Genomic DNA, 141438 nt, shown 5'->3' with positions numbered 1-141438 from the left:
AAACTCTGATTTAGTGGATTCCTGGAGATTTGGGGGTTATGCCTCTTGATGGCAGAGTCTGGGAAGGGGAGGGAGCAGAGTAGGGACATGATACCATAGAGTCTGTCCTCCATTCGCAGAGTTTTCATGCTCGCTAGACTTAACATTCTTCCTTCAGCTATTCTACAAGGAAGATACAAAGGAATTTCTTTTATTGATAGGTATTGTCCATTTAAGACTGAGGATCCTGAACACTTTAACCAAGTGCTGTTGTACTGCCAGCTTTACATGAGGCCAAGGAATACCTATATTAAACCCCTACTGCCCAGTGATCAGAGTCTCTCAGATCAGCAGTTGGTGATGTACCTTTTATCTGATAGAAACCCCTCTGTCACCCAACAAGTAGCTAGTTTTCTCCTTTCTGCACAAAGAATTCACGAGCAGTTTCTCATACTTCTAAGTAATGTCATTTTAATGTAACCTGTTTTAACCGTTTTCACAACTCTGTTTATTGTATGCTGATGCAAATGCCTAATAAAGGTAATGATGATGAGTCTGTCCTCCAATGCTGTTGTTTCCTCCAGGGGAAGTAATCTCTGTATTTGAGAGATCAGTTGTAATTTCAGGAGAACTCCAGGCCCCACTTTGATGTTGGTAACCCTACACACAAGGATAAAGGAAGCATTACCCTTTATGACTTCTCATGATGGATCAGCATAAGGGGATTGGTGAGGAGGTCTACATTGGGACCTGGTTATATCATGGAACCTTAATGTCCACAGTTCATGCATAGAACCATCCTTACAAGCCCTTCTCTCCGTGCCTTCTCTGCAGTTTCAGAGATGAAGCAGATACTGACCAGAGACAGGGATTTTTCAGTGGTAGCACCTGATCTTTGGAATGTCCTCCACCTTAAGGCTCACCTGACACCAACGTTACTATATATTAGGTGCCAGACCAACAAATTTCTTTTCATCAAGGCTTTTAATCAAAGGGTTGATCTTTTAAACTTATTTTTACAGTTGGCTTCTAGCCTGACAGCTGTTTTAGGATACTTGTTTTAGGATGCTATGAAGGTTTTATGCTGTTGCTGAGATTTTTTGGCTGACCTTTTAATATTTCATTCCTTGTTACAACTTTTATGGTGCACAACTTTTATGGTCTTACATTTTACATTGTAAACTGCCTCAAACTGGCTCTATGGGGAAGCAGCATAACCTATATGTAGGGTTGCCAGCTCAGGGTTGGGAAATACCTGGAGATTTGAGGGTGGAGTCTTCAGAGAGTAGGGTTTGGGGAGGGGAGGGGCACTTGGGGAGGGAGAGCCAGTGTGGTGTAGTGGTCAAGAGCGGTGGACTCTGATATGGAGAACTGGGCTTGATTCCCCTCTCCTCCATATGAGCAGTGAACGCCAATCTGGTTAACTGGATTTCTTTCTCCACACCTACATATGAAGCCAGCTGGGTGACCTTGGGCTAGTCACAGCTCTCTCAGCCCCACCTACCTCACCGGGGAGGGAAAGGGAAGGTGATTGTAAGCTGGTTTGATTCTTCCTTAAGTGGTAGAGAAAGTTGGCATAAAAACCAACTCTTAAGCAATGGCATATAAAAACCAACTCTTCTTTTTCTTCAATGGGTATAATGCCATAGAGTTCACCTTCCAAAGCAGCCATTTTCTCCAGGTGAACTAATCTCTGTTGCCTGGAGATCAGATGTAATAGCTGGAGATCTCCAGCTACCACCTGGAAGTTTAGTTAACACTGAATAATTGCTACATATGCTGATAAACGTGTAGTTAAGGGAACAAACAGCACCACAGCTCAATTCATAAGAAGCTATTATGTAATAATCATAACATGGGAAAAAAACTCAAAGCATACACGCAGGTATGAAGACAGTCCGGAACCCCAAATATAATAGAACAGGGGTGTGTCCACAGGTAAGTTCCGTTTAGAAACACAGTAGGTGAGAAGACCAGCTGTCTCACTGTCGGGTATCCTCCCGAAACTCCAAAGTAAATAAACACAGGTTACTTCACCGTATTCCAAATGACGAAAAATTATGGATGATGTTTCCAAGATAATTCAAAATAAATGTTCAAATTGAAATGAAACAATCTTTCCGGATAATGGAATCGTTTCGCAGTCAGTCGCTTCTTCAGTCAAAGTCTTTGTATTTTTTTGGGTACAGCGTCCTCTGCAATGAATAATACAACCCCACAATAATCTCTAATAATACAAAAAATTCAAAAAATATTCAAATATCTACAAATATGTGTATATATCTTACCCAGAGGTGACCAGCGACCCATAGGGCTTCTTATTATCTCTGATGGCTGGTACCAAGTCACGCCTGAATCCTCATTATAACCAAAATAGTCTACCTGCACAGCTGAAACGGATTGAAGCCTTAAAGGAAGCTTGTCAAGTCGAACTCACTATTAAGTCCTAAAGGTGCTAAAGATTTAAATAAGTGGATGTATCCCATCTCCTGTTGGTGTAAAATCTTCATAACGTCTTGATGTTGATATGGGCGAGGTCTATACTGCCAAAGGGCAAAAAACAGGATATCATTTTCAGAGTGGCCCTGTTGGATGTAGTGCTCAGTGAGCGGAGCCTCCAGAGTTTTTGAACGGATCCTTGTTCTATGCTCGCTAATGCGTATTTTTAATTGGCGAGAGGTGGATCCTATGTAAATTTTTAAACAGGGACATAGGACCGCGTATATAACATTTTTAGAAAGACAATTAGTAAATTGCTGTAAGGAATATTTAAAATTGAAACTGGAGGAACTGACCTCCTTAATGGGCAGACTATACGGGCACATTGCACACGTGCCGCATTTGTGATGTCCCCGGATATTAACCCTAGGAAGGCTCCTGACTCTGTCGGTTTGAACCAAAAAATTACGTATAGACTTGGTCTTCCTCAGACCAAAAATAGGAGGTTTAGAACAGCCTGGAATGTTAAACAAGACGTGCCAGTGGCGTCTGATGATGCGTTGGAGTTCATTTGTAAGATGATTAAATTGTAAGGAGGCAAATACCCCCTTAGATTGCTCATCTGAATGAGAGGAAGATTCCAGGAGCCCCTTTCTGTCCCTGTCTATCACTCTGTCAAGTGCTGAAGCCAGAACAGAGTCTTCATAACCCCTACGCTTTAGCACACCACAAAGCTCCCGTGCTGCCGGGTGAAAGTCCAAAGGGAACGTAGAGTCCTGTTTGAGCCTTAGAAGTTTGCTGAATGGTAGATTGCGGCACAGGTGTAGAGGATGATTCGAGGTGAAATGCAAACCTGCGCCCACATCAGTGGGTTTACGATAGGGCTTTACAGCAATGGTATCCTCCAGGGTCCTAAAGACCCACAGATCTAAGAATGCAACGGCTTGTTTATCACATGAACCAGTGAACTTAAGACTGGAATTCAACGAATTGAGAGTCCTGGACACAATGTCAAAAGAGTCAGCAGAGTCTAATATACAAAATAAATCATCAATATAACGAAAATAGTGAAGAATGTGCCTAGAATAAACCGGATGCTTAGTCCAAATTTCCTCAAACGAAATCATGTAAATATTGGCCACTGACGGGGCGCATGCTGCACCCATCACCACTCCTTGTGTTTGCAAAAAGAAAGATTCATGATACCTGAAAAAATTATTTTCAAAAATAATGTCAACTAAACTGAGTAGAAAATGAGTAGGAATATTAGGATCCGTCCTAGTACTAAGCAATTTTCAATCTTATTAATGAAATCTCTAGAATCTTTGATATAGGAGACGGTAAGCTTACTAAAAGGTTGTAGAAAAAAATCAATAAACCTAGACAAAGGTTCAAGTAAACTTCCTATGGCAGAGATGGTGGGTCAACTAAAGATTTATGAATTTTAGGAAGAGAATAAAAAATAGGAACACGAGGATATTTAACCAAAAGAAAATCTGCTATGGCCTTGTCTATATAATTAAGGGATAAACCCTCATAAATGACAGTCTTAATGATGTTCATAACCCTCTTAGTAGGATCAGCAGACAATGGCTTGTAAAAATTCCTATCATTTAGTTGTCTTAAGTTTTCCCGATTATACGATTCGGTGTCCAAGATAACCAAAGCCCCTCCCTTATCAGCAGGTCTACAGATAATATTTGGATCAGATGAGATGTTCTCCAAAATGTGAAACTGCTCCCTAGTGAGGTTGGTCTTATCACTCTGCCATCTTCTTCTCTTTTCTAGCTTGTCCACATCTCTTAATACTAAAGTTTGGAATGTATTCACCTGAAATCCAGGATTTTTGGGGACAAAGGAAGATTTAACCCGAAATTGACTATACTCATTTGCAGTCCTGTCCTGTCATTTAAAAAATTCTTTCAGCTTAATATTACGAAAGAGCTTATAAAGATCTACCCGGGTCTGAAAACCCGAGTATTTCGGTGTAGGAACAAAGCCCAGTCCTAAATTCAAAACGGTAAGTTCTTCTTGTGTGAATGTCCATGAGGACAAATTTACTACTAAGTCTGTTTTTGTTGTAGCTGTTGCTTCCTCCGGGGTCCTCTTTGAGGTCCCGGTGCATAAGAAAAATCCCGACGGTTAGATCGGAGGTAATATGAAGAGCCGTAAGAACCATTGCTGGATATGCTAGATCCGCCCATCTCTCCGGAGGAGCCCTCAGAGTCAGAATAGTTTCTGGCCCCTCTGCTCTTAAAGGGGCGCGGTTTGTCCTTACTGTTCCAAAAGTAAACCCTATCTTTACTGAAATCCTCCTGGTCTCTAATAAACTTGCGTTTTTTATAGGCGTAAATATCAGATCCATATTTATTCAAATCCTTCTCCAATTGTTCTAATTGTGTCGCAATTTCGGGTTAAATCTTCCTTTGTCCCCAAAAATCCTGGATTTCAGGTGAATACATTCCAAACTTTAGTATTAAGAGATGTGGACAAGCTAGAAAAGAGAAGAAGATGGCAGAGTGATAAGACCAACCTCACTAGGGAGCAGTTTCACATTTTGGAGAACATCTCATCTGATCCAAATATTATCTGTAGACCTGCTGATAAGGGAGGGGCTTTGGTTATCTTGGACACCCAATCGTATAATCGGGAAAACTTAAGACAACTAAATGATAGGAATTTTTACAAGCCATTGTCTGCTGATCCTACTAAGAGGGTTATGAACATCATTAAGACTGTCATTTATGACAATTATATAGACAAGGCCATAGCAGATTTTCTTTTGGTTAAATATCCTCGTGTTCCTATTTTTTATTCTCTTCCTAAAATTCATAAATCTTTAGTTGACCCACCTGGCCGTCCTATCATCTCTGCCATAGGAAGTTTACTTGAACCTTTGTCTAGGTTTATTGATTTTTTTCCCCCAACCTTTTAGTAAGCTTACCGTCTCCTATATCAAAGATTCTAGAGATTTCATTAATAAGATTGAAAACCTACCTCTGCCTTCAGGAGCGGTGTTAGCCACGTTTGATGTTTCATCTCTCTATACAAATATTCCCTTGGAAGAGGCAAGAAATATTATTGATAGATTGCTTAGTACTAGGACGGATCCTAATATTCCTACTCATTTTCTACTCAGTTTAGTTGACATTATTTTTGAAAATAATTTTTTCAGGTATCATGAATCTTTCTTTTTGCAAACACAAGGAGTGGCGATGGGTGCAGCATGCGCCCCGTCAGTGGCCAATATTTACATGATTTCGTTTGAGGAAATTTGGACTAAGCATCCGGTTTATTCTAGGCACATTCTTCACTATTTTCGTTATATTGATGATTTATTTTGTATATTAGACTCTGCTGACTCTTTTGACATTGTGTCCAGGACTCTCAATTCGTTGAATTCCAGTCTTAAGTTCACTGGTTCATGTGATAAACAAGCCGTTGCATTCTTAGATCTGTGGGTCTTTAGGACCCTGGAGGATACCATTGCTGTAAAGCCCTATCGTAAACCCACTGATGTGGGCGCAGGTTTGCATTTCACCTCGAATCATCCTCTACACCTGCGCCGCAATCTACCATTCAGCAAACTTCTAAGGCTCAAACGGAACTCTACGTTCCCTTTGGACTTTCACCCGGCAGCACGGGAGCTTTGTGGTGTGCTAAAGCGTAGGGGTTATGAAGACTCTGTTCTGGCTTCAGCACTTGACAGAGTGATAGACAGGGACAGAAAGGGGCTCCTGGAATCTTCCTCTCATTCAGATGAGCAATCTAAGGGGGTATTTGCCTCCTTACAATTTAATCATCTTACAAATGAACTCCAACGCATCATCAGACGCCACTGGCACGTCTTGTTTAACATTCCAGGCTGTTCTAAACCTCCTATTTTTGGTCTGAGGAAGACCAAGTCTATACGTAATTTTTTGGTTCAAACCGACAGAGTCAGGAGCCTTCCTAGGGTTAATATCCGGGGACATCACAAATGCGGCACGTGTGCAATGTGCCCGTATAGTCTGCCCATTAAGGAGGTCAGTTCCTCCAGTTTCAATTTTAAATATTCCTTACAGCAATTTACTAATTGTCTTTCTAAAAATGTTATATACGCGGTCCTATGTCCCTGTTTAAAAATTTACATAGGATCCACCTCTCGCCAATTAAAAATACGCATTAGCAAGCATAGAACAAGGATCCGTTCAAAAACTCTGGAGGCTCCGCTCACTGAGCACTACATCCAACAGGGCCACTCTGAAAATGATATCCTGTTTTTTGCCCTTTGGCAGTATAGACCTCGCCCATATCAACATCAAGACGTTATGAAGATTTTACACCAACAGGAGATGAGATACATCCACTTATTTAAATCTTTAGCACCTTTAGGACTTAATAGTGAGTTCGACTTGACAAGCTTCCTTTAAGGCTTCAATCCGTTTCAGCTGTGCAGGTAGACTATTTTGGTTATAATGAGGATTCAGGTGTGACTTGGTACCAGCCATCAGAGATAATAAGAAGCCCTATGGGTCGCTGGTCACCTCTGGGTAAGATATATACGCATATTTGTAGATATTTGAATATTTTTTGAATTTTTTGCATTATTAGAGATTATTTTGGGGTTGTATTATTCATTGCAGAGGACGCTGTACCCGAAAAAATACAAAGACTTTGACTGAAGAAGCGACTGACTGCGAAACGATTCCATTATCCGGAAAGATTGTTTCATTTCAATTTGAACATTTATTTTGAATTATCTTGGAAACATCATCCATAATTTTTCGTCATTTGGAATACAGTGAAGTAACCTTTGTTTATTTACTTTGGAGTTTCGGGAGGATACCCGACAGTGAGACAGCTGGTCTTCTCACCTACTGTGTTTCTAAACGGAACTTACCTGTGGACACACCCCTGTTCTATTATATTTGGGGTTCCGGACTGTCTTCATACCTGCGTGTATGCTTTGAGTTTTTTTCCCATGTTATGATTATTACATAATAGCTTCTTATGAATTGAGCTGTGGTGCTGTTTGTTCCCTTAACCACCTGGAAGTTGGCAACCCTACCTATATGCCTACCTATTAGTTAGAGTACCACACACTAAAGAGGCTGTGAAGTGACAATTGTATTGCTATGGCTGGTCAGTCATTAATAAAGAGCTAATTTAATCAATTATTTGAGCCTTGTCTTTTCATTCTGAAATGCAGAGATAATAAATACAATGCAAAACCAATGTAAAATACATTGCAAGAAGAATCAGTAAGAAAATCTGGTTAATACAGATGATGAAAGAACCATCTTCATATTAATAATGTGTGCCATTGAAATGTGTCACTGGTAACCATTTAGCAACAATTAGCTTGTTAATCATAATTTTCCTCTGCATCATTTTTTTATGGAAACAGTTTTCCATGCCTTCAGGATTCTCCATTTCACAGAGTAGAGTTGAACTTCAATATTTTGCTAACTTGATCAGCAATGAGACACCAGACAATGCATACGAGGGCATGTTGCAACACCTGTAGCATGTTTACAAATGTATGGCATGACACTGATTACTTGTACGCTCAATAATCCTACACTTGTTGACTAGCAACTGAATGAATAAACTCCACTAAAAAGAATTCACAGATTGCATCACTGCAGATTACTGCTCTCTGGGGTGCAATTCCCTGATTCATCTCCCTGAAGAAAACAGAGATGATTCTCTCTGTTCTTCACAACACAACCATCTTCCAATAAAGACCAAAGGCAAGACACAAAGACCCACTCAATTTCTGATAGAAGCTATGGAAGAGGTGAGTTTTATCCTATATTTCATTACCCAATCCATATGGTGGTCTCTTCAGATGAAAGGAGTATATCAGATAAAGGAGCTTAATGCTTGAGGAAATTTCAAAACTAAGACAATATCAGCCATCACATTTTGCACCTTGAAAGAACAGTTTAAATGTGGGTTTATAAAAATGGGGGTTTATAAAAATATTAAAAAAGCAACTATTTGTTTCATCCATATGTGTTTTTGAAGGCATGGTTTTTGCTAACAAATATTTTTGGGTCACTCTGAGGGTTTCATTGTTGCACAGAAAATTGTAGATGACCCATACAGGGGTTGCCATAAGTCAACCGTGACTTGACGACACTTTATACACACACTCTTGACTTGAATGTATAAGGAGCAAGCTTGGAAGATTGTAAAACTTGAAGGTTTACAGGTATATTACAAAATAAATAGATTAGATAGATAGAACTATATTTTTCTAAAATGAATGATATAGATGCAATAATTGTTCTCTAAAACTGGATATTCTTCATTAATAGCTTCCTTTCTCTCCACAGAATGGCTCAAAGCAATCAAATAGACAACCAATCTATGGTGGACGAGTTTCTTCTGATGACGTTTTCTGACGATCGAGACATGCAAATTTTGCATTTTGTGATTTTTCTCTCCACCTATTTCTTAGCTGTAATAGGGAATAGTCTCATTGTCATAGCCGTGGCCCTGAACCATCACCTCCACACCCCCATGTACTTTTTCTTGGTGAATTTATCGTTGATAGATACCTGTATCATCTCCACCACTGTCCCCAAATCCATGGCCATTTCCTTGACAAACAACAAACGTATTTCTTTCTCTGGATGCGTCACACAGATCTTCTTCGTGGTCACATGTGTTACCGCTGAGCTTGCCATCCTCACTGTCATGGCTTACGACCGCTACGTAGCCATCTGCCATCCTCTGCAGTACAGATTAATCATGAGTTGGGATGCCTGTGCTCAGATGGCAGCTGCCACTTGGATAAGCAGTGTGATGCATGCAGTGTTAGAAACTGGCGTCACATTCAGGTTATGCTTCTGTGGGTCCAACCTGATAGAGCAGTTTTTCTGTGATATCCCTCAGCTACAAAAGATTTCTTGCACCAATACAAAAGTTAATGAGCAATTGATTCTCATTCTTGGGCTGATTGTGGACTCCTTCATGTTTATATTCATCTTTGTTTCCTATGGCTACATCTTCTCCACAGTCCTGAAGATTCCATCTGTTCAAGGCAGGCACAAAGCCTTCTCCACCTGCACTCCTCACTTGGCCGTCTTTTCTTTATTCATCATCACCGCTGTCTTTTCCTACATGAGGCCCAAAGCCCTTTCCTCTCCAGCTCTGGACTTGATCTCTGCTGTTGTGTATACTGTTTTACCACCAGTCCTTAATCCAATCATTTATAGTCTCAGGAACAAGGATATTCAAGAGGGTATGTGTAAAATACCCCAAAAAATTAAGAATCTCATTGCATGATGTCAGAAGAAGGATGGGGAATGCTGAAAAGCAGGCAAGCAAAATTTCCCCTTCCCTAGTTTGACAGGTCCTAAGTAGATATTAGTTAGCAGGAGCAGTGTGGGTTTGGGAGGGAAAATATCAAGAAAGTTGCTCACTGTGTGGTATTCAAGGAGAAAGGAAGCCCCACTGAATTCAGTGGATGACTAGCTTGAGGGAAAGAGTGAGGAGACTATACTCAGGCTGGGCATGGGGTCATTTACCTCCAGATGGAGGCTGGAGATCTCCTGGGATTACAACTCATCTCCAGGCAACAGAGGACAGTACACCCAAAGAAAATGGCTGCTTTGGAAGGTGGACTGTATGGCATGATACCCCACTGAAGTCCTTCCCCTCCGCAACCCAGAGCTGGCAACCCTAGCTGGGCAGCATTACTGAATGCCAGTGTTAACCACCAAAGGGGGATGGTAATAAGGCAAAACTTTTCTTTAGAAATAGGAGTGCTGGCAATGAAAAATGAGCTACAGCAGGCCTGTAGTGCTGGGGTTTAAGCTTGGGTGGGCTGTCTGAATGCTAATATCATACATGACTACACATTAGGTACCATAATGTACACTGATAGGGGAGAGAAGCCTTAAATGCATTGCTATGGCAGATCTTCAATTAATAGAGGTCTAGTTTAGCCCATTGTTCGATTCTTGTCTCTTCTTTCTGGGATGTGGAGACAATAATGTTGTACATATCCTCTATTGTCTGTATCATACTGTGTTTTTTACATGTTGTTGTTCTCTAATTCTTTTGGTGGCTTGTATTATACTGCTCTTACCTGTTGGAATCTGTCTCATCTGGGAAGGTGCACTATATGTGATGTAAAGAAAGTAGTTAAAGAAATAAAGATATGAAATCCATCGTAAGAAAACCCAGTCTGAAAATCATCTTCATGGAGATTATAAAGGAACTGAATGCCAATTATTAAACAGCATATTATGAATGCCTATTATTAAACAAATCAAGTGTGTTGATATTAACAAATTTAGTATAATGATAGTTTTGCCAGCTATTTGTGATGTAGCACAATGGGATGCCAGTCAGGCATCCTACTTCTTAATAACCTCTTCATGAAAGTAAAACAATACTTGAACAGATGCTAAAATCAGTATTGAAGATTCTTCCTCTGCTCAGGAGCTGCATTCAGTAACTGAGGCCATTTCCAAACAGGTTACTGTTTCAGGTTTAATGTGTTTGGGAAGCAGTTCCCCCCTCTGCTTTCCTACAGTAATGTGGCACATTAATGAACCCCCTGCAGTCTCCCCAGCTCTTCTCCAATCTTTCTCAAACCAGTTTTGCTGTGTAGTAAAGCCTGTGAGTGGGAAAATTCAGATTTCCTTTTTCACATGGCAGCATTTTTCCCTAACCTTGTCCCCAGAGCAGTCATTTCCTCCCCCTGCCATTTGGGAGGCTTGGGTGTTATTGTTTTTAAAATCAGCACTAAAATATTGTTACGTGGATATAATGTTATGCCAATATGTGGGCCAAGCTCTCTGAATTCCCAATTTTTTTTTTAAGTAAGTATCTGAGTGGGTTGCCAGGTCTCTCTTTGCCACTGGTGGGACGTTTTGGGGGCGGAGCCTGAGGAGGGCAGGGTTTGGGTAGGGGAGAGACTTCAATGCCATCGTTTTCAGTTTCTCTTTCTCTCTCTCTCCAGTCTGTCAGTTACTGATTCCAAAACAGCCCATTCATGTTTAAACTTGAGATGTGGTAGGCTTTTGTATATACAATTCCACTAGGACAAGGTGGTCTCTTGAGTGGGCACCCCATCTTCAAGCACATACAGAAATATCTGTCTATCAATATGGACATTTCTTAAGGTCCAAAAGAGCTTGGAAAGAATGGCTGCCACACTATAAGCTACTTTCCCCAGAGGGCAGGGAAATCAACAACAACAACTGGCCTTCATGTATTTCTGAAGTCGGGTAAAGCTAAGGGATTTTTGTGATATTACAAGTAGCCTGTGGGGAAATGGTTAACCCCCACTGCTGCTGTTCATGAATTTATAACATACAGGGGGGGGGAATAGAAGACTCCACATGCATTTCCCATGACCCTGATATATGTATTTCTCTTGGGACTCTGATACAAGCATATGTAGCATTGCTGAGATTACCTTCTTCAAACACCAGGAGCAGTACAAGCAAATGCATCTCCACAATATAGCCCTATCCTGCCATAACAGACCACCTGAAAGGAAGGCAAGAGATGAGTGATCTCAGAATACTGCTTTCAGATGTTTTGCCAGGTCAGTGGAGTTTGGTATTTTCAACAGTACAACAAAGCTTTAATGAACGATAAAAAGGGGCAAAAGGCAGATGGAACTAGATGGTGATGAACACAGAACTACAACTGAATCTGGGGGGGGGTGGCTGTGAATCAGCTAATAGGGGGCAAAAAGCTCATGCTAGAAAGAAAAAAAACTTGTTAGCCTTTACGATAACACTGTTCTGCCAAATAGTTCTTTCTTTAGGATTCAGAGGCAAAGCACACCAGTGAGTTTCAAGCAAGCTGAGGTTTATTTTAACAGGCTGATTTAATCATAAACATAAAGTATAGCCCCAACTGTTAGGAAACACAAGTTGCTTAACAGGCAATCCCCCCCTGCTATTAGGGCTCTGGTCAAATGGTGAGGGGGAATGCCAGAGCCCTTCTTCCCCCTGCTATCACCTCTTTTCCTGGCTTTTTAACTCTAATTCATTACCCCTGTTCCAGATCTGTTTACCAAGCACAGATTGGCCACAACTGGGTTGTTTCCAGCATTCACAGGGAGCCTGCACCCTTGGGCTTAAAGGCATATCAACCCAACCTGACTTTGTCATGTGAGGAGGAGTGAGACATACTGCTATCTCCTCAAGATAACAATGTTCTTCCGCAATGCCGGTACAGACACAAGATTCCTGTTTATTTTATCAGATATCCATAATACTAATGCCCAACTAGTAGTTGGCCCTGCAGATTTCCCCCCAAGAATATATAACTGTACGATGTGAGTTGAAATGAATGCTCCATGAGACCTCTATGTTGGAGGCAGTTCTTCTGAATGCCAGTTGCTGATGTGTAGCAGCAAAACGGGTAGGCTTTGTACCCCTGTTGCGGGCACTCTGGACCATTTGGTTCACCACTGTGAGAAACAAGATGCTGGATGAGACAGACCTTTCGTCTGTTCCAGCAGGGCTCTTCTTATGTTCATCCAGGAAAATGACAGGAAAGGATGCATATATATCTGTAAATGCTAGAGTATGAGGACAGATTCACACAGCCCTGGATTAATGGTATGCAATAGTGAGAGAGTCATTGAAATAGTGCATCACCGAGTAAAAAAACTGTGATTTCACTTACAAATGGAAGGGATCGTCAGGTATTGGTAACTTACTGAAATCAATGCTCCGCCAAGGGCATATCACAGGAAATCTTCATTGTGCAAATTATCTGCAAATTATCATTGTTGCTAAAACATACAGACAGTTATGCCTGCTCAAATTCATGTGAATTTGTCCCGAGTGGTACATAATATATCTGGAAATCCTATGTATATTTACTGAGAATAAACCCCTTTGGACTCAGTGGGAATCACAAAATAATTTCCCTTGGATCAGTTTGTTAAGAGTATAATTTTATTGGAATTATGATTCTTCAGTGTTCAAAGTACTAATCTATTCCTGTCATTATCTAACATGTTTTATCTTCTTTTGTGAAAGAGAATTGTGCATATATATTTTTAATAGGATGTGAAAATAAAAAAAAAAAATTACAGTGCAATCCTAAACAGAGGTACACCCTTCTATATCCATCCAAGACAGTGGATTTAAAAGGGTGTAACTCTGTTTAGGACTGTACTGTTAACATTTTAAGAAATAAATAAATAAACAGCAATACAAGAAAGTCTTGGGAGAAAAGCAGATAAATCAAAACATCACTTTTTTAAAAAAAATCATTACTGACACAGAAGATAAATTATTTTTCTTTGTCAATTTCTGGGGGGAAAAAGGCTTAGATACACACCAGCAAATGCTATCTTTATTGAAAAGGGTCCAGTAGCACCTTAAAGACTAACAAAAATATTTTCTGGTAGGGTATGAGCTTTCGTGAGCCACAGCTCACTTCTTCAGATACAGCTAGAATGTGAATCCCTTGGTCTTTAAGTAGAGGAACAGTATGTAAATGTGAATAGCAGGCTTGATTGGATTAGGTGTGATATGCAAAAGAGTCTGTGATGTCCAGGGGAGAGATGGGTGTGGAGAAATCAGCATTGGTAATGGGCCATGAATGCAAGGTCTTTATTCAGCCCAGGTAAATGCATTGACTTTAGTTTGAATATCAACTGTAATTCAGCAGTTTCTCTTTCCAATCTCCCTTTAAAATTCCTTTGTAAGAGAACTGCTACTCTTAAATCTGTAACAGAATGTCCTGGAAGGTTGAAATGTTCACCCACTGTTTTTTGAATATTGTGGTTTCTGATGTCAGACTTATGTCCATTTAATCTTTGTCTAAGAGACTGACCTGTTTGTCCAATGTAGATTGTGGAAGGGCATTGCTGGCATGTGATGGCATAAATCACATTAGAAGATGAGCAGGAATATGAACCTGACATAGTATGGCTGACATTGGTGGGTCCAGAGATGGTGTTCCTAGAATCTATATGAGGGCAAAGTTGGCACCTCGGTTTGTTGCAGGCCTTGGTGCCAGAGTCCATGTTCTTGTTAAGTAGTTTATCATCATGGGTGAGAAGTTGTTTTAGGTTAGCCGGCTGTCTGTAAGCAAGAAAGGGACATCCCCCCAGTGCTTCAGCGAGGGAAGTGTCACAATCCAGCATTGGTTGTAGGTCCTTAATAATACGTTGGACTGGTTTTAGTTGGGAGCTATAAGTGACAACCAGAGGTGTTCTGTTGTCGTTCTCTCTGGGCTTATCTTGTAGTAAGTTGTGCCTGGGTATCATTCTGGCCTTCTCAATCATCTTTCGCACCATATCTGCAGGATATTGTAGTTGCAAAAATGTTTGCTGTAGGTCTCTCAAGTGTGTATCTCTGTCTGAAGGATTGGAGCAGATGCGACTATAGCGTAGTGCTTGGCTAAAGACAATGGATTGTCTGATATGGTTGGGGTGGTGGCTGGACGCATGTAGATACGTTTGCCGATCTGTCGGTTTCCGGTACAATGTGGTGCTTGTGTGTCCCCCATGGATCCGTACTGTGGTGTCTAGGAAGTTGATTTCTTGTTCGGAATAATTCATAGTTAGATTGATGGTGGGGTGGAAGTCGTTGAAAGCCTGGTGAAATCTTTCAAGGGCTTCTTTGCCATGAGTCCAGACAAAGAAAATGTCATCAATGAACCTCAGGTAAAGGAGAGGTGCCAGTGGGTATGAGTTCAGAAAACGTTGTTCTAGATCTGCCATGAAAATGTTGGCATATTGTGGAGCCATGCGAGTGCCCATGGCAGTGCCATTGATTTGAAGGTATAAGTCCTTACCAAACCGGAAGTAGTTGTGAGTGAGAACAAATCTGCAGAGTTGTGTAGCCAGATCAAACTAAAGTCAATGCATTTACCTGGGCTGAATAAAGACCTTGCATTCATGGCCCATTACCAATGCTGATTTCTCCACACCCATCTCTCCCCTGGACATCACAGACTCTTTTGCATATCACACCTAATCCAATCAAGCCTGCTATTCACATTTACATACTGTTCCTCTACTTAAAGACCAAGGGATTCACATTCTAGCTGTATCTGAAGAAGTGAGCTGTGGCTCACGAAAGCTCATACCCTACCAGAAAATATTTTTGTTAGTCTTTAAGGTGCTACTGGACTCTTGCCCTTTTTGACTACTACAAACAGACTAACACGGCTACCCACTGTGAATTATCTTTATTGAGATCATCATTTTCACAGTATTTTTTTTTCTTTCCCAGATGGTACTAGATGAAGTGGTTATAAAACTGGGTTAGTATAGTTGAAAGTGGAGAAAATAATTAAAGCAAAGTTAAGTTAGGGAAGATCAGTATAGTTAAGTAAAGATGCAATATTTATTGTTTATAATTGTTCAATTTAGAAATAAGATTAATTATAAGTTTGGAATTGATAAATAGTTAGATTAATACACAAAGTATTTACAGTCTAAATGGAAGTATCTGCTTCGGTTCTAGAAGAGTGTATTGATAAGATAGATTTGTTGTAAGGCTTAGAAAGTGTGCATTTGTAAAGGCAATTACTTAACAAAATCCCCAGAAGTGTGAATATACTGTATGTGTATGTAATTGTTATGATCTTTATGTGAAATGTTTAATAAAATATTTTAAAAAGAAAAAAAAAGAAAAAATATTTTTTTTCTTTCCCCTTCACAGAGCTTTTCCACGTAATCAAATGGTTAACCAAACAACTGTTACAGAATTTGTCCTTCTGGGATTTGCCAATCTTCGAGAATTACAGATTCTACACTTTGCGGTCTTTCTCTCCATTTATTTAGTGGCTTTGGTGGGAAACGTTCTCCTAGTTACAGCTGTAGTCCAGAATCACCATCTTCACAGCCCCATGTATTTCTTCCTGGTCAACCTGTCCATTGTCGATGCCTGCTACATTTCGACGACGGTACCCAAATCCATGGCCAATTCTTTGATGGGCAGCAAGCATATTTCAGTCCCTGGATGTGTCACTCAGGTTTTCTTGGTGATTATGTTTGCAAGCGCTGAACTGTTCCTTCTCACCGCCATGGCTTATGACCGCTATGCAGCCATCTGTCATCCTCTGCGCTACCAGCTGATCATGAACTGGACTCTCTGCTTCCAAATGGCAGCTGTTTGTTGGGTCACCGCTGTCATCATTGCAGCGGTAGCTACAGGGAACACATTTGCATTACGTTTCTGCCAGTCCAATCTTATTGAACAATATTTCTGTGATGTCCCTCAGTTATTAAAGATCTCTTGCACTGATACATCGACCGCTCAAAGCTTTGTTTTTGCCAGTACTCTTAGCTTAGGCTCATTTTGCTTTACATTCATATTTGTTTCCTATGGTTACATCTTCAGTGCTGTTTTCAAGATTCAGTCGGGGCATGGCAGGCAGAAAGTCTTATCTACCTGCACTCCCCACTTGACAGTCTTTTGTTTGTTTTTCTTCACTGCTTCATTTTCGTACGTGAGGCCCAAAGCTTTGTCCTCTCCGACTGTGGATTTGTTGGCTGCTGTCCTGTATACTGTTTTGCCTCCAATCATGAATCCCATCATCTACAGCATGAGAAACAAAGACATCCAGTTGGCTCTGGGTAGAGCCATGACTCATCTTCCTTGCATTTCCTGGGTGGGCTTTGGAGAAATGAATGGGAAATATTGACTGCTTTCTATCCAAACAGAACCACCTAGAATCCTACCTCCAATTCTAGCTGTCTTTGTGTATTTTAGTGTCTGTGTAGAGGGATCCAAGTATACTGTGAGATGTATTGTTGGTAAGTTCAGAATTTTTCACTTATAATTAACACTTAAAAAAATAAATTAACAAGTGGGAAAATTTCTACAAACGATTTTGGTTGGCTGCTTGAAAATGTAGGAGGTCTACATTGGGACCTGGTTATATCATGGAACCTTAATGTCCACAGTTCATGCATAGAACCATCCTTACAAGCCCTTCTCTCCATGCCTTCTCTGTAGCTTTCAGAGTTGAAGCAGATAGTGACCAGAGACAGGGGTTTTTCAGTGGTGGCACCTTTGGAATGTCCTCCACCATAAGGCTCACCTGGCACCTACTTTACTATATGTTAGGTGCCAGACCAAAATATTGCTTTTTATCAAGGCTTTTAATCAAAAGGTTGATCTTTTAAACTCATTTTTACAGTTTTCTTCTGCCTGACAGCTGTTTTAGGATACTTGTTTTAAGATGCTATGAAGGTTTTATGCTGTTCTTGAGATTTTTGTGCTGACCTTTTAATATTTCATTCCTTGTTACAATTTTTATGGTGTTTACGTTCATCTTACACTTTACTTTGTAAGCTGCCTCAAACCGGCTTTGTGGAAAAGCAGCATAGAAATAATCAAAATAAATAAAAAGAGGCAAAGCATCAATTCAGTGCTGAGCTTTGCATCTGGTGAACTAGTCTGAATGCTGCTAGCCTATATGTCGGGTTGCCAGCTCGGGGCTGGGAAACACCTGGAGATTTGAGGGTGGAGCCTTCAGAGAGTGGGGTTTGGAGAGGGGAGCGGGGGGGTGTTTGGGGAGGGAGAGCCAGCATGGTATAGTGGTTAAGAGCAGTGGTTTGGAGCAGAGGATCTGATCTAGAGTACTGGGTTTGATTCCCCACTCCTCCACATGAGCGGCAGACGTTAATCTGGTGAAATGGATTTGTTTCCTCATTCCTACAGATGAAGCCAGCTGGGTGACCTTGGGCTAGTCACAGCTCTCTCAGCCCTACCTACCTCACAGGGTGTCTGTTGTGGGGCAGGGAAGGGAAAGTGATTGTAAGCCAGTTTGATTCTTCCTTAAGTTGTAGAGAAAGTTGTCATAAAAACCAGCTCTTAAGCAATAGGTATAATGCCATAGAGTCCACCTTCCAAAGCAGCCATTTTCTCCAAGTGAACATATCTCTGTCACCTGGAGATCAGATGTAATAGCTGGAGATCTCCAGCTACCACCTGGAGGTTGGCAACCCTACCTATATGCCTACACATTAGTTAGACTACCTCACACTAAAGAGGCTGTGAAGTGACAATTGCATTGCTATGGCTGGTCAGTCTTTAATAAAGTGGTAATTTAATCCATTATTCGAGCCTTGTCTTTTTATTCTGGAATGCAAGGATAATAAGTACAATGCAAAACCAATGTAAAATACATTCCAAGAAGAATCAGTCTGAAAATCTGGTTAACACAGCTGATGAAAGAACCATCTTTATATCAGTAATGTATGACATGGAACTCACTTTAGCTAGGTGTTCAGCCCTACCCTCTGCGGCTTTACAAGGGAGGTATAACAAGATTTCAAGATCAGAGAGATTTTGTCCATGCAATTCTGGGGAAATAGAAACAATGGAACACATGGTGTTCAGATGCTCGTTCTATAAGGATGCCCGCTCTAAGCTGTCCCGGTCCATGCTTGAGAAAATCTCAGGTTATTCTGAAAAACTTCAGGTTAGGAAGCTCCTCTCAGATGAAATTTCCTCACAAATTAGAGAGGTCGCCAAATTCTGCGCAGCAATATACAAACTTCATCAAAGCTTAGTAAAATAAAAGTCAAAGAAATAACAAAGTTAATTTTTTTTTTAATTTGTGTCAAAATGTTTATTTTTTATCCAAATCGTGAAACATTTTAATTTATATATATTCTTTAAAATTAACATGACACAACTTTTAAACAATATCAATGTATCCGCTGTAATATTGCTGTTATGTTCTTAATTTTTATTGGCGCAATGCCGCAATAAATGTTTCTGATTCTGTATGACATGGAAATGTGCTGCTGGTAACCATTTAGCAACAATTAGCTTGTTAATCATAATTTTCCTCTGCATCGTTTTTTTATGGAAACAGTTTTCCATGCCTTCAGGATTCTCTATTTCACAGAGTAGAGTTGAACTTCAATATTTTGCTAACTTGATCAGCAATGAGACACTAGACAATGCATATGAGGGCATGTTGCAACACCTGTAGCATGTTTACAAATGTATGGCATGACACTGATTACATGTACGCTCAATAATCCTACACTTGTTGACTGGCAGCTGAATGAATAGGCTCCACTAAAAAGCATTCATAGATTGCATCATTGAAGATTATTTTTCTCTGGGGTGCAATTCCCTGATCCACCTCCCTGAAGAAAACAGTGGTGACTCGCTTTGTTCTTCACAACACAGGCATCATCCAATAATCAAAATTGCCTACTGTCACAGTCTTCCCTTTTGGGGGAGACATGGCAGTTCAGGAGCCAGGGTTTCCAACTAATGGCGGTTACCAAATTACCTTAAACAAGCCAGTCTGTTTCTACTTGAAAAGGGGGAGAATTCGAATGCAGCCCAGGAGTGGTGCGGGCAAAAGTTGTTTGGAGGCACGTAAGCACCCGCGCCAGAGAACCAGCACTGTGATTTGGGTAAATTGGCAGAAGCACATTAGTGCTGGTTCTCTGCATAATGTTGATTCACACGTCCTTGTTTGTTGCTGTCTGAAATGTATTGATTCATGTCCAAATGTTCATCACAAGATTAATAAAACTTGTTGCATTGTCATTCAAATACTTCTTTTTCCTATATTTAATAGCCACTGGCCATCCATCAACCAATGCACACTTTAAAATGGGGGAAATGAAATTTAATTTTTTCTTGACACTGTAAAGAGAAAAGTTGCCACCTCTCTCACGCAATTGACTGATCTATTTGACAGCAGATAATGCAGTATCCGCTTCTCAGAAAGTGTCTTTAGCTGTTTTATCCAGGGAGTGATATATTTATTTTGTGCATGTTTTATTATCAGAGTTCTAACATTTATAGATATAACTATATTCAACAGTACGTTTGTTAGAGCTCGTAGGGTATGCTCGTCTTCCTTTTTGGGTATTGCCATTCCAATGCAACTGCCAAAGTATTTCTATTGCCTGATAATACCAAAACTCAGAAGCGCTTTTATTTTGGCAAGAATGAATGTCTTTCCTTCGGTGGCTTTGGAGAGCAGATATAATAAAGTGCCACACTCAAATAAAACATGTAGATGCTCACATAATAAAGTTGAAACTATTGAACATATTATCATGGAGTGTCCTGTATTTAATGAGCTGAGGGCCAGTTTAATTAATCCTTTATTTAAAAATATGGAAAGGTCCAATGAGGTATCTGGCAGTACAAGGGGAAAGTGACGCGGCTACTATCAGACACAAATGATTCTGTTACTCTGTCTGAAGCAAAATTTATAGGGGCAATAATTAAATACCAAAAGAATAACACTAAGTAAGGCATTTTATTCCTTTATTTTCTGCTCAAGGCTATTATATGAGCACAGACAGACAGACAGACAGACAGACAGACAGACAGACAGACAGCTAGATAGATAGATAGATAGATAGATAGATAGATAGATAGATAGATAGATAGATAGATAGATAGATAGATAGATAGATAGACGGACAGACAGATAGACGGACAGACAGACAGACAGACAGACAGACAGACAGACAGACAGACAGACAGTCTGTCTTCTTCAGGTACAATAGTTTTCACCAGACAACTCTGATCTCTTTCTTTCTCATCCTGTAAAACATTGGATTCAGAGGGAGAGGGCAAACAACAGAATATGTCATTATAAATACCAAATCCAGATACAATAAGTTTGCCCAGCGTGTTGGCCCTGCTTTAAAACAGGATGCTGGGCAACACGGACAACTGGTCAAATCCACCAGGACTCTACTTATGTTTGTATTGACCTCACTAAAAGCATACTAATAATATTTTTACAGGATAAACCCAGAAAAAAATACATTCTTTTAAAACAACTTCAAGTTTAAAAGTTTACACATGGCAAGCTTTATCTCCTTGTTTCTCATGCTGTAAATCACAGGATTCATCATGGGTGGGATTACAGAATATATGACAGCAAACGCCATGTTGGTATGTGGAGAAGGGTGGGGTATAGGTCTCAGGTAGACAAGCATTCCACCAAGTACGAACATGGAGAAAACAATGAGATGGGGAATACAAGTGGAAAAGGCCTTTTGCCTTCCCTGTGAGGAGGGGATTCTGAGCACTGTAGTGAAGATCTGCACGTATGTTATGACTACAAATATAAAGCAGCCCAATGCTGCTGCAACACTGAATATCAGGAGTATGCTTTCGACGAGATATAAGTCAGAGCAAGAGATCTTTAGTAGCTGTGGGATCTCACAGAAAAACTGTTCAACAATATCGGAACAGAATGTCATGGAGAAGGTGGTACTGGTGTGCAACAAAGCATAGAGAAGGCTGCTAAGCCATGTACTGGCTGCCATTTGAATGCATGCTCCTTTGTTCATAATTGTTTCATAGCGTAGTGGGTTGCAGATAGCCACATACCGGTCATGGGCCATCACTGTGAGAAGGGTAAGGTCTGATGCCAGAAAGACCAGAAAGAAATAAACTTGAGTGACACACCCAAGATAGGAAATTGACCTGGTATTCATGAGGGAATTGACCATGGATTTGGGGATGGTAACAGAAACGGAGCCAAGGTCTGTCATAGCTAGGTTCATCAAAAAGAAGTACATGGGGGTGTGAAGATGCTGATCAAGAACAACCACGGAGATGATGAGAAGATTTCCTGCAACTGTAGTCAAGTACAAAGCCAGGAATACAATGAAGTGAACAATCTGTAATTCTCGTTCATCTGAGAACTCCAAGAGCAAAAAATCTGTTGTGGAAGTTTGGTTAGACATCTTCCCCCTCAGTCTGAGATTGCGGAATGATCTACAGGAGGAAAAAGAAATAAATATTAAACTATTTCAAAGATGCTGTTGTGTTAGTCTGGAGCACTACAGCTATAAATGCATTTGTTTATTTACAGTATGTCTATGCCATATGAGAGTCACCAAGGAAGTTAACATTTAAAATAAAACATTATGAAAGCATATAGTTAAAACAATTAATAAGGAACAGAAGGTAAGCTAAATATTATTAATATCACAAAAACAGTAATTAAAACATAGGGCAGCTAGGAGGGATTGTTGTAGGCACGCCAGAAAAAAATCACCTGCTACTAGAAGACAGTGACAGATGTGGACAGATAATTATCACTGGGTAGTTTTAGTGCCATGGTCAAGAAAGCACTCCCTCTGGTTCCCTCCCACCTAATCTCAGAATGTGGGGGCACCTAAAGTAGGACTTCAGCAGATGATGTTAACATTGAAGTAGGTTCTTAAGGGAGAAGATGGTCCTTCAGTCATGTTGGTTCTGAGCCTTATCATGCTTTAAAGGCCAACACCAGCAATTTGGATTGCCCCTGGAAACAAATTGAAAGCCAGTGTAGACGGGACAAGACTGGAATGATATAGTCCCTGCTACTCAATCTAATCAACATCCTGGCTGCGACATTCTTTTAGCAACTGAGGTTTTTGAATGCTTCTCAAGGGCAGCCCCACGTAGAGTCCATTGCGGTAAGCTAATCTAGATGTTACCCAGGCCAGATGTAACCACACTGGCCAGATCTTTTCAGTCTAGGAAAAGTTGCAGCAGGCGAACCAGTCGAAGCTGGTAAAAGGCACTCTTGACCACAGCTGTACCTGCTTATCCAGCAGTTGGCCTGGGTCGAGGAACACCCCCAAGCTACAGACCTGTTTCTTCAAGCAGAGTTCAACCCCATCTAGAACAGGGGACACCTTAAATCCAGGGTCAAGCCTTCAGCTCACCAATAGCATTTCCTTCTTGTCAAGACTAAGCTTTATTTTATTAGCCCACATTTAATACTGTGATGTAAATGAAGGTAGAGAAAATTCAGTGAGTGACCTTGGACTAGTTACAGTTCTCTCCGAACTCCCTCAGCCTTACCTACCTCACAAGCTGTCTGTTGTGGGGAGGGGAAGGGAAGGCAATTGTAAGCCAGTTTGAGTCTCCTTAAAGGGAGAGAGAATCAGGATATAAAAACCAACTCTTCTTTCTTTTCTATTCCCAAGCACAGGAATTAACCTCTTTCTGTACAGCCATCATATTTGCTCTCTAAAATTTATTTGTTCCCTGACCTAAATGGTCCAGGCTAGCCCGATGTCAGATCTTGGAAGCTCAGCAGGGTCATTCCTGGTTAATACTTGACTGGGAGACCAATGAGGAAATCCAGGATTGCAAAGCAGAGGCAGGCAATTGCAAGCCACCTAGGAGTGCAGACCTTGAAAAGCCTTTTGTACCTTCAGAAGTAGCACCGAAAGGGGGAAGAATGGAGGGGCAGGAAGGAAGGGTCTGCAACATTCCAAAATTTCACTCTCTAGATGCTCCACAGCAGGCAATGTTAGGCAATGCATGACAATGTGGGTGTTTGTACTGATATAAACACAAGAGAGATGCAATACAACAATACAATACAAATACCTTTAAGGGCATAATACAGTTTTAAAATACAATTTTGAAATACAAGGAGTGAAATCGGGTTAAAAATTGGGAAGTAGTTCATTGGGAAGTAGATGGATTGACTCAATAAAGGAAGCCACAGCCTTTAATTTGCGAGATCTGAGCAAGGCTGTCAAAGATAGGACATTTTGGAGGACTTTCGTTAATAGGTCGCCATGAGTCGGAAGCGACTTGACGGCACTTAACACATACAGTTCATTCCTTGGCGTTATAGTCTGTCTTCTGACTGAGTCCCCATTGAGTAGCAGCTATCAGCAGGAATCTAGCCACGTTTCCTGTGATCGCAGGATCCCAATCTGCTAGTAGATTCTGAAGCATTTTCTTTTTGATTGGGGAAAAGTTTAGGGCAAAGTTCGAGACTGAGGGTTTTATGAGTTTTTCTCTTGCGGTGTCATAGAGGTGACAGTCCAGGAGAATGTGGGACAAGGAGTCAGGGTATCCTACACAACATCTGCCGACCCTTTCAGTGTGAGGTATTTTCAGGAATCTGCCACGTAGGGTAGCCAAGGGTAGTGTGTTAGTCCTGGCTTCCATAAAAGCTTTCCTGAGCTTGGGATTGTCAAGATGTTCCAAATAATTTAGGGTGAAGTTTGGTGGAATTCCAAAATGTTGGGGATATAAACATAAAAGACCCAACCCTCTTTAAACAGCAGTGTTTTGTGCCAAAGGCTTTAACAAAGCAGGTTTAATTCAGTATACAATCTACCATCAGTATATCATCTACCATTAGTATACCATGCTTGGTTCCCATGACCATTCTGAAATGACCCTGTATCAGAGTGTGGCTCAGCTGTTGGCAAAAAGGAACTGAGATTCAAAACAATCTACATTATAGTTGCTACTACGATTTACACAGTTTGTGAAAAGTAAGTTTTAAAAGTATCGAGTACCTCCCCCCCCCCTAAAAAAAAACATACTTAAGACTTTTGGAGGTATGCATGTCTGAATGTTTCTCCACAAATCAAATTATTTGCACATAGGTCAGACTCATGTTCAGTCTAGTCATCTATCTCACATGCTAGTTTTTAGGTCAGGGAGGGGGGTTCTTTTTATGATCATCAAAACGTCTGTTGTCTGACGTGAGACAAGCCTCAAAACCCTTAAACCTTTGATTCTGCTGTTTGTATCAACTGTGAAGAATGTGAATGGGAAATAAGTAATCATATAAAATTGCCTTACAACATTATAAATAGGAATCTAGCGGAATCTAGTGACTTCAGCCATAAGCTTTATTAGACTAGAGCCCACTGAAGAAGGGGGTTCTAGTCGACAAAAGTCTATGCTGGAATAAAATATAGTTTTTAAACTGTCATTAGACTCCTTTATGTTTTCGCTGCAACAAACTAACATGGTTATCCCTCTTGAATCAAAAATTATAACTCTCAGACAATTCAAATAAACCCTGTTCTTGGTTCAGTTCAATTGGAGATGACTTACACACACATCTAACTGCCCAAATAAGAGGCCTATTGGCAAAAACTGCCATGAGGTCTCATTTTCTGTTTTCAGGTGCAAAGAACTGTCCTTATAAGTGATCTTCTACAATAAATAATTGAGATGAATATTACAACACTGGCAAAATAGGGGGAAATCATAAATCCTGTTCGGTGATTAGGGGTAGTAATTGCAGTCTCATCTCGTCTTCATGCAGGTAGCTTTCTCTTGTCTGAACATTTATTGCCACAGGGAAACCAGGTAAGAAATATCTGCACAGATCTCTCAACTAGAGGAAGAAAAGGAAGCAATGAAAGGGAAAGAGGAAAATAGAGAACTTACTAATTTTCTTCACAGATATCTTCTGATCCAGATGCAGTTCCCCCTCCCATCACACCACTGTATTATATTTAGGTTAGGTACTTCATAAAGAAATGTCATGCCTTATTCTTGAAACTTTGAGCAGTATATGCAACATATAAAACAATAATACACAGCATGGCACTGCAGATTTCTGTGCCATCTCTTCAGCCCCTTCATAAAATATAAAATTATATATATGAGTATTTCCATCTATTTCTTTTGAGCCAGCCTGTTCACACTAGCACTTAGAGATTGCATTCTGAGAGGAGATATTTTGGTACCTATATTGTGATCTGGAGACTTGTTCCCAGGAGCCCAGTGTGGCTAAGGACAACAGGGTTTTGGAGAAGCTTTTTATTTTTTATTTTTAAAGGGGCCCCATGGCGCAGAGGGGTAAGCTGCAGTACTGCAGTCCAACCTCTGCTCACGACCTGAGTTCAATCCCAACAGAAGTCAGTTTCAGGAAGCTGGCTCAAGGTTGACTCAGCCTTCCATCCTTCCAAGATTGGTAAAATGAGTACCCAGCTTGCTGGCGGTAAAGGGAAGTTTACTAGGGAAGGCACTGGCAAACCATAAACAAAGTCTGCCTAGTAAACGTCGGGATGTGGCGTCACGCCATGGGTCAGGAATGACCTGGTGCTTGCACAGGGGACCTTTACCTTTTTTTTATTTTTATTTTTTGTAGCTATGCTTCAAGCTCTTTAAAGGACTGATGTGGGTAAATTGGCAGAAGCACATCAACAAGTGGTTCACTGCATTAGAATAAATGCATGACGTTGATTCACACACCCTTGTCTGTTGCTGTCTGACATATATTGATTCATTGTCAAATGTTGATTAGAAGATTAATGAAACTTGCTGCACAGTCACACAAATACTTAAGATTAGGAATGAACCACTGATGTTGTTTGAAATTCAGGACACCACCTAAGAAACTCCAACTCCTCTCTGAAAGAGAGGTCTACCATGGTGATGAAAACCCAGAAATCCAGCACTCAAATACTGGTTTGCTTTGGTATATGCTGGTTTCCTTGTATTTGCTCTGGAGTGGACATCAAAGTTAAGATATAGGAGTCAGGCCATTGGCCTATCAAGACCACCATTGCCTACTGACTAGCAGCAGCTCTCTGGGATCTCTGGCTGAGGTCTTTCATATCACCTATCATTTGATCCTTCCATTTGGTGAGGCCAAGAATCATTTTGTGGCTCTGGTAGCCACTTTTAAAATTCTTGAATTGTCATTTACACTTTCTTGACTATCTCAATGAGCCATATGAATAAAAAGCCTTACCTGGATAGCCCCAGGCTAGCCTGATCTCATCAGATCTCAGAAGCCAAGCAGGATTGGCCCTGCTTAGAATTTGAGTGGGAGACCTCGAAGGACTGCAAGAGTCGTGACATGGAGGCAGGCAATGGCAAACCACCTCTGAATGTCTCTTGCCTTGTAAACCCTATAGGTTTGCCATAAGTCAGCTGTCCATCACCATCTCGTATTGCAAGGGATTGCAAATGGCCACGTACCGATTGTATGCCATGACTATGAGCAGGAAGAGATCAGATGGTAAAAAGAAGGAGGTTTTGAATCACACATAATGCATAAGAAATGTGTCTTGCATTTAAGAGGGAATAGACCATGGAGTTTGGGAGAATTATTGAAATTTGGTCAAAGTCCTGCATGACCAAGTTCCTCAGAAAAAAAGTAGAGGGTGTGTGTAAGCGGTGATCAAAAGGTCCCAAAGAGATGCTGAGAAGGTTTCCTGATGCAATTGCCAATCAGAACACCAAGAACACAATGAAGTGTAGAATGGACAGTTTGTGAAGCCCTGAGAATTCCAGAAGCAGAAATTCAGACACAGTGGATTGATTAGTCATGGGTTATCCCCTTTTACAATGCACACTGTGTGAAGAAGGAAGCAGAAAGGCACCTGCTAAAACAAAAGCCATGTATTGCAAAGTTAAGCTCTAACATCTGGATTTTAAACTGTTATTATTTTTCCACCATTAACCCTGTGGTTCAGTTCAGACCTAACATGAAATCATAGTCTATAACTGTGTTTCGTCTGTTTAAACCAGATTTCAGTTCACAGACAAGCACTCAATTTAGGGCTGCCAACCTCCAGGTGATGGCTGGAGATCTCCCATTATTACATCTGATCTCCAGGCAACAGAGAACATTCCATCTGAGAAAATGGCCTCATTGGACAGTGAACACTAGGGCATTGAAGTCCCTCCCCCTCCCAAACCCTCCTCTCCTCAGGTTCCACCTCCAAAATCTCCATTTCTCAGGCCAGAGCTGGCAACCCTAACTCAAATACTGGTTTGCCTTGGTAAATGCTGGTTTCCTTATCTTTGCTCTGGCTACACATCTCTGTAGCCGGGGAGTTGTGAAGGTGGCATCAGAAGACATAGAATAGAATCATAGAATCATAGAGTTGGAAGGGACCACCAGGGCCATCAAGTCCAACCCATGCACAATGCAGGAAATTCACAACTACCTCCCCCCTCCACACCCCTAGTGACCAGAAGATGGCCAAGATGCCCTCCCTCTCATCATCTGCTTAAGGTCACAGAATCAGCATTGCTGACAGATGGCCATCTAACCTCTTCTTAAAAACCTCCACGGAAGGAGAGCTTACCACCTCCTGAGGAAGCCTGTTCCACTGAGAAACCGCTCTAACTGTTAGAAAATTCTTCCTGATGTCTAGACGGAAACTCTTTTGATTTAATTTCAACCAGTTGGTTCTGGTCCGACGTTCTTGAGCAACAGAAAACAACTTGGCACCCTCCTCTATATGACAGCCCTTCAAGTACTTGAACATGGTTATCATATCCCCTCTCAGTCTTCTCCTCTTCAGGCTAAACATACCCAGCTCCTTCAACCTTTCCTCATAGGACTTGGTCTCCAGACCCCTCACCATCTTTGTTGCCCTTCTCTGGACATGTTCCAGCTTGTCTACATCTTTCTTAAATTGTGGTGCACAAAACTGAACACAGTACTCTAGTTGAGGTCTAACCAGAGCAGAGTAAAGCGATACCATCACTTTGCGTGATCTGGACACTATACTTCTGTTGATGCAGCCCAAGACTGCATTTGCCTTTTTAGTTACAGCATCACACTGCTGACTCATGTTCAGTGTTTGGTCTACTAAGACCCCAAGATCCTTTTCACACACACTACTGCTCAAACAAGTCTCCCCCATCCTATAATTATGCACTTGATTTTTCCTACCTAAATGCAGAACTTTACATTTGTCTGTGTTGAAGTGCATTTTATTAGTTCTAGCCCATTTCTCCAGCCTGTCAAGATCATCCTGCATTTTGGCTCTGTCTTCTACCATATTTGCTACCCCTCCCAATTTAGTATCATCTGCAAATTTAATAAGCATCCCCTCTATTCCTTCATCCAGATCATTTATAAAGACGTTGAACAACACAGGGCCCAGCATAGATCCCTGAGGAACTCCACTAGTCACTTCTCTCCAAGTGGACGAGGAACCATTAACTAGCACTCTTTGGGTACAATCGGTCAACCAGTTGCAGATCCATCTAACAATAATAGGGTCTAACCCAAATTTTCCCAATTTGTCAACTAGAATACTATGTGGAATCAAAAGCCTTACAGAAATCTAGATAAACTATGTCTACATGACAGGATATCTACACTCATATTTTACCTGAAACCAGTTAACACTAATTGCAATTAGTAACCTAACTTAAAATTATGGGTTTGGATCCAGTGCTAATTTTGCTTTACAAAAGGGACTTTCATCAGTGAAACAGGACTTTCTCAGCTCTCCTCCCCTGCTGCCACCTGAAATGTTCCTTAAATGTTGGGTAGTGGGTAGGGGATCCTAAGGAATAGCATGTGGGTGAATTCGGGGGGGGGGTGAAAGGAGAAAATTGAAGGGAATTGCTTCTTTCTGTTAGTGTAAATCTACTGCTGTATTCAGTCATGGATTCAGATTCTGATCTGATGTACCCCAACAAACTATCATTAGTCAGGGACCAGAGATTAGACAGTCACAATTGGTATGTATGGATCCCAGTGTTTTGTGAAAGAAACAGGCCTATCTTGGGTCCCTTTCATACAGGTTCTTTAACCTGCTTTGACTTCCCAGTACATACATGTGACAGCGAACTGGGTCAGTCTTTGTGTCCTGACATGTGTCACACATAACGCCTTGTTTGGCTCTTAAATCCAAGGTTTCTTTCCCTAACCATGATTCTTTCAGAAATGAAAAGGCTGAGGCTCCCTGGCAGCCTGAGGGAAGTGTGCAGACGCACAGGAAACAGGAAAACACTGACAGCTGAGAGGAACCAGGTCACAACTTTATTGAAGGAACACAGCATAACATTTGGCACTTAAAACTAGTATATAAAAATTGTTATCACCCACCTGATTACCATTTCCAGGAAGATATGGAATTCAGCTTGGTACTAAACATATCTGTCAGAAATGACACTGAAGAATTATGCAACAGAGACAGTGCTGGCTAATTTGAGTTGAAGGAGGTTTAATCAAGGGTGTATGTAAGAGGCAGAGCTGTGTGGATTAATTGGTTTGCATGTAATTTTAGGAAGAGCCAACTGCATGGAGATGTCAGATCCAGGATGATAAATTGACATATTTAGACCTGAAGAAATGTTCTCCAGTTCAGAGTACATGAGGTCTGGGAAACTGAGGAAATTTGATTATGAAGTGCAGCATGCAGAAGATACTGACCCATCGACTTCAAAAACCAAAAGCCAGGCTCTATAGTGTGAGAGTTCCCAACCGACCTGTGCAAACTCCATAAAATCACTTGCTCAGACGTTGATGCAGAAACAAGGAGTTTATTGAAGGCTTCAGACAGTATAGGTCAAACACGAGTAAAAGTTGCAAGTGAGCAAGACTCCAAAGCTACAGAATTATATCCCCTACAGGGTACCAAAGTTCACACCTATGTTATGGGAAGCTACAAGATAGATGGGTACAATACAGACATCAATCGACCCCAGAGGGCTTGTTAGGGCTATCTGGTCTCCAAGGCCGAATCTGGCATGAGGGAGTGAATCAAAGCACAGCAGGGGAGGCATCTGTTAGAGGGGAGGCATTCCAGCCAGGGCCTGACAGATATGGCGCCTGAACCCAGGAAATGCCAAACGGTGTGAACTGCTTTTACGAGTTCAGAGGGTGGGGGGAAACTGGAACAGCAGACAGAGACATACAGACCCTCACATTCTGCCCCCCTTAAGGCCTCCTCCCCCGAGTTCGGGCGGGCGAGGCTTATCTGGGTAGGCAGAGTGGAATTCTTGAACCAGGCGGGGAGCGGCCATGTGGGGAGCTGCCACCCATTCATCATGAGCGGGGCCCAGATGTTTCCAGCGAACCAAATAGAACACTTTACCCTTCTTTATCTTAGAGTCCAATACCTTGGAAACTTCCAAATGCATCTCTCCCCCCACGACTGTAGGAACCTCGGACTTAGGGGGAGGATGGAATTGAGGGGCAGCTACATATGGTTTGAGCAAACTGATATGAAACACCGGACGTACACCCCGAAGGGATTTGGGGAGTTCCAATTCCACCGTGACATCGTTGATCACTCGGGATATGGGGAAAGGACCCACGTATCGGTCACTCAGCTTTTTACAAGGTCGAAGTGAACGTAGATTCTTTGTGGAAAGGTAAACTTGCCCCCCCCACCTTGAGTTCCCATCCCGGGGACCGATGCCGCTTGGTCCTTGTATTTACGCTTGGCCCTCTCTAGGTTTTTCTGCAACCAGGGCCAAGTGGACCGCACCACTTGCACCCAATCCTGGACCTCCTGAACCCCCTCGAGTTCAGGTGTGATTGTGGCTGAGCCAAAGGGTCCAAAGTCCTTCCCATACACCACATGAAAAGGACTGAAACCTGTGGAGGAATGGGGAGCATTATTATAGGCATATTCAGCAAAAGGTAATAGGTCCACCCAGTAGTCCTGGTGGTAATTAACATCTGAGATAGCATTCGACCATGGCATTGACGCGCTCTGTTTGACCATCGGTCTGGGGGTGGTAGGCTGAAGAAAGCCCTTGCTCTTCCACCCCCATGACTTTCAAGAAGGCTCTCCAGAATTTGGCAATGAACTGGGCCCCTCTGTCGGAGAGGACCTTCCTAGGGATCGGATGATGTTTCATCACGTGATTAATAAACAATTTAGCCAACTTTTGGGCTGATGGCAGCCCAGCACAAGGGACGAAGTGAACCTGTTTGGAAAATAGGTCAGTGATTACCCATAGTACAGTTTTTCCCCGACTGGACGGTAAGTCAGTGATAAAATCCATAGCGATCACTTCCCAGGGCATGGTTGGCGTTTCCAGAGGCTTCAAAAGTCCAGGGGGCTTTCCCATCCGTTTTTTGGCCGTGGCGCAGACAGGGCAGCTGCGGACGTACAGTTCCACATCGGCTCTCATGCTAGGCCACCAAAATTGCCGTCTTACCAAATGCAAAGTCTTAACAAACCCAAAATGACCCGCAAGTTTGGCCCCGTGAACCATTCCCAACACCTCTTTGCGAAGAATTTCAGGAACATAGAGTTTACCCCCCTGCACCCACCAAGATTCTCGTTGTTCAATGCCCGCGGGAAGGGTCTGCTGCTCTGCTTCCCTCAGAGCAGCGTCCCGAAGCCGTTGTTGAAAAGCCTCCGGGACACCTCTGAGGGGGGGGCTTCTTGACGGTGGGATTGGGACCGGGTGGTTACTGCGAGTCCCGAAACGTCTCCTCTCTGCTCGGGGGTGAACAGGGAGTCCACTGGCCGGTCAAAATCATTGCGGTACTGTGGGAGCTGGGAGAGAGCATCCGCTAGAGCATTATCCTTCCCGGGCACATGTTTCAGGACAAAACGGAACTTAACAAAGAATTGAGCCCAACGAATTTGCTTTGCATTGAGCTTTCTAGCTCCTTTTAAAGCCTCGAAATTCTTGTGATCGGTGCACATCTCAAAAGGAATCTCTGCCCCTTCCAGAAAGTGCCTCCAAATAGTGAGGGCATGTTTAACGGCAGCCGCCTCCTTCTCCCAAATGGCCCAGTTAATCTCGGACTGGGAAAACTTTCTAGAAAAATAGGCGCACGGTTTTAAGCGACCGTTCTCGTCCCGTTGCAAGAGGGCCCCCCCCATGGCAACATCTGAGGCATCGACCTGAACCACGAAAGGTTTATTACAGTCCGGGTGAGCAAGCACGGGTTCGGACGAGAAAAGCAGCTTAAGCGTATCGAAGGCTTGCTGGCAGCCCGGAGACCATTGCAACCTGGCACAGGGCAGAGCAGCGTTTGCCCCCTTCCCCTTGGTGCGCAGAAGCGAGGTGAGGGGAAGCGCCACTTGCGCAAAGTTGGGGATGAAGTTTTGGTAAAAGTTGGCAAAGCCCAAAAACTGTTGCAACTGTCTACGCGTAGCGGGAGGCTCCCAGTCCATAACTGCCCGAACCTTCTCGGGGTCCATTTCTAAGCCTTGATGGGAAATCACATAGCCCAGGAAGGTGATGGAGGGTTGATGGAAATCAGATTTGGAAACCTTAGCAAACAATTTATGCTCACGCAGCCGCTGGAGGACTTCGCGCACCAGCCGCACATGCTCTTCCATGGTTTCCGAATAAATGAGGATATCGTCCAAGAAAACCACCACCCCACGAAACAATAAGTCATGTAAAACTTCATTGATTAATTGCATAAAGACACTCGGAGCCCCCGAAAGCCCGAACGGCATCACTAAATATTCAAACATTCCAAAACAACTAGAGAAGGCAGTCTTAGGTTCGTCCCCTTCTTTTATGCGGACGCGGTGATAGGCCTCCACCAAATCCAAATGGTGAAGATCCGGCCCTCCTTCAATTGCGCGAGAAGGTCTGGAATGAGAGGGAGGGGGTAAGCATTAGACTGAGTGACTTCATTCAGTCTACGAAAATCAATACACAGTCTTAAATCTCCCGTCTTTTTCTTGACAAAGAAGGCGGGGGCCGAGTAAGGAGCCTTGGACGGGCGGATAAAACCCTGTGCTAGGTTGGTGTCCAAATACTCCCGCAGTACCGCCTTTTCGTATGGACTCATGGGGTAGACCTTCCCTTTGGATAATTTACCATCCCCCACAATTTCAATAGCGCAGTCAGTTTCTCGGTGGGGGGGGTAGTTTGTCGCATTCCCGCACGTCAAACACATCGGCGAATTGGGAGTACTCGCTGGGCAGCTGGGGCAAGGGAGTCTCAAGCACTGGGGCCCCACCAAAGCGGCTGCCGGAGTGCAAAGCACACGGTCTTTATCGTGCAATTCGCAAGGGTTGCTAGGGAAGGTGAGCGTCCACTTCACCCAGTCTATGGAGGGGTTGTGACCCTGCAACCAGTTCATCCCCAACACTACTGGTGCGACTATGGGGGCAATAGTAAAGTAAAGCCGTTCCCAATGTTCCCCCACGGCCATGACCACCGCGGCGGTGCGGTGAGTTACGGGTCCCTTCTTAAAGTCGCTGCCATCCATCTGAGAGAAGCGGAGGGGGTCTGGGAGACGCTTACGTTTAACTCGCAATTGTTTGGCAGCTTCTTCGCTTAGCAGGGTGCGAGCGCAGCCCGAGTCAACTAGGGCTGGGAATTCTAACACAGGACCCCCTTTGGGTAGTGAAAGGTGGACCCTAATGTATACATTGTCCTCTTGAGCGCTTACCATCAATGGAGCTCCTTGCACAACTTTCGGAGCGGTCTGCTGAGGAGCCCCCTTTACAGCAGACCGGCGGCGTTTTTTGCCGGCAACTCCCAATCCTCCTCTTCGCTGGAGGAAGTAGATGTGGTATTTGTAATCCGTGACTCTGACGAGTCAAAGGTTTCATTTGTAATCCGTGGTCCCGATGGACCAGTCGAGGCCGAGGTTTCGGCTTGGGCGCGTGCGTGTAGGGCGGGAGGTGCGCTACGGCGGCTGGTTGCGCCGCTACGGCGGCGAGGTTGCCCCTCGGCCGGGGTCTTTTCCGTTTCGGCCGTAGTCGGGCGAGACGGTCCCGGGCGTCCGGAACGGGAAGGACATTGAGAGGCAAAGTGTCCTTTCCCCCCGCAAACGAGGCAGACCCCGCTCTCAAAGCGTTTGCGGCGTTCGGCCATGGAGGCCCCCCCCGAGGGGGCGAGAGTCCTTCGGGCCACCGGGTCTGTCTCCACGGGGTTTAGCTTCTCGCCCGGTGCGTTGTCTGGATAGGGTCAACAGCTGTTTTTGGTTCTCGATGTCGGCGGCATGACGAACCCATCCTTCGACATCGGGAGGGTTACCTTGCATGAAAGCCCAGTGTTGCAACTCCGGGTTCAGCCCCTCCCGGAAGCACTGTACTCGGGTAGCTTCACTCCAGTCCAAAATCCTACTTGAAGGCGACTGAAATTCGCTCGCATACTGCGCAACCGATTTATTCCCTTGGCGCAGTTGCAACAAGGTGGCTTTTGCCCGCTCCCCCAAATTCGGGTCCTCGAAGCGGTTTCTGAGGGCGACCATGAAGTCATCGAGGCTTCGTAAGACTGGGGAGCGGAGCTCATACTGCAGTACCATCCAGGCGGCCGCTTCACCCTGGAGAAGAGACGCCACATACTGAACTTGGGACTCTTCTGAGGTAAAGGTTCGGGCCTGCTCGCGCATAAAAATGTCCACTTGCACCATGAAAAACGTCAGTTGGTCCCCCGACCCGTCATACGTGATTTTCAGATCCCGGCGGGCTGGTGGAGCGGGGCGGATGGGCGGCGCGGCTGGTGCTCCATCCGGCGGATCCCCGGCGGGGGTTTGTACCTTCAGTTCGTCCATGGCGTGGGCCATCTCAAGCATCACAGCTTGCATAGTGTCCATCCAATCGAGCAACCCCTGGCGCTCCTCCTGCCAGCGTTGCCGTTCCTCACCCATCTGGTGAAGTAGTAGGGCCTCCTTCCGAGCGGGATCCTCCTCGAACCCCGCACCGGGAACCGCTGTCCGTCGTGCCCGCACATCGCTTCGGGAGAGCGACCACCCTCGGGGGGGATCCAGCCAGGAATTAAAGGTGGTAGTTTTGGGTCTCGTACCCAACCCCGACCCCGAGTCGGGTCCGCTAGGCACCTTCCCATCCGGCTTCCCATCCGAGGGGGTAGGGTCGGGCCGTTTAGGTGCCACGTTGTCCTGTGGTTCTTCCTTCGGGTCATTGTTATCCCCTCCGTCTTGCATAGCTGTCCAGAAACGGTACAGGAGCAGTACGAAGAGGCAAAGACTTGCAACTTAATGTGAGAGTTCCCAACCGACCTGTGCAAACTCCATAAAATGACTTGCTCAGACGTTGATGCAGAAACAAGGAGTTTATTGAAGGCTTCAGACAGTATAGGTCAAACACGAGTAAAAGTTGCAAGTGAGCAAGACTCCAAAGCTACAGAATTATATCCCCTACAGGGTACCAAAGTTCACACCTATGTTATGGGAAGCTACAAGATAGATGGGTACAATACAGACATCAATCGACCCCAGAGGGCTTGTTAGGGCTATCTGGTCTCCAAGGCCGAATCTGGCATGAGGGAGTGAATCAAAGCACAGCAGGGGAGGCATCTGTTAGAGGGGAGGCATTCCAGCCAGGGCCTGACAGATATGGCGCCTGAACCCAGGAAATGCCAAACGGTGTGAACTGCTTTTACGAGTTCAGAGGGTGGGGGGAAACCGGAACAGCAGACAGAGACATAAAGACCCTCACATTTAGAACCTTCTTCTTGTAGGGAACAACACTGTCTCTCCTTTTCCCATCTGCATCTAAAGTTCCCTGCTTCCATTTATTTAGATGTGGAATACCTGACTCCATAATACAATATTCATACACCAGAAGTCAATTTGTGGAATTCATTGCCAGTGACCTAGTGATGGCCATGAGCATAAACAGCTTCAAAATGGAGGTTAGATCTGACAGTGGCCACCAGCCAAAGTGACTAAAGGGAATCTCAGTATTCAGTATGTAAACCTATAAAAGCCAGTGCTCAGGAGGCACCATCAGGGGAAGGCCTTGGCTTCTATGCCTTGTCTTTTGGCCCTCCAGGGCCACCTGTTGGCCCTTCTATAAAACAGGATGCTGGGCAACACGGACAACTGGTCAAATCCACCAGGACTCTACTTATGTTTTCATAGTTATTAACCTCACTAAAAGCATACTGATTATATTTTTACAGGATAAACCCAGGAAAAATGTATTCTTTCACAACCACCTCAAGTGTAAAAGTTTACACATAGCAAGTTTTATCTCCTTGTTTCTCATGCTGTAGATCACAGGATTCATCATCGGTGGGATTACAGAATATATGACGGCAAACGCCATGTTGGTATGTGATGAAGGGTGGGGTATAGGTCTCAAGTAGACAAGCATTCCTCCAAAAAGGAACATGGAGAAAACAATGAGATGGGGAATACAAGTGGAAAAGGCCTTTTGCCTTCCCTGTGAGGAGGGGATTCTGAGCACCGTAGTGAAGATCTGCACGTATGTTACGACTATAAATATAAAGCAGCCCAGTGCTACTGTAACACTTAATATCAGGAGTATGCTTTCAACGAGATATAAATCAGAGCAGGAGATCTTTACTAGCTGTGGGACCTCACAGAAAAACTGATCAACAATATTAGAACAGAATGTCATGGCGAAGGTGGTACCAGTGTGCAACACAGCATAGAGAAAGCTGCTAAGCCATGCACTGGTTGCCATTTGAATGCATGCTCCTTTATTCATAATAGTTTCATAGCGTAATGGGTTGCAGATAGCCACATACCGGTCATGGGCCATCACTGTGAGAAGGGTGTAGTCTGATGCTGCAAAGAGCAGAAAGAAATAAACTTGAGTGATACACCCGGGATAGGAAATCGACCTGGTGTTCATGAGGGAATTGACCATGGATTTGGGGATGGTGACAGAAACGGTGCCAAGGTCTGTCATGGCTAAGTTCATCAAAAAGAAATACATGGGGGTGTGAAGGTGCTGATCAAAAACAACCACAGAGATGATCAGAAGATTTCCTGCAACTGTAGTTGAGTACAAAGCCAGGAAGACAATGAAGTGAACAATCTGCAATTCTCGCACATCCGAGAATTCCAGGAGCAAAAATTCTGTTGCTGAAGTTTGGTTAGACATTTTACCTCTCCGTTTGAAATTGCAGAATGCTCTACAAGACAAAAAAGAAATGTTAAACTAATTCAAAGATGTTATTGTGTTACACTGGAGCACTACATCTATAAATGCATTTATATATTTAACAATATATGTAAGCCACATATTATTTTAGGGAAGATTAAATACAGAGGAATAATTTGTTCATAGAATAGTTGATTTTACCATCATTCATGTCTAGACAAATATTGTTAGGTCACATTTTTTTTCTTTTCTATTCCCAAGCAAAGGTATTACCCATTACTGTTTCCATCTCTACCACATACATGGATTTCTTCCATTACCTCTTTTTGCACTGCTATCATATTTGCTCTCTAACATGTATTTGTGCCCTGACCTGAATCGGCCAGGCTAGCCCGATGTCAGATCTTGGAAGTTAAGTGCTGTCTGTCAGCAATGCTGATTCTATGACCTTAGGCAGTTCATGAGTGGGAGGGCATCTTGGCCATCTTCTGGGCATGGAGTAGGGGGTCACTGGGGGTGTGGGGGGAGGTAGTTGTGAATTTCCTGCATTGTGCAGGGGGTTGGACTAGATGACCCTGGTGGTCCCTTCCAACTCTATGATTTTATGATCCCTGGTTAGCAGTTCGTTGGGAGACCATCAAGGAAGTCCAGGGTTGCTAAGCAGAGGCAGGCAATGGCAAACCACCCCTGAATGTCTCTTTCCTTGAAAGCCCTTTGGAGTTGCCATAAGTTGGTTGTGGCTTGATGGCACTTTCAACCACCACCAAAATATATTTGCAGCCATGGCAGCTTTCTATGGGTACAAACAGTAGTTCCAAATGCCACTAATAGCTGGTGCTACATAAGCATAACCAAAAGGCACATCCATACAATAGGGGTGCAGACCCTGAAAAGCATTTGTACCTTCTCAGAGAGCAGCAAAAGGGATCTCATCTGTGCCGATTTTCCGATCACAGCACTACCTTGTTGGATAAAGGTTTCCTATAATCCCCTTTTACTTTCTGCGTATCTCTTATTCAAACAGTGTGGAATCCAACCAGAGTTACTTATGGTGCAAGATAGGAATGGGTACTTTTTGATCCCTCAAACTTTTTGTTGGGCATCATGGGGTCTGCATGGACAAGCCATGCAGGATGGAGCTTTAGGAAGGAGGAGAACTGGGTGAAATTAAGGGGGAAAGTCAAAAAAGTCAAAAGAGGAAGACCCAAGAAGAGATGGATTGACTCTATGAAGGAATCATCGGACCTCAGTTTGCAAGACCTGAGCAAGGTTGTTAAAGATAGGATGTTTTGGAGGACATTGATTCATAGGGTCGCCATGAGTCAGAAGTGACTTGATGGCACTTAACACACACACACAAACACATGTGTGTGTGTGTGTGGGGGGGGGTCAGCAGGATCCTACTCACAGCTTCCTTACCAGATTCTGTATATCACAATCTTAAATTTAATAAATGACCTGTGTCTTCCAGTTATATCCTGGGCTGAGAATCAGAATCAAACCAAGTAGTGCAGATTAACTTACATCATACAGGATATATAGCTTTGTCTTATTTATTTTTCCCCACAGCTTATTACTTTTTTCCCCACAGATACGTTATTATTTAGAAATTAAAAAAATAAGTAAAAAGATACATATTACTGAAGTAAAGAGAAAAAAATACTGAACATGTAGCATATTCAATGCTATAACCCCCCTCCCAATACACAATGATATCTATACAATACCAACACAAGCTAATCTATGTATAATTGTTGCGGAGGATCTCGTCAGTTCTACTTTATTATTCTGCATTTCCTTTACGTTCTTCACAGGTTTGAATCAAGAAAGAAAGGACATTTTTGGAACATGAATTATACACAAGAAACAAGTGTAACCCTTTGAGCTTTATGAATACACTTAAAAATGAAACAACTGCCTTCCATGAAAGAAAAATATATATATAATTTTCATTGCCTTTCCACAGCAATACAACAGCACAGTGGTACAACATAATAATTTTTAAAAATCAAATGGTCCTTCGAAGAGAGCCCCACGTGTTCCCCTCTAAAAATCATTGCTATTGATACTCTTGTAAACCTCTAAAAATAATTTCCTCAGCAAGATTTTTTTAAAAAAAGTTTATTGCATGCATTCTCTAAAAACATCACTAGAAGAACTTGGATTATGATATTACGAGTCATAAGAACATAAGAAAAGCCATGCTGGATCAAAGCAAGGTCCATCAAGTCCAGCATGGCTTTTCTTATGTTCTTATGACTCGTAATATCACACAGTGGCCAACCAGGTGGCTCTAGGAAGCTCACCAGCAAGACGACTGCAGCAGCATTATCCTGCCTGTGCTCCACAGCACCCAATATATTAGGCACGCTCCTCTGATCGTAGAGAGAATAGGCGTGCATCATGACTAGTATCCATTTTGACTAGTAGCCATGGATAGCCCTCTCCTTCATGAACATGTCTACTCCTCTATTGAAGCCTACTCCCGTAAGTATTTCTTGTAATACAAAATTGAAAATCTGAGGAGAAAGTCAGCAGTGGTAAATTTCATAGGCATTCCTAACAGCACTATTTAAAGTCATTAAACAATTCATTCAATCCATTTTATAGCTCCTGAGAAATGCTGCTAGTTCTTTAAAAGCCCATCTTGTTTTCTCTGATGTTTCCCTCAACCACTTTTGTGTCTCCAGATTTGCCCCCCCCCACCAAAGTTCATTTTAAATGAACTCAGAGGTGCTGCTAGTGACACAGAAACAGTGAATGGGATAGATCCAACCTCCTTTTCTACTAGTGAAAAAAGCCACAGGTTCTGTTTGGGGTTTATTGGACCTTCATGTATACAAGCCAATTATCACAGGGGCTATAGTAAAGAAGGGATTTGGCCAAGTGCGAAAAAGGTGGCTGGAACCAAGTCATAGCATGCTATAGAAAGGACATAAAGATTGGCAAATGCACATGAAAGGGTCTTGCTTGAAGTGTGACTAGTGCTAGTCAGCTTCTAACAAAAATAATTGTGTACTGTCAAGTCGCGATGGACTCATGGCAACCCCAGGACCATGGGGTTTTCAAGGCAATAGATGAGCAGAGGTGGTTTGCCATTGCCTTTCGTCTTCATAGCAACTCCAGTCTTCCTTGGTGGTCTCCTATCCAAACTACTAACTGTGACAGACCCAGTTTAACTTATGAGTTCTGAAAAGATCAGGTTAGTTTACTTTCTAGGCTATTTTAATTAAGATTATTGTAGTCATTTTGGCTGGTTAAGAGGGGATGAAAAGACTGGATTTACAGCTAACTGGTGGAGATCTAAAACGTGACCTAGGGGGAAAAAACAGCCGGTCTTCCTTAATACATATTTAAAAAAAATATTTATCTTAACATGGGTCACACAGAAACCTGGTATGAAATCAACACGAAGGAAGTAAATCCCCATGTGTTTCATTATAATTTTACTGGATGGGTTTGACTCAGTGAGGATCAGACAATGAAGAGAGATTTGAATGGGAACAGGTACTTTTGCTGGTGTCTTAAAATCACTATTACTTCCATCTGTATCTAGTTTCTCAATCCACCTGGAAAAAAATACTCACAACCTGATCCTCAACCCTGAAAAGCTGAAGCACTCAGATTTATACAGCTGAGGCCCTTTTGATCTTACTGACTGAGAGAATAAATGGTGAACAAAAATAAAAACTGGAAAAGAAGTGAAAAATAGGGAAGAATAGTAATTAGGTTTTTTAAAGCACTTTTGAATTTTCAGAGTGTTTAACATACGTACTTTAGTTATCCTTACAGCAAGCTGGTAAATGTCAGTTTAGCCATCACCCTGCAGCAGAAAGGAAGCAGGTTTGGGAATGTGCTACAGGCAGCAAATTTACCTAAGCTCCTTTTGTACCCTTCTGTATTATGTATTTATGCCAATAAAGGAATGATGGTGATGATGACCTAAGCTCTTTCCTACAGTTTGAGGCTAACACTTAGATCCAGAAACGTCTGGAGTCACAGCCCAATCATAAGCAGGTCTACTCAAAAGTAAGTTCCATTTAATTCAGCCTTTCTTATACCCAGGAAATGTTTCTTTTAGGATTGTGGCCTTCGCTCCTGTTTACTTAGAGCCCAATTAATTTGTCAGAATAAGTTTTAAGTAAGTATGATTAGTAATCATGATTAGTACACTTGGCCATTAGGCTATGCATTACACCATTACATTGTACAATGGGGGGGGGCAGGAAGAGCGAAAACAAAGGAATGAGTGAGGGAACCTTGAAAGAACCTTCTTATGGATAAATTAATAACTTACTTTTTTTTTCCTTCCAGAGCTTTCATTCAGATTGGGATGAAATTTTGCATCCACTTGTGATGATCATAATGGCAAAAACTATAAAATATCACTTTTTTTAATCAACTCAGAATGTAGGGAGCTAATCTCTGTCTATGGAGGCAGTAAGAGTTTTATTAATGCCTCTGTGGAGCTTGGGGAGTTTTTATTCTCAAGAGTTCTGCATAACTAAGTTCTTTGGAGTTCTGAACTTTTATTTCAAGTTTATTAATGAGCCTGAACTGATCATCGTTACCAATGAGTGATTGTTGGCACAGGGGAAAGCATGACTGTGCATGTAAGTGGTTGCAGTGGTCAAAGTGTCAGAAGAGACCCGAGATTTGAGCCATGAAGGTCACTGGATGATGTTGGGCATTGACTCTCTCCCAGAATGGCTTACTTCAAAAAACTGTTGTGAGGATAAAATGGAGGGCAGAACCAGGAAGGTCACCCTGACCCTGCAAGCACACGCTGGGGAGGCAAAATGGCCCAGGGAAAAGTCAATGTCCTCTCACCTGCCATTCCTTCGATGGAAGGAAAATTGGCTGGTGGCAGCAGTTGCAGACAAATGCCCAAGGCTGCCATGCACAGCACTACACTGGCCTCACCTCCTGAGGAGCTTCCACAGGTGATGTGAGGAGAATGTCACCTTGCAAGGAGATGCCCACCAGAACTTTTCCCCATGGTCTTAATGTTCAGTCTGCCCCGCCTCCTTGGAAAAAAAGCAGGAAGAGCAGTTTTTTAAAAAAAAATTACAACGCAGGCTCTGTTATTATTTCAGACATTATCTTAGACTTCTTTACTCAACAAGTAATGCAAGGAATTCAGTGCCACATAGTGATGGTCATGAGTATAGGAAGTTAGACAGATTCAAGGAAGTTAGAAGGAAGTTAGACAGATTCATGGAGGAGAAGTCCATCTACTAGCCACTGCCAGTGCTAGTTTATGGAAGCCAGTGCTAGATTATGGAAGCCTGCATAAACAAAGGCAGCAAACCTCTGAATACTATGGCTAGGAGGCAGCATCTGGTGAAGGTATTGGACTCTATGCTGTTTGTTTGGCTCTCCAGGGCAACTGATTTACCATTGAATGAAACAGTATGTTGAACTAGATGGACCATTGGGTAATCAAGCAAACACTACTTATATTTTTATTGGATGACTGAATTACATTTGCTGTGATGGAAATGAACACAAATATTGTTGACCTTTCCTTTCCTTTATTTCTGTTCTTTATGCTCATGGACTAACAGGTCATGAGCAAAACAAATTCATAAAATTCAATAATACGGAAATAACCAAACATACAGAAATATAAAATCTGAGGAATACAGTTAAAAGGAAGTATCATTAAAAAAACATAAACTAGTTTACATGCAGTGGGATATTCCATTTGCTTTAAAACGTCAAGGGCCAAATCCAGTCTCTGAAATCTATCCTCAACGAATTTTTGCCATGAACTCTGAAAGCCATCTTAAGCCAGTAAATGCAAATTGCACCCCTCTGAAGAATAAATATTTTTTAATGTGGTGGGCTTTTGTGACCTAAGTTGCATAATTAGTGAGTGGGACCCATCCAGCTTTTCTACCGGCCACCCAATCATTCAAGAAGAAGAAGAAGAGTTGGTTTTTATATGCAGGCTTTCTCTACCACTTAAGGAAGAATCAAACTGGCTTACAATCACCTCCCCCTCCCCACAACAGACACTCTGTGAGGTAGGTGGGGCTGAGAGACCTCTAAGAGAACTGTGACTAGCCCAAGGTCACCGAGCAGGCTTTATGTGTAGAAGCGAGGAAACCAAACCGGTTCACCAGATTACAATCCACCACCCATGTGGATGAGTGGGGAATCAAACCCGGTTCTCCAGAGTCCAGTGCTCCAAAACACTGCTTTTAACCACTACACCACGCTGGCTCCCACCTGCAGGAAAGTATACAAATCCATTCTCATACAACAATTCTGCAGGAGATGCTTTTGGAAAAGTGTACCACGGTGAACAGCTTCCATAAGGCAGTCTTGATCTCTTTGTTTCTCATGGTATAGATAAATGGATTGAGGAATGGAGGGAGTATAGCATAAAAAACTGCAAAAACTATATCTAGATGTGATGAACTATCAGCTATAGACCTTCCATATGCAAATATTCCACTGAATACCAGCAGAAAAACCACAGTGAGGTGAGGAATGCAAGTGGAGAGGGCTTTTTTCTGACCCTGCACAGATGGGATTCTGAGCACTGTTGCAAAAATCTTTGTGTAAGTTAGAATGATGAAGATAAAGCATCCCAGCACTAAGCCACAGGTAAGCACCATAACCCCAATTTGCACTAAATACAGGTCAGAGCAGGAGAGTTTTAGTAATTGTGGGATTTCGCAAAAGAACTGATTGACCACATTGGAGCAGAAAGTGATTGCAAAAGTGCTTCCAGTGTTTAATGATGCATGAAAGACACCGCTGATCCATGCACTGGCTGCCAACTGAATGCATGCTCCTCTGTGCATAATTGTCTGGTAATGTAATGGATTGCAGATAGAGACATACCGATCGTGTGCCATCACTGTTAGGAGGGCAAAATCAGACTCTAAAAAGAACACCAGAAGGAAAACTTGAGTTATGCATCCAGAATAAGAAATTGTCCTGCTACCCATGAGGGAATTGGCCATAGCTTTGGGTACCAAGATGGAAATTGAGCCGATGTCCAGAACAGCCAAGTTCATTAAGAAAAAGTACATGGGGGTGTGCAGGTGATAATCAAGTGTTACTGCCACAATGATGAGAAGATTGGCCATCACTGCTACCAAGTACAATGCAAGGAACCCAAAGAAATGCAAGATCTGCAATTCTCGAATATCTGAGAACTGCAGAAGCAGAAATTCAGTTGGGGAGGTCAGGTTGGATTTCCCCCCCTCTGGGTCCATCTTCATTCTACCTGTGGAACAAATACAGTTCATATGTAAATGAAATCAATCAATCATGACAACAATCAAATAGGTTTACACTTGGTCCTCGAATCTTCATAGCGGCTAAAAGAAACTTTGCTACCTCCTCTGTAATACAGGGGCGCTGATCAGCCAGGAGGAAAGCAGAGATCAGTCCCTCAGGGTTTGAAGCTCCAGGTTGGGAAATTCCTGGATATTTGGGGGTGGAGCTTTGGAAGGGTGAGGTTTGGGGAGAGAAGCAACCCCCACAGAGTATAATGCCATAGACTCCACCCACCAAAGCAGCCATTTTCTCCAGGGGAACTGATCTCTGTCATCTGGACATCTGTTGTTATTCCAGGTGATCTCCAGCCCTCACCTTGTGGTGGCAATGCTAGTTCTCCTGGAGGAAATGGCTACTTTGGAGGGTGGAGGACATGGTATTATACTTTTCTTAGGTCCTTCCCTTCCTCAAACTTCACCCTGCTCTTGCTCAACCCTTCACATCTCCAGGAATTTCCCAACTTTGAGTTGGCAACTCTATCTCCTTCCCACCCAACAGCCAACCTACCTTTATCTGCTCCTCTGCCTTAAACGTTCTGTCTCCTCCCTCCCCCCTGGTGCTTCTACCTTGGAAAACTAGTCTTTCTCCTCAATGGGGACCAAAGCAGCTTATGTAGTCTCCTCTCCTTTTTAGCCACACAACACCCATGTGAGGTAGGTTAGGCTGAATGTATGTGACTTGACAAAATCACCCACTGAGCTACCACAGCAAGATGAGGATTTGAATCTGGGTCTCTCAGACCCTGGTTTGAAGCTCTAACTGTTATGCCACACTGGCTTTCATAGGGTGGCTGCTGTTGAACAGCAGAAAGCAGCTAGGCCTAGTTGATTCAAGCAAGTCAAGTGGTATCAAATCACCTAAAGGTTACCAGATCTGTCTTGCCCATTCATAGCTCCAAAGGTTTGGCCTTCATTGCTTTTAGAATATATACTATATTTATATATAAATTGATGGTGGTGGTTTTAAAGTGTTCAGAAGTACCTTTGAATTTCATGGGGGTTCCTTCTTGCTTACTTGTACAAATAGAATCCCACCTCTTCCCTGACTTCCTTTATTTGACATTTTTGCAGAAAATCTTATCTCTTTGTCTTTCTGTCTGTTTAACTTCTTGTTCACACAGTCAAGCCTGTACATGCATTTCCTTTCTGTTTCAAACATGCAGTTCCTGCACTACCACCCTTCTCCCCTCCATTCTCTCTTACACATTCTCTCTCACAAACATTTGTCTGGACCCTCTTACCTTCCTCTTATACTGTAATACCTGATGTTGCAAGTCAAGACAACTCCCTCTGTCACTCTGCACAGGTTGGCTTAGGGGGCTTCTACTGGGCCATCTCCAACACAAAACCTTTCATCAGCCAAGTAGCTGAAACAAGAAAAGCATTTGGCAGGTGAGGAAGAGGTACCTTGCTGTCCTGTGCCCTGTTTCTGTAATTCTGATTCCTAGTTTCTTTACTCTTAAATTTTACTGAAGAACCTTCTGCTCCATCTGTCTGGCAAAAATGTGAAGATGGTTTCAAAGAAGAAGCTGTCAGCTGCGCTATAGATAGTGGTGTGCTTGCTGAAGTCTAGAAAACTGAAACAGTTTGCTCAGAGGCAGAGAGATGGAGCTTGCGGACCTGAGTCTCCAGACATGACCCCCAAACAAGGAAACCCTAACTGTATCCCTTCAGAGTGTACGTGGGCATCTCATGATTCAGTGTCCCTCTAAGCACCTAATTCCCAGTGCTCATGAAGGTGATGCAAATGAATACATCAGGAATGTTTGTGAAGAAGATGGGTTGCTCTCAATAAGATTTGACCAGGCTTTAGTCAGGAAGGCAGAGGACAACAGTGCCAATATAAGAGTACAACCCTACTTCTAGATCATGCTGCAAATGAATACGATCTATTTTTATCTTATGTCATGTACACCTAAGTGGCAAAATATATAGTTAGATAGTTACTTGAAATAGCTCCTCTGAAAGTATAAAAGGAATTGGGTTGGATCCAGCCAGATTTTTCTGCTGGTGGCAAAGGGAGCAGGGATTCCCCTTCAGCCACCAAAAAGGTTATACTGAAGATTTTGCACCTGTGTGGACAGAAGGCATTTGGAACTGGGGTGTAATAATGACAGGAACTGGACAAGATTTAGAGAGTAAGTGGCTGGATCCAACTGATTGTCAGTTTCTACCTACTCCCTGCCTTAGAGGCTACCCTTTTGTTCCCAGAGATGGTCATGTATGAGACTGTTACCCAAAAGATTTTCATAATGGACCAGAGCATCTAATAGACATGGAATAAATTAAACTATGCTAAATGATTACATTGTTTCAGCAAGGCTTAGGTTGCTAAAAGAAGTTGTATTGTATCACTTCATAAAATAAGTGGAGATGCTGATGAATCAATTTTCCTCCATAAAAGAACAGAAGTTGGTATGATATCATGCCACTTAACCAAGTCTAAAGCCTTTCTCCAGCCTTCTGATGGTAGACAGAGTAAACCCTTTTGGGTCATGGCCTATGTCAGATTTAATTTCTCCATGAGATGCTTTAGTCCCTACCTCAGTTCATCTAAGCCATTGGATCTTCTTATGGAGCTTGGCATAATGTACGCAGCTGATTCCTCCCTACACCAGGATGAAAAAGGCTCTGAGCATGGGAAGGAGATTAATTTGAAGTCTTTTCGGTCATGGCAAGATGCTCCCAAGAGTCTGGCATCCCTAACCAGAAAAAAAAAGTCTGTGGAAATTCTTTTCCCTCTGCTGCATTTGTGTTTCTATTTATGTCACAAATTTCAACAGATAATTAGTGCATGCTGGCTGAGTTTGAATGCATGAAATACTCTGAGACTTTCAAGAGGAAAGTTTATTTCTCCCGCACTATATGGACAAGGCAATCCTTTGTGGACAAGGCAATTCAGATGTGAATTGTGCTATAGTGCAAATATAGTACAATGTCCAACACTGTGTGGACGGACCCGTTAAGACAGACTGTTTCTTCCTTTTCCATTTGGCTTTTCTAATTGTTATTACAATTTATGTAACACCGCTCACAGTATTAACACCGCTTTCCTGTGCGGAATGGCTGCGCCAGTTATAGGAGGCAGCGTGGGGCCTCCCACTGGGGCCAAAACCTCCTCGCGGCAGGAAAAAGCCATGCAATCGTATCTCACCACAATAAAAAAGGGGTGTTCTTGGCCCGAAAGGGCTTTGGAGGCCGCCTCAAGGCAGCTCCTCCCCCAGCCCGGCACCGGAACACCTCGGGAACACCCTCCCAGGGACGGAAGTGCACCATCCGGATGCCGGTGCAAAGCTGTGCTGGCATCCCTGGGCCCCGCTGCCGGAGCAGCACGGGGAGGACAGCATCCGGGGCTCCCCGCCGGCCTCCGGGCCACATTGTGTGGCGCAGCCCCTTTTTTGCCTCATGAGCTCTTTCGGAAAAAGAGCTCAGGAGTGCTCTGTAAGTGGCTTACAATTCCTATCTCTAATACAACACTGTGAAAAAGCTGAGATTAACTAACACCAAGTTTTTCCTGACCTTCAAGGCATTCATGTACCATTCATAGGTGGTTTATTCCAGCATTTTGCATTTGATTTCATTATTGCACGATGTGGCAATATGGAAGTGGGACTTTACACTTGTCAGTAATACTGTTGCCTTGTGCCCTGCTGAATTTAAAAAAAACAAAAAAAAACATGTAATGGTTACTTTATTATTGTTTATTGCAGTACTTGCTTTAGTCCCTACCTCAGTTGTGCCCTGCTGAATTTAAAACAACAACATGTAATGGTTACTTTATTATTGTTTATTGTATTGTTTATTGTATTACTGTCCAGCTGGATAGGCAGATCATTTTAACCTTTGTTTAATTTCTATAATGTGGTATATTTTATATATTCTATATTTATTTGTATTTTATATATTTTGTATATTTCTGAGCCTGACAGGGGCCCTGGCTGTTTATCTTGGGTTGGTGTGATTTGATTTTGATCGTGAGAATCTGTATGAGATGTCTTTTGAACTATGCCTATTAAAGGTTAATGAATGAATGAATGAGTATTTCACTTATATTCCATCTTGAACACATGAACACATTAAGCTGCCTTATACTGAATCAGACCCTTGGTACAACAAAGTCAGTATTGTCTACTCAGACCGGCAGTGGCTCTCCAGGCAGGGGTCTTTCACATCACCTACTTGCTTGGTCCCTTGAACTGGAGATGCCGGGGATTGAACCTTGGACCTTCTGAACCTTCCGTCTCAATGGGGACCCAAAGCAGCTTACGTTGTTCTTCTCTCCTCCATTTTATTCTTGCACCAACCTCATGAAGTAGGTTAGGTTGAGAGAGAGTGACCAGCCCAAGGCCACCTAGCAAGCTTCTGTGGCAGAGCAGGGATTCAAACCTGGATTACCCAATTCCTAGTATGACACTCAAACCACTACTTCATATATGTTGGCTGTTTGTTTGTTTTTATTAATATATCATCCATGTCATTTCTTTTGGTCTCCCTCATTTCCTTTGTTGTTTTTAATTATTCTTTTGTTTCTTTTATGGAATTTATATGATTGATATGAAATTCATATACCATTTACAGGCATACCTCATTTTATTGTGCTTTGCTTTACTGCGCATTGCAGATACTACTTTTTTGAGCAAGTCTATCAGCTCCATTTTTCCAACAGCATGTGCTCACTTCATGTCTCTGTGTCACATTTTGATAAGTCTCGCAATATTTCAAACTTTTTCTTTATTATTACAGTACATTTTTTTTAGAAACAATGCTTTAGTACGCTTAATACACTAGCTCTAGGTGGCACCTGGAGAACTCCCGCGATTACAATTGATCTCCAGATGATCAAGATCAGTTCCCCTGGAGAAAATAGGCTGATTTGGAGGACAAATTCTATGGCATTATATCCTGCACAAGTCCCTTTCACGATGGGGGAAAGGTAAAGGGCCCTTGATATCTTCTTTACCACTCAAGATTAAAAATAATGTCAAGGATAACCATGCACTTCCAGAAAAATATACAAATCTATTCTCATAGAAGAATTCTGTTGGAGATGAGTTTAGACAAAGGCCCCAAACGCAACAACTTCAGTAATGCAGCCTTGATCTCTTTGTTTCTCATGCTATAGATGACTGGATTGAGCAATGGGGAGATTATAGTATATATCACAGCACAAACTACATCTAGAAGAGAAGAAGTATTAGTGGGAGGCCTTGCATAGGCAAAGATGCCACTGAATACGAGGAGAGATACCACAGTGAGGTGGGGAAGGCAAGTGGAGAGGGCTTTCTTCTGACCTTGCACAGAAGGGATTCTGAGCACTGTAGCAAAAATATTCATATAAGTTACAATGATGAAGATAAAGCATCCTAGCACAATGCTGCAGTTAAGCACAAGAAGGCCAACTTCAACCAGGTACAAGTCCGAGCAGGCAAGCTTTAGCAGTTGTGGGACTTCACAGAAGAATTGGTTGACCACATTGGAGCAGAAGGTGACAGCAAAAGTACCCCCAGTGTGTAAAGTAGCATTAAGAATACCACTGATCCATGCGCTGGCCACCATCTGAATGCAGGCTTCTTTGTGCATAATTAACTCATATTGTAATGGATTGCAGATAGCAACGTATCGATCGTGTGCCATTATCGTGAGCAGGGCAAGGTCTGAGGTTGCAAAGGCAAAGAAAAAGAAAACCTGAGCCACACATCCAGAATAAGAGATTGACCTGCTGTTCAGGAGGGAGTTAGCCATTGCTTTGGGTACCATAACGGAAATCGAACCAATATCCAGAATACCTAAGTTCATTAAGAAAAAGTACATGGGGGTGTGTAGGCGATGATCAATAATTACTAAAATGGAGATGAGAAGATTGTTGGTCACAGCTATCAAGTACAATCCTAGGAATGCAAAGAAGTGTAAAATCTGTAGGTCACGGCGCTCTGTAAATTCCAGGAGCAGAAATATGGATGTGGTGGTAAGGTTAGGCATTTTGTCCTCAGTACCTTGATTCTTGTAACCTGTGGGACAAAGTACTACTAATTGATCAGAATTTCTTATTCCGAGAACCACACTCCACCAAGGTATTGACTTAATATATTTACTTAATATTAATATTTACTACATTGTATCTGCTTGTCCTTATCCCAGCCATCAAAGACTGATCTCCTCTAGGGTGCACAGATCCAAACACGTACCTAAACGTGTATAATTTGTGGGCATATACGTTTTATAGGCTTGATCAGGAATGATCACATATTGCTCAAGGAGAGCTGCATGCATTTAATTTGCACACATATAGAATATGTGCAGGCAAAAATGAGCAATGCATTGAATATGAAGAGCAGCACCTTAGGCACATCTTCCCATATCCATACTTCACTTACTAGAATCTGCCCTTTCCTTAACCAAAGAGTTCTAGGTGATCCTTCACCAAGATTCCATCCAGTCCAGTACCTTTCCATACAGGCTAGCCAGATACTTCTCAGAAACCCACCAATGGACTATATCTAGGGCTGTTGAATTAAAAAAAAAATTGGTATAGTTCGGATTCGGCTGAATTCAGCTTGTTTAGATTCGGGATATGCCGAAGTCCGAACTCCCCCGCTTCAGGTCCGTACAATTTGGCGGGAATTCAAAGTTCTGGAAAAAAATTTGGCCGAATAAAGCCATTAAAAACACAATCGCGCCTTTCCGTGGCTCTGGGGGGGCATTTTTGGGGGTAGACTTTCAGCGGAGCTTCAAAGGACGTTTCTTGAAAGACCCCCCAAGTTTTGTAAAGATTGGGTCAGGGGGGGGCTGTGATATGGGCCCCGAAAGGGGTCCCCCCACCCTTAATGTGCATGTCTGAGCAGAGCTTGCTGCCCACGCACAAAGCTCCCAGCCCCGACAAACAGCTGAGAAGTTTGCAAAGCATTGCAACACGGACTGCAGAGCAACACAACCTTGTAAGCAACACCTTTGCAACTGTGCAAAGCAACACCTGACACCTGGGAGTTTGCAAACCATGGAAAGAGACAGAGGCAGCTAGCTATGCATAATGAGCAGGAGGGGTAGAATTTCCCCTTTTGCATGGGATTCCAAATGCATTCTTTAAGTCACCATTTGAAAACCAGTTTTGAGCAAGCATCCAAATAGACCTAACCGCTCTTATGAATGAGGGAAAACCTGAAGACACACAACTGAAACCCCCCTCAAACCAGGGAGAGAGAGAGACTTGACGGGGAACACACCCCCAGGCAGAACCAGCAAAAGCCCCCTTTGGCTTCCCCCACCCACCCACAGAAACTGCTCCCTCCCCACACACACACAGACTCTGCTTCCCCCCTCCCCACACACACACAGGAGAAAAATTATAGATTAAAGCCCCCAAAGGGGTCTTACTGTGGCTGTCTTCTGTTTCATCAGGAGGGGCTGGGGAGGACTTGTAATCCAAGACGATTCCAATTAGGCATGGGACGTTTTGCTCTGGAGTCAGAGATGCATACAGGATCAGCTGATCCATTCATCCCAATAGGGGAAAGGGGAAAGGGGAGACCCCCTGACCCAGTGTTTACAAAACTTGGGTGGTCTCTTAAGAAGGCTTGTCTGAAGCTCCGCTCAAAGTTTAGGATCTGCACCCCAAAAAATGTGCCCCCTGCAGCCACGGAAAGAGAAAAGGGGGGAGCCGATATTTCTGCCCCCACTGAACCCATCTTTACAAAACTTGGGTGGTATCTTAAGAAGGATTGTCTGAAGCTATGCTGAAAGTTTGGGGGCTGAATCCCCAAAAAAGCACCCCCTGCAGCCACATAAATGGAAAAGGGGGGAAGGAAAAGGGGTGGAGCCCATATCTCGAGACCCCCTGACCCAATGTTTACAAAACCTGGGGGGTATCTTAAGAAGGCTCATCTGAAGCTCCACTGAAAGTTTGGGGTCTGTACCCCCAAAAATGCGCCCTCTGCAGCCATGGAAAGAAAAAAGGGGGGAGCCCATATCTCGGGATCCCCTGACCCAATGTTTACAAAACTTGGGTGGTCTCTTAAGAAGGCTTGTCTGAATCTCTGCTGAAAGTTTGGGGTCTTTACCCCCAAAAATATGCCCCCTGCAGCCACAGAAAGGAGCGAATGTGCACAAGCACCCCCCCCACACACACACAAGGATTTCCCTCTCTCTCTCTCTCTCTCTCTCTCTCTCCCCGGCCGGGCCGCACATCAGCTGATTCCTCCAGTACTCAATCCTGACTGATTGGCCAGAAGAAGACCAGCTTGGCCACCGATTGGCCGGGGAAGGAGAATGCTGCTTACTGACGGTTATGCTGCTTACTGACGCCCCGAATTGGCTGGATTTATTCGTTAACTCCCGAACTCGCTGAATTCGGCTCCCCCGGTTGCCCTCCATTTTTGAGTTCGGTTCGTCCCAAACTAAAAACCACTGAATCAGGGGAAATTCAGCTGTTTTTCAGTTTGGGCCGAACCGAATCAACAGCCCTAACTATATCTCATTGAATATAATAGGACGTACTTCTGAATGAACCTGGTGAGAATTGTTCTTCACAAACAATCAATGTATGAATCAGTTTACATGCATTTATGCTGAATATCCTTGGTCACATTGATGCCCCTTCACTAATTTTGGAAAGATACTTTTGCAAACATTTGCTCTCTGCTTGGATTTTCATCATCCTGGCTAATTTGGCACACTGTACAAACCTGTCTAACTCACATGGTCACAAATCTTCTCAAGGTGACTAACAGAAATCCCTTTAAATAAGAATTCAGTGTTAAATTGCACCTTCAATATCTTGATGGCAGGTTGGTTAAGCAGTTGGATCTTAGCCCTGATTGAGGATGATCTTCTTTTAGTTGACACTTGGTAGCTGGCTGGCCAGAGCTCCTTGCGTAGGTAAGGACTTGGGCTGACCAACTACATCTTACTCAGCAACCGTCTTCCCTTGGCTGACAGTTAGTGTCCAATCATTAAAGAACAATTTAGACAATTTCAATGCCAGTTGAGATTCTTGGAGCACCTACTGCTAAGAACCCTTCTTTGAATGAACAGTCTATCTATTTCCTACCTCTTATTCATATACTTTAACCACTTCTTAAATCAGTCTGCTTGTCCCATGATTACTAAGTTTTCTGTAGATCATTTTGATTTATCATAACTTTTTTGGGGATGTCAAATTATATAATACATACTGGATTACGTCAACACAAAATTTCAAATGTCAGAAGCACAATGCATGGGATTAGATCTAGCCAGCTTTCTCATGGAATCCCACTCAAATTGCCGAAGAAGAAGAAGAAGAGTTGGTTTTTATATGCTGACTTTCTCTACCTTTTAAGGAGAATCAAACCGATTTATAATCACCTTCCCTTCCTCTCCCCAGAACAGACACCTTGTGAGGTAGTTAAGGCTGAGAGAGTTCTGAGAGAACTGTGACTAGCCCAAGGTCACCCAGCTGGTTCATGGGTAGGAGTGGAGAAACCAACCTGGTTCACCAGATTAGAATCCACTCACTGCTCATGTGGAGGAGTGGGGAATCAACCCCATTCTCCATATTAGAGTCCACTACTCTTAACAGCTACACCCCCCTCCAATATAGCACCTGTCCATGAAGATCCCATGAAACTCAGCATTGCCTATTTTGTTGGTCAATGAAGAACTCTCCTCCCTTTTCTACCAGCAGAATAGCTGGTTTGGGACAGTCAAAGAACTTGAAGATTATAAAAGGAAAGTCTGACAACAGCAGAATTCGTGAATCCATAGCAGGGAACATAAAGCCCATGCAAAGCAGTTACCTACATGGAGTCAGCCCACTTTCTCATACTTGCGCATCCTCATGCACACACAAGAAATCCAGAACCCTCCCAATCACAAAGAGAACTTTCAAATTAATCAGTGTCTTGCCAAGCATTTGTTAACAGCATCATTGATAGTACAGTAAACCTTGTGGCATGCATCCACCATTTCAGGAAAAATGCTAAACCGAAAGGGTTGGCAAAAATCTAGACTAGCAAAAATAATAATTTAGCATGGGTTATATTCTCACCTTCCTTTGTTGAGGTTGTAAGTCAAGGAAAATCAGTCCTCCAGTCTGCACATGCAGGCAATAGGTAGCTAGGTGGCCGCTATTGGCCCATGCCTGACCCCAAATCTTAGACTCAATGCCTGTCTTGGAACAAGAAAAAGAGCTGAGAGGTGGTGTACTGCTGCCACCTCATTTTCTGAGCCTGGTAACAGATTTCTTTATATGAACATTGCATGTATGTGCCTATTCCAGAACAATGCTCCTCCTTGAATATGGCAGAGATATGAAGATGGATTCAAAGAAGAAGGCATGAAGAATCCCATACATGGTTGTGTGCTATTTGAAATCTTAAAGATTTAAACAATCTGGGAGGTAGAGCTTGTGACCCTGAGGATTCAGAAAGCCAAGAAAAGAAAAGAACTCCTTCTGAGCCCAAACAGAAAATGTCATGGTTCAAAATGAATCCAATGAACTTATTCCCTCTGCACAGGAAAGTATAAAATTCAGAAACTGTTAGAGAAGAAGAAAAGAAAAGACTGACGGATTTTTTTCTACACACACATCATATAAAAAGAAACTCACCATGACAATTCGAACATATTTAAAGTTAAGAATCTGTTGGTTTGAACATTGTCTCCAAGCCATTCCCACAAGCTTCCTCTGGAACTTGCCATAATATATGTACCAGATTCCTTTCTAAACCTGTCTTAGAAAAGCTCCACATGTGAGAAGAAGACTAATTTACTGTCTGCTTCTTCTGGTGACTTGGCAAATAACTCCCCGAAGTCCTGCCTACCACACGGGAAATCCTGGTCCCCCCCCCCCACACTACTGTAATATTTCTTATACTTCTGTAACTTTTTTGACTACATGAATCAAGAGCAAACTTGATACCAAAAAACTACTCTTCTCACTTTCTCGGTGGGTTTTTTTCAGTCTTTCCTGTTTCAAATAATGTACTGGAGTGTGAAATAAGGAGTATGAGAGAGAACATTATTAATATCGAACAAATGACATGTCATTCCCCCTCCCTCAAAAGACAGTTTTCCATACAATGACAAATGACCCTACATGAGTCTCTTTAGAAGTGCAGCACACATGATTAGTTCAATTCCAAAAAATAGTTAACTTCGGGAAACTTGAGAGTTCGTGTGGCTTGGTGGGTAGTGTTGGACTAGGTCTGGGAGACCCTTATTTGAATCCCTGTTCTGCCAGAGAAATTGGTTTGGTGACCTTGGGCCAAGTCACACATTCTCAGCATAACAGGGGTGTTGTGAGGATAAAATGGAGGTGAGGAGGAGGATGTAAGCCACTTTAGGTCCCCATTGGGTAGGAAGGCAGGGTACAGGATTTATAACTTAAATATTGAAAGGACACGTGGAATGCAGTGTAGATTTTCAGGAATATTCAGATCAAACTCTGTAATGTGAAAGTGATAAGCCTGTCTTATTGTGTTAATACCCAATAACAATAAAACCAGTAGGAGGTTGAAGATTCAAAGCAGTTTGTTTTATGGCCAATACACAAAACGCCTGGTGAAAATTGCCCAAAACGCAGGACAATTCACACCCACATCAAAAGATTGCAAGCATGAATATAGACTTCGATAATGGGTGGTTACAGAGGCATAGTACACACATAAGGACCCAAGTATTGGGACCCCCAAATTAGAATAACCTGTTACAGAATTGAAGGCGGTTACAGAGAAAGTGATGATCTCATGCTCACTAATAAGCAAGAAGACCCTTCAGTTCAGGTGCTGTTCTGTTTGATCCTAAGTTACTGCAGTTCTTCTTATCTTGGACCCTGGCAGCTGCCAAGGCTAACTAAGGGAGTTTTCCTAGCTGGCCCTTATGAGTGGAGAGCCAGCTTATGAGAGCATACTCGGGCCTTCTATGGATTCTCTAATTAGCTTCTAACTAACATATATGTGCTTGGTGTGACTTTAATCATAGATTCCAACTCTTATACACTGAGTATGGCATATTCATAAGTGCAGACTATACTTTATTGATTACAAAGAATATATTTCAAATCAAAGAATACATTTCCCATAGCATATAATGATTTCAGGCATTTCAAAAGGCTGAAATCTCCAGACGATAGAGATCGGTTCCCCTGGAGAAAATGGCCACTTCGGCCATTGGACTCTATGGCACTGAAGTCCCTCCCCTCCCCAAACCCCACCCTCCTCAGACTCCGCCCCAAAAACCTCCCGCCGGTTACAAAGAGATACCTGGCAACCATAACCACAACCCAGATGCATTACTGAGTGTGTAGCACCTGCCGTTTCCCTCCAGACACAGAGTAGGTTCTCATCTAATGGAAGGATAGCAACCAAGGACTGAGAAAGCTCTAGGTCCTGACATAACTCCCATGGTATCATTGAGTTTGAACTTGGGCTGCTTCTAAAATCACCTATTTCTTCTTTTGTGGATTAGGCCTCTCTCTGTATGTCCTGACAAGAATGCATCTCCCTTACATGGTCTGCTGGTGGTGCCCAGTCAACAGCTGGCTCTCTTGTTCTTAAATGAGGGCAAGAGGTTCTACTTGTATTTTGCTTGGTATTTTGTTTCTGACCATTCTAACTGGATCCAAACCTCCTGTTTTGTGCAAAAAGGGGTTCTTAAGTACTGATTGTCCAGGTGTGGTGTGATCCCTACTTATGTACCTAAATGCCATCAAGTCACAACCTACTTATGATGACCCCAAGCAAGGGACTTCCAAGGCAAGTGAGAGGCAGAGGTGGTTTGCCCTTCCCTTCCACTGCAGAGTCTTCCTTGGTGGTCTCCCATCCAAGTACTGCTCAGCTTCCCTGCTTAGCTTCCATGAGATTGGGCTACACCATTCTGATTTCCCTACTGCCCCTACTTGAAACTCTAAATGTGAGCCCATAATTTTACCCTGAAAAGTAGCTAGAACCTTCTGCTTTCTTCTTTTGTTCTATCTATCATCAGCTCCTTCCTTCCCTTTTGGATTGTACAACTGTGTGTGGATGTTTGGAATACATGCATCCCAATATGAGTATTTTAGTATTTGGTGCTATATCTGTGGACTTGATATCATTGTGACTGTTTGACAGTATTGTTATTCCCCTTAATACAAGTACTCTCTGTTTTCAATATATCCTGGGTCCTAGTATTCTTTCCAAACTTACTAGCCTCATTATTTTGTCAAATGAGCCAATAGTTATTTGTGTGTGTTTTATCCTGTGAAGTTGGGTATATCAGCCAACCTTCTAGTTCTTACTCCTGTTTTAATAGGAATATGATTCTTGTGATCAGGCTTCCCACACTTATTTTGGACAAGACTAGAAAGCAGGTCTCATTCATGTGGACATGTACCTTGGATAAGGGGGTTCATCCTAACTCTGTACAGTAATAAATATGAAGTCTGGAATGATATTGTCCTAGCAAATCAAATAAGATGTTTGCATATGTGAATAACCATACTTAAAAAAGCTGGCACTTATTGTTTGAGACATTTCTATCTTTTTTTCACATTAAAAGTCTTCAAAGTGAAAAATAAATATAGAAGAACCCATCGTAAACACACTCAATAAAGATAAAACAATAGAAAAATGTGAAGTGCTAAAGAAGTCCTTATCTAAATGCCCAGGAGACCAGGACTAGATTAACCAGCACCTAAAAGAAGACAAAAATTTTCTTCACATCAGATTTTCCTACCAGTCCGATCAGAGCTATCATGTTGTAGTGGATGAGAGTGGTGGACTCCAACCTGGAAAGCCGGGTTTGATTCCCCGCTCCTCCACATGAGCGGCAGACTCTAATCTGGAGAAGCAGATTTTATTTCTCTTTCCTCCACATGCAGCCTGCTGGATGACCTTGGGCTGGTCACAGTTTTCTCAGCCTCACCTACCTCACAAGGTGCCTGTTTCGGGGTGGACAGAAAGGTGATTTTAAGCCACAGTGAGATTCCTTTCTGTAGAGAAAAGTATAAAAAACAATTTTTCTTTTTTCTTCTTCTGCTTCTTCATCACTCTGTGGACACAAGACCTTTTCAATAGCAGCCCCACTGCTATAGAACCATGAGGCAGAAACCTATCCTTGGGGCATTCCATTAAGGCTGTATGGCTGAATGTTTAAAATACTTTATGGGGAGTTTGAAAGGGGCTCTGGATTGCTTGTTTTAACTATCTGTCAGGCTTCAGCAAATACACAGAGTTTCAGGCAATAGACCTTCAATCCAGGCAGAGCAGCGATTCAAAGATTTATTTCAGAAAGTCAGTGACTTCAGTAAGACACGAGCAAGGCTGGAATACATGGCTGGGAAAGTATGGATACATATATAGGGCTAATACAATAGACATGATTGGGTTACAGGAACAAAGAAACAATGTAGTCACTTCCTCCCGGTAACGACTTAAGTTAAACTGAAACAGAAACAATTAAGGGCAATCAGTGGAGGAGATGGCTGAGCTCTTGGCTTTGTGTGTGGGACCCAATATCAGATCAGAGATTTACACAGGCGGGTCCCAATACAATTGCAAATCCCTGGCCGGAGCTCGTGTGCAAAACCAAAAGGGGGGGAGTGCACGGAGAACTCCATCTAGTTTGGGGACGGGGCTGTCAGAAGCCCTATCTGACACTATCTCTTTTAATTATTTGTTTTACCAATCTGGATTAGCCCATGATTATTTTGGGGATTGCATTTGTTGTTACCCACCCTGGAGCCTGACTGTAAGAAAGGAAAAGTTATATTTGTAATCTCAACAAATAGATACAACTAAAACAATAATTAGGGGCATATGTTTGCTTAAACCTAAAGCAGCACATCTGCAACAAAGTGAGGATCATGGCTCCATTCTTGACAAACCCAAATGTCATGAAAAATAATTCACCTGTAGAAAAGTATTTAAATCCATTCTCAAAGGGCAACTCTGCAGAACATACTTTTGGGAACATGTGCCATATGGAACAGCTTGAGTATGGCAGTCTTGATCTCTTTGTTTCTCATGGGGTAGATAAATGGATTGAGCAATGGAGGGAGTATACCATAAACCACCGCAAAAACTATAGACCAGATGACATAGCAGTGGGAGGCCTTCCATAGGCAAATATTCCACTGAATACAACCAGGAAAACCACAGTGAGGTGGGGAATGCACGTGGAGAGGACTTTTTTCTGACCCTGCACAGATGGCATTCTGAGCACTGTTGCAAAAATCTTTGTGTAAATTAGAATGATGAAGATAAAGCATCCCAGCATAATCGCACAGCTAAGTATCATAACCCCAATTTCAACTAAGTATAGGTCAGAGCAGGAGAGTTTTAGTAATTGTGGGCTTTTGCAGAAGAATTGATTGACTACATTGGAGCAGAAAGTGACTGCAAAAGTGCCTCCAGTGTTCAGTGATGCATGAAGGATACCACTGATCCATGCACTGGCTGCCATCTGAATGCATGCTCCTCTGTGCATAATTGTCTGGTAGTGTAATAGATTTCAGAATGCATACTGATCATGTGCCATCACTGTTAGGAGGGCAAAATCTGATGCTACAAAGAACAACAGAAGGAAAACTTGAGCTATGCATCCAGAATAAGAAATTGTCTTGCTGCCCATGAGGGAATTTTCCATAGCTTTGGGTACCAAGATGGAAATTGAGCCGATGTCCAGAACAGCCAAGTTCATTAAGAAAAAGTACACAGGGGTGTGCAGGTGATAATCAAGTGTTACTGCCACAATGATGAGAAGATTGGCCTTCACTGCTACCATGTACAATGCAAGGAACCCAAAGAAATGCAAGATCTACAATTCTCGAATATCTGAGAACTGCAGAAGCAGAAATTCAGTTGGGGAGGTAAGGTTGGATTTCCCCCCCTCTGTGTCCATCTTCATTCTACCTGTGGAACAAATACAGTTTATATGTAAATGAAATCAATCAATCCTCCAGCTCTCTGCTCATAAAAGTAGGATACAAGCCATTCTCTCTATGTATAAAACTGAATATTAGGGGAAATTGATAAACCTACTGTAGTGAAGCAAATTAGAGGAAAAGACAAGGTTGACAATCTGTTTTAGAAATGTTGTGATCACTCATATAAAAAATCTTACTGATGCACTTTAAAAAAAGTCAGTTTCAGATTTTTGAGCATGTCAGATTTAATTTCTTTGCTAGATGCTTTAAGTCCATATATCAATTCATCTAAGCCATTGGATCTTCTTACGGAGCAGGTCATAATGTGTGCAGATAATTCCTCCTCCTAGGATGAAGAAGGTTATGAGCATGGGAAGGAGATTCATTTGAAGACGGATTGGTCTTGGCAAGGCTCTCCCAAGAGTCTGGCATCCCTAATCAGAAAAATCTGGGGAAATTCTTTCCCCCCAGCTGCATTTTTGTGTCCAGTTATGTCACAAATGTAAACAGATAATTAGTACATGCGGGCTGTGTTTGAATGCATGAAATAAGACGAGACTAAGGTTGGGCATTTCGTTATACCCGAACTGAAAATAAACCAGAAATTAGCCATTTCAGCAATATTCGGGTTTTGGTTTTACCAAACCAAATCTCCTGGTGGTCAGAGGGGACCTTTCCTTCTTTTTTCACCAACAGAAATGCTGACTAAATCCAACCCAATGGCTTTTTCTTTCAACTCAAAGGACAAACTCAGCAACTCAGCATGAATATGTTTTGGGGTTTGCAGGAAAATAGTAGGCTTTTTAATGCTGTTGGATATGTACAAAAGGGCAACACATGCTGATGTGAGCCATACATTCTCAAACGTGTTTGGGTCTAATTAAACTGGGTAAATTAGATTAAGGTAGAAGTAGGATTGCTAGTTGGGTGGTTTCAGCAGGCAATCGCCCACCCATCCACCCAGCTGCTCCGGAGCAGGGATCACACGTGTATGTGCTCCACCTCCAAAAACCTCCCACAGATGGAGAGGGTGGACCTGGCAACCTGGCTGGCCACTGTGTGAACAGACTGCTGGACTTGATGAGCCTTGGTCTGATCCAACATGGCCTTTCTTATGTTCTTGTGTTCTAACCCTAGGTAGGCAGGATTTATACTGTGCACAGTTATGGATTCACGCTTTCAAACATGATTTTATGCAGCTCTACAAGATTTGTTCAGAACCAGCCCTTGGACAAGGCCTATAGGTCCCAGTACCTGTACATCTTAGCTGCATCATTATGTTTGTGCTGGTGCATAGGCCTTAGCACATGTTGCATTCCTCCGTGCACAAAGCAAGCTCTCATTGGGTATGTGGCAAGGAATAACCAATGTTCACATAGATAGAGCAGTGACAAATTATTATATATCAACATTACTCCAATATCACTGGGATTTAAATTCTAAGAACATTTTCCTGGGAATAAAGCCAGTAATAGTAAGATTCATAGCAGATATGAATTGCACCAATCTTAACCACTCCCCCTCGCTGGCTCTCTAAGGAGTTTCTGCCAGTCTGTCAAGACAATACCAACATTGATGGAGCAATGGTCTAATTCAGTATAAGGCAGCTTTGTGTGTGACTGTTTGTGTGACTCAGATGGAACTAATGGGTTGGACCTTTGATGCAATATACCTTGCATTCAAGTTAGAAGACCTCATTGCATCATAGGCTGGGGTGGGGCAGTTTTAATGGCTTCCTCCTCCTTATTGCAGATCTCTTTCAAATGGTTTTTGTTCCATGGGGGACCCCTAGGCCCCATCATCTCTAGGCCCTATTACATTGTCAGTCCTCACAATTAGCTACAGGAAGCAGGGGAATAAAATTAAAAACCTCTACCCATCCCATCACTTTTTACTTGAGCTTTAGAGAATCCAACCAAATATTTCCTGTATGTTACATTGTGTATTTCCCAAGGTACAAAATCAATAAAGAAAATCATCTGGAGACAACCATTCCAAACCAGTTTTACTAGTATAATTTTGCTGGAGCTGGTTTTGGGAAAATACCCCAAATCAGGAGCTTTGACAATGCCGTCTTGATTTCTTTGTTCCTCATGCTGTAGATGAATGGATTCAGCAGTGGAGGCAATAGAGCATAAATCACAGCACAAATTACATTCAACTCAGAAGAAGTGTTTCCGGGAGGCTTCGCATAGGCAAAGATTCCACTGAATACAAGCAAAGACACCACAGTGAGGTGGGGAAGGCAAGTAGAGAGGGCTTTTTTCTGACCATGCACGGAAGGCATTCTCAGTACTGTTGCAAAAATTTGCAAGTAAGTTATAATAATGTAGATAAAACATCCTCCAGCTATGATACAGTGAAATATAAGAAGTCCCACTTCAACTAGATACAAGTCTGAGCAGGAATGTTTTAGTAACTGTGGAACTTCACAAAAGAATTGATTAATCATGTTGGAACAGAAGGTGATGGCAAAAGTACAACTGGTGTGTAATGTGGCATCAGCTATGCCGGTAACCCATGCACTTACAACCATCTGAATGCAGGCTCCTTTATGCATAATTGTCTCGTATTGCAATGGATTGCATATAGCGATATACCGATCATATGCCATTACTGTTAGGATAGCAAAATTTGATGTTCCAAATAAAAAATAAAAGAACACTTGAGCTACACATTCTGAATAAGAAATTGACCTGCTGTTCATGAGGGAGTTGGCCATAGCTTTGGGTACCATGACAGAAATTGAGCCAAGATCCAGAACGGCCAAATTCATTAGGAAGAAGTACATGGGGGTATGCAGATGATGGTCAAGCACTACAGCAATGATGATGAAAAGATTGCCTGTCATTGTAATCAAGTATTCTGTGAGAAACACAAAGAAGTGTAAGATCTGTAGTTCCCGAATGTCTGAAAATTCGAGGAGCAGAAATTCAGATGTGGAAGTAGAATTAGGCATTGCACTCTCAATATCCAGTTACAGGTTACCTGTAGGATTGAGCAGAGGAAAATCTTTTAGGAACAGTCATCAGCAGATCTCCTCAGAATCCCATTCTGGTCAGCTCAGTGGTACTTTCTCTCAGGGAAATGTTCTTCTGACTGCACTGTGAATCTATGAATATCAGTGAACAATCCTCAGCAGGTCTCCTCAGGATCCTACTCTGGTTTATTCAATGGTGATTTCTCTCAGGGGAATGTTCTGACTGCACTGTGAATCTACTAATATCAGTGAACAGCCCATAAGGATTCCTTTTTCAACCATCTCAGCCTAATAGATAGCCATGTGTTGAATGAGCAAAGGATGGGATCATTTGCATGTTGGTAAACTAGACAGGTGATCCACATCTCACTGGCTGTCCCAAACACCCCATATTAGTTTGCCCAGGCCTAAGCTTGTAAAACTTTAATGCACTTACACTATGGATGCTTGATCTGGAACGGTACTGAATCTCACCAAGGGACTTAATTTATCCAACTTTTATATGCACAGATTTCGCAAACTGCAGAATGGAATTGGAGGAAGGAGCAGTTAAGAGGTTCCTGATCCCTTATCCTCACATAAAGGATGTTGTTGCATAGACAACACTCCCTGCCCCACAGGAATGAGTCACTTGGGAGGCTCCCTTCTTTGCAGTCCTGCACCCCTGAAAGACTGAAAAAGGGTAGCTGCCCACTAGGATCCCTCAATTTTGGAGTACATTCTTCACCAGTAAAGAATTAAGCTTGGCCATAATGTTAACGGAAATAATACACCAACACAGCCTCAAGGAAAGCCTCAAGGGCCTGTCATGGATACCTGAAATTACTTTAACTATGCCTGGATGACATCTGTGAATGCTGCATTCCCCTATTAGAGCTTTCAACTCATCAATTGCAATCCAAATGAAAGCAGATGCCCTGAGTCACCCAGAGCAGCAGTACTTTAATCATGCCACCACCAGCCATTCTAGTCCTTTGCCCTTAAAATTTTAACTCAGTCTGGTTTCTCACACCCTAGCAGCAGTCTCAGCTCTGCTCTGCACTTCAGGGTGTTTTTTTCCTAGCCCCAAATTCCAATTCTGATGGTTCAGAGGAACAATAATATCCAAAGGGCCCTTTCATCCAGCAATTCAGATTCAGGAACCCCCAGAAACCAAGAGTGGACTCGGTCTTCCCCAAGGACCATCTTTCACCCACAATCTTCAGAGACTCTCACACCATATAACTCCCCCACTCCTTCTAATCAGAGAGGAAAACTATATTTTTATTCTCCCTTTTCTCCATTTAGACAGGAACAAGCACTTCTTTAAAGAATACGCATCTGTGGAGCTCTTAAGTTTTGAATATGTTCTCTCCACTTTTTTTGTACTTTGCCCATTTTATTCTGAATAAAAGGGTACATTTTGAATGTCCTTTGCCTCTTTCCATTTCTGGGAGACATGCTGCCAAGCTTGAACTACGAATTAATGTTCTTAATGCCCCAAATGGACACTGTTCTAGAAATGCATAAAGGAAGGATGTACCCCTGGTTACCGGCACAGTTCCTACAACATGATGCTGTCAATTTTGTTACTGTGCTGCAATCATTCTACACTCACACACTAATTTTCTAATATCAAATATTCCTAAATACCTTGGAGCCCTGTCTCTTCTCCAGCCGCTGTCATCCTAGGTTCCCTTTCTCAGTTCCTGCTTTAATCGTTTTGTTGAGTATTAGTTCTCCATTCTTGATGTGGATGTGGCTCAATGGATAAATAACGTTAGTTATGATCCGAGACACCTTACAGAAGGTCACTTTCCAATTTTCTTCAGCTATTTAAATTCATATAGGTTGGGCTATGGCATTCCTTGGAGACTGTTTTGGGGTTTGCTACAACGTACACTGCTAATTTCTGTCAAATCATCATCAAAAAAAGTTGTGCCAGTTAGACAGACCTTAATTTATGTTCTGTTCTTGGGAATTAGCTCCCAAGAGTTCACCCCACTTAACTGCTGAGGGATGCTGAAGTCTCTCCCTCCTTCTTTGTTTCTTTGTAACTCTTGACTTCACTCCTCCTGCTTGGTCCTTGATACAGCAGTGTCTATGCAGCATGATCCAGCACAGTATCTGTGTAAAACCTTATTCAGAAAACTAGCTTACAATCACCTTCCTTTCCCCTCCCCACAACAAACACCCTGTGAGGTAGGTGGGGCTGAGAGAGCTCTAAGAGAGCGGTGACTAGCCCAAGGTCACCCAGCTGGCTTCATGTGTAGGAGTGGAGAAACAAATCCAGTTTACCAGATTAGCCTCTGCCGCTCATGTGGAGGACTGGGGAATAAAAGCTGGTCTTCCAGATCAGAGCCCACCACTTCAAACCACCTCTCTTAACCACTACACTATGCTGGCTCTGGGTGTGTGTCAGTATGTGGTACACAGAATTATCAGGCTGGACCTAAGATGCAAAATGCCTTCCTCTGAAGCTAGAAGACCTCATGGCATAATAGGCCAGATGTCTGGTTTTCATATCTTTCTCCTCCTTATTACAGTTACCTGTTTCAACTGGTTTTTGTTCCATGGGGAACCCCTAAGCCCTAGCATTACATTTTCAATCTACACACCGGGGCACTGGTAAAAGGGAGAGCAAAAAAAAAAAAAAAAGTTTACCTGTCCCTCCACCTTCTGTTAATTCTTTACAGAATCCAAAGAATTATTTCCTGCATTTGTATTGTGTATACCTCAAGGTGCAAAACCAATACAGAAAACCATCTAGAGAAGATCATTCAACCAAATTTTATTAGGACTTTGCTGGAGCCATTTTTGGAAAAAATGAACAAATCAATGAGTTTTAACAATGCCGTCTTGATTTCTTTGTTCCTCATGCTATAGATGAATGGATTCAGCAGTGGAGGTAATATAGCATAAATCACTGCACAAATCACATTCAGCTCTGAAGAAGTGTTACCGGGAGGCTTCACATAGGCAAAGAGTCCACTAAAGATAAGCAGAGACACTACAGTAAGGTGGGGAAGGCAAGTAGAGAGGGCTTTTTTCTGACCATGCATGGAAGGCATTCTGAGTACTGTAGCAAAAATCTGTATGTAAGTTATAATGATGTAGATAAAACATCCTACAGCTATGAGACTGCTAAATATTATAAGTCCCACTTCAACTAGATATAAGCCTGAACAGGAGAGTTTAAGTAACTGTGGAATTTCACAGAAGAATTGATTAATCATGTTGGAACAGAAGGTGATGGCAAAAGTGCCACCAGTATGTAATGTGGCATAAACTATTCCGGTAACCCATGCGCTTACGGCCATCTGAATGCAGGCTCCTCTGTGCATAATTGTCTCATATTGCAATGGCTTGCAGATAGCAATATGCCGATCATGGGCCATTATTGTAAGGATGGCAAGATCTGCTGCTGTAAATAGAAAGAAGCAGAAAACTTGAGCAACACATCCTAAATAGGAAATGGACCTGCTCTTCAGGAAGGAATTGGCCATAGCTTTGGGTACCATGACAGAAACTGAGCCAAGATCCAGAATAGCCAAGTTCATTAGAAAGAAGTACATGGGGGTATGCAGATGATGGTCAAGGGCTACAGAAATGATGATGAGAAGGTTGCCAGTAACAGCAATCAAGTATACGGTGAGGAACACAAAGAAGTATAAGATCTGTAGTTCTTGGATGTCTGAAAATTCCAGCAGCAGAAATTTCGATGAGGAGGTAAAGTTGGGCATTTTGCTCTCAGTGTCCAGATGCAGGTTACCTGTAGTTGAGTAAAGGAAATATCTTAAAGAACAATTCTCAGCCAGTCTAATCAATGGGGCTCTCTGTCACAAAATTGCACTATGAATCTACTAATATCAGAGAATAGTTAATCAGGATTCCTTGTTTGACCTCCTCAGACTGATAGATAGCCCTGTGCTGAATAAACAAAGAATGGACAGTTTTCACGTGGGCAAATAGAAGAAGAAGAAGAAGAAGAAGAAGAAGAAGAAGAAGAAGAAGAAGAAGAAGAAGAAGAAGAAGAAGAAGAAGAAGAGTTGGTTTTCATATGCCGACTTCCTCTGCCACTTAAGGGATAATTAAACCGGCTTACAATCACCTTCCCTTCCCCTCCCCACAGCAGACACCCTGTGAGGTAGGTGAGGCTGAGAGAGAATGACTTTCCCAAGGTCACCCAGCTGGCTGTGTATAGGAGCAGGGAAACAAATCCAGTTCACCAGATTAGCCTTTGCTGCTCATGTGGAGGAGTGGGGAATCAAACCTGGTTCTCCAGATCAGACTCCACCGCTTGGGAGTCTGGATGGGTGATGACATCAACCTCTCACTGGTTGTCCCCATTTTCCACATATTAATTTACCCAGACCTAACATTGTTCCATGCACATAGATTCTGGCTGCTTGATCTGCTAGTATACTGAATCTCACAGAGGGACATTCAATTTATCCAATGTGTGCATGCATAGACATCGTAGCTTACAGAATGAAAATTGAGGAAAGGTCAGTGGAGAGTTTCCTGAGGTCTTATCCACACTCAAAGGATGTCATTGCACAGAAAACATTCCTTCCATGGGGATGAGTCCCTTGGGAGGTCCCCTCCCTTGGAGACTTATACAAGGCTTAGACTGACTGGACAAAAGCAACTGGCCACTAGGGTCTCCCAAGTTTGGAGGACATTCTCTCTCAGCAAAAAAAGTTAAAGATAGTCATATTGTACATGGAAATAATACATCAAGAACCCTGATAAGTCATGGGGCACCATTGTCAAGGACCTGTCTTGGATACCCGGGAATTACTTTAACTCTTGCCGGAAAGAAGAAGAAGAGTTGGTTTTTATATGCCGATTTTCTCTCCCTTTTAAGGAGAATCAAACCGGCTTACAATCTCCTTCCCTTCCTCTCCCCACAACAGACACCTTGTGAAGTCGGTGAGGCTGAGAGAGCTCTGAGAGAACTGTGACTAGGCCAGGGTCACCCAGCAGGCTGCATGTGGAGGAGTGGGGAATCAAACTTGGTTCTCCAGATTAGAGTCCACCGCTCCTAACCACTACACCGTGCTGGCTCTGGATGAATGCTGCATCCCCTCTTACTGCTTTCAACTGATGAATTTCACCCCAAATGAAAGCAGGTACCCTGAGTCGCTCAGAGAAGCAGCCCTTTAATCATGTCACCGCTGGCCACCCTTGTCCTTTGTCTTTTTAATTTTAAATTTGTCTGGTTTTTCACATCCAACAAGACTCTCCGGAGCCCTCTTGCTAGCTCTAACTCAAACTGAGTTCTTTTTCCAGCCTAAAATTCTGATTCTAATGCAGCCATGAAGGAGCTAGAAAAGATTTTGAAGTGTAAGGATGTGTCACTGGCCACCAAGACTAGATTAATTCATGCCATCGTATTCCCTATTACTATGTATGGGTGTGAAAGTTGGACAGTGAAGAAAGCTGATAGGAAGAAAATAGATTCCTTTGAAATGTGGCGTTGGAGGAGAGTGTTACGGATTCCGTGGACTGCCCAAAAAACAAATCAGTGGGTTATAGATCAAATCAAGCCTGAACTGACCCGAGAAGCTAAAATGACTAAACGGAGGCTATCGTATTTTGGTCACGTCATGAGACGACAAGAGTCACTGGAAAAGACAGTCATGCTAGGAAAAGTGGAGGGCAGCAGGAAAAGAGGAAGACCCAACAAGAGATGGATTCGGAGATTCCTCTGTGAATTGGCCAATATGCAGTGCCTGAATCTAGCATATCTCCCTATCCACTGATGCATCAGGAAGGGGTCATATGTCAACAAGTGTCATATTTCAGGACTCCATGAGAGCCCTCTGGCCTTTCTCATTTATAGGAAAATACTATAATTCAGTATGGAAACGTTGGAAAGGGTTTCACACTGGGACCCAATTTATGGTGGTCAGATTTGTTATTAATCTGTGAAAACAACACTAATTACCTAGATTTGAGCTACACTTTCAGAATCAAATACAGATCCTCCAGATCAGACCCAGAGAGTTGGAAGCAGTAGACAATTGTGACCTTGAGAGACTAGTGGTGTGACTGAGTATCCCTGGTCACAGGCTGCAGTGAACATACATACAATTTGTGCACAATATACATTTGATTTTTTTTATATGTGTGCTGAGTAATTCTCATAGTACATTCAACACAGCTGAACAATGATCCCACCTTTTCCTAGGTACAAGTCTGCAGTTGCATTTGAACACATGAACACATGAAGCTGCCTTCTACTGAATCAGACCTTTGGTTCATCAAAGTCAATATTGTCTACTCAGACCGGCAGCAGCTCTCCAGTGACTCACGAAGAGGTCTTTCACATCACCTATCTGTCTAGTCTCTTTAACTGGAGATGCTGGGGATTGAACCTGGGACCTTCTGCATGCCAAGTAGAGGCTATACCACTGAACCATGCCCCCTCCCCAAGTGAGAGCCCACTGTCTCTTTCTTAGAAACCGATGTACATGCGGACATGAAGGATTTGCAACCATTCACAGTAACATAAATACAAAGCTACCATAAGGCAGCTTTATGTGCTCCTGTGTTCAACAGAAGCATTTCTCAGAGAATAAAACTTGGATTAACCATTGGTGGAATTATGACACATATTTATCTAGACCAGAGGAACAGTCAGAACAGAGGAACAGTACAGAACAGAGGAATGGATTAACCATTGGTGGAATTATGACACATATTTATCTAGACCAGAGGAACAGTCAGAACAGAGGAACAGTACAGAACAGAGGAACAGTCAGAACAGAGGAACAGTACACATTTTATCTAGACCAGAGGAACAGTCAGAGGGAGGCCTTAGACAGGAAAATATTGAACTGAGTACAAGCACAAACACAATAGTAAGGTGGGAAGGGAAGATGAGAGAGAACTGTTCTCACCCTAAGAAGAAGGGATACTGAGGCAAAAATCCATGGGGAACCCCAAAGCCCTAGCATTATATTTTCATTCCTCACAGCAGGGTATTGGTAATAAGGGACAACAAAAAGAAAGTCTACCTGTTCTACCACCTTCTATTCATGCTTCACGGAATCCGAACCATTATTTCCTGCATATTATATTGTGTAAACCCCAAGGTACAAAAGCTATAAAGAAAATCATCTAGTGAAGATCCTTTAACCAAATTTCAGTAGAAGAATTTTGCTGGAGCCAATTTTCGAAAAATGACCCAAATCAGCGAGTTTTGACAATGCAGTCTTGATTTCTTTGTTCCTCATGCTATAAATGAATGGGTTCAGCAGTGGAGGCAATATAGCATAAATCACAGCACAAATTACATTCAGCTCAGAAGAAGTGTTACTGGTAGGCTTCGCATAGGCAAAGGATCCACTAAATATAAATAAAGAAACTACGGTAAGGTGGGGTATGCAAGTAGAGAGGGCTTTTTACCTACCATGCACAGAAGGCATTCTGAGTACTGTTGTGAAAATCTGTATGTAAGTTATAATGATGTAGATAAAACATCCTCCAACTATGTTACAGCTAAGTGTAAGAATTCCCACTTCAACTAGATATAAGTCTGAACAGGAGAGTTTTAGTAACTGTGGGATTTCACAGAAGAATTGATTAATCATGTTGGAACAGAAGGTGATGGCAAAAGTGCCACTGGTGTGTAATGAGGCATAAACTATACCAGTAACCCATGCACTTACAGCCATCTGAATGCAGGCACCTCTGTGCATAATTGTCACATATTGCAGAGGATTGCAGATAGCAATATGCCGATCATGCGCCATTATTGTTAGGATGGCAAAATCTGCCCTGGTAAATAGGGAGAGGCAGAAAACTCTCCTGAATAAGGAGTGGACCTGCTCTTCAGGAGGGAATTGGCCATAGCTTTGGGTATCAAGACTAGGGCTGTTGAAAAAAAAATTCGGTAAAATTCAGATTCGGCAAAATTTGGCCTGTTTGTATTCGGGAGATGCCGAAGTCCGAACTCCCCCACTTCGGGTCTGTGCAATTCAGCATGAGGTCCAGAGTTCGTGGAAAAATTCGGCCGAATAAAGCCATTAAAATCACAACTGCACCTTTCTGCGGCTCCGGGGGGCATTTTTGAGGGTAGAGGTTCCAAACTTTCAGCGTAGCTTCAAAGGACCCTTCTTGCAATAACCCCCAGGTTTTGTAAAGATTGGATCAGTGGGGGCTGAGATATGGGCCCTGAAAGGGGTCCCCCCTCCTTAATGTGCATTTGCAATTAGCAGAGCTTGCCGCCCACTCGAAGCTCCCAGCCCCGACAAACAGCTGAGCTACGGGGAGCAAGGGCGGGGCAGGTGCAAAGAAGTTTGCAAACCATGCAAAGCAACACAGCCATGCAAACCATCATGTTTGCAACCATGCAAAGCAACACCTGACGCCTGGGAGTTTGCAAACCATGGAAAGGGACAGAAGAAGTTTGCAAACCATGCAAAGCAACACAACCATGCAAAGCAACACGTTTGCAACCATGCAAAGCAACACCTGACGCCTGGGAGTTTACAAACCATGGAAAGGGACAGAGGCATGCTAGCTAAGCATCAGGAGCAGGAGGGGGTGGAATTTCCCCTTTTGCATCAGACTCGGGACCAGGGAAATGCATTCTTTAAGTCACAATTTGAAAACAATTTTTGAGCAAACATCAAAATAGACCTAACCGATCTTATGAATGAGGGAAAACCTGAGGACACACAACTGAAGCCCCCCCCCTCAAACCAGGGAGAGAGAGACTCCAGGGGGCACACACACCCCAGACAGAATGGGCGAAAGCCCCCTTTGGCTCCCCACCCACAGAAACTGCTCCCTCCTCACACACGCTTCCCCCCCCCACACACACACACAGGAGAAAAATTATAGATTAAAGCCCCAAAAGGGGTCTTACTGTGGATGTCTTCTGTTCCATCAGGAGGGACTTGGAGGACTGGGTAATCCAATACGGTTCCATTTAAGCACAGGAGGTTTTGCCTTGGATTTGCCGCTGTCGAGATGCACATAGGATCGGCTGATCCCATTCATCCCATTAGGGAAAGGGGGGCCATATCTCAGCCCCCGCTGATCCAATTTTTACAAAACTTAGGGATACGTTCAAGAAGGTTCCTCTGAAGCTATGCTGAAAGTTTGGGGGCTGTACCCCCAAAAATGCACCCCTGCAGCCATGGAAAGGAGCGAATGTGTGCTGTAAATTGAATAAAAATGCACATTAAGGGGAGACCCCTTTCGGGGCCCATATCTCAGCCCCCCTCCCGATACAACCTTTACAAAACTTGGGGATTCTTTCAGAAGGCTCCTCTGAAGCTACGCTGAAAGTTTGGGGGATGTACCCCAAAAAATGCGCCCCCTGCAGCCACGGAAAGGAGTGAATGTGTGCTGTAAATGGAATAAAAATGCACATTAAGGGGGGACCCCTTTCGGGGCCCATATCTCAGCCCCCCTGATCCAATCTTTACAAAACTTGGGGATTCTTGCAAGAAGGCTCCTCTGAAGCTATGCTGAATGTTTGGGGGCTTTACCCCCCAAAATGCACCCCCTGCAGCCCCGGAAAGGAGCGAATGTGCACAAGCACCCCCCCACAGGGATTTCTCTTACACACAAACAGATACTCGCTCTTTCTCTCCCTGGCCGGGCCGCGCAGCATCTGGGCTCATGCACTCAATTGCGACTGACTGGCCAGAAGAAGATCCAGCTTGGCCACCGATTGGCCGGGGGAGAATGCTGCTTACTAACTGACAGTCATGCTGCTGCGCTGAACCCCAAATTTGCTGAATTTATTTACCCAACACCCCAAACTCGCTGAATTCGGCTCCCCGTTTTCCCGCCTTTTTTGAGTTTGATTTCATCCGAACTAAAAAACTCAGAATCAGGGGAAATTCGGCTGTTTTTTGGTTTGGGACTAACCGAATCGGCAGCCCTAATCAAGACAGAAACTGTGCCAAGATCCAGAATAGCCAAGTTCATTAAGAAGAAGTACACAGGGGTATGCAGATGATGGTCGAGGGCTACAGCAATGATGATGAGAAGGTTGCCAGTCACTGCAGTCAGGTATATGGTGAGGAACACAAAAAAGTGTAAGATCTGCAGTTCTTGGATGTCTGAAAATTCCAGCAGCAGAAATTCCGATGTGGCGGTAAACCTGGGCATTTTGCTTTCAGTGTCCAGATGCAATTTACCTGTAGCACTGAGTAGAGCAAATACTTTAAAGAGCAATTCTCAGCCAGTCTACTCAGAATCCTACTCTGGTCTATTAAATGGGGCTTTTTCTCACAGAATTGCACAGTGAACCTACTAATATTAGTGATTTCTTCTTTGACTATGTCAGCCTAATAGATAGCCAGTTTGCACATTGGTAAATTGGATGGGTGGTCATATCAGCCTCTCACTGGCTCTAGCCATTTCCCACTTATTAGTTTGCCCAAACCTAAGCTTGTATGAGTTCCATGCACATAGATTCTAGATGCTTGATTTGCTACTAAACTGAATCTCACAGAGGGTTATTTGATTTATCCATCATGTGCATGCATAGACTTCATAGGTTACAGAATCTAAACTGAAGAAAGGTTGGTGGAGAATTTCCTTATCTCTTATCCACACTTAAATGCTGTTGTTGCACAGATGGTATTCCCTCCATGGGGAAGAGTCCCTTGGGAGGTCCCCTCCCTTGGAGTCATCTAACTCTGACAAACTGGACAAAGGAAACAGGCCATTAGGGTTTCCCCATTTGGGAGAACATTCTCTGCCAGTAAATAAGTTAATGATAGTTATATAGTCCATGAAAATAATACACCAACAAAACCCAGAAAAGCCTTGGGCCACCCTTGTCAAGAGCCTGTCTTGGATGCCAGGGAATTATTTTAACTCTTCCTGGCTGATGTCTGTGAATGCTCCATCCCCTTCTTAGTGCTTTCAATGAATCAGTTTCACCCTAAATGAAAGCAGGTACCCTGAGTCGGCTGGGGAAGAAGGACTTTAATCATGTCAACGCTGGCCACCCTAGTCCTTTGTCTTTTTAATTTTAAATTTGTCAGATTCCTCCCATCCAGCAAGCCTCTCCGGCAACCCCTTGGTAGCTCTAACCCAAGCTGGATTTTTCCCCCACACCCAAATTCTGATTCAAATGGTCCATAGGACCAATAATATTCAAACGGCCCTTTCACCTAGCAGTTCAGATTCAGGAATCCTTGGGAATGAAGAATGGACTCTAGATTCCCCAATGACCATTCTCCCCTCTCATAATTGTCAAAGAATCTCAGGTTATGTAAACCCCGCCCTTTCTAATCTGACAGAAAAAGCGTATTTTGTATTCTCCCTTTCCTCCATCTAGACAACAACCACCACTCCCTTAGGCTGAACTCTGCTATTCAGCTATCAAGTTTTGCATATGTTCTACCTCTCCACTTTTCTTGTATGCTGCCCTTTTCATTCTAAATAAAAGAGTATGGTTTAATGCCCCTATGGTACTAAACAGAAATGGGTCTGTAAGTGCATATAGGAAGGCTGGTGTCAGAGTTCCAGGAGCAATTCCTGCATTCTTCTAGTGTAACATTATTATTATTTTTAAAAAAAATTGTTTAATGAAACATTTTTAGATAGCACAGAAGGAATGTATTTGTCATTGTGCTGCAGTCATTCTATACTCACAAACTGATTTTGCAATCTCAAAAATTGCTGATTACCTTGGGGTCCTGTTTCTTCTCCAGCCCCTTTCATATGAGGCTCCCTTTCCCAATTTCTTCTGTTGTTGTGTTGTTCAGGGTTAGTTCTCCATCCTTCACGTGGAAGTGGCCCAATGGATAAATAACACAAGTGAGGGTCAGATTCAATTCCTTTTCAGCTGTTTAAATGCATATATCCTTTTGCCAATGCCATTCCTTACACACTGCTCTATGGTTTGCTACCATGTACACTGTTGTGTGTATGTAAACTGCCGTCAAGTTGCAGCCGATTTATGTTGACCCAGTAGGGTTTTCAAAGCAAGGGACTAACAGTGATTGTTTGCCATTGCCTTCCTTGGAGGTCTCCCATCCAAATGCTAAACAGAGTCAACCCAGCTTAGCTTCTGAGATCTGATTAGATCAGTCTAGCCTGGGCCATCCAGATCAGGACTAATGTACCTTGTCAGTTTCTTTCACTTCACAATGAAAACAACTTTGTCAATGAGACAGAGATTAATTTATGTTCTGTTCTTGGAAGCTTGCTCCCAAGAGTTCATCACACTTAACTGCCAAGGGATGCTGAAGTCTTTCCCCTCTGCTGTACTATTTATTTTATTATTTTTATTTTTTATTTATTTACTTATTTAATCATTCTTATAGCCGCCCTACCCCAGCAAAGCTGGGCACAGGGTGGCTCACATAGCAATAAATATACAGTAAGACTACAAAATCACGTAAAATAATAGATTAAAAACAACCCTAACAAATTCCCCAGAAATGTCCTTTCCCCAAGACCCAAATTGCATTTCTGGCTGGAGGCCAGTTAGTGATGCTCAGCAACACCTGGGATGAGACAGTGTGCTGAACCACACTCAGGGCCGGTTGGAGGTCCAGAGTGGTCCAGGACAGCTCACCATACGAAGGCCAGTGATTCCAACAGGTGGTCAGGCCCCATGGTGGAGCATTCTGTCTCCCAGTCACTTGTGGGTTTTGCTGTGTAGTAACTAACCTTAGTTGATACTTAGTACAGCATGCATGTTTCCTAGTGCAGGAAGTAAGACCAGATAAACAGCCAAATCTGTGTCTGTCTCTGCCATTTTGCTACCACGTAGCAAAAGAAAGATCTCAGAAGAGTTTTCGGGTATAGTTTAGGTTTATATTGTAATTTGAAGTGCACAAGCTTAATTTATTTTTGATGTTTTTGTGGAGTTTCTGAAAAGCTCCTAAGAGTGTTGCCAATATTTAGGCAGACCCAAACGAGTTCCAAGCTTGCCTAGGTATTCTCACCACACCTTGCTTTTCTTGGCCAACACATGAATCCAGTGCAGAGAGATGTTCATCAATACCCTTCCCTGTACTCAGCATATGAGTTCAGGGGATGATGTTGAATATAGAGCTGTTGAATTAAAAATTTTTTTGGTATAGTTCGGATTCGGCTGAATTTGGCCCATTTAGATTCGGGATATGCCGAAGTCCGAACTCCCCCGCTTCGGGTCCATGCAATTCGGCGGGAATTCAAAGTTCGGGAAAAAAATTCGGCCGAATAAAGACATTAAAAACACAACCGCGCCTTTCCGCGGCTCTGGGGGGGCATTTTTGGGGATAGAGGTCCCAAACTTTGAGCGGAGCTTCAAAGGACGCTTCTTGAAAGACCCCCCAAGTTTTGTAAAGATTGGGTCAGGGGGGGCTGAGATATGGGCCCCGAAAGGGGTCCCCCCACCCTTAATGTGCATCTCTGAGCAGAGCTTGCCGCCCACGCACAAAGCTCCCAGCCCCGACAAACAGCTGATAAGTTTGCAAAGCATTTGCAACACAACTGCAAGCAACACGACTGCAAAAGCAACACAACCTTGTAAGCAACACCTTTGCAACTGCAAAGCAACACCTGACACCTGGGAGTTTGCAAACCATGGAAAGAGACAGAGGCAGCTAGCTATGCATAATGAGCAGGGGTGGAATTTCCCCTTTTGCATGGGACTCCAAATGCATTCTTTAAGTCACCATTTGAAAACAAGTTTTGAGCAAGCATCCAATTATGAATGAGGGAAAATGACACACAACTGAACCCCCCCCCTCAAACCAGGGAGAGAGAGACTCGAGGGGGAACACACACCCCAGGCAGAACCGGCAAAAGCCCCCTTTGGCTTCCCCCCCCACCCACAGAAACTGCTCCCTCCCCCCACACACACAGACTCTGCTCCCCCCCCCAAACACACAGGAGAAAAATTATAGATTAAAGCCCCCAAAGGGGTCTTACTGTGGCTGTCTTCTGTTCCATCAGGAGGGGCTGGGGAGGACTCGGTAATCCAAGACGATTCCATTTAGGCACGGGACGTTTTGCTCTGGAGATGCATACTGATCCATTCATCCCAATAGGGGAAAGGGGAAAGCCCATATCTCGGGACCCCCTGACCCAATGTTTACAAAACTTGGGTGGTCTCTTAAGAAGGCTTGTCTGAAGCTCCGCTGAAAGTTTGGGATCTGCACCCCCAAAAATGCGCCCCCTGCAGCCACGGAAAGAGAAAAGGGGGGAGCCGATATTTCTGCCCCCACTGAACCCATCTTTACAAAACTTGGGTGGTATCTTAAGAAGGATTGTCTGAAGTTATGCTGAAAGTTTGGGGGCTGCATCCCCAAAAAAGCGCCCCCTGCAGCCATGGAAAGAAAAAAGGGGGGAGCCCATATCTTGGGACCCCCTGACCCAATGTTTACAAAACTTGGGTGGTCTCTTAAGAAGGCTTGTCTGAATCTCTGCTGAAAGTTTTGTGTCTGTACCCCAAAAAATATGTTCCCTGCAGCCACAGAAAGGAGCGAATGTGCACAAGCACCCCCCCACACATGAAGATTTCCCTCTCTCTCTCTCTCTCCCCGGCCGGGCCGCACATCAGCTGATTCCTCCAGTATTCAATCCTGACTGATTGGCCAGAAGGAGACCCAGCTTGGCCACCGATTGGCCGGGGGAAGAGAATGCTGCTTACTGACGGTTATGCTGCTTACTGACAGCCAAATTTGCCGGATTTATTCGTGAACTCCCGAACTCGCTGAATTCGCCCCCCCCCCGGTTGCCCGCCATTTTTTAGTTCGGTTCGTCCCGAACTAAAAACCACCGAATCAGGGGAAATTCGGCTGTTTTTCAGTTCGGGCCGAACCGAATCAACAGCCCTGGTTGAATATGGAGAGTGCCTTCACAGGTATGTGGACTGATCAATCTGCAGTGCCTGGATCTATCATGAATGTCCCAGATTCAATCCCCAGCTTCTCCAGTTAAAGGGACTAGGCAAATAGGTTATGTGAAAGACCTCTGCTTGAGACCCTGGAGATCCGCTGCTGGTCTGAGTAGACAATACTGACTTTGATGGTCCAAGGGTCTGATTTTATCAGTCCATAAGGCAGCTTCATGTGTTCATGGGTCTCCCTATCCACTGTTATATCAGCAAGGAGTAAAACAAGTGACATATTTGAGAACTCCAGGAGAGCCCCTGGGCCTCTCTTTTATAGGAAATTTCTGTCATTCAGGATGAAAATGTTGGGAAGGGTGACACACTGGGACCCAAATTATTGTGGTCACATTTATTATTAAACTTAGAATGCAGCCTTAATTACCTAGATTTGGGCTACACATTCAGAATCAAATAAAGATCCTCCAGATCAGACTCAGAGACCTGCAAGCCTGTCGAACCCCACACTTCCTAGGTAAAGGATTTTCATTTGTGTATGTCAGTTGGTTTCCTCGTGACAGTGTCCTAACAAAGTTACTGAAAAAAAAATGAAACAAAATGTTTAAAATTAGTAAAGACACCACATTTTTTAAATTAAAGATGGTCCTTCCTATGTAAAATGATTAAGGCACTAATCAATTAATGGCCATAGTCTATTCAGGAGTGGCCTCTTCTAAAGCCCTCTTCACCTATTACTTTTTCCTCAGCCATCCAAGTAGTTTCTTTTGCAGAAAATTTGCATATAACTTACCAATGACTTCCAAGAGGATGATTAGTCGATAATTTTTAGATAAATTTTGTTGCTTTTTTGTATATATAGTTGGTGATGAGTGATATTTTCCACAAATCATGTATGACCCCTTCTTGATTTATTAGTGAAAATATAGGGGCCAACACTTGGGCCCACCAATTAGGAGCTATTTACAAAAGAGCAGAGTGGAAGGCATCAAGACCAGGAGATTTTCTGGGTTTTAGTGCCTTAATCAATTTATATAGAATCATAGAGTTTGAAAAGAACTCCAGGGTCATCTAGTCCAACCCCCTGCACATTGCAGGTAATTCACAACCACAACCCCCACACACCCCCTCGGTGACCCCTATTCCATACCCAGAAGATGGCAAAAATAAACAAACAAACAAACAAATAAATAAATAAAAATCCTCCAGAATCCCTGACCAATCTGGCCTGGAAGAAAATTGCTTCCTGACCCCAAAATGAGGGCCATCTTTGATTTAACAAATGTAGTGAATAATGTTTTGTTTCATGTTTTCAGTAGCTATGTTAGGACACTGTCATGAGGAAACCAATTGACATACACAAACGAAAATCCATAGATTTTTAACCTAGGCTGTTTGGGGATCTAAAGGCTTCCAACTCTCTGGGTCTGATCTGGAGGATCTGTATTTGATTCTGAAGGTGTAGCCCAAATCTATGTAATTAGTGCTGTTTTCGCAGATTAATAACAAATCTGACCACCATAAATTGTGTCCCAGTGTATCACCCTTCCCAACATTTCCATGCTGAATTACAGTATTTTCCTATAAAGAAAGAGGCCTCTCTTGGAGTTCAGTGGATAGGGAGGCAGGGTAGATCCAGGCACTGCAGATTGACCAGTCTGCATACCTGTGGAGGCATTCTAGATTTTGCTCACTTGCATTTGGTCTAACTTCCTGTACACAGAAACAAGCATTCTGTGCTACCTATTGTCTGATTAGTTACAAAAATAGAAGAAATAATACAGCAGAGGGGAAAGACTTCAGCATCCCTTGACAGTTATGTGCGGTGAAGTCTTGGGAGCTAGTTGCCAAGGCCAGAACATAAATTAATCTCTATCTCATTGAAAAAAGCAGTTTTGATTATGATTTGACAGGAACTAACAGTGCACATTGTAGCACACTGTCTCTAAGGAATGGCAGAGGTAAAAGGATATATGAAGAAGTAGAGTTGGTTTTTATACCCTGCATTTTTCTATTTTAAGGAGTCTGAAAGCAGCTTACAACTGCCTTCCCTTCCTCTCCCCACAACAGACACCTTGTGAGGTAGTTGCATCTGAGAGAGTTCTGAGAGAACTGTGACTAGGCCAAGGTCACTCAGCAGACTTCATGTGGAGAAGTGGAGAATTAAACTCGGTTCTACAGATTAGAGCCTGCTGCTCTTTACCACTACACCACGCTGGCTCACATTTAAACAGCTGAAAAATAATTGAAGCTGACATTTTTGCTCCATTGGGCCATTTCCACATGAGGGATCGAGAACTAATCCTCAACAACACAACGACAGAAGAAATTGAGAAAGGGAGCCAAAGATGAAAGGGGCAGGAGAAGAAGCATAACTTCAAGGTAGTCAGTAATTTTTGAGATTGCAAAATCAGTTTGTAAGTATAGAATGGCTGAAGCACAATGCCAAAGATATTCTTTCCAATCTTCTAAAACCTTTTATTGTGCTACCTGAGAGTGTTTCATTAAACCCAAATCATTTTACAAAGTAATGTTACAGGACAGAATTACATGAATTGTGCCTGAAGCCATGACACTAAACCCATGTCCCTTTAGGACCATAAGGGCATTCAAAAGATAAACCTTTAGTTAGAATAAAAAGAGCAGCATACAAAAAAAGTGGAGAGACAGAACATTTTCAAAACTCAATAGCTGAATAACAGAGTATACCTAAGGGAGTAGTGGTTGCTGTCTAGATGGAGGAAAGGGAGAAATACAAAATATGCTTTTCCTGTCAGATTAGAAGTGGTGGGTTTTATATAGTCTGAGATTCTTTGACAATTATGGGGGAGAGATGGTTGTTGGGGAAGACAGGGTCCATTCTTAGTTTCCAAGGGTTCCCGAACCTGAATTGCTGGGTGAAAGGTTCTTTGAATAATATTGGCCCTATGAGCTATTAGAATCGGAATTTAGTGCTGCAAAAAAATCCAGTTTGGGTTAGAGCTACCAAGGGGGGCACATGAGAGGTGTGCTGGATGTGAAGAACCAGGGGCAGTTAAAATTAAAAAGACAAAGGACTAGGGTGGCCAGCTGTGATATGATTGAAATCCTGCTTCTCTGGGTGACTCAGGGTACCTGCTTTAGCACGGGGTCAAATTGATTAGTTGACAGCCCTAAGAGGGATATGAAACATTCACAGACATCAACCAGAAAGAGTTAAAGTAACTCCCAAGCATGCAAGACAGGCCCATGAAAATGGTGCCACAAGGCTTTTCAGGGCTGTGTTGGCGTATTATTTCCCTGTACAATATGACTATCTTTAACTGTTTTACTGGCAGACAATGTCCTCCAAACTTGGGAGATCCTAGTGGCCAGTTTACTTTGTCCAGTCTGTCAGAGGTAGAGGAATCCAAGGGAGGGGGCCTCCCAAGGGACTCATCCCCATGGAGGGAATGTCATCTGTGCAACAACAGCCTTTAAGTGTGGATAAGAGATCAAGAAATTCTTGACCCTTCCTCAGTTTTCAATCTGTAGTCTACAAAGTCTATGCATGTACATGTCAGATAAATTAAATGTCCCTCCGTGAGATTCCATATAGTAAAAGATTTATAATCCAGAAACTATGTATATAAAGCTCATATGGGCTTAGATCTGGGCAAATTAATATGAGGAAGAAGGGCACAGCCATCCACATGCAAACTGCCCATTCTTTGTTTGTTCAGCGCAGGGCTGTCTATTAGGCTGAGATGGTCAAACAAGGAATCCTGGTTCAATCTTCACTGATATTAGTAGATTTGCTGTGCAATTCTGTGAAAGAAAGCCCCATTGTATAGACCAGACTAGGATTCTGAGTAGACCTGCTGAGAATAGTTCTTTAAATTATTTGCTCTACTCAACACTACAGGTAACCTGCAACTGGACAATGAGAGCAAAATGCCCAACCTTACCTCCACCTCTGAATTTCTGCTGCTGGAATTTTCAGACATCCGAGAACTACAGATCTTACACTTCTTTGTGTTCCTTACAGTATACTTGACTGCAGTGACTGGCAACATTCTCATCATCATTGCTGTAGCCCTCAACCATCATCTGCATATCCCCATGTACTTTTTCCTAATGAATTTGGCCGTTCTGGATCTTGGCTCAATTTCTGTCATGGTACCCAAAGCTATGGCCAACTCCCTCATGAACAGCAGGTCAATTTCTTATTCAGGATGTGTAGCTCAAGTGTTCTTTTATTTTTTATTTGAAACATCAAATTTTGCTATCCTAACAGTAATGGCATATGATCGGTATATCGCTATATGCAATCCATTGCAATATGAGAAAATTATGCATAAAGGAGCCTGCCTTCAGATGGCCATAAGTGCATGGGTTACCGGTACAGTTTATTCCACTATACACACTAGTGGCACTTTTGCCATCACCTTCTGTTCCAACATGATTAATCAATTCTTCTGTGAAGTTCCACAGTTATTAAAACTCTCCTGTTCAGACTTGTATCTAGTTGAAGCGGGACTTCTTATATTTAGCTGCATCATAACTGGAGGATGTTTTATCTACATCATTATAACTTACATACATATATTTGCAACAGTACTCAGAATGCCTTCTGTGCATGGTCGGAAAAAAGCCCTCTCCACTTGCATTCCCCACCTCATTGTGGTGTCCCTGCTTATATTTAGTGGACTCTTTGCCTATGGAAAGCCTCCCGGTAACACTTCTTCAGAGCTGAATGTGATTTGTGCAGTGATTTATGCTGTATTACCTCCACTGCTGAACCCATTCATCTATAGCATGAGGAACAAAGAAATCAAGATTGCATTGTTAAAGCTCACTGATTTGGGTCATTTTTTTTCCAAAACTGGCTCCTGCAAAATTCTTCTACTAAAATTCGGTTGAAATCTAGACAAGATTTTCTTGGTTAGTTTTGTACTTGGGGTATACACAATATAAAATAGAGGATTGAAAAAAATATTCTGTGAAGCATGAAGAAATGGTGGGTGGGACAGGTAGATTCCCCCCACCCTTTTACCAGTACCTAGCTGTGAGGATGGAAAATATAATGCTAGGGCTTGGGGATTTCCTATGGAACAAAAACCAGTTGAAACAGATAACTGCAATAAGGAGGAGGAAGACATGAAAACCAGACTCTTGGCCTATGATGCCATGAGGTCTTCTAGTTTCAGAGGAAGAAATCTTACATCTTATGTCTAATGGAGTATTTCCATCTGTGTACCACATACTGACACACATACACACAAAGGAAGTTGCTTTATAGAAGAAGCAGAAGCAGAAGAAGTAGTGATGGCACCCGATTGCTAATTCACTATTTGTCATTGATTGTAAAACGAGACAGTTATGCATAAAGGAACCAGATGACAGTAAGTGCGTGCTTGAGTGGTTTGTTCATTGATGGGACTACCCACTGTTGGGAAGTTTGCGAACAACTTCTGCTCCAGTGTGGTCAATCAGGTCTTCTGTGAAGTTCTAAATTTACTGCAGTTCTCTTGCTCTGGTATAGGATCATTGACGTTGGTAATATGACGTTTATGTTCAGCCTAGGGTTAGATCTTCATCATTGTAACTTACTTACAGATTTTCGCTATTGTTCTCAGAATGCCTTCTTTCCCTGCAATAATTTGTTGGAAACTAAATGGCCTTAGGCACTGCTCAGATCCTGGACTACTCTTCTTTATTATGGGAAACTTCATCTTGTCCTGGTGGGGCCACCTAAGCACTACTCTGGGTTGTCCCAACATGGGTGTTGGCCCGTTTATCGATGCTTTCGATGAATGGGATAACAGGGTGGTCACCCGATATTTGGATCCACCCCCATGGTTTTCCACCAATGCTCCATCTGTTGTAATCAATAAAGCTGTGGCCAGTTATTTCCCAAACAGTACAGTTGTTGGTGTGTTTATTTCAGATTCAGACACCTTTATTGGCTTAGTAAAATAGCAACAAGGGACCAGTGTTTATTTGCTGTTCCCCCTTTTATGTGGAGCCGTTTGCCCATGGGACCACAAAGAGCTATTTTCAAAAGACCAGGACGGAAGGCATCAAGACCAGGAGAGTTCCTGGTTTTTAGTACCTAAATCAATGCACATATGGAGGTCCCTCTTTCACTTACGAAATGTAGTGTCTTTACTAGTTTTAAATATATTTTTTTTTCATGTTTTCAGTAGCTATGTTGGGAAACTGTCATGAGAAAAACGACTGATGTACACAAATGAAAATCCATAGATCCTCTACCTTGTCTACCTGGAGGATCTGTATTTGATTCTGAATGAGTAGCCCAAATCTTGGTAATTAGTGTTGTTTCCATTGTTTAATAACAAATGTAGCCCCAATAAGCTGGGTCTCAGTGTGTCACCCTTCCCATCATTTCCATACTGAATTACATAATTTTCCTATATAAAAGAGAGGCCAAAGGGATTTCTTGGAGATCTGAAATATGTCATTTGTTTGACCCCTTCCTGAGGCATCAGAGGATAGGGAGACATGATAGCTCCAGGCACTGCAGATTGACCAGTCCCCATACCTGTGGAGGCACTCTCAGTATTCAGCAGCATCCCTTGAACGTATATGCTGAGTACTGCTGAAAGGTGTTTATGAACATTCCTCAGCACAGGGTTCATGTGGGGGCCAAGGGTTTAGTGAGAATAGTACAGTAAGCTTGGAACTAGTGTGGGTCTGCCTCAGTATTGGTAACACTGTTGGGAACCTTTCAAAAGGTCCTCATAAAAAGTCAAAAATAAAGTAAGTTTGTGCACTTCAGTTTAAAAATGTGAACCTAAACTTTACCCTAAAAGTCTTGTGAGAGCTTTCTTTTTTTCTATGTGGTAGCAAAATGGAAGAACTCTAACACAGTGACAGACGTAGATTTTGCTCACTTGCATTTGGTTTTACTTCCTGCACTCAGAAACAGGCATACTGTGCTAAGAGTAGATACTAAGAGTAGATTATAAGAGTAGATACAGGCATGCTGTGTTAAGCTTATGGTTACTTACAAAATAGCAGAAATAATACAGCAGAGGAAAAAGATGTCTGCATCCCTTGGCAGTTAAGTAAAGTGACCTCTTGGGAGCCAGCTGCCAACAACAGAACATAAATTAATCTCTGTCTCATTAATAAAGCAGTTTCTATTAAGATTTGACAGAAACTAACAGTGTAAATTGTAGCAAACCCCAGAACTGTCTCGGAGGAATGACATTGGCCAAAGGATAGATGTATTTAAACAGCTAAAAAAGAATTGAATCTGACCTTCTGTAATGTTATTTATCCATTGGGCCTCTTCCACATGAAGGATGCAGAACTGATCCTCAATGACACAACTACAGAAGAAATTGAGAAAGGGGATGGAGAAGAAAAAGGGCACTAAGAAGAAGACTTGGTCTTTATATGATGGCTTTCTCTACCGCTTAAGGAAAAATCAAACCAGCTTAAAATCACCTTCCCTTCCCCACAACAGACACCCTGTGAGGTAGGTGAGGCTGAGAGAGTGTGACTAGCTCAAGGTCACCCAGCTGGCTTCATGTGTAGGAGCAGGGAAACAAAACCAGTTCACCAGATTAGCCTCTGCTGCTCATGAGGAGGAGTGGGGAATCAAACCCGGTTCTCCAGATCAGAGTCCACTGCTTCAAACAGGGCTCTTAACCATTACACCATGCTGGTGTAGTAATCAGTATTTTTTTTTTTTGAGATTGCAAAATTAGTTTGTGAGTATAGAATGATTACAGCACAATGCCAAAGATCTTCCATCCCAGACTCTAAAACCTGTTACTCTGCTATCTGGAGATGGTTCATTAAACCCAAATCATTTTTAAAAAGTAATGTTACAGAAGAAAATTACATGAACTGCTCCTGGAGCCATGACACCTATCTTCCTATATGCACTTATCGACCAGAATCTGTTTGGGATCATAAGGGCATTCAAATGATATGCTTTTATTTAGAATAAAAAGGCAGCATAAAAGAAAAGTGGAAAGATACAACATATTCAAAACTCAATGGCTGAATAGCAGAATGTACCCAAAAAGTGTAGTAGCTGCTGTCAAGTTGGAGGAAAGTGAGAATACCAAAAATGCTTTTCCTGTCAGATTAGAAGGGGTGGGGTTTACATAGTCTGGGATTCTTTTACAATTATGGGGGAAAGATGGTCTTTGGGGAAGACAGAGTCCATTCTTAGTTCCCAAGTGTTCCTGAATCTGAATTGCTGGGTGAAAGGGCTGTTTGAATAATATTGGTTCTATGGAACATTAGAATCAGAAATTTGGGCTGGAAAAATAACCCAGTTTGGATTAGAGCAAGCAAGAGGGCTCCTGGGAGTCTTGTTGGATGTGAAGAACCGGGCTAAGTTAAAATTAAAAAGAGAAAGGACCAGGTGGCCAGCGATGACACTATTAAACTCCTACTTCTCTGGGTGACTCAGGGAAGCTGCTTTCGCTTGGGTTGAAGTAAATTTGTTGAAAGCACTAAGAGGGGAATGCAGCATTCACAGACATCAGCTGGGAAAAGTTAAAGTAACCCCTAGGCATTCAAGACTGGCCCTTGACAATGGTGCCACAAGGCTTTTCAAGGCTGTGTTGGCGAATTATTTCCATGCACAAAATTACTAATCTTCACTTTTTTACTAACAATGTCCTCCAAAATGGGGAAACCCTAGTGGCCAGTATCTTTTGTCCAGACTTTCAGAAGAGGAATCCAAAGGAGGGGGCTTCCAAAGGGACTCATCCTTATGGAGAGAATGTTGTCTGCACAACATCCTTTAAGTGTAGATAAGAGATCAAGAAACTCTCCACTGACCCTTCCTCGATTTTCATTCTGTAACCTATGAAGTTTATGCATGCACATGTCGGATACGTTGAATGTCCCTCTGTGAGATTCAGTATAGTTAGCAGATCAAGCATCCAGAATCTATGTGCATAGAACTCGCATGGGCTTAGATACGGGCAAACTAATATGTGGAAGATGGGGAGAGCCAGTGAGAGGTCATGTGCTCACCCATCCACTTTGCCCACATGCTAATTGTCCATTCTTTGGGTATTAAACACAGATCTATCTGTTAGGATGAGATGGTCAAACAATGAATCCTGATTAAGTATTCACAGAGTCACAGTGCAATTCTGTGAGACAAAGCCCTGTTGAATACACCAGAGTACAATGATAGGTAGACCTGCTGAGAATTGTTCTCTGAAATATTTCTTCCACTGACTGTTACAGGTAACTTGCATTTGGACACTGAGAGCAAAATGCCCAACCTTACCTCCACCTCTGAATTTCTGCTGCTGGAATTTTCAGACATCCGAGAACTACAGATCTTACACTTCTTTGTGTTCCTCACAGCATACTTGACGGCGGTGACTGGCAACCTTCTCATCATCATTGCTGTAGTGCTTGATCATCACCTACATTCCCCTATGTACTTCTTCTTAATGAACTTGGCTATTCTGGACCTTTGCTCCGTTTCTGTCATGGTACCCAAAACCATGGTCAATTCCCTCCTGAACAGCAGGACAATTTCTTATTCAGGATGTGTAGCCCAAGTTTTCTGCCTCTTCCTATTTGTAGATGCAGATATTGCTATCCTTACAGTAATGGCATATGATCGGTATGTCGCTATCTGCAATCCACTGCAATATGAATCAATTATGCATAAAGGAGCCTGCATTCAGATGGCTGTAAGTGCATGGGTTACCAGTATAGCTTATGCCATATTACACACCGGCGGCACTTTTTCCATCACCTTCTGTTCCAACATGATTAATCAATTCTTCTGTGAAGTTCCACAGTTATTAAAACTCTCCTGTTCAGACTTATATCTAGTTGAAGTGGGACTTCTAATATTTAGCAGTGGCATAGGTGGAGGATGTTTTATCTACATCATTATAACTTACATACAGATTTTTGCAACAGTACTCAGAATGCCTTCCGTGCATGGTCGGAAAAAGGCCCTCTCCACTTGCATACCTCACCTAACAGTAGTGTCTCTCCTTATATGTAGTGGAATCTTTGCCTATGTGAAGCCTCCTGCTAACACTTCTTCAGAGCTGAATGTGATTTGTGCAGTGATTTATGCTATATTACCTCCACTGCTGAATCCATTCATCTATAGCATGAGGAACAAAGAAATCCAGACTGCATTGTTAAAGCTCACTGATTCATTCATTTTTTCCTAAACTGGCTCTTGCAAAATTCTTCTACTAAAATTTGGTTGTATGATCTTCTCCAGATGATTTTCTTTTTTTTTCTTTTTTAAAAAAAATATTTTATTGATTGGTTTTGTACCTTGGCGTATACACAATATAATATAGAGGAAATAATGGTTTGGATTCAATGAAGCATGAGCTGAAGATCGTGAGACAGGTAGATTTTTTTTGTTTCCCCTTTTACCAGCACCCAGCTGTAAGGATTAAAAATGTAATGCTAGGGCTTAGAGGTTCCCTATGGAACAAAAAACAATTGAAACAGATAACTGCAATAAGGAGGAGGAAGGCATGAAAACCAGACACCTGGTCTATGATGCCATGAGATCTTCTAGCTTCAGGGGAAGGCATCTTGCATCTTAGTTCCAACATATTAATTATGTCTGTGTACCACATACTGACACACACATTGGAAGCTGCTTTATATTGAATCAGCCTTTTGGTCCATCAAGGTCCGTGTTGTCACACTGGCTGCAGTTCTTTAGGGTCTCAAGTTGAGGTCTTTCCCATCACCTACCACCTGCTCCTTTTAGCTTGAGATGCCAAGGATCGATCCTGGGAGTTTCTGAATGCTAAGCAGATGCTATACTGCTGAGCTATAGCCCTTCTAAGGGGCTGAGGTCACTATGGCCTTTTATGCAGGGACATTTCCTCCAATAAGGTGAATATATCCTTGTGTGAAATCACACAGTTAATAAAGCTCTTCTGTTCTGAAATGGACCTAGTTGACATTGGTATTATTGTTTCATTTTTACATCTGGCCAGGGTGTTTTCCTTTTTGCAATGTACCTTGAGATTTTTGCCTTGGTATCCCTTCTTCTTAGGGTGAGAATAATGCCATTCCTCTTTGCCTTCCCACCTGAGTACTGTGTTTCTGCTTGTATTCAGTTCAATCTTTGCCTGTCCAAGTCCTTCCTCTGACTGTTCCTCTGGTCTAGAAATAATATGTACAGTGATATGTGTCATAATTCTACCAATGGTTAATCTATTCATCAATAGTATGAGAAACAAAGAGATCAAGAGTATGAGAAACAAAGAGATCAAGAGTTTTTTCTGAAACTCTCTCCAACCAAATTATTTCTGAAAATTGGTTCTGTTGAACACATGAACACATGAAGCTGCCTCCTGCTAGCCTTGTTTTTATGTTAAGGTAAATGGCGGAATTGGGCTAAAACTAATAAAATGCATTTCAACAGAGATAAATGTAAAGTTTAACAGAGATAAATGTAAAGGGTGAGAGTTTCAAAACAGATAAAAGGAAGTATTTTTTCACACAACGCATAGTTAAATTGTGGAACTCCCTGCCCCAGGATGTGGTGATGGCTGCCAGCTTGGAGGACTTTAAGAGGGGAGTGGACATATTCATGGAGGAGAGGGGTATTCATGGCTATTAGTTAGAATGGATGCTGCATACCTATTCTCTCTAGTATCACAGGAGCATGCCTATTATTTTGGGTGCGGTGGAACACAGGCAGGATGGTGCTGCTGCACTCTTCTTGTTTGGGGGCTTCCCAGAAAGCACCTGGTTGGCCACTGTGTGAACAGACTGCTGGACTTGATGGGTCTGGTCTGATCCAGCAGGGCCTTCCACGTATTTACATTTGATACCATAAGTGAGTGTCATTTGATACCATTCTTTTTTCCAAAACTGGCTCCAGCAAAATTGTTCTACTGAAATTTGGTTGACTGAACTTCTCTTGATGAGGTATGGTTTACGCCACATTAAATACCAGTTGCACTTTTGCCATCCCCTTCTGCTCTAACAGAATAAATCAATTATTCTGTGAAGTTCTACAGATACTAAAACTTTCCTGCTCAGACTTATATCAAGTTGAAGTGTGACTTATATATAGCTGCATCATAGCTGAGGGTATATTTTATATACATCATTATCATTTATGTACAGATTTTTGCTATGGTACTCAGAATGCCTTCTGTGCACCACCAAAATAAAGCCTTCTCCACTTGCCTTCTCCATCTTAATGTAGTGTCTCTGTTTATATTTGGTCAACTCTTTGCCTATGTCAAGTCTCCTTGTAAAACTTCTTCTGAGCTGCATGCAATTTGTGCTGTAATTTATTGCATGAGAAACAAAGAAATCAAGACTGCTTTGTCAAAGCTCACTGATTTGTTCATTGTTCCCAAACTGGCTCCAGCAAGATCCTCTAGTAAAATTTGGTTGAATGATCATCTGTAGATGATTTTCTTGATTGGTTTTGTATCTTGGGGTATACATAATATTATATACTGGAAATAATTGTTTGGATTCTGTGAAGCATGAACAGAAGGTGGTGGGACAGGCAGACTTTTACAAGTAACCATCTGTGAGGACTGAAAATGTAATGCTAGGGCCTAACAGTTCCCTATGGAATATATCAGTTGCAACAGATAACTGCAGTAAGGAGGAAGAAGACATGAAAACCAGACACCTGGCCTATGATGCCATGAGGTCTTCTAGTTTCAGAGGAAGGCATCTTGCATCTTAGGTCCAGTGCAATAATTCTGTCTGTATACCACAAATTGACATACACACAGGAAACTGCTTTATATTGAATCAGGCTTTCTATTGAATCATGGTCAGCATTGTCACACTGGCAGCAGTTCTCTGGGGTCTCAAGCAGAGTTCTTTAACATCACCTACCACCTGATCCTTTTAGCTTGAGATGCTAGGGATTGATCCTGGGAGTTTCTGCATACCAGCAGATGCTCTATTGGTGAGCTATAGTTTGTCCCTTAACCACAGCCCTTCTTCTAAAAGGCTGAGGTCACTATCTCACCATTCAAAAAGGTATGTTAACATTTCCCTGGGTTTTTCTTATTTGACATTCCTGTAAACTAGCACAAAAGAGGGTGGGAGACGCATATGGAGGAAAGCACGTATTCTTGTACAATTTCATTGGAAATAAACAGAATTTCAATGTATTGATTTGTAGCATGACAAGTTGACAGTAAGTTTTAATGTATTTTACTGTTATGATTTTGTTGACATTTTTCTTTTGCAGTTTGCTTCCTGCACTCAGAAAAAAATATGCTGTTCTAATTATCTACTAAGGTTATTTACTAATAATAGAGCAGAAATAATATAGCAGAGGGAGAAGACTTCAGCATCCCTTGGCACTTATGTGAAGTGAACTCTTGGGAGCAAGCTGCCAAGAACAGAACATAAATTAATGATTGTCTCAATAATAAAGCAGTTTTGATTATGGTTGGACAGAAACCAACAGTGCACATTGTAGCAAATGCCAGCCAGAATAATTTCTAAGGAATAACATCTACAAAAGGATATGTGCATTTAAACTGCTGAAAAAGAATTGAATCTGACCTTCTGTAAGGTTATTTATCCATTGGACTACTTCCACATGAAGGATTCAGAACTAATCTTCAACGACACGACAACAGAAGAAATTGAGAAAGGGTGCCTAAGATTAAAGGGGCTGGAGAAGAAACAGGACCCCAAGGTAATCAGTATTTTTTTTTGAGATTGCAAAATCGGTTTGTGAGTATACAATGATTGCAGTGCAATGCCAAAGATATTCCTTCCAGTCTTCTAAAACCAATTACTGTGCTATCTGAAAATGCTTCATTAAGTGCAAATCATTTTTAAAAAGTAATGTAACGGGAGAGAATTACACGAACTGCTCCTGGATCCATGACAGTGGTCTTCCTATGTGTGCATATTGACACATGTCTGTTTGGGACCATAAGGGCAATCAAACCATACACTTTTATTTAGAATAAAAAGGGGAGCATACAATAAAAGTGGAGAGGTAGAAAACATTCAAAACCCAATAGCTGAATTGTAGAATTTACCCAAAGAGATTGGTGGTTGCTGTCTAGATGGAGGAAAGGCAGAATACAAAATATACTTTTCCTGTCAGGTTAAAAGGGATGGGGTTTACATAGTCTGCGATTCTGGGTATTAAAATGACCAATGAGATTCAATGTGAGCAAGTGTAAAGTGATGCATATTGGGGGGGAAAATCCCAACTTCACATATTCACTGATGGGATCTTTGCTGGCAGTGACAGACCAAGAAAGGGATCTTGGGATAGTAGTGGATAGCTCGATGAAGATGTCAACCCAGAGTGCAACTGCTGTTAAAAAGGCCAATTCCATGCTGGCCATAATTAGACAAGGAATTGAGAATAAAACTTCTGATATCATACTCCCCTTGTACAAATCTATGGTAAGACTTGGAATACTGTGTAGAGTTCTGGTCACCACACCTAAAAAAGGATATTACAGAGCTTGAGAGGGTGCAGAAAAGAGCAACCAAAATGATTAGAGCAACTGCTCTATGAGGAACGGTTAAAACACATAGGGCTTTTTAGCTTGGAAAGAAGGCGGCTGAGGGAAGACATGATAGAGGTCTATAAAAGTATGCATGGTTTGGAGAGAGTGGACAGGGAGACGTTTTTCTCCCTCTCCCAAAATACTAGAATGCGGGGTCGTCTGTTGAAGCTGGAGGATGAGAGATTCAAGGCAGATAAAAGGAAGTATTTCTTCACACAACACATAGTTAAATTGTGGAACTCCCTGCCCCAAAATGTGGTGATGGCTGCCAACTTGGAAGGCTTTAGGAGGGGAGTGGACATGTTCATGGAGGAAAGGATATTAATGGCTACTAGTTAAAATGGATACTAGTCATGACACATACCTATCCAGGATCAGAGGAGCATGCCTATTACACTAGGTGCTGTGGAACACAGGCAGGATGGTGCTGCTGCAGTTGTCTTGTTTGGGGGCTTCCTAGAGGAACCTGGTTGGCCACTGTGTGAACAGACTGCTGGACTTGATGGGCCTTGGTCTGATCCAGCAGGGTTTTTCTTATGTTCATATGTTCTTAATTATAGGGGAAAGTTGTTCATTGGGGAACACCGAGTCCATTCTTAGTTCCCAAGGATTTCTGGATCTGAACTGCTGGGTAAAAGGGATCATTGAATATTATTGGTCCTGTGGAACATTGGAATCATAATTTGGGGCATGAAAAAAATCCAGTGTGGGTTAGAACTACCAAAGGGCATCTGAGGGGCTTGTTGGATGTGAGGAACCAGATGGGCACAGCCAGAGAGAAGTTGATGTGATCACCCATCCAGTTTGCCCACATGCAAACTGTCCATTATATGATTATTCAAAGAAGGGTTCTCTATTAGGCAGAAATCTTGATTAACTATTCACTGATATTAGTAGATTCACAGTGTAATTTTGTGAGAGAAAGCCCCAATGTATAGACCAGAGTAGGATTCTGAATAAAACTTCTGAGAATTGTACTTTAAAATATTTCCTCTACTCAACGCTACAGGTAACCTGCATCTGGACACCGAGAGCAAAATGTCAAACCTTACCTCCACAACTGAATTTCTGGTCCTGGAATTTTCAGACATCCGAGAACTACAGATCTTACACTTCTTTGTGTTCCTCACAGTATACTTGACTGCAGTGACTGGCAACCTTCTCATCATCATTGCTGTAGCCCTCGACCATCGTCTTCACACCCCTATGTACTTATTCCTACTGAATTTAGCCATTCTGGACCTTGGCTCAATTTCTGTCTTTATACCCAAAGCTATGGCCAATTCCTTCCTGAACAGCAGGTCAATTTCTTATTCCGGATGTGTAGCTCAAGTGTTCTTTTACTTTTTATTTGAAGCGTCAGGTTTTGCTATCCTAACAGTAATGGCACATGATCGGTATATTGCTATCTGCAATCCATTGCAATATGAGACAATTATACATAAAGGAGCCTGCATTGAGATGGCTGTAAGTTCATGGGTTACCGGGATACTTTATGCCATATTACACACCAGTGGCACTTTTTCCATCACCTTCTGTTCCAACATGATTAATCAATTCTTCTGTGAAGTTCCACAGTTACTGAAACTCTCCTGTTCAGACTTATATCTAATTGAAGTAGGATTTGCTATATTTGGCTGTATCATATCTGGAGGATGTTTTATCTACATCATTATAACTTACATACAGATTTTTGCAACAGTGCTCAGAATGCCTTCCGTGCACGGTAGGAAAAAAGCTCTCTCCACTTGCATTCCTCACCTTACTGTAGTGTCTCTCCTTATATGTAGTGGAATCTTTGCCTATGCAAAGCCTCCCGGGAGCAGTTCTTCTGAGCTGAATGTAATTTGTGCTCTGATTTATTCTATATTACCTCCACTGATGAATCCATTTATCTATAGCATGAGGAACAAAGAAATCCAGACGGCATTGTTAAAGCTCATTGATTTGTTCATTTTTCCAAAACTGGCTCCAGCAAAATTCTTTTACTGAAATGTGGTTGAATTATCTTATTTAGATGATTTTCTTTAGTGATTTTGTACCTTGGGGTATACACGATAAAATATACAAGAAACATTTGTTTAAATTCAATACGCATGAACAGATGGTGGTGGGAAAAGTAGACTTTTTTTCCCTTTCCCTTTTTACCAGTACCCAGCTGTGAGCATTGAAAATGTAATGCTAGGGCTTAGGGGTTCCCTATGGAAAAAAACAAAACAAAACAAAACAAAACAAACACCAGTTGAAACAGATAACAGCATTAAGGAGGAAGAAGATATGAAGACCAGACTCATGAGGTTTTCTGGCTTCAGAAGAAGTCATCATGCATCTTGGGTCCAACATAATAATTCTGTCTGTGTACCACATACTGTCAGACATGCAGAAAAAGCTGCTTTATACAAACTGAGACTTTTGGTCCCTCAAGGTCAGTATTGTCACACTGGCAACAGTTCTCTAGGGTCTCAAGTTGAGGTCTTTCACATCACCTACCACCCGATCCTGCATTGTTAAAGCTCACTGATTCGTTCATTTTTCCAAAACTGGCTCCAGCAAAATTCTTCTATTAAAATTCAATTGAATGATCTTCTCTAGATGATTTTCTTGATTGGTTTTGTACCTTGGGGTATACACAATATAATATACAGAAAATAATGGTTTCAATTCTGTGAAACATAAACAGGTAGACTTTTCTTTCTTTGTTTCTTGTAGGTTATCCGGGCTGTGTAACCGTGGTCTTGGAATTTTCTTTCCTGACGTTTCGCCAGCAGCTGTGGCAGGCATCTTCAGAGTAGTAACACTGTCCTTCAGTGTTACTACTCTGAAGATGCCTGCCACAGCTGCTGGCGAAACGTCAGGAAAGAAAATTCCAAGACCACAGTTACACAGCCCGGATAACCTACAAGAACCAATGAACTCTGACTGTGAAAGCCTTCGACAATATTTTCTTTCTTCTTCTTTTTTTTTTTTTTTTTTGCTTTCCCTTTTACCAGTACCCAGATGTAAGGATTGGGAATTTAATGATAGCGCTTAGCTATTTTTTATGGATCAAAAACCAGTTGAAACAGATAACTGGAATATGGAGGATGACGACATGAAAAGCAGACTCCTGGCCTATGATACCATGAGGTCTTCTAGATTCAGTAGAAGTGATCTTGCATCTTCAGTCCAACTTAATAATTCTGTCTTTGTACCACATACACTGGACACTGCTTTATATTGAATCAGACTTTTGGTCCATCAAGGTCAGTATTGTCCCATTAGCAGCAGTTCTCTAGGGTCTCAAGCTGATGCTACCACCTGATCCTTTCAGCCTGAGATGCCGGGAAGTGATCCTGGGAGTTTCAGCATGCCAAGCAGATGCTCTACTGGTGAGCTATAGCCCCTCTGCTAGCCACAGTCCCTCTTCTATGGGGCTGGGGTCACTGTCTTACCATTCAAAATTGTGTATTCGCACTTCCCTGCATTTTTTTAATTTTATTTTTGCATACCTCTAAACTAGCACCAAACAGAATGGGAAACACATATAGTGAAGATCACATATTCTTTTGCAATGTTGTTGGAAACCAGCATAGAGAATTATGATGTGTTGACTTTTGGCTTGACAAGTTAACTCTGAGTTTGAATGCATTTTACTGTTATACTTTTATTTTTTGCATTTTTCTTATGATATTAAAAAATGTAACTTTGTATAATTCATAAAAATTTAACCAGAAGAATTTTAGTTGGGAAGTATGACATTTCAGTAGCTCTGTTGTACCGGGATGATACCAAGTTGTACTTGCTTATTCGTTTTCCTTAAATGCCCCATTCTTATTTCTGTCATACTACAGTAGTCTATGAGAATCAGCATGAAGTAGTGGTTAAGGTGCCGGACTAGGACTTGGGAAACCCAGGTTCACATCCCCACTTGCGCCATGGCAGCTTGCTGAGTGACAGTGGGCTAGTCATACACTCTCAGCCCTGACCCTGGCTAGCATTTGGATGGGAGACCTCCAAAGGAACATGAGAGTGATGCAGAGGCAGGCAACTGCAAACCACCTCCGGATTTCTCTTTCCATGAAAACTCTATGGGTTTGCAAAACAAAGAAAATAGTAACCTATGGCCAACTTTCTCTTAAACTAGCAGGTCAAATTCATCTATTGAACAATTTGCTCCATCTTTTGTTTTCCTCTTTTTTGGAGGGTCAGATTGTGCCTCTCCTAAAAATGATGGCACATGATTGGTATGTTGCTCTCGGCATTCTGTTGCAATATGAGACAATTATGTACAGAGGAGCCTGCATTCAGATGACGATGAGTGGATGGATTAGTGGTATACTCTATGGCACATTAAAACTGTTGACACTTCTCCTCCAATAAGCCCAATCTATCCTAGTATGAAATCCCACGGTTAGTAAAGGTCTCCTGCTCTGAAATCGGTGTAGTTAAAGTTGCTATTATTATGTTTCACTGTTATATAGAGTTTTCTTTTCACTGTTGTTATGTACCTTGAGATTTTTACCTCACTATCCCTTCTCTTAGGGTGAGAACAGTGCCCTCTCCTCTTGTCTTCCCACCTTACTATTGTGTTTCTGCTTGTATTCCATTCAATCTTTGCCTGGGGACTGGTACCTGGTTAAATATGAGGTCAGTGTTAAGCTGTCCATATTTTCAATGTACTATGAGAATTACTCAGCACACAAATAAAGAAAAACCAAATTTATATTGTGCACACACTGCATGTATGTTCACTGCAACCTGTGATCAGGGATACTGGGTCAGACCTTTGGCCTATCAAGGTCACTATTCTCTACTGTTAGTACCCTTGCAGGGTCTCAGGTACTGGTCTTTCACCTCATCTCCTCCTTGATCTTTTTAACTGGTCATGGTGGTGATTGAACTTGGGATCTTCTGTGATGCAAAGCAGGTGCTCTGTCCCTGAGCTACTGTGGGTGAATAATCTACTTGACACTTTTAGCTCCCAGAACACCTCTACTCAATGAGAACTTACTTTGTGCCTGGAGATATTAGGAGCTATTTTCTAAAGACCGATGGTGAAGGCATCAAGACTGGGAGATTTTCTGGTTTTTCATGCCTTGATCAATTTACACAGGGAAGATATCTTGAATTTAAGAAATGTAGTGTCTTTAGTAGTTGTAAATGTTTTGTTTCACATTTTCAGTAACTATGTTAGGACATTGTCATGAGGAAACCAATTGACATACACAAATGAAAATCCATAGATCCTTTTTCTAGGCAGTCTGTGGATCTTCAGGCTTCCAACTCTCTGGTAAGATCAGGAGGATCTGTATTTGATTTTGTATGTGTAGCCCAAATCTAGTCAACTAGTGATGTTTTCACAGATTGATTAAAAAAACTGACCACGATAAGTTGGGTACCAGTGCGTCACCTTTCCCAACATTTCCTTACTGAATTATTGGATTTTACTATAAAAGAGACAGGCCAAAGGGCTTCTTCTACAGTACTGAAATATGTCACTGGTTTGACCCCCTTTTTGAGGCATCAGGGGATAGGGAGACATGACAAATGCAGACACTTCAGATTGACCAGTCGACAAACTTGTGGAGACACTAGAGAACTCCACAATTAAACTGACATACAGTGCAATCCTATGGAGAGCTATTCCAGGCTAAGCTCATTAAAATTAAAGAGCTTAGACTGGAGTAACTTTCTGTAGGAGCATCAGGGGATAGGGAGACATGACAAATGCAGACACTTCAGATTTATCAGTCGATAAACGTGTGGAGCATTCTTGGTTTTCAGCATCATCCTGTGAACTCATAAGCTGAGAACATGGGAAGGGTGTTGATTAACATCTCTCTGCACAGGATTCATGTAAGGACCAAGAAAAGCAAGGTGTGGTGAGAATAGTTAAATTGTGAAATAGTTAAACTGTGGAACTTCCTGCCCCAGGATGTGGTGATGGCTGCCAACTTGGAAGGCTTTAAGAGCGAAGTAAATACGTTCATGGAGGAGAGGGGTATTCACGAGTACCAGTAAAAATGGATACTAGTCATGATGCATACCTATTCTCTCCAAGATCAGAGGAGCATGCCTTTTATATTAGGTTCTTTGGTACACATGAAGGACAATGCTGCTGCAGTTGTCTTGTTTGTGGGATTCCTAGATACACCTGGTTGGCCACTGTGTGAACAGACTGCTGGACTTGATGAACCTTGGTCTGATCCAGCATGGCCTTTCTTATGTTCTTATGTACCAAGGTGAGCTGAGAACTAGTGTGGGTCTGCCTAAATATTGGCAACACACTTGGGAGCCTTTCAAAAGGTCCACAAAAAGTCAAAAATAAAGTAAGTTTGTGCACTTCAATTTAAAATATTAACCTAAACTTTAAATCCAATCTGGAGAACCGGGTTTGATTCCCCACTCCTCCACATGAGCGGTGGAGGCTAATTTGGAGAACTCTATTTTTTCCTCATTCACTTGCTTTGGGTCTTACCCCTTGCACTCAGAAACAAGCATGCTGTGCTAAGGATTGACTAAGCTTAGTTACAAAAACAGGAAAAAATAATACAGCAGTGGGTCAAACTTCATCATCCCTTGGAAGTTAAGTGAGGTGAACTCTTGGGAGCCAGCTTTCAAGAACAGAACACAAATTAATATCTGTCTCATTAATTAAGCAGTTTTGATTATGATTGGAAAGAAACTAACAGTATATATTTTAGCAAACACAGAACATTCTCTAAGGAATGGCATCTGTAAAAGGATATAGGCCTTTAAACAGCTAAAAAGAATTAAATCTGACCTTCTGTAACGTTATTTATCCATTGGGCCATTTCCATTTGAAGGATGTAGAAATAATCCTCAACAACACAATGACAGATGAAATTGAGAAAGGGAATCTAAGATGAAAGGGGCTGGAGAAGATATGGGACCCCAAGGTAATCAGCAGTTTTTGAGATTGCAAGATTAGTTTGTAAGTACAGAATGATTACAGGACAATGCCAAAGATATTCCTTCACTTCTAAAACCGGTTACTGTGCTGTCTGGAAATGGTTCATTAAACCCAAATCTTTTTTAATGTTAATTAATGTTCCAGGAGAGGATTACATGACCTGCTCCTGGAGCTATGTCACCGGTCTTCCTATATGCACTTATTGACCAGTGTCTGTTTGGGATCATACGGGCATCCAAACCATACACCTTTCTTTAGAATAAAAAGGTCAGCATTCAAGAAAGGTGGAGAGATAGAACATATGCAAAACTTAATAGCTGAATAGCAGAGTTTACCTTAAGGGAGGGGTGGTTGCTGTCTAGATAGAGGAAAAGGAGAATACAAAATACACTACTATGCTACATACACAAATGAAAACCCATAGATATTTACCTAGACTGTATGGAGATCTACAGGCTTCCAGCTTTCTGGGTCTGATCTGGAAAATCTGTATTTGATTCTGAAAGTGTAGCCCAAATCTTGGTAATTTGAGTTGTTTTCACAGATTAAAAACAAATCTGACCACAACAACTTGGGTCCATGTGTGTCACCCTTCCCAACATTTCCTTGCTGAATTACAATATTTTCCTCTAAAAGAGAGAGGCCAAAGAGCTATCCTGGACTTCTGGAATATATCACTTGTTTTACTCCTTCCTGTGGCATTAGTGGATTGGGAGACATGATAACTCCAGGAACTGCAGGTTGACTTGTCCACATACCTGTGGTAGCACTCTCAGTATTCAGCATCATCCCTTGAACTCATGTGCGGAGTACAGGGGAAGGGTGTTGATGAACATCTCTCTGCAGAAGATTCATGTGCAGGCCACAAAAAAGGTGTGGTGAGAATACAAAGGCAAGCTTGGAACTCGTGTGGGCCTGCCTAAATATTGGCAACACTCTTGGGGGGCTTTCAGAAGGTCCACAAAAAAGGCACAAAATAAAGTAAGTTTGTGCACTTTGAATCAAAATATTAACCTAAGATATACCCTAAAACTCTTGTAAGACTTTCTTTTTGCTATGTGGTAGCAAAATGGAAGAAATTCAATACATTGACAGTCATAAATTTTGCTCTCACTTGCATTTGGTCTTACTTCCTGCTCTCAGAAACAGGCATTCTGAGCTAAGTATCTACTAAGTTTAGTTACAAAAATAGAAGAATACAGCAGAGGGAAAAGACTTCAGAATCCATTGGCAGTTCATTGTGGCCACTGGCCAGCTCTTGGGAGCCAGCTGCCAAGAACAGAACATAAATTAATCTCTGTCTCATAGGGCTGTCAACAAAAAAAAAATTCGGTACAGTTCGGATTCGGCCGAATTTGGCCCTTGTGGGTTCGGTACGTGCCGAAGTCCGAACTCCCCCACTTTGGATCCGTTCAATTCGGCGGGAATTCAAAGTTCGGAAACAAGTTCGGCCGAATAAAGCCATTAAAAACACAACCGCGCCTTTCCGCGGCTCTGGGGGGGGCATTTTTGGGGTTAGAGGTCCCAAACTTTTGGCAGAGCTTCAAAGGACGTTTATTGAAAGACTCCCCAAGTTTTGTAAAGATTGGGTCAGGGGGGGCTGAGATATGGGCCCTGAAAGGGGTCCCCCCCACCCTTAATGTTGTGCATCTCTCAGCAGAGCTTGCCGCCCATGCACAAAGCTCCCAGCCCGACAACAGCAGAGAAATTAGCAAAACAACTGCAAACACAACCTTGTTAAACAACACCTTTGCAACACACAACTGAAACCTCCCCCCTCAAACCAGGGAGCGAGAGACTCGAGGGGGAACACACACCCCAGGCAGAACCGATGAAAGCCCCCTTTGGCTTCCCCCCCACCCACTGAAACTGCTCCCTCCCCACACACACACAGACTCTGCTTTACCCCCCCACACACACACACACATACACAGGAGAAAAATTATAGATTAAAGCCCCCAAAGGGGTCTTACTGTGGCTGTCTTCTGTTCCATCAGGACGGGCTGTAATCCAAGATGATTCCAATTAGGCACGGAACGTTTTGCTCTGGAGAGATGCACACAGGATCGGATCGGCTGCCCCATTCATCCCAATAGGGGAAAGGGGAAAGGGGAAAACCCATATCTCGGGACCCCCTGACCCAATGTTCACAAAACTTGGGGGGTTCCTTAAGAAGCTTAATCTAAAGTTCCAGTGAAAGTTTTGTGTCTGCACCCCCAAAAATGCGCCTCCTGCAGCCATGGAAAGAGAAAAGGGGGGAGGCGATATTTCTGCCCCCACTGAACCCATCTTTACAAAACTTGGGTAGTATCTTAAGAATAATTCACTGAAGCTATGCTAAAAGTTTGGGGGCTATATCCCCAAAAAAGCGCCCCCTGCAGCCACATAAATGGAAAAGGGGGGGAGGGAAAAGGGGGAGAGCCCATATCTCGAGACCCCCTGACCCAATGTTTACAAAACTTGGGGGGTATCTTAAGAACACTGGTCTGAAACTCCGCTCAAAGTTTGGGATTTGTACCCCCAAAAATGCGCCCCCTGCAGCCATGGAAAGAAAAAGGGGGGAGCCCATATCTCGGGACCCCCTGACCCAATGTTTACAAAACTTGGGGGGTACCTTAAGAAGCGTCATCTGAAGTTCCAGTGAAAGTTTTGTGTGTGCACCCCCAAAAATGCGCCCCCTGCAGCCACAGAAAGGAGCGAATGTGCACAAGCACCCCACACACACACGAGGATTTCGCTCTCTCTCTCTCTCTCCCTGGCCGGGCCGCACATCAGCTGATTCCTCCAGTACTCAATCCTGACTGATTGGCCAGAAGAAGACCCAGCTTGCCCACCGATTGGCCGGGGGAGGAGAATGCTGCTTACTGACGGTTATGCTGCTTACTGACGGCCGAATTGGCTGAATTTATTCGCGAACTCCCGAACTCGCTGAATTCGGCCCCCCCGGTTGCCCGCCAGTTTTGAGTTCGGATCCGTCCGAACAGAAAAGCACCGAATCAGGGGAAATTCGGTTGATTTTCAGTTCGGACCGAACCGAATTGACAGCCCTACTGTCTCATTAACAAAGCGATTTCAATTATGATTTCACAGAAACTAACAGTGTACATTGTAGTAAACCCCAGAACAGTCTCTAAGGAATGGCGTCGGCAAAAGGATAGATGCATTTAAACAGCTGAGAAGGAATTGAGTCTGACCTTCTCTAACATTGTTTATCCATTGGGCCACTTCTACGTGAAGGATGGAGAACTAATCCTCAATGACACAATGAAAGAAGAAATTGAGAAAGGGAGCCTAGAATGAAAGGGGAGGGAGAAGAAACAGGACTCCAAGGTAATCAATAATTTTTGAAATTGCAAAATAAGTTTGTCAGTCTAGAATGATTGTGGCACAGTGTCAAAAATATTCCTTCCAAGCTCTAAAATCTGTTTCTGTACTATCTGGGGGTGTTTCAATAAACACAAATAATTAAAAAGATAATGGTACAGGAGAGAATTGCAGGAATTGCTCCTGGAACCTTGACACCAGCCTTCCTACATGCACTTATGGACCTGCTTCTGTTTAGGAACACAGGGGCATTCAAACTATACAGTTTTATTTAGAATGAAAAGGGCAGCATGCAAGAAAAGTGGAGAGATAGAACATATGCAACACTTGATAGCTGAATAGCAAAGTTCACCCAAAGGGACTGGTGGTTGCTGTCTAGATGGAGGAAAGGGGGAAAATAAAATATGCTTTTCATGTCAGATTAGAAGGGGTAGAGTTTACATGGCCTGAGATTCTTTGTCAATTATGGGGGAGGGGTGATGGTTGTTGGGTAAGGCAGAGTCCATTTTTAGTTCCCAGTGGTTTTTGATTATGAATTGTTGGGTGAAAGGATACTTTGAATAATATTGGTCCTATCGACCATTAGAAATGGAATTGGGTGCTGGGGGAAAGAAGCAGTTTGGGTTAGAGCTACCAAGGGGTTGCCTGAGAGGCTTGCTGGATGTGAGGAACCAGATGGAGTTAAAATTAAAGACAAGTTTCCTTTGTCCAGTCGGTCAGAGGAAGAAGACTCCAAGGAAGGGGGCTTCCAAAGGGACTCATCCCCATGGAGGGAATGTCATATGTGCAGCAACAGCCTTTGAATGTTGATGAGAGATCAGGAAACTCTCCACTTACCCTTCCTCAGTTTTCATTCTGTAACCTATGAATTGAATGTCCCTCTGTGAGACTGAGTATGGTAGCAGAAAAAACATCCAGAATCTACGTGCATGGAAGTCATACAAGTTTAGATCAGGGCAAACTAATACATGGAAGATGGGGACTGCCAGTGAGAGGTTAATGTGATCACTCATCCAGTTTGCCCACGTGCAAACTGTCCATCCTTTGTTTATTCAACACAGGGCTACCTATTAGGCTGAGATGGTCAAATAAGGAACCTTGATTAACTTTTTACTGATATTAGTAGATTCACAGTGCAATTCTGTGAGACGAAGCCTTATTGAATAAACCAGAGTAGGATTCTGAGTAGACATGCAGAGAATTGTTCTTGAAATATTTCCTCTACTCAATGCTGCAGGTAATCTGCAACTGGATGCTGAGAACAAAATGCCCAACCTTACCTCCACATCTGAATTTCTGCTGCTGGGATTTTCAGACATCCGAGAACTACAGATCTTACACTTCTTTGTGTTCCTCACTGTATACCTGACTGCAGTGACTGGCAATCTTCTAATCATCATTGCTGTAGCTCTTGATCATCATCTGCATACCCCTATGTACTTCTTCCTAATGAATTTGGCGATTCTGGATCTTGGCTCTGCTTCTTTCATAATACCCAAAGCTATGGCCAATTCTCTACTGAACAGCAGGTCAATTTCTTATTCAGGATGTGTAGCCCAAGTTTTCTGCTTGTTCCTATTTGTAGGGGCAGATTTCGCCATCCTTACAATAATGGCACATGATCGGCATATTGCTATCTGCAATCCATTGCAATACGAGACAATTATGCATAAAAGAGCCTGCATTCAGATGGCTGTAAGTGCATGGATTACCGGTATAGTTTATGCTGCATTACACACCAGTTGCACTTTTTCCATCACCTTCTGTTCCAACATGATTAATCAATTCTTCTGTGAAGTTCCACAGTTACTAAAACTTTCCTGTTCAAACTTATATCTAGTTGAAGTGGGACTTCTTATATTTGGCTGTACCATAACTGGAGGATGTTTTATCTACATCATTATAACGTACATACAGATTTTTGCAACAGTACTCAAAATGCCTTCCGTGCATGGTCAGAAAAAAGCCCTCTCCACTTGCCTTCCCCACCTCACTGTGGTGTCTCTGCTTGTATTTAGTGGAATTTTTGCCTATGCGAAGCCTCCCGGTAGCACATCTTCTGAACTGAATGTGATTTGTGCTGTGATTTATGCTATATTACCTCCACTACTGAATCCATTCATCTATAGCATGAGAAACAAAGAAATTAAAAGTGCATTTTTGAAGCTCTCTGTTTTGGGGCATTTTTTTTCCAAAACTGGCTCCTGCAAAATTCATTAGTTAAATTTGTTTGAATTACCTTCTCTATATTATTTTCTTTTTTATTATTATTATTATTATTATTATTATTATTATTATTATTATTATTATTATTAACCTTGGGGAATACACAATATAATATACAGAAAATAATTGTTTGGAGTTTGTAAAGCATGAACAGAAGGTGGTGGGACAGGTAGACTTTTTATTTTTTTTATTTTTTGCTTTCCCCTTTTATCAATACCCAACTGTGAGGATTGAAAATGTAATGCTAGGCCTTAGGAGTTCCCTATGGATCAAAAACCTATTGAAACAGGTAACTGCAGTAAGGAGGAGGAAAATATGAAAATCAGACTGCTGGCCTATGATGCCATGAGATCTTCTAGCTTCAGAGGAAGGGATCTAGCATCTTAGGTCCAATGTGTTGAGTGTACTATGATAATCACTCAGCACACATATAGAGAAAATCCAACTGTATGTTGTGCACAGATTGCATGCATGTTCACTGCAAACTGTGTCCTGGGATATTGAGTCAAGCCATTAGTCTACCAAGTTCATTATTGTCTCCTGCCAGTAGTCTTCCAGGATCTCAAGTTCTGGTCTTTCACGTCATCTACTCCTTAATCCTTTTAACTGATCATGGTGGTGATAGGATCTTCTGTGATGCAAAGCGGGTGCTCAGTCACTGAGCCACAGTTGGTTAATATCTACTTGACCCTTTTTAATCTTGTGGTTCATATCTTCCTCCTCTTAAACATTCAAACTTCTCACATAAAACATGCTCTTTCTGCTTCAAAATGGAGAGGGAAAGGGGGTTGAATAGGACTGTTTAAGTCCTACTTCCTCACTGCTAGAAGCTGCTGAGATTTGGGCCCTGCAACCTGTCCAAATCAATCTAGATCTTATTATGGATGTGAAGCGCAAGTTTTCCTTTTCCTCTCATTTGGAGTATCAGATTTTACCCTGTTCCAGTATGGTAACTCAGGTCTTCTGTGAAGGTCTACGTTTACTGCAGTTCTCCTGCTCTTTTATATGTTTCTTGAAGCTGGTAATATGAGGGTTATGTTCAGCGTATGGTTAGGATGTTTTATCTTCATAATTGTAACATACATACATATTTTTGCTACTGTTCCCAGAATGCCTTCTGTGCTCGGCAATGATTGGTTAGTAACACACACTAACAATAGGGAATGGCTTTTTGATGAAATTAGGACATCCTACCTTATTACCACATAAAATCCAAAAATAATTGAATCAGTTGCAACAGTTCACAATTAGATATTGTGAATAGTATGTAGCATTCCTTAATGAATGATTCGGGATTGTTCTATCAAATTTTATCTATTTGTACACGGATCTATCCTCATGTATCCTTCCATATGCCAATAAAGGTGTTTGTTTGTGCAATGATTTGTCGAAATGTAATGGCCTTAGGCACTGCTCAGATCGTGGATCCTTCTTAAATATGGAACCCTACTCTCACACCTCCACTACCACCTCCACCCTAGGTTACACATTAAAAGCAGTAGTTAAAACCTGCTCCACAATAAAAGAGGCATACTATAGGACAAATGTTCTAAGTGCAACTTATAAAGTACAAACTTAGACAGCAGTCCTAGTAGGTCTACTTAGAACCCTTCTTTATTTCTATTCAATGAGGCTTATTCCCAAGAGAGTGAGTATTCTTAGGATTTCACTGTCAGTAATACCATTAAGAGATGGATTGACTCAATAAAGGAAGCCACAGCCCTCAATTTGCCAGATCTGAGCAAGGCTGTCAAAGATAGGACATCTTGGAGGACATTGATTCATCATGGGTCAGAAGCGACTTGATGGCACTTAACACACACAATACCATTACGATTATGTCAATATATAAAAGTTTATCATCTCGATAAATGTGTGAACATTGAGTTCTCCTTGCCACATACTCAATGAGAGCTTCCTCTGTGCCTGGAGGAATGCAACAGGCTCTGAGGCCTAATGTTTTCTAACATACTTAAGAATGAATGTAGGCTGTGCTGGGGCTTACAGTCCAAGTCCAGGGGCTAGTTCTGAACTAATCTTACAGAGCTGCGTTAAATAAATGTTTGAAAAAATGAATCTGTAACTATGCGTGAGAAAAATCCTAGCTATGATAATCTAATTCCCCCCCTTTTAATTACAGTTCCAATTAATTGCAGCTACTGCTGTTATGCTGGTTTTTGACAGTTATAAAGTATAATAATAATAATTGCACCAGCCTGTGTGTATTGCCTTTCTCTAAATTTAATATTTTCCTGCAGATGCCAGGAAGCATTCTTGCTGAAATGCCGGGGTTGTTCTTTAAGGTGAAATAAGTTTTTGGGTTGGATTTAGCCAGCATTTCCGCTGGTGAAAAGGAAGAAAAGGTCCCCTTTGACCACCATAAGAAGCTCTGCTGGGGATCATGGAACCTGATTGGGCAAAAAAATGGCATGCAACTGAGGGCTGCAATAGGGAAGGGAACTGGGTAACACTGAGGAAAAGGTGGCTAGATCCAACCTATTTGTTCTATTTGAGAGCCAGCAAGGTGCAGTGGTAAATAGTGGTGGAGTCTAATCTGGAGAACTGGGTTTGTTGAGACTTCTTAAACATAGAGAGAAAAAGTGGGATATAAAAACCAACTCTCCTCCTCCTCCTCTTCCTTTTCCTCCTCCTCCTCCTCCTCCTCCTCCTCCTCCTCCTTCTATTGCATTTCTGCCCTCACTGTCTATTCTCCTTTTCTGCACCTTCCTTCACATTTCAGCCCATTGATCAGATATCATTTGCCAACAGTATCTAGACATAATGAAGGAAATCTCAGGTAATGATAGGCAATAATTTTCTTCTAAATCTGGTCTTGTATCATGTACTCAAACAGACTCAGAATTCAACAAATTAATTATCAATTTAAGTTTGTTGTATAAAGATGTGAAGCAACACAGCTGAGAGGAAAAGATGTAGAAAGGATTTTTAAATCACGTGTACTGGACTCTTGGGAGTACGTCAGAATAGGCTTTAAATTAAACTCCTTTCTGGGCACATATGCTTTTTTCATTCTGGTATACAGAGACAACAATTACATAAATTGTGGCAAATTCTACAAGAAGAGTCAATGGCTTGGAAGAGAGTAAAACTGCACCTGGAGAAATTGAATCGGACAAGGGAAAAGATCTGCCACATATTCTAACGGTAGGGTAAGAATAGCTTTTTTAAAGGACTGACATTCCTGGGTGACACCACCCTGGCTCCAATCTCAGCTAGTATTGCTTTTCGTTAAAATCCTACTCTCACCAAAAACTGGGCAGAAAGGTACCAGTCCAAAGCTGTCATATTCTTTGGGTCTCCATTGGGGAGAAAGGAGAGGTATCAATGTAGTGAACACGTATTTTAAATAAAATGAAACATGGTGTCCTAATTTAAGATTATTTTTAAAAATTGTGACTTTAAAGGGGTTCTTACTATTGTTGTTTTTATAAGGTTTTGCTTTTATTGGTTGATGCTGCTCCAACTGAGTCCCCTCCTGTCTGTCCCAACCATGCAGCCATTAAGTAGCTGGTTCTTCAAAGCTTCCTTTCACCTTCAGATGCTTTCAGTTACCCATAAATTATCCTCTCGATATGTTTGTCAGCTGCACTATTCGTGCCAAACTTGTTACAGCCTAACAAGTCAAACAACCATGTCTATTTATGATGACTCTTACAATACAAAGCAAGCACTTCAGGCAATTTTAGGGATATCCAGAAAAATCCAGGCTGGACCTTATATGGTGCTATGGTGATCCTGTGCTATGATGAAAGGATGGGTGCGTGGGGAAGTAGTTACAAACACAATGGCTACCGGAAGTGCAGCTGACTTCAATAGTCACTCCTTTCACCTCTTATTATTGGCTGGGCTGCCTACTGTTTGCCCTCTACCCTAAATCTCATGCTCCATTTTGAAAAGGAGGGGCATCACCTCTGGATTATGTAGTGGGAAATGACATTATGAACCCAGGTGAGGACTTTGTTCTTTTTCTGCATTAGAGACTATATTAAATCCCTTAACCAATTATTTATCAGACACACATGTCCAGTACAAACAGAAAGGCTGGCTCTGAGAAGGAAAACTATTCAAATGACTTTCTCATGGTTAGCCTCCTCTGTGGAGATCAGCTTCCTGATGTCATTCTTCTTCTTTTTTTGCTTGTCTGCCTGTTTCTTTCTCCCAATTCTGTCCTAAACTCTTGTCTGTGTCTCATACTTGGGTCAATGAAATGTGATAATTGGATGTTTTCTGAGCTGATTTTTTGGCTGACAAAAATGTATGGAGGGTGCCCTTTTGACCACCAAAAAGTCTGAGTCTAGGAATCATGGGAACTGCATGGCCAAAAGATCATGGGGTGGGGGAGTAGAGTAATTGGGAATTGAATGAGATGAATGAGCCAGCTGGATGCCACCTCTGATCATCTAAAATTCCTGTATAATGCTTGCAGAATAGAGCTGAAGGATCACCTTCCTGCTTCCCTCTGCCTGCTCTGCTGATATCTCAGATGTGTTTCACTCACTGACCTAAAAGGCTTGTTACAATTTAATATCGCACAAGAAGTGGGCAAATGTCTAGGAATAGAAATCTAGGCCTCCTCCCTCCCCTGATATTGTCTGATTAATTTCAAGAGCTGAGCCCGTCATAATAGACTGTGTGTAAATTAGAAATCCATCAGAATCCTTCCTCCATCCACCATGCATGGATTGTCTCTGTATATGCAACATGCATGTATGTAGTAGATGTCACATAGAGTACCTCAATGGCATATAGTTGAATACAGACCAAGGATACCTTCTCTGTGTTCATGGAACTTGTACATGCTGATGTACAATGTGTGGTTGTGGATCTAATCTGGGTCCTCTGTTCATTTTACCACAATTAAAAATGACTGAATAGTGCTAAATGCTTGAACGTTGTATCCTCATACCTTATCTAGTGGGCTGGGAGGATCAAACAAAGGGTTAAAAGTCTCCTCTATTTCATTATGCAGGTAGCTCATATATTGATATTGAGGGCAAAATGGCCAATCTTACCTCCCCATCTGACTTTCTGCTCCTGGAATTCTCAAATATTCAAGAACTACAGATGTTACACTTCTTTGTGTTCCTGGCAGTATACTTGACTGCAATGACCGGCAACCTGATCATCATCCTTTCAGTAGCCCTCGATCACCATCTACACACTCCTATGTACTTCTTCCTAATGAACTTGGCCATTCTGGACATTGGTACAATTTCGGTTACGATACCCAAATCTATGGCCAACTCCCTCTTGAACAGCAGGTCGATTTCTTACTCTGGATGTGTATCTCAGGTTTTCTTTCTCTTCTTCTTCGGAGGTTCCGACTTTGCCATCCTAATGGCAATGTCGTATGATCGCTATGTTGCCATCTGCAAACCACTGCAATATGAAACAATTATGCACAGAGGAGTCTGCATGCAGATGGCAGGAAGTGCATGGATCAGTGGTATGATTTATGCCCTAGTACACACGGCTGGAACTTTTGCCATCACCTTCTGCTCTGATATGGTCAATCAGTTCTTCTGTGAGGTCCCAAAGTTACTAAAGCTCTCCTGCTCTGATCTATACTTAGTTGAAATTGGCCTGCTTATTTGTAGCTTTATCATAGTGTTGGGATGCTTTATCTTCATTGTTTTAACCTATATGGAGATCGTCGCAACGGTGCTCAGAATTCCTTCAGTGAAGGGTCGGAAAAAAGCCCTCTCCACTTGCCTTCCCCACCTCACCGTGGTGTCTCTGCTTGTTTTCACTGGGATGTTTGCTTACGTGAGACCTCCAGCTAGCACATCATCCGATCTCGATATCGTTTTCGCAGTAATCTATGCTATACTCCCTCCATTGCTCAATCCATTCATCTACAGCATGAGAAACAAAGAGATTAAGACTGCTTTGCTGAAGTTGTTCAGTTCTGGGCATTTTTTTGTAATCACCAACAAAGCTGTTCCATGACAATGGGACTGTACAATCTACTTCATCAAAATATTTCTCTTTAATGATTTTTGACCTTGGCTTATAAACATTGCTGTATATAATAAACATTAATTGCATCTGACACCCTAACCCAGCCTTATACAGCCTGTGTATCTTTTTTTGAAAATGTATATTTCACTGTGTTTGTTTATTCCATGACAATGGGATTGTACATTCTATATCATATGGATGTTGTTACGGGGAATGCTGGGGGTCTCCAATATTTAATGAGGAAATTAGCTACTTGGAGACAGAATTTTAGAGCACTAATGAGAGGCTTGATTTAAAGCAGACCTTGAACCTTTGCCTACAGGTTGAGCAAACCAGAGGAATAAACTGAACTGGAAGCAATTCAAACTAAAAACAGGTTGGTTTTATTTAGGGGAACTGAAAAGGGGGTACACAAACACACAGAAAGCATTAAGGCAAAACGATCACACACACAGAGTCCTAATAGGGATATGGTAATTGGATTCTATAGCTACCTTCTGGGGTCTTCTGAGGAGGTCAAAAAGAGAGGCTGCAGCAAAATAGGATTGCGCAGTGACCAGCACTTTGTGATAATGAGAACGTTCTATGGCATGGGGCAGTCATTTGGATCCAAAAAGAATGAGTAGCAAATGCCACTGTGAGGGTGGCAATATGTATAGTAAAATTCTGCCTTGAGGCAGGATGACTCTCTGGATAGGTGGTCTTGGGTAAACAAAGGTAAGATTTCTTCTCAAGTATTGGGATGTTGTTATGGAGATGGGAGCTAAACTAAACTATGGGAGCTAAGCTAAACTATTCAGAGGGTGAAAGGATTATTGATGACTGGCAAGTACTGATATCAGACAGCTGTCAGGAATTCAAGATGTGAAGGTGAGGAGGAGGAATTAGAAGATGGGATTAGCTTAGTCCCAGGCTCTCCCAGGGAAGGAATTTAAGGTGTGACAGGGGAGCGCCATCGTCTCTCGCTCTGGTCGTCAGGCAGATCTTGATTGGACAGCAACATTGATGGTTATGCAAATGTCCCAATGTCCTATCCATTGTCTGGAAGAGAGCAGTTCTTCCATAGTTCAAGGGGGTGCAGGCGAGGCTGGAGGTCAGTCTTTTCCTCCACTACTGAGCATCTACATCCAAGATGGAGTTCAGCTCACTTCCTCTTCTGGATCCATAGTACTGCTTGCATCTGCAGAGTCCTGCTGGCTCCATACAGCTTGGTCCAGGGTAGTGTCTGGGTCACTTCCATGCATTGGCTTGCTGCGTTGTAGGCTCTCTGCATAGTCCCTTCATTCTGCACACTAGTCCATGTATGTCAGGGAAGCTAGGTATGAGAAGCTAGGGTCACAATGTTTCCATGTATTTTGCATTTTTTGTTATCTTAGATTTGGTTATCAGCAGGCCAGTTCACAGTAAATTGAAATAAAAATGATCAGGTATCGTTTTTGAATAATCATTTGTTAAAATGGAAAAGAATATTGGGAGAAGGAATATTTATGAATGAATGATATTGACTTTGGATAACAGTACCTCCAAAATTAATGTTGGTAGACTGTAAATTTTTTTTTTCAAAATAATATTTGGTTGTTTTCTAACTCAACATAAACGGGCTAGGATTTATTTCTTGACAAGGGGAAGGGGGAATATGTGGAAATCACAACCCCCTCATTCAAAGCCAAGTGTCCTTAGGTTTTTGGTACTTGTTGGATGGATATATTCAAATAAATCAAAAATAAAATATAATTAGTTTGTTCCTAATATATCATTGCACATGGAAATGAATCCGAAGCTATTTGAGAAGCTTTGGACCATATTGCAGCATATTATTTAGTGGCCCTGGTGTCTGAATGGGAATTCTCCATTATACTTTGGTGGGAAACTGCTTAGTATCCTTTTGCTTGGCTGACACATCAGGATATCTCATGAAGAACATTGGTTCTTCAAATTGAGAGGCTGCAGTCTCTAAGCAGTATTCTGCCCATCCACAAAATAGCTCAAGGTTATGTACATCATTCCCCTACCCCTGATCATCATCATAACAATTTTGTGAGGTAGGTTAGAGTGAGAAAGAATGAACAGTTTAAGGTAATCTTGTGACGTTCATGATGGAGTGTGGGTTGGATCCTAAATTTTCCAGATCCTAATCCAGGAACCTAGCCCCCACTCTGATAATCAATTCATCTTATCATAATATTAATATCCAGTGCACACAAACACCAATTGTATATTCATATGCAATTTCACAAAAATGTTGCCTGCACATGAACACAGCCTACGTAGTTGCAAGCAATTTCTTCCACGTTTGCAAATGTTTTATTGGGACATGTTTTATTTGGGTTTATTAAACCTGAAAATTTTTGACTATTTGAAAAAGCCGAATTGCTTATATTCGACTTTTCAGCCTTCCAGGTTTATTAAACCTAAACCCGAAAAATACCGAAAAAAGATGAACTACCCTTGTCTACACATTCTTTTTATATCTAGAAGATTGGACACATCCTCTTCATAACTGGCACTATACCGCCAAATAAACAAAACAACCCCTCCCCCCAAATGAAATAGAGTCATTCAAAAATTGTAACGGGAATTTCTGCCCAGATTATAATAGTGTTAACACAAGAACAAAGGATATCCGCATACCAAATTATTCTTGGACACCTGATAGACGGGCTCATTCCTGACTCTCTAGTTGTGAGCAAGCTGATGGGCAGACAGTTGAGATGCATCATTCATAGCATAATTAGAATAACTGTCTCACACGGCCACCATTTCCTGACAGAACACCCTGCCACCCATTTGTTGTTTCCATCAACTCCTGTTTTTGAAATTACTCAGAAGAGTGTCCCAGCTGGCCTTGACCAGGCCTAGGGCTTTTTCTGCCTTGGCCCCTACCTGGTGAAATAGCATCTCCAGTGAGACCGGGCCCTATGGGACCTTAAAGAATTCCACAGAGCAAGACAGAGCTTTCTACCAGGCTTATGGTTGAGGGCAGCTATAGTTCCTTCCTCTATAAATCCTGGCCTCCCCAACCACCCATCGCTGATTTCCCCCCCTTTACCATCTATGGGGGCCATCTATGGGGGCCTATTCATCTGTTCACCCGACTGTAACTCCATGTTACAATCGGGGGCGCCATTGGGTAGTTTTATGCTATTAAGGATTTTATAAGGCTGCCTTAATTTTAATGTCTGTTGGAGTTTTATGTTAGCCACTCTGAGTCTTATGGGGAGGGCGGGGTTTGAATAAAATAAAAAAAGAAAATAATAAAGAAAATGAAGAAAAAACCCACCAGGTTTTTATATCAGACTTTCTACTATGTGTCCCCGTGTGCCTTAGGTGTCTATCCATCAACTCAGGCAATCCTGCAATCAGTTCTCAAACAGATACTGCTGACTATGCATGCACAAAAAGCAATGCATTGTATTCTGTGGACATGACTGTGTAGGTGAAAAGTGAAGATGAACGGCAAATGGTTCTGTGCTTCACATAAGAAAGTCATAATCTGTCTCAAAGGAATTGTTCTCTGAATCAAGTTTCACAGAGATACCTTTCAGGATCACTCTGCTTGGACACTGCTGCAGATTTTCTGTACCAAGGGCCAATCAGGAGAGGTGAAGACAAGTGTTACCAAAAATAAAAATAAAAAAATACAGCACAGGGAAAGACTTTACCATCGCTTGGCATACAAGTGAGGTAAACTCTTGGGAGCAAATTGCCAAGAACAGTACATAAATTAAGCTCTATCTCATTGGCATGACTTTTTGTTTTGGACAGAAATTAGCAATGTACATTGTAACAAACCCCAGAACATTCTCTAAGGAATAGCATAGGCAAATGGATATATGAATTTCAACTGCTGAAGAAGAATGGAATCTGATCTTCTATAAGGAGCCTCTGATCATAACTAATAGTATTTATCCATTGAGCTACATCCGCATCAACGATGGAGAACTAATACTCAATGACATGACTACAGAAGAAATTGAGAAAAGGAACCTAAGATGACAGAAGCTGAAGAAGAAACAGGACTACAAGGTGTTTGGTATTTTTTGATATTGGAAAATCAGTGTGTGAGTGTAGAATGATTACAGCACAGTGACAAAAGTTGCAGCATATTGTTATAGGAACTGCTCCTGGAGCAATGGATACAGCCTTTTTGCATGCATTTATAGATGCATGTCCATTGGGACCTGAAGCCTATAAATACCTGGGTCAAGCTTGGCACCATGTCTCCCAGAAATGGAAAGAGGCAAAGGGCATTCAAAGAATACACTTTTATTCAGAATAAAATGGGCAATGTACAAGGAAAATGGAGAGATGTTCTTTCTCAAAACGTAATAGCAGAACTGCAGAGTATATCCTAAGGGAGTGGTTGTTGCTGTTTCAATGTAGGAAAGGGAGAATGCAAACTATACTTTCCTTGTCTGGTTAGAAGGAGTGGGGAGTTATACCATGTGAGAGTCTTTGAAGACTGTGGGTGATGGATGGTCCATGGGGAATCCAGAGTCCACTCTTGGTTCCCAGGGGTTCCTGAATCTGGTTTGCTGGATGAAAGAGCCCTTTGGACATTATTGGCCCTCTGAACCATCAGAATTGAATTTTGGGGTGAGGAAAAAAACAAGCACAGGGCAGACCTACCAGGGGGACTGCTGAGTGGCTGGTTGAGTGTGGCTAACCAGTTAAAATTAAAAGGGCTAAGGGTGGCTGGTGATTGCCTGATTGAAGTCCTGCTTCTCTGGGCGACTCAGGGTACTAACTTTCATTTGGGGTGAAATGGATGAGTTGAAAGCTCTAAGAGGGGAATGCAGCATTCACAGACATCATCCAGGCAGAGTTTAAATAATTCCCAGGTATCCATGACAGGCCATTGACAATGGTGCCCCAAGGCTTTTCAAGGCTGTGTTGATGTATTATTTCTGTGGAGATAGATCACGATGGGTAACCGTGTCAGTCTGTCTGAAGAAGTGAGCTGTGGTTCACGAAAGCTCATACCGTGCCAGAAATTTTGTTAGTCTTTAAGGTGCTACTGGATTCTTGCTCTTTTCTATTATTTCTGTGTACAGTATGGCCAGAGAGTGTACTCCAAATTGGGAGAACCTAGTGGCCTTGTCCTGTCTGTGAGGGGTGTAGGAGTGCAAGGGAGGGGGCCTTTGAAATGTCTCATCGCTGTGGGGAAAATGTTGTCTACACAACAAACAATTTTATTTGTGGAACTTAAGTATGGATACCCAAGTATGGATACCCAGCTTGCTGGAGGTAAAGTGTAAACGACTGGGGTAGGCAATGGCAAACCACCCCATAAACAGAGTCTGCCTAGTAAATGTTGGGATGTGACATCACCCCATGGGTCAGTAATGACCCAGTGCTTGCACAGGGGACTACCTTTACCTTTTGAAAAGTATGGATAAGGGATCAGGAAACTCTCCACTGCCCCTTCCTTAATTTTCATTCTGCAGTTGATGAAATCTATGCTTGTAAAAGTTGGATAAATTAATTCCAGATTAAGCATCCAGAATATTTGTGCATGAAAATTTTACAAGCTTAGGCCTGGGCAAACTAATATGTGGAGGTTCGGACAGCTAGTGAGATGCTGATCACCCATCCAGTTCATGTGCTAACTGTCCCATTCTTTGCTCATTCAACACAGAGGTCTCTATTAGGCTGATAAGAATGAAAAAGAAATCTTTATGAACTGTTCGCTGATATTTGTAGATTCACAGTGCAGGCGGAAGACTACATCCCTGAGAGAAAGCCCCTCTGAATACACCTGAGTAGGATTCTGAGGAGACCTGCTGAAGATTGTTCATAAAACATTTCCTCTACTCTACACTACAGGTAACCTGCAACTGGATATTGAGAGCAAAATGCCTAATCTTACCTCCACATCTGAATTTCTGCTCCTGGAATTTTCAGACATCTGGGAACTACAGATGTTACATTTCTTTGTATTCTTAGCTGTATACTTGACTGCAGTGACTGGCAATCTTCTCATCATCATTGCTGTAGCCCTCAACCATCATCTGCATACCCCTATGTACTTCTTTCTAATGAATTTGGCCATTCTGGATCTTGGCTCAGTTTCTGCGTTGGTACCCAAAGCTATGGCCAATTCCCTCCTGAAGAGCAGGTCCATTTCTTATTCAGGCTGTGTTGCTCAAGCATTCTTTTTCATCGTATGTATAGGGGGAGATTTTGCCATCCTGATAGTAATGGCACATGATCGGTATGTAGCTATCTGCAATCCATTACAATATGAGATGATTATGCATAAAGGAGCTTGCATTCAGATGGCTGTAAGTGCATGGGTGACCAGTATACTTTATGCCACATTACACACCAGTTGTACCTTTTCCATCACCTTCTGCTCCAATAGGATCAATCAATTCTTTTGTGAAGTCCCACAGATATTAAAACTTTCCTGCTCAAACCTGTATCTAGTTGAAGTTGGAGTTATAATATTGAGCTGTATCATGGCTGGAGGATGTTTTATCTACATCATTCTAACTTACATGAAGATTTTTGCAACAGTACTTAGAATGCCTTCAGTGCATGGTCAGAAAAAAGCCCTCTCTACTTGCATTCCCCACCTCACTGTGGTGTGTCTGTTTATATTTAGTTCAATCTTTGCCTATACGAGGCCTCCCGGTAACACTTCTTCTGTGCTGAATGTATTTTGTGCTATGATTTATGCTCTGTTGCCTCCACTGATGAACCCATTTATCTATAGCATGAGGAACAAAGAAATCAAGACTGCACTGTTGAAGCTCACCACTTTTGGACTTTCCCCCAAAGCCAGCTCCAACAAAATTCTTCTAGTAAAATTGGGTTGAATGGTTTTCTCTAAATGATTTTTCTAGATGGTTTTTTTCTATATGGTTTTATACCTTGCAATATAAACAATAGCATGTAAAGGAAATAATTGTTTGGATTCTGTGAAGTATGAACAGAATGTGGTTGGACAGTAGAGGTTTTTTGTTTGTTTGATTGTTTCTTTTTCTGGGTATTTTGTGTGTGTGTGTGCTTTCCTCTTTTACCAGTAACCAGCTGTAAGGACCGACAATGTGATGCTGAGGCTTATGGTCAGCATGGGATAAAAAAACGTTTGAAACAGCAAACTGCAATTAGGAGAAGACATGAAAACCAGACTCCTGGTCTATGATGCCGTATCTTCTAGCTTCAGAGGAAGGCATCTTGCCTCTTAGTTCCAACTCAATAATTCTATCTGGGTACCTCCTAGCAGCGTTCCAGTGGCACAAGTCCCCACACCAGCATCCTGGGAGGCATTCCTGGGAGCAGAGCTGCCTTTGGGTGGCTTCCAAACCACTTTCGTCCTGGGAACACCCTTTCCTGCAGTGGTGAAGCTACAACGGCTTTTTTGGTGTCATAGCCTCACAGTTTTGAACGGGTCATTTTCCTTCTTTTATATCTTAAATTTCATTTATTTTATTGTAAGCAGCCGGGAAGCCTCTGTGGAGGCGATGTGGCTGCACTGCTCCTGTCCGTTGCCTAACGCCCCCCCTTTTAAGAAAGGCCCATCAGTTTGAATGTATTTAACTGTTATACTTTGTATTAAGAGTTTTTTGTATTTTATGTGTTTGTTATTTTTCTTATGCTATTAATATCAGTAAATTTATAGAAAGTCTCTCTCTCTCTCTCTCTCTCTCTCTCTCTCTCTGCTCCATGGTTTAGTGCTTGTTAAGTAAAAGCTCGTATTCTTGTTCAGTGAATGGATAATTATCTATGTAATTAAAATGGACAAATAGATTTAAAATATTATGAAAAAGAATGATCAGGGTTTTTTTTTTAATACTATGCAAGCTGATTAAAATCACATATAGCATTCCTCAAAGGCTATCTTGGAAACAGGTATGCTCAAAGGAGATACCTGTCCTCCTTTTTTCACCAGCAGGAACCCTCCTTGGATCAGACCAATTAAGAATATCTCCATTTCTCTTTCATTTCTCCCTCCTCAGAGACCACCCCAGCCAGTTCCTCCTTCAATGTACAGGATAACCCCCTCCCTTGAAATTGTATGCATTTTTCAATGTTATCTGTGCATCAACTGGATGTTAAAATTACGTATATCATGCTGCTTTATACTTTTTTAAAACCAACAGAATTAACGGCAGCAAGATAAATGAGGTGAACCAGAATAAATTTCAGTTCTAATGTGTTGTCCTGTATCAAAACGTCTGCAGAGCTAATGGGCATGGATGTTCCACCTACCCTTCTGTGTCAGCTGACTTTCTCCCCTAAGTATGGTTTGTGTGGGTCACTGGACAGTCAATAACATCACAGTGGGCAAACTAGGGGTATGTAGTGGAAGGGGGAATATGTGGAAATCGCCACTCCCTCATTAGAAGCCAACTGTCCTTAAGTCTTTGGTACTCATTGGTTGGATATTTCCGAATAAAACTGAGTGACACATAAATGGTTTATTACTAATTTCTCATTGCACCTAGAAATAAATCAGAAGTTGTTTGGGATGTTTGAAGAACATAGATCCCCCCCTTTGGGGAGGTTGAAGTCTCCAGACAGTATTCTGCTCACCCTCCAAAGAGCTCATGGTCCTTTCTCCTTTGCTTGATTCTATCATGGTAACAACTCTGAGGTTGGGTTGGATCCTAACAGTGCATTCCTAGGGAGAGTTACTCCAGTCTAAGCCTATTCATTTCAATGGGCTTAGTCTGGAGTAACTTTCTTTGGTTATGCACTAGGGCTGTCAAAAAAAAATTCGGTACAGTTTGGATTCGGCCAAATTTGGCCCTTGTGGGTTCAGTACGTGCCGAAGTCCGAACTCCCCCACTTCGGATCCGTTCAATCGGCGGGAATTCAAAGTTCGGAAACAAATTCGGCCGAATAAAGCCATTAAAAACACAACCGCACCTTTCTGCGGCTCTGGGGGGGGGCATTTTTGGGCTTAGAGGGCCCAAACTTTTGGCAGAGCTTCAAAGGACGTTTATTGAAAGATTCCCCAAGTTTTGTAAAGATTGGGTCAGGGGGGGCTGAGATATGGGCCCTGAAAGGGGTCCCCCCACCCTTAATGTTGTGCATCTCTCAGCAGAGCTTGCCGCCCACGCACAAAGCTCCCAGCCCGACAACAGCGGAGAAATTAGCAAAACAACTGCAAACACAACCTTGTTAAACAACACCTTTGCAACACACAACTGAAACCTCCCCCCTCAAACCAGGGAGCGAGAGACTCGAGGGGGAACACACACCCCAGGCAGAACCGACGAAAGCCCCCTTTGGCTTCCCCCCCCCACCCACAGAAACTGCTCCCTCCCCACACACACACAGACTCTGCTTTCCCCCCCCACACACACACATACACAGGAGAAAAATTATAGATTAAAGCCCCCAAAGGGGTCTTACTGTGGCTGTCTTCTGTTCCATCAGGACGGGCTGTAATCCAAGATGATTCCAATTAGGCACGGAACGTTTTGCTCTGGAGAAGATGCACAGGATCTGATCCATTCATCCCAATAGGGAAAAGGGGAAAGGGGAAAGCCCATATCTCGGGACCCCCTGACCCAATGTTCACAAAACTTGGGGGGTATCTTAAGAACACTGGTCTGAAACTCCGCTCAAAGTTTGGGATCTGCACCCCCAAAAATGCGCCCCCTGCAGCCATGGAAAGAGAAAAGGGGGGAGGCGATATTTCTGCCCCCACTGAACCCATCTTTACAAAACTTGGGTAATATCTTAAGAATAATTCACTGAAGCTATGCTAAAAGTTTGGGGGGTATATCCCCAAAAAAGCGCTCCCTGCAGCCACATAAATGGAAAAGGGGGGAGGGAAAAGGGGGAGAGCCCATATCTCGAGACCCCCTGACCCAATGTTTACAAAACTTGGGGGGGTATCTTAAGAACACTGGTCTGAAACTCTGCTCAAAGTTTGGGATTTGTACCCCCAAAAATGCACCCCCTGCAGCCATGGAAAGAAAAAGGGGGGAGCCCATATCTCGGGACCCCCTGACCCAATGTTTACAAAACTTGGGGGGTACCTTAAGAAGCTTCATCTGAAGTTCCAGTGAAAGTTTTGTATGTGCACCCCAAAAAATGCACCCCCTGCAGCCACAGAAAGGAGCGAATGTGCACAAGCACCCCACACACACACACGAGGATTTCGCTCTCTCTCTCTCTCTCCCTGGCCGGGCCGCACATCAGCTGATTCCTCCAGTACTCAATCCTGACTGATTGGCCAGAAGAAGACCCAGCTTGCCCACCAATTGGCCGGGGGAGGAGAATGCTGCTTACTGACGGTTATGCTGCTTACTGACGGCCGAATTTGCCGAATTTATTCGCGAACTCCCGAACTCACTGAATTCGGCCCCCCCGGTTGCCCGCCAGTTTTGAGTTCGGATCCGTCCGAACAGAAAAGCAACGAATCAGGGGAAATTCGGTTGATTTTCAGTTCAGGACCGAACCGAATTGACAGCCCTATTATGCACTGTAAATCTCCCAGATCCTAATCCAGCAACCTAGCCATCACTTTGATAAATAATTCATTTTATCATAATCTTAAGCGAAATCCAGTGTTCACAAACATTATTCTTATAGAATTTCACAAAAAAGTCGCCTACACAAGAAGACACCTGGTTGCAATCAATCCCTTCCATATTTGCAACTGTTTTATTAGGACATATAGGAACTCAATTATCACAGACTAACTTAAATCTGCAAAATTTGAATTGTTCAGATTTTAGCTAAGCAAAGTGAAGACATAAATCAAAATTCAAACATATTTCCAGAGAGAATGTCTGTACAGACAGATAGAAAATCAAGTGTACAACCTGCTATATGGGCAGGTACCAGAACGATCTGTTAAGTCTATGGTAGTCATAAAGTCCTGAGCATCCCATTCTCCTGCTAAGCTGCTTAGCAATCTCGGTAACACTGAAGTGATAAATCAATTCAATTCACCATCACTGTGTCTTGGAAACAAAATTAGGAAGCAGTGGCAATGATTCGGCCTTCGATTAGAGGAAGGGTTCCCTCTTTACTTAATAAAGTGATATGATCCGTGCCAGTTCCAGGTTTTGGGAAAGTCTGGGGAGAATGGATATGGCCAATACTCTTATGAACAGTAGGACAATTGCTTATTATAGATGTGCAGCTCAAACTTCATTTTTCCACTTTTCCTAACTATGGTGGCACATGATTGGCACGTTGCTATTTGTAATTCTTTATAATATGAGACAGTTGTGAATAAAGGAACCTGCATTCAGATGGCAGTAAGTGTGTCAATGAATGGTTTGCTCATTGCTACATGACATACTTACGGTATTCTTGTGATCACCTTCTGCTCAAATGTGGGCAAACCTTTCTTTTGTGTACTTTCACATTAGTTGAAGTTCTCTTGCTCTGATTTGTATTAGGTATTGCTTTGGAAACCAAGTATATGTCCGAGCAGGAGAGCTTTACTAACTACGGGGTTTCATACAAGAATGTATTTACTTTATTGGAGAAGCGGGTGATTGCAGAAGCGCCAACACAGTTGCAATGTGCCATGGTGTATACCACCAATTCATGTACTTACTGCCATCTGAATGCAGGCTCCTCTGTGCATAATTGTCTCATATTGCAAAGGACTGCAGATAGCAACATAGCTATCATGTGCCATCACTGTTGTGGGGGGGCAGAATTTGACCCTCAAAAAAAACCCCCCAAAAAACCTGAGCACATGGTACAATGCAGGAAATTCACCTGCTGTTTAAGAGATGGTTGGCCATAGATTATGATATCACGATGACAGAAATCATAATGGAAGCATTCAAAGAGAACCCAATAATGTGTTGACATCCTGGTAGATGAAAGCATTGAGACTGTCATCTTTTCCAGTGGAAATAAATTATATATTTATTCTTGGTGTTTTTGTTTTTTTATATATTTGCAGATATTAATGCATAAGGAAAAATAACATAGAAAAATACAAGAAAATCTCAAGACAAATTATAATAATATAATACATGCACATTCAAACTTAAATTCAGCTTTTCATTCTAGAAATCAATACATCTGTATTCCATATGATCTACTGGAATGCAAAATGAGCAAAACACAGGGAAATGGGAGCTAGCAGTTTTGAATGGTGGGATAGTGATCTCTGAGACAGGCAGAACTATTCGCTTGGACCTCAGGTGCAAGATGCCTTCTATTACAGCTAGAAGACATCATGGCATCAGAACTGGAGGGGGATTTCGATGAGTTCCTCCACCTAATTGCAATTATACCGTATATACTCGGGTATAAGCCGACCCGAGTATAAGCCGACCCCCCAAATTTGAGGCCAGAAAAGGGAATTTCTTATTGACCCGCGTATAAGCCGAGGGTCAATAAGAAATTCCCTTTACCGGCAATGCGGCCGCCATTTTAGAGCGCAGGGCCCCTGCCCCAGGTCCTCCCGACCCACCCCAACCCCAGTGCCATCCAAGGGGGGAGGGGGAAAAGCCCCTGAACCCACTACTTACCTGGAGAGACGGCGAAGTGGCGGCGGCGCGTCCTTCCTGGGCCGGCAGGAGGCCCCTCCAGGCCGCTGCCGGCCAGAGGAAGGCGCCCGGGCACGTGGGCGGTAGCGGCGCGACGGGCAGGGGCCTCCCATGCCCCCTCCCGGCGGGGGAAAATGGCGGCGGGGGCCGGGGGGGCAGGGCAGCTTCCCTGCGGCTGCAGAGAGGCTGCCCAGGGCCCCTCCCGGCGGGAGAAAATGGCGGCGGGGGCCCGGGGGGGGCAGGGCAGCTTCCCTGCGGCTGCAGAGAGGTTGCCTAAGACGCCTCCCGGAGGGAGAAAATGGCGGTGGCTCGGCGGCGGCGGTAAGTTCCCCCCTCCCTCCTCCCTCCTTCCCCCTTCTACCGTATTGACCCGTGTATAACCGAGGCCGGCTTTTTCAGCCCTTTTTTTGGGCTGAAAAACTCGGCTTATACACGAGTATATACGTTAAGTTTCAAAACGTGTTTGTTCCAAGTGGGAACCCTAACTCCAAGCATCACATTTTCAGCCCTTATAGTGCATTACTGGCCAAACCTCTGCCTGTCTTGCCACATTCTTCTTGTGCTTCACAGAATTCAACAAAAGGTTTGCTGAATATTATATTGTATCTACCCAAGGAACAAATTCTATTGAAGGCTTTTCATTCCAATTTTACTAGAAGATTTTGCTGGAGCTGGTTTTGGCAAAATGTCCAAAATCAAGGAGATTCAACAATGCAGTCTTGATTTCTTTGTTCCTCATGCTATAGATGAATGGATTCAACAGTGGAGGTGATATAGTATAAATCATTCCAAAAATAATATCAAGATCAGATGATGTGTTAGCAAGAGGAGTTGCATAAGCAAATATGCCAGTGAAAACAAGCAGAGACACCACAGTGAGGTGAGGAAGGCAAGTGGAGAGGGCTTTTTTCCGACTGTGCATGGAAGGCATTCTGAGTACTGCTGCAAAAATCTGCATATAAGTTAAAATGATGTAGATAAAACACACCCCAGCTATGCTACAGCTACATATAAGAAGTCCCATTTCAACTATATTTAAGTCTGAGCAGGAAAGTTTAAGTATCTGTGGAACTTCACAAAAGAATTGATTGATTCTATTGGAGCAAAAGGGGATGGTAAAAGTGCAACTAGTGTGTAATGTGGCACAAACTACACCAGTAACCCATGCACTTACAGACATCCAAATGCATGCTCCTTTATGCATTATTGCCTCATATTGCAATGGATTGCAGATAGCAATATGCCGATCATGCGCCATTATTGTTAGGATGGCAAAATCGGATGCTCCAAATACGAGGAAAAAGAACACTTGAGCATCCTGAATAAGAAATCGACCTACTGTTCAAGAGGGAATTGGCCATAGCTTTGGGTACCAGGACAGAAACTGAGCCAATATCCAGAATGGCCATATTAATTAGGAAGAAGTACATGGGGGCATGCAGATGATGGTCAAGAGCTACCACAATGACGATGAAAAGATTGCCAGTCACTGCAGTCAAGTATACTGCCAGGAACAAAATGAAGTGTAAGAGCTGTAGTTCTGGGATATCTGAGAATTCCTGGAGCAGAAATTCAGATGTGGAGGTCAGATTGAGCATTTTGCTTTCTGTGTCCAGTTGCAGGTTACCTATAGAGGAAGTGTTTTAGAGAGCATTCCTCAGAAAGTCTACTGAGATTCCTACTCTAGTCTCTTAAAAGGGGCTTTCTCTCAGGGAATTGTTCTTCTGATTGCACCATAAATCAACTATTATCAGTGAACGGTTAATCAGGATTCCTTCTTTGACCATCTCAAGCTTGTAGCTCGCCCTGTGTTAAATGAGCAAAGAACAGGCTAGTTTGCATATGGGAAAAATGGATGAGTGTTCAACATCTCACTGGTTGTCCCCAACCCCACCCACACATGGTGATGAGTTATTTGGGAGCCCCCTCCCCTGGAGTCCTGTGCCCCTGGCAGACTGGACAAAGGAAACTGGCCACTAGGGTTCCCCCTTGTTGGAATAGTTTTTCTCCTAGTAAAGAGTTAAGATTAGCAATACTGTGCATAAAAATAAATCCTAACAAATCCCTGGAAAATCTTGAGGTTGCATTGATAAGGGTGTCTCTTGGATGTGTGAATCACTTTACTCTACCTGGCTGAATGATCAGTGTCACCCCAAATGAAAGCAGGTTCTCTGAGTCATCCATAGAAGCAGGGCTTTAATCTGGTCACCACCAACCACCCTAGTCCTTTGTCTTTTTAATTTCAACTTAGTCTGGTTCCCCACATCCCTCAAGTCTCTCAAGAACCCCCTTGGTAGCTCTAACAGGAGGAGGGCGGGGTATAAAATAACAACAACAACAACAATATTCCAACTCCAATGGTCTATAGGACAAATGATATTAAAAGGGAACTAAGAGTGGACTCTGTCTCTCCCCAAAGACCATCTCTCACCCTCAATCTTAAAAAAAAAACCTCATACAAGGTAACCTCCAACCCTTCTAAGCAACAAGAAAAGCATAGTTTATATTCACCCTTTTCCCTATTCAGCTATTAAGCTTCAAACACCTTCTGTATCCCCACTTTCCTTTATGCTGCCCATTTCAATCTAAATAAATATGTATGTTTTGAATGCCTCTTTCCATTACTGGGAGAAATACTGCCAAGCTTGACCCAAACAAACATGGGTCTATGAGTGAATTTAAGAAGTCTAGCATCATGGCACCCAGAGCAGTTTCTGTAACTCTCTGATGCCACTTTAATTTTTTCAAGGAGATTTGGTATTAATGTAACACTTCCAGATAATATAGTAAAACATTGTAAAAGAGTGGAAGAAATATCTTTGGAGCTATGATGCAATCATTCTATACTCGCACACCGATTTCAAACATGACTGAATACCTTGGAGTCCTATTTCTACTCCAGCCCTTTTTGTCTTAGGTTCTCTGTCTCAATTTCTGCTGAAGTTGTATAATCAAGTATTAGTTCTTCATTCTTGATGCGGAGGTGGACCAATGAATAAAAAGCATTAATTATGATCTGTGACAAATGAGAGAAGGTCACTTTCAATTTCATCTTCAACTGTTTAAATTCACGTCTGCGATCAACTTCTGCTCCTCTGTGGTCAATCAGTTCCTCTGTAAAGTTGCAGTTTGACTGCAGCTCTCCTACTTTGATATGCATTAGTTGAAGGGCAGGGCTGACTTCAGTCAGCTCACTAAGCTCTCTCACCCTAGGAACGCTCCCTTTTGGAGGTGCAAACTTGCATCTGCAAAAAAATGGAAGTGCAGCCCCATGTAACTCAATGGGGCTGTTACATGGGGTTTTATGGGAAAATACATTTCCCCCTTCTGTGTGGGGCCACCAGGCTGCTGTAGGTGGTGCAGCTGCACCGTCCCTGAGTCTGCCATAACTACCCCCTTCAGGATCGTGCTGTAAGTCTGCTCTTGTATCATGTACTCAAACAGACTCAGAATATAACAAATTAATTATCCATTTAAGTTTGTTGTATAAAGATAAGAAGCAACACAGCTCAGGGGATAGGGCGTAGAAAGGTATTTTTTAATCAGGTGTACTGAACTCTTGGGAGTACAGCAGAATAGACTTTAAATTAACCTCTTTCTCTTGCACCTTTGCTTTTTTTATGCTGCCATACAAAGGCATCAGTTACATACATTGTGGCAATTTCTGTAAAAAGAGTCTACAAGAAGGCTTGGGAGAGAGTAATGATGCACCTGGACAGGTGAGAATTAAGACTCTATTTTCTTCAATATAGGCCATATTGAATCCATTAACCTCCACTCAGCTTAGTTCAGTTATTTATCAGGCACTCTAGTCCAGTGCAAACAGAAAGGCTGGCACTGAGAAGAACTAGGTGGGCGACTCTCTCATGGTTAGCCACCTCTGTGGAGATCAGCTTGCCTCGAAGTGTTGAAAGCATGGCAGCCCCATGATTATACCCTCAGAGGCATGTTATGGATGGGCATTCCATTATACATTTCACCATAAATCTGCACAGGATACCAGCTAAACATTTCTTATTCCTGGGCAGGGTAATGTAGACATCCAAGCAAATCCAGTGATCCCAATTTGGCTCAGTCATCTCTCAACTACACCATGCCATTGCCACTGTCACTTTCATAATAAAGCAATCTATTCTCCTGATGTCATTCTTGTAATTCTATTCTGCTTGTCTGCCTCTTGTCTCTTCCCCCTTCTGTCCTGAACTCTTGTCTGTGTCTCATTTTTTGGAGGTTTCCAATCTACTTGGGTCAATGAAATGTGATAACTGGATGTTATCTGAGCAGCTTTTCTGCTGATGAAAAAGTAATGAGGGGGGCCCTTGGAGTACCAAGAAGTCTGAGTCTAAGGACCATGGGAAGTGCATGGGCCAAAAGGCAAATGGGGTGGAAGGGTAGAGTAATTGGGAATTGAGTGAGAGTGAGTAAAAAAGGCAGCTGGATTCTACCGCCTGTAAAATTCCAGATGTGTTTGTATAATGCTTTCAGCATAGTGATGAAGTGCCACCTTCCTGTTTTTCTCTGCCTGCTGCAGTGCTATCAGAGACCTAAAAGGCTTGTTTCACTGACCTAAAAGGCTTCTTACAATTTAATATTGTACAAGTGGACAGATGTCCAAGGATAGAAATTCAGGCCTCCTCCCACCCCTGAAATTGCCTGACTAATGTCAAGAGCTGAGCCTGTCATAATGGACTGCATGTGAGGAACAAAACTGTGGATTGAGAATTAGAAACATGTCCTCAGACCCTTCTCCATCTTCCATACATGGATCATTTCTGTATGTGTAATGTGTATGCATGCAGTAGGTGTTAAGCAGGTGCCTCAATGGCATATGGTATAATGCAGACCAAGTATACATACCCTGTGTTCATGGGACCTGTCCATGCTGATGTACAATATGTAGTGATGGAGCTAATCTTGGCCCTCTGTTTATTTTACTACAATTTAGAATGACTGAATAGTGCTAATGGTTGATCATTGTATCTTCACATCTTATCTGGGGTGCTGGGAGGGTCAAGCAAAGGATTTAAAAGTCTTCTCTATTTCATTCTGCAGGTAGTTCCCATGATATTGAGGCTAAAATGGCCAATCTTACATCTCCATCTGACTTTCTGCTCTTGGAATTCTCAAAGGTTCAAGAACTACAGATTTTACACTTCTTTGTGTTCCTGGCAGTATACTTGACTGCAATGACCGGCAACCTGATCATCATCTTTTCAGTTGCCATTGATCACCATCTGCACACTCCTATGTACTTTTTCCTAATGAACTTGGCCATTCTGGACATTGGAACAATTTCGGTTACGATACCCAAATCTATGGCCAACTCCCTCTTGAACAGCAGGTCGATTTCTTACTCTGGATGTGTAGCTCAGGTTTTCCTTTTCTTCTTCTTTGCAGGTTCCGACCTTGCCATCCTAATGGCAATGTCATATGATCGCTATGTTGCCATCTGCAAACCACTACTATATGAAACAATTATGCACAGAAGATGTTGCTTTCAGATGGCAGGAAGTGCATGGGTTACCGGTATACTTTATGCCGTACTACACACGGCTGGCACTTTTGCCATCACTTTTTGCTCCAATATGGTCAATCAGTTCTTCTGTGAGGTCCCACAGTTACTAAAGCTCTCTTGCTCTGATCTATACTTAGTTGAAATTGGCCTGCTTATTTGTAGCTTTATCATATTTCTGGGATGCTTTATCTTCATTGTTTTGACGTACATGGAGATTATTGCATCAGTGCTCAGAATCCCATCAGTGAAGGGTCAGAAAAAAGCTCTCTCCACTTGCCTTCCCCACCTCACCGTTGTTTCTCTGCTTGTTTTCACTGGGTTGTTTGCTTACATAAGGCCTGCTGCTGGCATATCATCCAATCTTGATCTCGTTTTTACAGTAATCTACGCTATACTCCCTCCATTGCTCAATCCATTCATCTACAGCATGAGAAACAAAGACATCAAGACTGCTTTGCTAAAGCTGTTCAGTTCTGGGCATTCTTCTGCAATGACTAGCAGAGGTATTCCATGAGAATGGCAGAGTAGACTGTTCACCATCGTTTTTGAATATTTTAAACTTTGGCTTATAAACATTGCAGTATATCAAAAACATTAATTGTATCTGCCACAGAGAACACTCAACTTGTGTGTGCGTGTGTTAAGTGCCGTTAAGTCATTTCCAACTCATGGCGACCCTATGAATCAATGTCCTCCAAAGTGTCCTATCCTTAACAGCCTTGGTCAGATCTTGCAAATTGAGGGCCATGGCTTCCTTTATAGAGTCAATCCATCTCTTGTTGAGTCTTCCTCTTTTCCTGCTGCCTTCAACTTTTCCTAGCATGATTGTCTTTTCCAATGACCCTTGTCTTCTCATAATATATCCAAAGTACAACAGCTTCAGTTTAGTCATTTTATCTTCTAGGGTCAGTTCAGGCTTGATTTGTTCTAAAACCCACTGATTTTTTTTTTTTAATTTGGCAGTCCAGGGTATTCGTAACACTCTTCTCCAACACCACATTTCAAAGGAATCTACTTTCTTCCTATCAGCTTAATAACACATTATCGGTATCTTCCATTTTTGTTATTCTAGATTTCACTATGTAACAGTCCTGCAGATCAGTTCCACTATGTAAAATTAATTGGGGGGGGGGGGGAGATGTTCATACAAAATTAGTTACTGAATAATATTTTTTAAATGGGAAAGCATATTGGGGAAAGAGATCTTTAATGATGAATGGTGTTGGGTTTTTAGATTGTATTTCTGTAGGTACTAAACAATGTCTGTAGATTGTAAAAAAAAAAATCCCAAAAAACATTGTTTGGCTGATACTTTGTTGATGGTAATCTGCTGATGCAGTTTTATTTCATATTTTCAGGATTGTGTCAAGATTCAGAAGTTCTGGGGTTCAATATTCAGTTTGGTTTATGATATCTCTGTATGTACTAGCCTTTGAAATCTGTAAGTGGTTTTACTTAAAAATATGGTCCATGATGTTGATTTAGAAATGATTTTGAATCTCATAATTTCTGCTCGAACATGTATAGCATCTTACTAGAATGTATAAATACAGCAACAATATCTGAATGGTTGTATAAAATTTGGAATATTGTTCAAAATTACGTATTATAAATACTCTCTTTTCTGTTGTAGAAATTTACAATGTACATTAGATTCACCAAAAAATCATGCATTGCTTCTACTTTATAGTCTGTTTGACTCACTGATCCATGGTGAGGTACTTTCTATTTGTACACTTGAGTCACTAATTTTTGAGGTACTTGTTATTTATAATTTGCTTGACTCACTTATTATGGAGATGTAATCATTTATTAATAATCTGTTTCTTGGTGTAGTGCTTGTTACCTAAAAGCTCCTATTTTTGTTCAACTAATGTATAATTATCTATGTAATTTATTTATTTTATTTTTGCTCTTATATCCTGCCCTCCCCAGAAAAGCTGGGCTCAGGGTGGCTCACAACATCATAAATTCAACAAAATACAACAAATAGCAATAAAATGACATCAAAATTATTCCAAGCAGTTAAAAACAGGTCCCATAAATCAATCATAATACATAATTAAAAATTCAGATGGCTCCAACTGCAGAAATTTGCATTCCAGCAGGACCTGTGAGCAGTCAGAACCCCCATACCATTATTGGAGGTAAGGGAAGTGGGTGGGAGGGGAGGCATTGATAGTAAACCATAGCATTGATGGTAAACCATAGCTGCCTGGTGGAATAGCTCTGTCTTGCAGGTTCTGCAGAACTTCTTAAGGTCCACCTGAGGAATTCCTTAAGGTCCACCAGACAGGGGGCAGGGCAGAAAAAGCCCTGGCTCTGGTTAAGGACAGCTGGACACTCCTTGGATAATTATATTGACAATTAGTTTTAGAAGTTATGAAAAAGAATGATAAAGTGTTTTTTATACTATGTAAGCTGATCAAATCACGGCTATCAATCCTCCATGGCTATCTTGTAAACGGGTATGAATCTGCAATACAATGCAATGGTGGTTTACTTTTCTATGTGAATGAAGACTTAGCGGAGTGCGTGGTACCATGGTACATAGGGACATCTCAGTGTCTCATCCCAATTAGAGAAACCACTATATCCATCAATCTGGTCAACAGTGTAAATTGGGCACTCTGTGTCCTCTCCTCCTCCAGTTATAGTTGGATCACATATAACATAGAGATGGGACTGAATTTCTCAAATTTACTCATGCTTTGGGATAGATCTCTCTTTTTTTTGCTCAATTTCACCCAATTCTCAATCACCCCCACCCCACACAAGATTTTGTCCATGGAAGTTCCATCATTCCCAGAAAAGCTTTTTGGGGTGCTGAAAGGAGATACCCCTCCTCCTGTTTTCACCAGCAGAAATGCTTCTTGGATCAGAGCAATTAAGAATATCTCCATTTCTTGAGGGGGGGGGTAGACTCTCCAAAAAGGAGGAAAACAAAAACCTGAACACATAGTCCAATATAAGAAATTCACCTGCTATTTAAGAATGGGTTAGCCATAGACTATCAAAATGGGACATTCAAAGAGAACAAATAGGGAAGCACAATGTAATTTGAGACCAGTAGATCAAAGCATTGTAAATGTCATCATTCCCAATGGAAAGAAATTATATATTTATTGTTTGTGGGGGTTTTAATCTTTTTTAATATATAGGCATATATTAATGACATCAGGAAAAATAACAGAAAATGTACAACTAAGTCTCAAGACAAAGTATTACACTTGTGTACATTGAAACTTAAATTCAACTTTTCATTTTTGAAATCAATGCATCTTAACTCTCTATGGTCTAGAGGAATGCAAAACACAGGGAAATAGGAACAAAAAATTTTGAATGGTGGGATAGTTATCTCTGACACAGACAGAACTATTCGCTGGGATCTCAGATGCAAGATGCCTTCCATTGCGGCTAGAAGACATCATGCTTCATAGCTGGGGGGTGATTTCGATGTCTTCCTCCACCTATCTGTTTCAAATAGTGTTTGTTCCAAGTTGGAACCCTATGGTGTATATACCCAAGGTACAAAACCAATAAAGAACATCATCTACTGAAGACTGTTCAATCCAATTGTACTAGAAGATTTTGCGGGAGCTAGTTTTGGGGAAATGTCCAAAATCAATGAGCTTCGACAGTGAAATCTCGATTTCTTTGTTTCTCATGCTATAGATGAATGCATCAGTTTTTCTAAACAATCATTCCATGGTTCAAGTCCTGTGGGTGTTGTCTGGGCTTTTTAAAAAAAGGGTCAGGATCTGGATTCAGCAGTGGAAGCAGTATAGTATAAATCACCGCAAAAACGATATTGAGATCAGATAATGTGTAAACAACAGGCTTTGTATAATCAAGCATTCCAGAGAAAACAAGCAGAGACACCACAGTGAGATGGAGAAGGCTCTAGACAGGTCCTGGAGTTTCACACCATCCTGCTGGCTGGCACTGCCTGGCTGTCTAGATACAGCCTGCGCCTCCTGAGCCAGGGTCTTCCTTAGGTTTGCCAACCTCCTGCTATTACAACTGATCTCCAGGTGACAGAGGTCAGTTCCCCTGGATATGACTGCTTTGCCAATTGGACTCTATGGTATTGAAGCCCCTGCCTTCTCCAAATCCTGCTGTTCCCAGGCTTCACCCCCCCCCGCCCCAAATTGCCAGGTATTTCCCAACCTGGATCTGGCAACACTAGCCTTTCTCCTGCCAGATGACAGGTATTGTCCAAGATCTTCTGACCTACCCCATTCCTCCTCATGGCGTAGGATGAGGAAGACTCAGCCTGGGGGCTAACTGTCCTCTTGGGTGGCATGCTGGCACTGAATGCCTATTGCCTACCAGCCCAGTGGTTCACAGTTCCCCCTTCAACATTTTCTTTCTTTCTTTCTTTCTTTCTTTCTTTCTTTCTTTCTTTCTTTCTTTCTTTCTTTCTTTCTTTCTTTCTTTCTTCTTCTTCTTCTTCTTCTTCTTCTTCTTCTTCTTCTTCTTTTTGAAGAAGCAAAATATGAGTTGACTAACCGCCACTAGAAATAGGGTTGCCAACTCCATATTGGGAAACACTTGGATATTTTGTGGGAAGGGCTTGGAGAAGGGGGGGACTTAAATGCCATAGACACCAATTGCCAAAGCTGCCATTGTAATAGCAGTACCTGGAGGTTGGCAACCCTAACTAGAAATGGGAGAGGATGTGTCCAATCCATACCCTGTGAAACTCCATTCCTCAGTGATTTCAGCACCCCTTGGTGTCTCAAGGGTTCAAAATCCCACCAGAAAGAGAGGGGGGATGCCCAACACATGGTGCAGTGAGTGCTGCTCCCCTGGTGGTTGCAGCTTGATTTGGGAAGGGGGCTAGCTGACCATTTCCTTGAATCACTGAACCACTGAGAGCATGAGGTGTCCTGAACAAGAATGGAGGCTGGTGCCTCTAGCATTCCCTCCTTTTCACAGTTAACTATTTTGGATGGATACAGTTCCATTTGAAAGCCCCAACACTCAGCATCTCATTTTGAACCCTCACAGTTGAATGCTGGTGAGAAGGAGAAACCAAAACTTTCTACATCTAACTGCACTTTCTGAAGTGCTTCGTGCACTTTCACAAGTGCTCTCTTGTGTACTGTTTGCGGCCCCAGCCTTATGGGGGGGAATGGAACGGGGGGGAATGAAAGCAGGGGGGGCATGGCCACCCCGGGGGCCACCCCCCCCTGGAGGCGGGAAGGCATGTTCTTACCAAAAAAGACTAGTACTCAGCGGCTGGGGTAAACAGGCCACAACTTTTTATTGATTACAGCGTTAGGCATTGGCAAGCATGGAGGGCGGGATCCAGGGATCAGCTGACCTGTCTGCCAGCTGATCACACCCTGCGCCCAACCCGCCTGCTGGGCGCAGCCTAAGATGGCAGTATGCTGGGACCCACGTGGTGGCAGCCAGCCGTGGTCCGCTGCCACTTGGGAGGAGGCCCCACCGCAGCCCCCGAGACAGGCTTAACCATTCCTGGCCTCCCCCCAAAACCCCTTATTAGGGTCCCCAGAATGGGAAGCAGGCCACGCAGGCCATCTTTCCCCGAAACTGGATCCGGCCCCATGCCCAAACCGCCAACCATCAGTTGTGACATATAACCCAGCAGAAACCCCTGATGCACAGCACTTAAATGTGGCTTGGTGGATAATAAAATCATGGGGTAAAACATTTCACAGGTTGTTCTTTTACCTCCTTTTTATTAAGAGAAAGTAAATTGTAATTTATGTGGCTATACTGGATATTGTTTCCTACTGTACAGGTGACATTATCTGAAGGTGAAAAGTTTCTAGAGACATTTATGTTTGCATTGTGCCAAACAAGTACAACTGAGGTAGCAAACCACCTTAAAAAAACATGTTACATATTGCATGGTGTTCATTTGTATGTGTATATGTACAGTGCCTTCAAGTCGCAGCTGACATGGCGACCTCAGCAAGGGGCTTTCAAGGCAAGTAAGAAGCAGAAGTGTTTCATCATTGCCTACTTCTGCACAGGCTTCCTTCATGGTGTCCATTCCAAATACTCACCTGGCTTAGCTTCCGAGATCTAACAAGATGCAGATATACCATGCCACCTTCCCTTCTGTGTATATTTGTACCCCAAACCAAATTCCCCATATATCTAGTGGTGAAAACTGTCCCACCATTTTTGTTGGTTTGTTGTGTGAGAGGTCATGGTGCTTCACAATACTAAGACACCCAGAGTTTGAAAAGACACTTTGCCATAAGGCAGAATGTTTCTTTTGTCCAGATTTATCTCTTGCTTTTTCCATATGGGATAACTTACACCAGTATGACTCCTTTACAAATAAGGTTGCCAGGTCCCTCTTCACCACTGGCAGGAGGTTTTTGGGTCAGAGCCTGAGGAGGATGGGGTTTGGGGAGGGGAGGGACTTCAATGGCTTAGAGTCCAATTGCCAAAGCGGTGATTTTCTCCAGGTGAACTGGTTTCTATCAGATGGAGATCAGTTGATAAGTACCAGGAGGTTGGCAACCCTATTTACAAAGCTATATATTTTTGTTTATTTTGAAACAACATCAATGGCTTTCCATCTAAGATATTGGACAAATGGTGTAAACTTTCATGATTTTTAACACAGGATGACCAGTTTAAACTCAACACTAGTTCTAACCATGAAGCTCCAAAGTAGCTGTGAGAGAGAACATGGAGCTAATGCTCCAAATGGTGGTATGCTCTGTCACTTCATCCTGTAAATTCCTATGATTTCTCTTCTTGGGGTTTTACATAGGACTGTGCGTGTATATTTAAGTTAGAGGTATTTATTGAGAAAATCTTTATTTTACTACCAATAGTAACGCATTTTTCATTTGTATTACATTGTTTCGTACATTTCTATCCTGCCTTTGGTCCAGGAAGCTCAGGCTATGTACATTGCTTTTTCCCCTTCTCCACTTTATCCTCTCAATAATCCTGTGACATAGGTTAAGCTGAGAAAGAGTGACTGGCCTAAGGTCAACCAGTGTGGTTGATGGGAGTACAGATTTGAACCTGGGCCTCCCAGATCCTCATCTGAAATCCTAGCCATTACATGACAATGGAAAATAAAAAAAAAATAGATTACATATCATAGCTGATTGAAATATATCCCTTCATGAACACAAGGTAGTATTTGATCAGTGTGAAGTACAATTGGACCAGAGCAATGCATTTTAACTTCCTGTTGTAATTTTCCCATAAAATTGCACATGGTTTTGTGATTTTTCACAATACATGTATTGTGTTTCGTTTAGTTCTGTCTTGGAGGACTACAAAATAGCAAACCAAAGGGACATTTGGAACAACAATTTTGAACATGTTCGCAGGGTGAGATAACAATCTGTGTCGTAAATGGAATTATTAGGTAAGACTTATTACTTCTTTTTGCCAGGACAAGAAGTCCTCCAAGAGAGGCAGAAGCCCCAATGTCACCATAGGTAGGATGGGTGTTTCTGAAGTCTATCTCCTCCACACTGCAATTACCTGTTCCAAATGGATTCTATTTCAATATTTTACCACTAATAGTAAATCTTTATTGATTAGTATTGCATTGTATTGTACATACAATGCAATACTTTGGTCCAGGAAGCTTAGGTTTTGTACATTGCTTTTCCTTTCTCCATTTTATCCTCTCAACAATCCTGTGAGGAAGGTTAAGCTGAGAAAGAGTGACTGGCCATAGGCCCTCTAGTGTATTTGATGGAAGAGTAAGGATTTGAACCTGGGCCTCCCAGATCCTCGTCTGAAATCCTAGCCATTACATGACAAAGGAAAATTGTAAACAGATTACATATCATATCTGATTGAAACACATCTCTTCATGAATACAGGGTAGGATTTGATCAACATATAATAGATAAATGCATTTTAAGTTCCTATTTTAATTTCCTATTAAATTGGACATGGATATGTGATTTCTCCTAATACATGTACTGGGTTTTGATTAGTGCTGTCTTGGGGGACTGCAAAATAGCAAACCAAGGGATATATGGAATAACAATTTTGAACGTGCTAGAAGGGTAAGATAACTATCTGTGTCATAAGTGGAATTATTCGGTTCAATTTATTACTTATTTTGCCAGCACAAGAAGTCTTCCAAGAGAGGCAGAAGCCCCAATGGCACCATAGGTAGGAGGGGTGTTTCTGAAGTCCACCTCCTTCTCATTGCAGTTACCTGTTTGGGATGGATCCCACTCATCGTGAAAGCTCCAGCACTCAACATCACATTTTCAACCCTCAAAAGTGCATGCTAGGGAGAAGGGGGAAACCAAAAACCTCTGGCAGTACCTTCTGAAGTGCTCCACATAAATTGACCTAATCTTCCTTGTGTACTGTATCTGAAGCACAAAAAAAGAAAGAAATTCCCTGCAAAAGGTTATTCAATCCCATTTTTGTATAAAAGCTTAGCTTGCAATTAATTTAGAGATATGCTTCAAATCAGAGAGTTTCAACAATGCAGTCTTGATTTCTTTGTTTCTCATGCTATAGATGAATGGATTGAGCATGGGAGGGACTATAGAGTACATTATTGCAAAAAGAACATTCAGTTCAGAAGAAGAGTAACTGCGAGGCCTCACATAGGTAATGATACCAGTAAATATAAGCAAAGACACCACAATGAGGTGGGGAAGGCAAGTGGAGAGGGCCTTTTTCTGACCATGCACAGAAGGGATTCTGAGCACTGCTCTAAAAATCTGCACATAGCTGACAATGATGAAGATGAAACCTCCTATTGCAAGTGAAGAGGAAAGCATGATCATACCAACTTCTAGATACATGTCAGAACAGGCGAGTTTTAGAATCTGTGGTATTTCACAGAAGAACTGATCAATCATGTTGGAGCAGAATGTGATGGCAAATGTTCCTCCAGCATGCAACATACCATTGAGTATACCAGCAATCCATGCTCCTGCTGCCATCTGAATGCAGGCTCCTCTGTGCATAATTGCCTCATATTGCAATGGATTGCAGATAGCCACATATCGATCATGCGCCATTACAGTTAGGATGGAAAAATTTGCCCCTGTTGATAGGAGGAGGCAGAAAACCTGAGCTACACATCCGGCATAAGAAATTGACCTGCTGTTCAGGAGGGAATTGGCCATGGCTTTGGGTAACATGACAGAAACTGAGCCAAGGTCCAGAATGGCCAGGTTCATGAGAAAGAAGTACATGGGGGTGTGCAGATGATGTTCCAGGGCTACAGCAAGGATGATAAGAAGATTGCCAGTCACTGCAATCAAGTATATTGTGAAGAACACAAAAAAGTGTAAGATCCGTAGTTCTCTGATGTCAGAGAATTCCAAGAGCAGGAAGTCAGATGTGGAGGTAATATTGGGCATTATGCCATCAATATTCAGCTTCAGTCTCCCTGTAGGATATATTACCGTACATAAATCATTTTATTCTAGTAATGTCAATTAACAATTCATCTGGCTTCCTTGTTTTACCATCTCAGTCTGCAAAGCGGCCCTGTATTGAACTGAATGTGGAGAAAATCAGACATTCTTCACCAGTAACAAAATGGAGAGGGAACTAGGTCTCTCACCCTCTGTCCTCAAACACAACCCCCTTATATCAAATAGCACTGACCTAAGCTTGTACAGATTCCATGCTTATTGATTCTGGCTACTTGATCAGAAACTATATCTAACCTCACAAAATGACTTGACATGTCTGCAGCTGATTAATGCTTGACATTGTGCATACGGAATGATCTATACATGGAAAATGAGACGCTGGATAGTTTCCTGAGCACCGATCTATGCTCTTATTCTATACTTAAACGTTCTGCTGTAACTTTGGATTTGAGCTCAAAGAAACAATTTCAAATGGTAAAGTAAAAGGTTAAAGTTGATAGGAAGGAGTAACTTTAACATTGTCGAAGGCTTTCATGGTCAGAGTTCATTGGTTCTTGTAGGTTATCCAGGCTGTGTAACCGTGGTCTTGGTATTTTCTTTCCTGACGTTTTGCCCGCAGCTGTGGCAAGCATCTTCAGAGGAGTAACACTGAAGGACATTTTTCTATAGGTGAGATTATCAATCTTGTCCCAATTGTGGCTTCTCATTTTGTGGCTAGTGTTGAGAAGCCACAATTGGGACAAGATTGATAATCTCACCTACAGAAAAATGGAACAGGGGTTAACCAGCCATACTTCCAGACAGAAGCAGAAGTTTAACAAATTACAAGAAAGAAGACAGACCAGTCCAAAACTTGACAACAAATGGATTATCTTCAATCTGACAGACCTACAACTCTCATCTGAAGAAACTTCCATCCTAGCCAAGGGAGGAAACTTTGCAGTCACTCCCACCCAAATTCCAGTGGAAGACATCATTGCAAATGTAGAAACTGCCATTCATAATCTACCTGAAGAAGATGCTGAGGAAATAAGAGGAGAGACAGCAAGAATTCTACGAAAAGCAAAGCCCCCTGCTAGCAATATAACACGCAAGGAGAGAAACACCATCAAGACCCTCAATGCAGATCCAGAAATCATTATTCTACCAGCTGACAAAGGCAATGTCACGGTGATCATGAAAATAGAAGAATACAAAAAGAAGATTGAGGAACATCTGGACCCTGCCACATACAAAAAACTAAAACGGGATCCAACCTGCAAAATTACCAGGAAAACTAGCATACTGATCAAGAATTCCACTCTTTATTCAGACACACACAGAAAACTATGCAAGACAGAAGCACAACCACCACAATTATATGGACTACCTAAAATTCATAAGGATTCAGTCCTACTCCGACCCATCATGAGCGCCATTGGTTCCCCAACATATGAATTAGCTAGATATTTGAACACCCTCCTACAGGACCACATCAGAAAAACCACTTATTACATCAAAGATTCAACTCATTTCATCAACAACATCAGTCCATTGAGACTCAATCCACAGGATATATTAGTCAGTTTTGATGTTGTATCCCTCTTTACCAAGGTTCCAGTAAAAGACACAATCTCATTGATTAACCAGATTTTTCCGGAAGATATAACAGCCTTATTATACCATTGTTTGACAGCAAGTTATTTTCTATGGGATAAAGAATTTTATGAACAGATTGATGGAGTAGCTATGGGAAGTCCTCTCAGTCCAGTAATAGCAAACTTTTACATGGAATATTTTGAAAAGACAGCATTAGAATCGGCACCTTACAAACCTACAGTCTGGTTCAGGTTCGTGGATGATACATTTACTATTTGGAGCCATGGTGAAGAAAAAATAATGGACTTTCTAAACCATCTCAGTAATATCCATCCGAACATTCAGTTTACCATGGAAAAAGAAATTGAGGGTAAACTCCCATTTCTTGATACTCTTGTCATCCATAAAACAAACTTTCAGTTAGGTCACAAGGTCTACTGGAAACCAACTCACACAGATCACTACTTACACAAAAACTCCAACCACCACCCCGACAGAAAAGAGGAATAATCAAAACATTAATGAACCGTGCAAGACGGATCTGTGAACCACAGTTTCTCAAGGAAGAAATTAATCATCTAAATCACGCACTGCTAGCAAACGGCTATTTCAGAAATTAAATCAGAAGGGCCATTAAACCAAACAAAAATTAGAAAACTCAGGAAAAACAGTCTCCCATAGGAAAGGTATTCTTGTCATTTATTAAAGGAGTCACTGATAGGATGGAGAAACTTTTGAAAAAACATAACCTACAAACAGTGTTTAAACCCACCAAGAAAATACAACAGATGCTACGATCAGCAAAAGACAAAAGAGATCCTTTCACCTCTGCAGGAATATATCGTATACCTTGCAGTTGTGGACAAGTTTATATCGGGACCACACAATGCAGCATACAAACAAGGATTAAAGAACATGAAAGATATTGCAGACTTGGCCA

At 42.2% G+C, this 141438-nt stretch overlaps 16 protein-coding genes and 2 pseudogenes across 16 annotated transcripts; 9 read left to right on the top strand and 9 right to left on the bottom strand.

Annotated features, from left to right (window-relative positions):
- The first annotated feature begins 8742 nt into the window (after nt 1-8742).
- On the top strand, nt 8743-9696 carry LOC130490628 (olfactory receptor 14A16-like). Its single transcript, XM_056864442.1, has one exon. It carries the CDS (start codon nt 8743-8745, stop codon nt 9694-9696), a length of 954 nt encoding a protein of 317 aa, XP_056720420.1.
- A 6387-nt stretch (nt 9697-16083) lies between these two features.
- On the top strand, nt 16084-17049 carry LOC130490627 (olfactory receptor 14C36-like). The gene has a single exon (XM_056864441.1). The coding sequence runs from the start codon at nt 16084-16086 to the stop codon at nt 17047-17049; it is 966 nt and encodes a 321-aa protein (XP_056720419.1).
- Nucleotides 17050-21172: 4123 nt separating this feature from the next.
- LOC130489359 (olfactory receptor 14I1-like) lies at nt 21173-22108 on the bottom strand. Its single transcript, XM_056863055.1, has one exon. It carries the CDS (start codon nt 22094-22096, stop codon nt 21173-21175), a length of 924 nt encoding a protein of 307 aa, XP_056719033.1. The 5' UTR covers nt 22097-22108.
- Nucleotides 22109-36751: 14643 nt separating this feature from the next.
- LOC130490626 (olfactory receptor 14I1-like) lies at nt 36752-37690 on the bottom strand. The gene has a single exon (XM_056864440.1). The coding sequence runs from the start codon at nt 37673-37675 to the stop codon at nt 36752-36754; it is 924 nt and encodes a 307-aa protein (XP_056720418.1). The 5' UTR covers nt 37676-37690.
- Nucleotides 37691-43935: 6245 nt separating this feature from the next.
- Nucleotides 43936-44883, bottom strand: LOC130490625 (olfactory receptor 14I1-like). The gene has a single exon (XM_056864439.1). It carries the CDS (start codon nt 44776-44778, stop codon nt 43936-43938), a length of 843 nt encoding a protein of 280 aa, XP_056720417.1. The 5' UTR covers nt 44779-44883.
- Nucleotides 44884-49995: 5112 nt separating this feature from the next.
- On the bottom strand, nt 49996-50952 carry LOC130490623 (olfactory receptor 14A16-like). Its single transcript, XM_056864438.1, has one exon. It carries the CDS (start codon nt 50947-50949, stop codon nt 49996-49998), a length of 954 nt encoding a protein of 317 aa, XP_056720416.1. The 5' UTR covers nt 50950-50952.
- An 8905-nt stretch (nt 50953-59857) lies between these two features.
- On the bottom strand, nt 59858-60822 carry LOC130490622 (olfactory receptor 14A16-like; annotated as a pseudogene).
- Nucleotides 60823-60829: 7 nt separating this feature from the next.
- On the bottom strand, nt 60830-63818 carry LOC130490621 (olfactory receptor 14A16-like). Its single transcript, XM_056864437.1, has 3 exons — nt 62900-63818; nt 62520-62547; nt 60830-60833 (listed from the first exon to the last, which is right to left on the bottom strand). Exons 1-3 carry the CDS (start codon nt 63804-63806, stop codon nt 60830-60832), a joined length of 939 nt encoding a protein of 312 aa, XP_056720415.1. The 5' UTR covers nt 63807-63818.
- A 2768-nt stretch (nt 63819-66586) lies between these two features.
- Nucleotides 66587-67567, bottom strand: LOC130490620 (olfactory receptor 14A16-like). The gene has a single exon (XM_056864436.1). It carries the CDS (start codon nt 67547-67549, stop codon nt 66587-66589), a length of 963 nt encoding a protein of 320 aa, XP_056720414.1. The 5' UTR covers nt 67550-67567.
- Nucleotides 67568-82530: 14963 nt separating this feature from the next.
- Nucleotides 82531-83511, top strand: LOC130490619 (olfactory receptor 14A16-like). Its single transcript, XM_056864435.1, has one exon. It carries the CDS (start codon nt 82543-82545, stop codon nt 83509-83511), a length of 969 nt encoding a protein of 322 aa, XP_056720413.1. The 5' UTR covers nt 82531-82542.
- Nucleotides 83512-87845: 4334 nt separating this feature from the next.
- LOC130490618 (olfactory receptor 14C36-like) lies at nt 87846-88790 on the top strand. The gene has a single exon (XM_056864434.1). It carries the CDS (start codon nt 87864-87866, stop codon nt 88788-88790), a length of 927 nt encoding a protein of 308 aa, XP_056720412.1. The 5' UTR covers nt 87846-87863.
- Nucleotides 88791-94130: 5340 nt separating this feature from the next.
- Nucleotides 94131-95102, top strand: LOC130490617 (olfactory receptor 14A16-like). Its single transcript, XM_056864433.1, has one exon. The coding sequence runs from the start codon at nt 94149-94151 to the stop codon at nt 95100-95102; it is 954 nt and encodes a 317-aa protein (XP_056720411.1). The 5' UTR covers nt 94131-94148.
- Nucleotides 95103-104595: 9493 nt separating this feature from the next.
- LOC130490616 (olfactory receptor 14A16-like) lies at nt 104596-105567 on the top strand. Its single transcript, XM_056864431.1, has one exon. It carries the CDS (start codon nt 104614-104616, stop codon nt 105565-105567), a length of 954 nt encoding a protein of 317 aa, XP_056720409.1. The 5' UTR covers nt 104596-104613.
- Nucleotides 105568-110580: 5013 nt separating this feature from the next.
- Nucleotides 110581-111543, top strand: LOC130490615 (olfactory receptor 14A16-like). Its single transcript, XM_056864430.1, has one exon. It carries the CDS (start codon nt 110593-110595, stop codon nt 111541-111543), a length of 951 nt encoding a protein of 316 aa, XP_056720408.1. The 5' UTR covers nt 110581-110592.
- Nucleotides 111544-117398: 5855 nt separating this feature from the next.
- On the top strand, nt 117399-118376 carry LOC130490614 (olfactory receptor 14I1-like). The gene has a single exon (XM_056864429.1). The coding sequence runs from the start codon at nt 117411-117413 to the stop codon at nt 118374-118376; it is 966 nt and encodes a 321-aa protein (XP_056720407.1). The 5' UTR covers nt 117399-117410.
- A 6313-nt stretch (nt 118377-124689) lies between these two features.
- LOC130490612 (olfactory receptor 14I1-like) lies at nt 124690-125647 on the bottom strand (annotated as a pseudogene).
- A 3468-nt stretch (nt 125648-129115) lies between these two features.
- Nucleotides 129116-130066, top strand: LOC130490611 (olfactory receptor 14A16-like). The gene has a single exon (XM_056864428.1). The coding sequence runs from the start codon at nt 129116-129118 to the stop codon at nt 130064-130066; it is 951 nt and encodes a 316-aa protein (XP_056720406.1).
- A 7897-nt stretch (nt 130067-137963) lies between these two features.
- On the bottom strand, nt 137964-138914 carry LOC130489480 (olfactory receptor 14A16-like). Its single transcript, XM_056863210.1, has one exon. The coding sequence runs from the start codon at nt 138900-138902 to the stop codon at nt 137964-137966; it is 939 nt and encodes a 312-aa protein (XP_056719188.1). The 5' UTR covers nt 138903-138914.
- Between the last annotated feature and the right edge of the window lie 2524 nt (nt 138915-141438).

Source organism: Euleptes europaea, chromosome 18 (assembly GCF_029931775.1).
Source record: "Euleptes europaea isolate rEulEur1 chromosome 18, rEulEur1.hap1, whole genome shotgun sequence".
Lineage (NCBI taxonomy): Eukaryota > Metazoa > Chordata > Lepidosauria > Squamata > Sphaerodactylidae > Euleptes > Euleptes europaea.
The sequence above is the reverse complement of the archived record's forward strand: the minus strand, read 5'-3'. Positions and strand labels throughout refer to the sequence as shown.

Bases quoted from the DNA above. Each gene is read 5' to 3' on its own strand.
- LOC130490626 (XM_056864440.1), bottom strand. From the start codon at position 37,675: ATGTCTAACCAAACTTCAGCAACAGAATTTTTGCTCCTGGAATTCTCG.
- LOC130490617 (XM_056864433.1), top strand. From the start codon at position 94,149: ATGTCAAACCTTACCTCCACAACTGAATTTCTGGTCCTGGAATTTTCA.
- LOC130490627 (XM_056864441.1), top strand. From the start codon at position 16,084: ATGGTTAACCAAACAACTGTTACAGAATTTGTCCTTCTGGGATTTGCC.
- LOC130490616 (XM_056864431.1), top strand. From the start codon at position 104,614: ATGCCCAACCTTACCTCCACATCTGAATTTCTGCTGCTGGGATTTTCA.
- LOC130490614 (XM_056864429.1), top strand. From the start codon at position 117,411: ATGCCTAATCTTACCTCCACATCTGAATTTCTGCTCCTGGAATTTTCA.
- LOC130490618 (XM_056864434.1), top strand. From the start codon at position 87,864: ATGCCCAACCTTACCTCCACCTCTGAATTTCTGCTGCTGGAATTTTCA.
- LOC130490625 (XM_056864439.1), bottom strand. From the start codon at position 44,778: ATGGCCAATCTTCTCATCATTGTGGCAGTAACACTTGATTATCACCTG.
- LOC130489359 (XM_056863055.1), bottom strand. From the start codon at position 22,096: ATGTCTAACCAAACTTCCACAACAGATTTTTTGCTCTTGGAGTTCTCA.
- LOC130490611 (XM_056864428.1), top strand. From the start codon at position 129,116: ATGGCCAATCTTACATCTCCATCTGACTTTCTGCTCTTGGAATTCTCA.
- LOC130490621 (XM_056864437.1), bottom strand. From the start codon at position 63,806: ATGCCTAATTCTACTTCCACATCTGAATTTCTGCTCCTCGAATTTTCA. The intron at 62,548-62,899 runs TTTGGGGTATTT...CAGCCTATGATG, and splicing joins GGCATTGTCAAAGCTCCTGA to CAATGAGGTCTTCTAACTTG.
- LOC130490623 (XM_056864438.1), bottom strand. From the start codon at position 50,949: ATGCCTAACCTTACCACCACATCCATATTTCTGCTCCTGGAATTTACA.
- LOC130490615 (XM_056864430.1), top strand. From the start codon at position 110,593: ATGGCCAATCTTACCTCCCCATCTGACTTTCTGCTCCTGGAATTCTCA.
- LOC130490619 (XM_056864435.1), top strand. From the start codon at position 82,543: ATGCCCAACCTTACCTCCACCTCTGAATTTCTGCTGCTGGAATTTTCA.
- LOC130489480 (XM_056863210.1), bottom strand. From the start codon at position 138,902: ATGCCCAATATTACCTCCACATCTGACTTCCTGCTCTTGGAATTCTCT.
- LOC130490620 (XM_056864436.1), bottom strand. From the start codon at position 67,549: ATGCCCAACTTTACCTCCTCATCGAAATTTCTGCTGCTGGAATTTTCA.
- LOC130490628 (XM_056864442.1), top strand. From the start codon at position 8,743: ATGGCTCAAAGCAATCAAATAGACAACCAATCTATGGTGGACGAGTTT.